Source organism: Leucoraja erinacea, chromosome 11 (assembly GCF_028641065.1).
Source record: "Leucoraja erinacea ecotype New England chromosome 11, Leri_hhj_1, whole genome shotgun sequence".
In the NCBI taxonomy this organism is placed as follows: Eukaryota; Metazoa; Chordata; class Chondrichthyes; order Rajiformes; family Rajidae; genus Leucoraja; species Leucoraja erinaceus.
In genome coordinates this window covers 12,550,904-12,654,320 of record NC_073387.1, presented here as the reverse complement: position 1 = coordinate 12,654,320, position 103,417 = coordinate 12,550,904, and the positions used below count along the sequence as shown (strand labels likewise).

Here is a 103,417-nt window from a genome sequence, read left to right as displayed (position 1 = left end):
GATGGAGAGCAGGATGTGCCTATGCATAGGAAGATGCCCCCTGGTACTCCATGACCGAGAGGACATCTCCTGGACACAGTGCCAGATAGAGTATCATCTGGTACACATATTGTGACAGAGTGAACAGACTAAACATCAGGTGCAAAAGCAAAAAATACTCCAAACACCTAGCTGGTCAGCCAGCATCTGTGAAGAAAGAAACAGTTACCAAGAGCAAAACAAAAATCACTGGGACTTGTCACATATGATAATAAAGTATTCAATTCACTGGTAGTTTCTTTGTCACATGCACTGAGGTACAGTGAAATTATTTTTTTTGCATACAATTTAGTACAAGTATTGCTATACATAACCACATCTTAGATACAGTAAAAATGTATAGAAATAGTACACTCCAGGCTGATGACCCTTTATCCGCTAGGGATTGGATATGTTGGAGAAGAATCGCCCAAAAGCTGTAGTTGCAGCTCAGACTGGACTGAGTCTATGCTGTGCCCTCACACGTAGTTCAAACTATGCTGTAACCTCTTAGATGTCTTTGGAATTTGCCCACTGTAGTTGAAAGGCAAGTCTGATAACCCCGCATAAACATTGATATCAGGTAGCTACAGCATATTTATCTGACTGATTGCCTTTCTAACTTGTAGTCAACAGAAGCAGGACGTTAGAGTAAAAGTAGACACAAAGTGCTGGAGTAACTCATCGAGTCAGGCAGCATCCCTGGAGAAAATGGTTAGGTGGCGTATTAAGGCGATTCAGTCTGAAGAAAGGACCCAACCCGAAACGTCACCAAACCAATCTGAAGAATGGTCCCCACCGAAAATTTCACCAAACCAATCTGAAGGTCCCGTCCCAAAACCTCACCAAATCAATCTGAAGAAAGGACCCGCCCCAAAACATCACCGATCCATGTTCTCCAGAGATGCTGCCTGACCCACTGAGTTACTCCAGTACTGTGTGTCTTTTTTTTTTAAGGGCACCTGCAGTTCCTGGTTTCTCCAAGGTTAAAAATCTCTCAGCCTATGGTACTAACAGGAACTGATGCTGGGCAGAGCACTGGCAGGGGGAGATATTAGTCAGCACACCAGAAATAAGATCTCTTCTAGCTTTCCCCCCCCCCCCCCCACACACACACAATCAATCAGGAAAAAGCTCTTGACCCGAAACGCCACCTACAAGATACAAGATACATTTATTTGTCACATGTACCAATTGCTACAGTGAAATGTGTTGTCACCGTACAGCCATACGAATAATAAAGAGCACAGAACACGATAGTCTTTAACACAGACATCCCCACACAGCGGGATCAAAGTTTCCCACTGTGAGGGAAGGCTCTAAAATTCAGTCATCCTCCTCTGTTGTCCTCCCGTGGTCGGGGGGCTCCCGAACCCTCGCTGTCCCCGCTACGGGTGGCCCGATGTTCAGGCCTGGTCGCCGGGGTGATGGAAGTCCAACATCGGGAGTGGAGGACATCCTCCGTGGCTTGAACATCCGAATCGGCCACCTCCAACCGAAGTCCACAGGCCACGCTGGGTGGAGATTCAACGCTGGCGGCCCTCGGCAAAGGGTCCCAGGAATCCACGATGTTGAAGCCCCCGCTGGAAGCTGTACGACCCACAGCTCCGATGTTAAAGCAGCAGGCCCAACACTCCGGAGCTTCAACGGCGATCCAGGCAAGCAATCGCCCGCTCGGCGATGTATCCAGCGCTGCGCCGCCGCTGCTGAAGCTCTGGTCCGTGTCCCCGACAGGAAAAGCCGCTCCAATCCAGGTGGTAGGCCGCGAGGACGTTTCAGGTCGGGTCCTTTCTTCAGACTGAATCGCCTTAATACATCACCTATCCATGTACTATAGACAATAGACAATAGGTGCAGGAGTTGGCCATTCGGCCCTTCGAGCCACCACCACCATGCAATGTGATCATGACTGATCATCCCCAATCAGTACCCCATTCCTGCCTTCTCCCCATATCCCCTGACTCCGCTATTTTTAAAAGCCCTATCTAGCTCTCTCTTGAAAGCATCCAGAGAACCTGCTTCCACCGCCCTCTGAGGCAGAGAATTCCACAGACTCACAATTCTCTGTGAGAAAAGGTACACAAAAATGATGGAGAAACTCAGCGGGTGCAGCAGCATCTATGGAGCAAAGGAAATAGGCAACGTTTCGGGCAGAAACCCTTCTTCAGAAGTCTCTCTTCCTCGTCTTCCTTCTAAATGGCTTACTACTTATTCTTAAACCATGTACTCCAGGGATGCTGCTTGATCTGCTGAGTTACTCCAGCACTATGTGTCTTTTTTTTGTAAACCAGCATCTGCAGTTCTTTGTTTCTACAATAAGATGCAGTTGTTTCGTTACCTGAATCACATCTCCGCCGCCAATGTACTGTCTTTCTCGTTCGCCTGCTTTCCTGAGCTCTGAGATCATCAGGAATTATTGGATTCTATTACTGGTTCATTAGCTAATCCAAGTGCCACAGGGGTTAATTAAAGGCACTTTCAGACCCAGTAATAGTAATGCACACCTAAATATAAAGCATACTCTTGCTCTACACACACCACACCAGGTACACATGCAGACACACACACTCCATTGCACCAACTCAAAGCTGCATGCACTAATCATGATACAGAGAACTGGGTACAAACTGTCCTGAGCCAGCACACCCATATGGATGCACACACACACATATACAGACACACTCACACACCCACATAGACATACGCACATGCATATAAATACACACACACACACACACACACATATACAGACACACACATCACACACCCACATAGACATACGCACATGCATACAAATACAGACACACACACACATACATACACACACATACATACACACACACACACATACACACATACACACACACACACACACACACATATACATAGAGGCAACACACACATACATACCTACACACACACAGATACAAACACACTCACACACACATACACCCACATAGACATACAAATATGCATGCAGGCAACACACACATACATACACACACACATAGATACAGACACACACTCTCACAAGCACATAGACACTTACACACAGATACAGACATACACACACACACAGACATACACAGATAGACACACACACACAAAACAGATACACACATAGGCACACAGATACACACAAGCAAAGAATGGATATACATGCACACACACAGAATGGATATACATGCACAGTCAAACACATAGACACACACGGGCACACACACACACATACAACATGGATGCACAAAGACAGAGAGAGAAGGAGAGATAGAGCCTGAGACCACAGCTGGTGGTAATGTCTCTGCTTCCAGTACATCACTCTTCGATACATCCGCGAATCGCAGTGTGTTCTCACCCCTTTCTGCTTTCCACTGCGACCACTCTCGCCATGACTCCTAGATTCGCTCATCCCCACCCTGTACCCTCTCTCCTCCCCTGGCACTTTCCCCTGCAACCATTGAAGGTTGTAACACCTGTCCCCGCATCTCCTCCCTCAGCAGTGACCTAACTAGCCCTTCCATGTGAAACAGGTATTCACCTCACCTCCTCCCCCAGCTTCATCTATTGCATTTGGTACTCTCGATGAGGCCTCCTCTACATCAGTGAGACCAAGCAAGCATGTTGCTGAGCACCTATTCTCTGTCTACCATGACCACCAGGGGCTCCCATGTGTAAAACATTTTAATTCCCCTTCCCATTCCCACACTGATCTGACTGCCCTTGGCCTCCATTACTACCAAGGTGAGACCAAATACAAACTGGAAGAACAACACATCATGTTCCACCTGGATGGTCTACAGCCCAACAGCATGGATATTGAGTTATCCAGTTTCACGTAAACTGCACACCCCTCTGTCAGTTTCCTTCCTCCAATCCACCTTGGCCTTACTCCCACTCCTTTCTTTGCACCTTCCAGCCCCCTATCAATCTGCTTCTTCCACACACACACACACACTCCATCCTCCTGAATCCTCTTCCTCCTGCTCTGATCACACCTTCCCTCCCTTGGTGGTTCCCACCTGCCACCACCTCTCACTCTCTTCCATTTGACATTTCCCTTTCCCACCAGATTCCAGAATCCGCAACATTTGTCCTCCACGTATCAGAGCAGCCTTTGTCGTTACTCCACCCTACCCTCCCCCATCTAACTCTGATCCGTTAATCAACCCCTTCTCACCTGTATCTACCTATCACTTGCCAGCTCTTGTCCACGCTCTCCTTCCACTTCCTTATATTGGTTCATTGCCCTCTACGCTCTCAGACTAGATGGGCGGCCACGTTGGCATTGCGGTAGAGTTGCTGCCTTACAGCGCTTGCAGCACCGGAGACCCTGGTGCGATCCCGACTATAAGTGCTGGCTGTCTTGACCAGAAATGTTGACTGTCCACTTTCCTCCATAAATGCTGCCTGACCTGCTGAGTCTGTCCATCTGTTCTCCTGCCTTCTCTTTTATATTCCATTGTGATTTTGCTTCATGTAGAACTAGAACACCCATGAACTGCGCTTAGGAGCTGTAATGTAACACTCTGCATTAAACCGAAACAATCCAGGAGTGAGAGAGTTAAGATGTAAATCTGCTGGGCACACACATTGCAAGAAGAGTTATGGTCTCTCTTTTGTTGATGCCTGAAGTTATAAAAACTCCATTATTGTATGAATCGCCAAAAAACCCACAGGCAAGATCCTTCATCAAGCCTCGCAAACACCAGTGACCATAAGGCAATTTTAGAGATAAATACTGTAAGCCACTACATAATATATTTGTTGTATAACGCAGTGGTGCAGTGGTAGAGTTGCTGCCTTACAATGCTTAAAGCGCTAGAGACCCGGGTTCGATCCCAACTACAGGTGCTGTCTGTACGGAGTTTGTACGTTCTTCCCGTGAGTTTTCTCTGAGATCTTCGGTTTCCTCCCACACGCCAAAGACGTACAGGTTTGTAGGTTAATTGGCTTGGTATAAATGTAAATTGTCCCCGGTGTGTATAGGATAGTGTTAGTGTGCGAGGATCGCTGGTCGGTGCAGACTCGGTGGGCCGAAGGGCCTGTTTTCGCGTTGTATCTCTAAACTAAACTAAAAACTCAATCCAAATAATTCCTTTATATCTGCTCTTCCAACATCAAATTCTTTGGAATAGTTTTTTTTTCTACTTGTACTCAGGATGACTCCTTGTTTTTGAGTAACATCGGCAAGTTTACATGTTAACATGTAATGTATGGAGGTTTCTAGATGAAATTGTGTCAGAGTGCAGTAAAACGCAACAAAAGGTGAGTCTTTAACTTGAAGACCAAACCTAAGAATGGAAGCAGGTTATGAACTCCAAACCATGTTCATCCTGCCTTTCCCCGAAACCTTCCACACCGTTACTAATCAAGAACCTGTCAATCTCTGCTTTAAAAAACCCAATGACTTGGCCACCACAGCCGTCTATGGCAATGAATTCCACAGATTCACCACCCTCTGGCTAAAGAAATTCTTCCTCATCTCCATTCTAAAGGTACATTTGTTTATTCCTTGGGACATATGTCAAAGGGATTTGCAGAAGGACCAGTGGTGACAACAATTATCTTTCCAGCACCCAGAGGGTGGAGATCATTGATGGCTGGACAGGGTGGGGATGCAGGGCTAGGGATGGGGTGTTTCAGTTACAGCAAACCAATGTGAAACAAATCAAGATTAAATAACGTTGCCAAGGCCCGCAGTGAAAGAGTTAGAAGTGGGATCAGCTGTGGAAATGTAGCAGAGAGCCAGCATTGACTGAAAGAACTGAATGACCTCCTTCTGTCCAGTTACCACTCTATGATCAGCTAACCTTGGTGATCTTACATAGGTGTACAAAATCATGAGAGGAATGGATCCGGTAAACACACACCCTTGCCCAGAGTAGGAGAATCGAGAGCCAGAGGACATAGGTTTAAAATGAGGGGGGAAAAGATTTGATAGGAACCCGCGGGGTGGCTTTTTTCCGCAAAGGGTGGTGGGTGTATGGAACGAGCTGCTGGAGGATGTAGTTGAGGAAGGGACTATCCCAACTTTTAAGAAATAGTTATACAGGTACTGGGGTAGGATAGGTTTGGAAGGATACGGGCCAAACGCAGGCAGGTGGGACCAGTGTAGATTGTACATGTTGGCCGGTGTAGGCAAGTTGGACCAAAGGGCCTGTTTCCACACTGTATGGATCTACGACAAACCAGGGACATCGCAGACAACAGAAATGAAAGACTGGAAAGAAGATCACTACTCTGCCAGTGACAGTCGCCACTTCTATGTAATATGTGTGTTTAATCGTGCAGTGCCTTCATGAAATATATACGTGACAAAACAGTTAATTGTGCAATAACTTCATGATATATGAACGCGTAAGAACTTTATAAAATATACTTTCTTAGGAATCCAATAAAAAAAACACATTAAAGAAAGGGAAAAAATGGGGGGGGGGAAAGTTAGATTGACACTAGCTAGAAATAACGTATTTTTCAAACTAAGGAATATTTATAACTAACCTATTGATTAGTTATAAATGACAGGTGGGCTGGAAGCATAAATGGGGTGAGATCCCAGGTAATGGCCTGCAGCCAAGCGAAACACATTGCCAGATTTGTTTGCTGTCGTTTGTTCATAAGGTTACAGGTAGGTAGCAAAATAAGGAACGGGAGTAGTTGTTGGGGAATCGAGTTGCATTGGAGAGAAAATAAAGCTGGAGGGAGAGATGTGGGTGGAAGGGGATAGGGTGAAAGGGAAAGATGGCATTATAGGGAAATAAGGGACGAGAGGATGGGAGAGGAGCATGTGGGGTGGGTAGAGGAAAGAAACATAGAAACATAGAAATTAGGTGCAGGAGTAGGCCATTCGGCCCTTCGAGCCTGCACCGCCATTCAATATGATCATGGCTGATCATCCAACTCAGTATCCCGTACCTGCCTTCTCTCCATACCCTCTGATCCCCTTGGCCACAAGGGCCACATCTAACTCCCTCTTACATATAGCCAATGAACTGGCCTCAACTACCCTCTGTGGCAGAGAGTTCCAGAGATTCACCACTCTCTGTGTGAAAAAAGTTCTCCTCATCTCAGTTTTAAAGGATTTAAAGGAAGCAAATGGGACCATCTTAGATGGGGCATCAGGTTGAGCATGAAAAAAGTTTTTCCTCCTGTGCTGTATGACTCTATGATTCTATTCTACGGTAGTCTTTAGAGCTAACAACTGCCGCCAATAGAGGAGAACATCGCCACAAACCACCTTCAGCAACTGCATGTGAAAGTGATGGATTGGGATTATCTGCGTGAAGAGCCAAGGCCCTAAACTCAAGATACTTCCTGCCTTGATTCACCACCCTGGCCATCCGTACTCCTCACATGATCACTCCACTCACCTCACATAGCCCCAGTGATACGGATTCGATCCTGACCTCCAGTACTGTCAATGTGGAGTTTTCACGTTCTCCAACAACTGGGGAGCAGTCCTGATCTACCTGGTCTGCTCCTACCATCTACCTCATTGGAGACCATTGGACTACTTTGACTGGACTTTGCCTTGCACTAAATGTTATTCACATTTTTTCCCTTTGACCATGAATCTGTACACTCTGAATGGCCTGATTGTAATCATGTATTGTCTTTTTCGCTGACTGTTCAGCATGCAACAAAAAGCTTTCCACAGAACCTCAGTACACGTGACAATAAACTAAACTCAAGCCCTGTGACCATGCGAGTATATTCCAAATAGTCCAGTTTCCAAAGGCGTGCGGGTTAGTAGGATAATTTGCTTTTGTAGGTGAGAGGTTGAATCAGTGAGGGAGAGTTCATGGGAATAAGGGGAGAATAAAATTGGATTAATGCGAGATTATCGTATGTGGGTGCTTGAGAATCAACTTGGATTTGGTCGAATCAAAGGCCACACTGGGAGGCAAGAGGATTTGAAATCCAACCAGCCACAAATTAGCAAAATGTTCTCATTAAGTTAATACTTAATTCTTAATTTCCCTCTGGATCATAACGTCTGTGGCTTGAGTTATTGGTGAAGGACAGAGAATGCTGCTCAATCACTAGCGAGGGAAGGAAATGTAACAGCTTGCTGATATTTACTCAGTGACGATGGGTCTCTGAATTATTGACTGCTCCCAGTCCATCAGCAATTATTAACTGAAAAACTCCACAAGGAGCAGAAGGCGCCAAAAGTTCCCAAGTTAAAAAACAATATTTGTCTTTGGACGGCACGGTAGCGTAGCGGAAGAGTTGCTGCCTTAAAACGCTTGCAGCGCCAGAGTCCCGGCTTCGATCCCGACTACGGGTGCTGTACGAACATAGTTCATACGTTCTCCCCATGACCGCGTGGGTTTTCTGCGAGATTTTTGGTTTCCTCCCACACTCCAAAGACATACAGGATTGTTGGTTAATGGGCTTGGGTTTGCATACTAGGTATAAGTGTAAATAAATTGTCCCTAGTGTGTGTGTGTGTAGGCTTGTGTTAATGTGTGGGGATCACTGGTCAGTGCGGACTCAGTGGGCCGAAGGGCCTGTTTCCGTGCTGTATCTCTAAACTAAACTAATATTTGTATTTATATCTGGCAACTGTGATCCTAATACTCAGAGAATCAGGTCGCATCTGTGAACAGTGCAACTGATTTAACATTTCATGTCTGTGAGAACTTGTCTGAACTGGAGAATGCTACACTGCATCATGTGTTGAGTAGTGACAGAGGCAGGCAAAGATGGGGCATGGTGTGTCTGTAATAGTGATCAGCGTAGAGGAAAATATCTGGTACTTCTCACAAGTAGACAATATACAATAGGTGTAGGAGTAGGCCATTCGGCCCTTCGAGCCAGCACCGCCATTCAATGTGATCATGGCCGATCCTCCCCAATCAGTACCCCGTTCCTGCCTTCTCCCCATATCCCTTGACTCCACTATCTTTAAGAGCTCTGTCTAGCTCTCTCTTGAAAGCATCCAGAGAACCAGCTTCCACCGCCCTCTGAGGCGGAGAATTCCACAACTCTCTGTGTGAAAAAGTTTTTCTTCATCTCCGATCTAAATGGCTTAGAGAGGGGAAAGATGACAAAATGGCTTAGAGGGGAAAGATGATGAAATGGCTTAGAGAGGGGAAAGATGAAGGGATAAGCTAGGGACAAAAATCACAAGCAAGACAAAAGTCAACCTTTCAAGCAGAGGCTTCATAGAAACATAGAAACATAGAAATTAGGTGCAGGAGTAGGCCATTCGGCCCTTCGAGCCTGCACCGCCATTCAATATGACATGTCTGATCATCCAACTCAGTATCCCGTACCTGCCTTCTCTCCATACCCCCTGATCCCCTTAGCCACAAGGGCCACATCTAACTCCTCTTAAATATAGCCAATGAACTGGCCTCAACTACCCTCTGTGGCAGAGAGTTCCAGAGATTCACCACTCTCTGTGTGAAAAAAGTTCTTCTCATCTCGGTTTTAAAGGATTTCCCCCTTATCCTTAAGCTGGACCCCTTGTCCTGGGACTTCCCTAACATCGGGAACAAGCTTCATCAGATCCATGTAGTCTGACGAAAGGTCCCAACCCAAAAGGTCACAGACCAATGTTCTCCAGAGATGCTGCCTGCCCCGCTGAGTTACTCCACCACTTTGTGTCTTTTTTCGGATAGAGTCATAGCATTATACAGAACGGAAACAGGCCATTCGGTCCAACTCAGCCATACGGACAAAGAAGCTACATCTGAGTTGGTCCCATTTGCCTGCTTTTGGCCCACCTCAAGTACCTGTTCAAGTTTCCCTCGATGGGGTTATAGTAGCTGCCTCAACTACCTCCTCTGGTAGCTTTTTCTATGCATCCACACACTTGAGTGAAAAATGCCCCTCAGGTTCCTATTAAATCTTTCCCCACTTACCTTACAACCCATGTCCTGTGTTTCTGGAATCCCCTACTTTGGGTAAAAGACTGTGCATTCACCTTATCCATTCCCCCTCATGATTTTACGTCTCTTCCGAAAAAACTCTACCACTGATTGATACAAGTACATCGATAGATGCTCCTGAACACATCATCAGTGATGTAACCTGGGGTCATTGGGTGTTTCGGGTCTTTCAACATCAGATACCCTCACCCAGGCGACCCAGCCGTGGTTGATCAGACCACGACTTGTGTTCAGGTGGCATTCGCTCCTCCCCATGGACCTCCTCTCCTGATCCAGAGCCATCTCGAGGCCTTCACCGCTGCCTCTGTGGTGTTCTTGATGGCCTTTCTCCTCGCCACTCCGTTGATGCCCAGTGCACTCAAGGCTTTGTAGAGCGATTGCCCTGCAAAACCTCTGCAGCCAACCTCGATGGGCATACACCTTGCCTTCCAGCCCTGCTTACGGCAGTCTATGACCAGCTCTTCGTACTTGGCCATCTTCCTCTCATGGGCCTCCTCCAGACGGTCCTCCCACGGCACTGTCAGTTCCAACAAGACAATGTTTTTGGTCGCCTCCGAGACCAGGAGGATATCTGGCCTCAGGGTGGTCGTGGCAAAGTGCCGTGGGAACTTCAGCTGTGTCACCAGGTCTACGGAAAGCTGCCAGTCCTGCGCAGTCGCCAGGATTCCTGACTGATTCCTGGCTGCTGTGGTACTTGGCAGCTGCACTCTGGCCTTCACGAAGGTGATCATCTGGGTGGTGGGGCGTTCTCGTCTGCAGCTGCTGATTCCCATGCTGATGGCTTCTGCAATGGGTTTCAGAACCTGGTCGTGATGCCATGTGTACCGGCCCTGCCCAAGAGCCTTAGGGCAGCAGCTCAAGATGTGTTCCAACGTCCCCTTGCCTGAGCATTGCAGGCAATCCGGAGATTCCGCTTTGTCCCAGATGAAGAGGTTCGATGGGCTAGGCAGGACATCATACAGGGTTTCGGCCCGAAACGTTGCCTATTTCCTTCGCTCCATAGATGCTGCTGCACCCGCTGAGTTTCTCCAGCCTTTTTGTGTAACCATCATACACTGCCTGGACCAGGAACTTGATGCGCTTTGGTTCAGCCTGCCAGAGCTCAGTCCATGTGACTTTTCGATCCATGGCCTGCTCCCACCTTGTCCAGGCTCCCTGCTGCCTCAATCCAACTGCTCTGGTACACCTCTCCTCCTCCATCGCTGCCCTCACTTCCTCCTGGACCAGCCTGCGCCTCTCCTTCCCCTTGGCCTTGTCAAACTGGGGAGTTGGGAAGATTCCCAGACCTGCTCTTCCCCGAGTCACTGCTCCCACCAGGACTCTGTGGCGTATCCGAGACTCTGCTTGCAGCACGGCTTCGACTGCTCTCCACTTACTCCCAGTTTTCACCTCCACCCCTGCTTGAGTCACCTTGGGGTCGCTGGAGTCCCTGTACAGCATCACCTCTCTGGCCCGAGTCACCTTAAACTCCTCCTCCAGGGACTTCAGGGGCAGCTGGAGCTTGGTGTTATTCCCGTAAAGGCCGATGCTGCTAAGGCTCCTGGGCAGTCCCAGCCACCTTGTGAGAAAGCTGCTGACTTTCCTCTCCAATCTCACTACGATGGATATTGGGACTTCGTAGACAAGCAGTGGCCCGAGTATCCTTGGCAGGATTCCATGCTGGGAAATCCATGCCTTGAACTTGCCGGGAAGCCCCGACCAACTCTCAACCAACTCTCCAGCTCCTGACAGGTTGCCTGGACAGATGCTGTATCCTTCAGGCTGCTGTTAAACACCTTGCCAAGACTCTTCACTGGCCTTTCGGAGACAGTTGAGATTGGTGTACCTTCGATGTTGAAGCGGAACATGGCCGTGACTTTGCCCTCTTCCGAAAAAACTCTACTGCTAAACTCTACCCACGGCAAGTTTGAAGAAGATTCCCTGACCCGAAACACCATGTGCTCCAGAGATGCTGCCTGACCCCCTGAGTTACTCCAACACTTTGTGCCTCATTTTCTGCTGCATGTTTTCAATTATACTTCTCATTTCAACAGATTCAATAATGTCAACTTTGACTTTTACAGAAATAGGAAAATAATTGTATTTGCACACGTACTGTAAGTGTGTATGTCAGCCTATCAGTGATAGTCTAGTGAGGGTGAAATGCTTAATTCCTCAAACTATATTTCAGGGTCTTTTGGACGGCAAGCTATTTATTTAGCCCATTATTTTATGCTGTACATGTACAATTCAATGACACTTGTGTTCAGTTCCCTGGTTGACATTTGCTCCTAACTTTCCCCTTACCTTTTTAATAACAATTTTGCCCATGAGTTGTAAATCTTCTCTTTTCACGTGGGCAGTCAATCTATTAGCTTCACTGTACAGAGAAGATGTCAAAGGCTATCTGAAGGTGATTACTTGTAAAGGGCAAGATATGAAGCGTGACTATATAAATAGGGGTATGCTGCTGCTGCTGCTGCTGTTACATTTGCTACCAATATTTACCCATACACTCCTCAAAGTTTCACAAGCACCACTGATACAGTGGGACAAAAGAACCTATTACCACCTTTGTATTAAACAACCTCAAGCAAAGTCCACACAGATAAAAACAGACACAGAGCTACTCTTTGTTCTCTACTCAGTTACATTATGTTTGAAACTAATTGAGTTAGAAACGGAAAGAATGCCATTCAAGTATATCAGAAAGAGATAGAGGGTTAACCTGGTCCTTCGGCCCATCGAGTCCGTGCTGGGAGGAAACCGCAGCACCTGGGGGAAACCCACCTGGTCACAGAGAGAACGTGCTAACTCTAGGCACAGGCGGAACCCGAAACTAGGATCGAATCCGAGCCTCAGCAGCTCCACCCGCTGCACCACTGAGCCGCCACAGATTGGTGTGTTCCATTTGCCGAAAACGGAATTCCTTTGGAAAGACAGAGCCTCCGTGGGGACCTCAGTTGAGGGGTTATATACAGGAAGTGAGATTGCAACCTCCACATATCTTTGTGCAGCTGGTTTGGGGAATTCTTGCGGATTGAGAACAGACACAAGAAGCTGTACACGTTCTCCCGTTCATTCAACCTTCCCGTTTCGCCCACGGATTCAAGATTCCACACAGAGCAAGTGGTCAAAAGTACATGGCTCCCCTGCAGAGTGGCACGGTGGCGCAGTGGGTAGAGCTAGAGCCCCAGGCTCGATCTCCACCTATGGCGCTGTCCGTGTGGAGTTTGCACGTTCTCCCTTTGTCAGGTCAAGTTAAGTTCTGGATCCAGGGTGTAGGAGAGGCTCCTGTTTCTCACTAATAATATAATAATAATAATAATAATAATAATAATAATAATATCTTATATTGTCATTGCACATAAGTGCAACGAAATTTGTAGGCAGTTTCCATCCGATGTCATAACATAAATCTTATGTTACTAAAAGTCTGTTCTTGACCGGTTTTGGCCATCTGTGCTGCGATTTCCGAGAGAACGCCGCCACCTACGGCCGTCATGTTTGGCCACCCTGCTCAGAGCCCCCCTCCGCCGCATGTGTGCTGAGGATTTTTCCCGTCGATTAAAAATGACAGAGATATTAATGTTTTTACAAAATTCCCCATTCTCTCTGCTGCCTCCGCTGGCGGCAGGGGGGAGGGACTATAAAACCAGGAAGTGGTGTGCCACACAGTCTCTTCAAGATGGAGGAAGGCAGAGGGTCACGTTTCATTGAGCTGTGAATAACACTGAACACATGTCTACTCAAATGTAAGTGCCCTAAGTGGTTCTAAGATGCTTGCAGAATGTGTTTATTGGTTCTAAAGCTTGCAAAAAATTGTTTATTGGTTCATAAGCTTGCAAAAAAATGTCTATTGGTTCTAAAGCTTGCAAAAAAGGTGTCTATTGGTTCTAAAGCTTGCAAAAAATGTCTATTGGTTCTAAAGCTTGCAAAAAGTGTCTCTATTGGTTCTAAAGCTTGCAAAAAAGTGTGTCTATTGGTTCTAAAGCTTGCAAAAAGCGTCTATTGGTTCTAAAGCTTGCAAAAAATGTCTATTGGTTCTAAAGCTTGCAAAAAAAAGTCTATATTGGTTCTAAAGCTTGCAAAAAAAATGTCTATTGGTTCTAAAGCTTGCAAAAATTGTCCATTGGTTCTAAAGCTTGCAAAAAATGTCTCTATTGGTTCTAAAGCTTGCAAAAAATGTCTCTATTGGTTCTAAAGCTTGCAAAAAAATGTATATTGGTTCTAAAGCTTGCAAAAATGTGTCTATTGGTTCTAAAGCTTGCAAAAAATATGTCTATCGAAAGCTTGCAAAATATGTCTATTGGTTCTAAAATGGTTCATACTAGCGCTCCAGAAAGGCACTATTACTGCAAATGGTGGCTTGGTTGCTTTGGCTTGAAATGAAATGAAATGAAATTAAATGAAATGATGATTGAAATGATTCAATTTATTGTCATTGTCAGTGTACAGTACAGAGACAACGAAATGCATTTTTAGCATCTCCCTTGAAAGGGAGACATAGGGCGTCGCGGTGTGCCCGCGCCTGCCGCACTACTTACTGCAAATCGTGGCTTGGGAGCTTTGACTTGAAGTTGAAGTTGAAAGGCAATACTTACTGCAAATGGTGGCTTGGGTGTGGCTTGAAGTTGAAAGACACCACTTACTGCAAATGGTGGCATGAAGTTGAAAGGCACTATTTACTGCAAAGTGTCTCTATTGGTTCTAAAGCTTGCAAAAAAATGTCTATTGGTTCTAAAGCTTGCACAAAAAGTGTCTATTGGTTCTAAAGCTTGCAAAAAATGTCTATTGGTTATTGGTTCTAAAGCTTGCAAAAAATGTCTATTGGTTCTAAAGCTTGCAAAACAATGTATATTGGTTCTAAAGCTTGCAAAAAAATGTCTATTGGTTCTAAAATGTCTATTGGTTCTAAAGCTTGAAAAAAAATGTCTATTGGTTCTAAAGCTTGCAAAAAATGTCTATTGGTTCTAAAGCTTGCAATAAAATGTCTATTGGTTCTAAAGCTTGCAAAAAGTGTCTCTATTGGTTCTAAAGCTTGCAAAAAAAGTGTCTATTCGTTCTAAAATGGTTCATACTAGCGCTCCAGAAAGGCACTATTACTGCAAATGGTGGCTTGGTTGCTTTGGCTTGAAGTTGAAAGGCACTACTTACTGCAAATGGTGGCTTGGGTGTGTCTTGGGTGTGGCTTGAAGTTGAAAGACACCACTTACTGCAAATGGTGGCATGAAGTTGAAAGGCACTACTTACTGCAAATGGTGGATTGGTTGCTTTGGCTTGAAGTTGAAAGGCACTACTTACTGCAAATGGTGGCTTTGGAGTATTGGCTTGAAGTTGAAAGGCACTACTTACTGCAAATGGTGGCTTGGTTGCTTTGGCTTGAAGTTGAAAGGCACTACTTACTGCAAATCGTGGCTTGGGAGCTTTGACTTGAAGTTGAAAGGCTCCTCTTACTGCTAATGGTGGCTTGGGTGTGGCTTGGGTGTGGTTTGAAGTTGAAAGGCACTACTTACTGCAAATGGTGGCTTGGGTGCATTAGCTTGAAGTTGAAATGCACTATCTACTGCTAATGGTAGCATGAAGTTGAAAGGCACTATTACTGCAAATGGTGGTGGTTGCTTTGGCTTGAAGTTGAAAGGCACCGCTTACTTCAAATGGTGGCATGAAGTTGAAATGCACCACTTACTGCAAATGGCAGCTTGGGTGCTTTGGCTTGAAGTTAAAAGGCACTACTGTAAATGCACTTACTTCCTGTTTGCACTGTATATTGATTTTAGATAAAACGCTACCACTTACGGCTGTGATTTTTGGCCATCTTACTCAGTCCCCCTCCGCTGACCAGGTGCAGAGAATTCTTCCCATCAATGAAAAATAAAAGTGTTATTAGTTTTTTTTTTTAAATGTTGAGAATATCTCTCCTGTCAATCACTCCATGAAAGCCACACCTTTTCATGGTGTGAGTCAGAGTTACGTTGGGGGGGGGGGGGGGGGGGGGGGGGCAAGGGGGGGGGGGGAAACTTAGGGCTTAACAAAAAATGCCCGGCAAAATGTGGGTGTGGCTCAGTCTCTGCAAGATGGAGGAGGGAGAGGTCACAACTTTTGCTGTCTTTGCACCCTACTTCAAATGGTATGAAACTGCACTTGAATTTGGTGGCCTTGCACCCTGCTAGAAGTGGTAAGAAACTGCACTTGAATTTGGTGGCCTTATACTCTACTTGAAAGAGTGAGTTGCCAGCACAACAGGCTTGATTGACTGAGATGCCAGCCCAAGAATTCATTTGGCGCACAATTTGCATACTAGCCCTCCACTGGAAACCAGTCCCTTCAGCCCACAACACCCATACTAGCGCTCCAGAAAGCACTCCCCCCCCCCCACATGGGGCCATTAGATATATTAGAATTGCCTTCATTGGAGGGGTGGAATATTACGTTGAATGACCAGCCCTCCTTAGGATTGCAGCTAAGCTGCATTTGGAGTATTGCGTGCAGTTCTGGTCGCCCCATTATAGGAAATGTGTGGAGGCTTTAGGGAGGGTGCAGAAAAGAATGCTGTCTGGATTAGTGGGTTTCAGTTATGGAGAGAGGTTGGAAAGGCTTGGATTGTTTTCTCTGGAATGTCTCTGGAGGGAGGTCTTCATAGAAGTATATAAAATGATGAGAGGCATAGATAGGGTCCAAACCTTTTCCCAAGGTGGAAATGCCCAACACTAGAGGACATAGCTACAAGATGTGAGGGGCAAGGTTTGATGGAGACATGCAGGGCAGGGTTTTTTTACACAGAGGGTGGTGGGAGGCTGGAACGCACTCTCGGTAGTGGTGGTGGAGGCAGATACGAAAGTGGTGTTTAAGAGGCTTTTGGACTGACACATGGAAGTGCAGGGAATAGGGGGATATGGATCATGTATAGGCAGATGAGATCAGTTTAACTTGCCTTTGTGTTTGGCACAAACACTGTCAGCCAAAGGTTCCTGTGCTGTACTGTTCCATGCTTCATGTCCTAACTCACTTTATCTTGCAGTAAACATTATTCACACCAAAAGCTTTTCACTGTACCTCAGTACATGTAACAATAAATTAAACTCAGAGATGTTTGGTTTGAGAACAGCTCTATCCAAGACCACCAGAAGTTGCAGCGAATTGTGGACGCAGCCCAGACCATCACACAAACCAACCTCCCTTCCATTGACTCAATTTATACCTCGCGCTGCCTCGGCATGGCCAGCAAGGATGAGTCGCACCCTGGTCACTCCCTCTTCTCCCACTCGCCCATCAGGCAAAAGGTATAGAATTGTGAAAACATACACCTGCATTTTCAGGTTCAGTTTCTTCACAGGGTTACAGGGTTTCCTTTATTGTCATTCAGACCGAAGTCTGAACGAAATTTCGTGCCTGCAGTCATACATACATACAATGCAATACAATAAAAAACAACAATAAACACATATTAACATCCACCACAGTGAGTCCACCTAGCACCTCCTCACTGTGATGGAGGCAAAAGTCTTAAGGTCTGCAGTCTCTTCCCTCCTCTTCTCCCTCTGCGCTGCGGCGATACCCCACCGGGCGATGTTAAAAACAGTCCCGCGGCTCAATCACCGCGGCCCGGGGTGGTCGAAGCTGCCGTCCACCAGTCCTGCTGCTGCACAGCTGTTATCAGGCAACTGAACCACCCTACTGCAACCAGAGGGCAGACCTGAACTACTACCTACCTCATTGGTGACCCTCAGACTATCTTTGATCATACTTTTCTGGCTTTATCTTACACTAAACATTACTCCCTTATGTATCGGTACACTGTGAATGGCTCAATTGTAATCATGTATTGTGTTTCTGCTGACTGGTTTGCATGCAACAAAAGCTTTTGACTGTACCTCGGCACACATGACAATAACCTCAACTCATAGAGATGTTTATCTATGTACTAGTGAGGTGTGTACTACTGTGCAAATTCATAGTATGCATTGGAAATGACAGCTTTTAAGTAATTGACATTTCAGAGACCAAAGATATATATATTTTGCCCTCCACGTGCACAAGCTGTTTGAGACAATCTATCCAAAGAGATTATTTCATAATTCTTATCCAATACGGCACTCTGTATACAAACACATTGCCTGATCAAGCACAGCTATGGAAAAGCACTAAATCCTTCACTGCCCCTTTGGCCATCACCAGCAATGGCTAAGCATGGAATAAAACTCTGTCCACTTTGTACTTATAGACATTCAAAGTTGGAGCCAGAGGAAGCAACGAAAGAATGGCGGTGCTTGGACATAAAAGTCCAAACCTAACACATCATAGGAAAACCAACCATCTAAAAATCCTGATATCAGTGCAGCACTGACATAACATCCATCCCCATCAGTTCAATAATGCTATTTTACAGCTTTCTCGCCATCTACTAAAATTAATCGTCCCTTCACGAAATGTCGCCTATCAATGTCCTCCACAGATGCCGCCTGACCCATTCAGTTATTCCAACATTTTGTGTTTTACTCAAGATTCCAGCACCTGAAGCACCTCAATATCAGTATTATGCCATGATAACACACGTGTAAAGATCAATATTTCAGTACGGCTCTCAGACATCATTCATCTGAAACTCAGTCTTGCAATGTCTCAAAGTCCAGCTAGAAATCTGCATCTCAGAATGGTACTGGCATAACATGTGACTAAAAGTTGCACTCTCGGAGCGGCCCCTGGCCAACATCCAGCTAACAAATCTCAATCATTGGGCATACCCTTCTCACAATTCTAGCCTCTGCACTGCACTCTGGCAATGCGGTTCTCATTGCCCAACCCTGCAAGCTCATGGAGCTTTCCCTCACTTGTGCCATACATAGAAACATAGAAATTAGGTGCAGGAGTAGGCCATTCGGCCCTTCGAGCCTGCACCGCCATTCAATATGATCATGGCTGATCATCCAACTCAGTATCCCGTACCTGCCTTCTCTCCATACCCTCTGATCCCATTGGCCACAAGGGCCACATCTAACTCCCTCTTAAATATAGCCAATGAACTGGCCTCAACTACCCTCTGTGGCAGAGAGTTCCAGAGATTCACCACTCTCTGTGTGAAAAAAGTTCTCCTCATCTCGGTTTTAAAGGATTTCTCCCTTATCCTTAAGCTGTGACCCCTTGTCCTGGACTTCCCCAACATCGGGAACAATCTTCCTGCATCTAGCCTGTCCAACCCCTTAAGAATTTTGTAAGTTTCTATAAGATCCCCTCTCAATCTCCTAAATTCTAGAGAGTATAAACCAAGTCTATCCAGTCTTTCTTCATAAGACAGTCCTGACATCCCAGGAATCAGTCTGGTGAACCTTCTCTGCACTCCCTCTATGGCAATAATGTCCTTCCTCAGATTTGGAGACCAAAACTGTTCGTAATACTCCAGGTGTGGTCTCACCAAGACCCTGTACAACTGCAGTAGAACCTCCCTGCTCCTATACTCAAATCCTTTTGCTACATCTTAGTAAAACCATACTCTGTGGGAGCTCCACTATTCAGCACTTTGTTTAAGGTCCGGGAACGGCCCAGCAGTAACATGAAACACTTGATAAAGCTAAGCATTAATGAGTGATAGAAAATGGAGCTGGGAGCAGAATACCAATAAGACCTGTTGACTGACGTGTTTCCAGGGAGCTGCTCTCTCTGTTCCAAGTGATGACATCTCCTTCCTTTTCCATTTTCACGCCAGCTACTGAAGTATTGCTTTGAAATTACGTACGTGCTCACTAGCTTGCCTGCCTGCACTCCAGGCAAGGGAGTGCCTTGATCTTTGTTATTTAGTTAGTGGACTGGCAGCTGCATGGTTAATGGTGCATACTCATTATTGCCTCCAGTGTTACATTGCTTCCACTCATTGCTTTGTGCACACACCTCCCACTGAAAGCACATTCAGGTTGCGGGTTGTCAACTCGTGCAACTTGAAGGTTGGCAGGCACAGAGAGAAGTTCTTTGTGCTGCTGAATACATCGATAGTTGGTACAACACAGAACAATAAGATGCAAGCTACCCCATGACGTTTCACCTGCAGTTCCTTTCTCAAAGCTGATCATTGACAGGATGTGCCAAGCGTTTCCACCAGCCCCAGCCTTAAATAAACATGGAATGTTTAACCTTGAGAAGAAGCAGACCCTTCTTTCATCCTGACTCAATCAAGAATGCAGATTAAAGGGTCTGTCCCACGAGCATGCTACTGCATGCGGCAAGCGCGACCTAACGTGGTCGCTTGAGCCATACGGCCTCGGGGGGCCGGTCCCACTCCGATCGCCAGAGCCGTATGGAGTTGTGCAGAGCTGGTCCCGACATCATGCGGGGCTTCGAAAAACTGACACTGTCCAAAGATTCCGCGCGGCAACTGCCTGCCGGCCCGCAGCCGCATTGAGGCCGTGCGCAGCGTCTCGACGCCGTACGCCTAGCATGAACTTCCCACAGACTTCGCTCGAACTTCACGTCAACTCGTACGGGATCACTCGACCTCCGCGCGGCCCCCGCTTCCGGTTTGGTCACGCTTGCCGCATGCAGTTACATGCTCGTGGGACAGGCCTATTCATTTTAGAACAGACCGTTCAGCCCTCAATGTCATGCCGAACATGATGCCAAGTTAAACTGATCTCTCATCTGTCTGTGCATGATCCATATCCCTCTATTCCTTACACTTTCCATGAGCCTATCTAAAGGTCTCTGCAATGCCACTGTCATATCTGCCTCCACCACCCACCCCTGGCAGTGCTTTCCAGGCACCCACCCCAAACTTGCTCCGCACATCTCCAATAAACTTTCCGCCTCTCACCTTATAGCATGTGAAGGCATAGCTATACATTTCCACCCAGGACATAGGGTTCTGACTGTCTACCCTGCTCATAATTTTATATATTTCAATCAGGTCTCTCCTTGACCTCAGGTTCCAGAGATTTTGTTGAACCTTGAAAGATTTCTTGCTAAACTGTCTCTGATCACTTAGAACAGGTGTCAAGACCACTCTTGATGTGAGGTCCACCTTGATATTTTGGACCAACTAGCTCACATAATTCACACCCAAACAAAAGCTAGTTTGTACCTCCACTCACCCTGATAGTTGAGGAGGGGAGGGGGAGGGGAATGAGATGGGGGAAGGGGGAAGGGTGTAATCCCATTCTCCAGGAACAGGATGCCTGGTTCATCTGAAGTGAGATGGAACACTTCCTTAGAAGGCTTAGGAAGTTCAGCATGTCCCATACATCTCTCATCAACTTCTACAGATGTGCCGAAGAAAGCATTTTATCAGGATGCATCACAGCTGGGTTTGGGAACAGCTCCCTCCAAGATCAACAGGAATTGCAGCGAATTGTGGACAAGGCCCAGACCATCACACAAACCAGCCTCCCTTCAATTGACTCAATTTACACCTCACGCGCTGCAGCATGATCAAGGACAATCTCACCCTGGCCACTCCCTCGTCTCCCTTCTCCCATTGAGCTAAAGGTGAAAACACACACAACCAGAAAACACACACCTTCTCAGCTGTTACCAGGCAACTGAACCATCCTACCACAACTAGAGAGCAGTCCTGAACTACTACCTATCGCATTGGTGTGCCCCAGACTATCTTTGATCGGACTTTACTGGCTTTACCTTGCAGTAAACATGGTTCCCTTATTATATGTGAATGGCTCGATTGTAATCATGTATTGTATTTGTGCTGACTGGTTAGCAAGCAACAAAAGCTTTTCATGTACCTCAGCACACATGACAATAAACTAAACTAAAAATATATGATCTTGGCATGAACCAATAGCTCTGTACTAAGCAACAAGATAGAGACCTGAACATGACTCTCTAGTTTAAACCCACAAATAGCAAAAATAAACCGAGGTACCTTTGAATTAATCTGGGGAGTTACTCCAACACTTTGAGTTTTACTCAAGATTGCAGCATCTGCAGTCTCTTTTGTCCCAGTCCCTTCTCCCCTGCTCACACTTAATCTTTGGTGCCATCTGCTGGTTATAATCTACAATTACCCACACATAAGGAAATAATCTAATAGTCAGAGCTAAAAATAAAAGTGCTGGCCAACAGAATATGTGGAGGGAATGGACAGGCAGCATTTTGGTCAAGACCTTTGTTCAGATTGATGTAGGGTCCCGACCTGAAATGTCATCTGTCCATACCCTCCATGGATGCTGCCTGACCCACTTAATTACTACAGCAAAGGTAGACACAAAATGCTGGAGAAACTCAGCGGGACAGGTAGCATCTCTGGAGAGAAGGAATGGGTGACATTTCGGGTCGAGACCCTTCTTCAGACCAGTATGTTATTTGTTCAAGTTTCCAGCATCTGCAGTCGGTTGTGTTTAGATTGTATTCATGAATGGTGATTTGCCTGGTGAGGATATAAAACAACGTTCATTGTATCTTGCTGCAGGTGACAATAATTAACCAACGGCAATTCCAAGGAGAGAGATAGTTACTGTCCTGAGCCGAGACTAATTGCATACGGTTAAATTGTGATGAATTGCCATACTCTGCACTGTATATAAAATTATGCGACATAAAGAGGGTATATGTTGGGAGACGTTTCTCCCATGGGTGAGGTGTGTATAATCAGAGGGCATTTAGGATAAAGGATAAGAGATTCAGAGAGAATTTTGTTTTTCACCCTTAGGGTGATTGGAATCTGGAACACACTGCCTAAGAGGGTGTTGGAGGCACTCGCACAACATTTAAGCATCTGAACAAGCACTTGATTCACCAAGGTACAGAAGGCAATAGACCTTCTGCTGTTAAATTGAATTGTATTGATTGGTATTTGGCGGTCAGCGTAGGCATGTTGGGCCAGAGGGTCTGTTTTGGTGCTAAATGACTCTACAACAACAGATCATGCACTAGCCATTTTATTCCGGGCAAAAGGTAAAAAATAACTCCAAAATGCATGGGATCAACACATTGGCTTCAGAAGGCTGCTTAAAATTTCATTGTAAATGCCAAATCACACAGGCCCAACCAAAAAAACGGATCTTTACTTCAGAATACATCCTTGACTCAAATAAAACCCTTTGGCCATTCACCAGACTTCATTTATAAAGGCCACTATAAGTGAGACCCCTCTATGAGATGTGTAAGAAGGAACTGCAGATGCTGGTTTAAACTGAAGATAGACACAAAAAGCTGGAGTAACTCAGCAGGACAGGGGGCATCTCTGGTGAGAAGGAATGGGTGACGTTTTGTGGGAAGTCAGTTTGCATCTACGAAGCAAATCTTGTGCAATTGGCTCATAAGTGATTGAAAGTAGAAAAAAACAGCACCTGAACAGGCCCTTCAGCCCACAATGCCTGTGCCGAACGTGATGCCAAGTAAAACTAATTTAATCTGCATGCACATGATCCACATCCCACCATTCTCTGCAGCCATAAAACTTTATTCATTTTGCCAATGGTTCAGTGAATTGGGAGCGTTACCTGCAATGGATAAAGAGGGCAGTGAATGATATCATTATTGTTTTGTATTTGTTGGATATAAGAGGGAATGCATCATACTTGATAGTTTAAAAGAAAGTTGTGGAATTGTACAAAGCTATTTGCAGTTTTAGCTTGTAAGTGACGCATGCATAACTACTGTGAAGATAGTCCGCAGTGTACTTTAATAATGCCTTTCTCAATATGTGACCATTGTTTCGAGAAGTCGACTCGAGGGTGGGAGATGAAGGTACAGAGGAGGGGAAAGGAGTAGGGTTGTTAGTGTGGTCTGGCCTGATGGATGAAATGTGTTCATCGAGGTGGAGGGGGGTGAGCAGTAAAGAGGATGGTGGGGGCATAAGAACGTAATTCAATGATCATACTATAACCATATAACAATTACAGCACAGAAACAGACCATCTCGGCCCTTCCAGTCTATGCCAAACACTTACTCTCACCTAGTCCCATCTACCTACACTCAGACCATAACCCTCCATTCCTTTCCCGTCCATATACCTATCCAATTTATTTTTAAATGATAAAATCGAACCTGCCTCCACCACATCCACTGGAAGCTTATTCCACACAGCTACCACTCTCCGAGTAAAGAAGTTCCCCCTCATGTTACCCAGGGCCGGATTTACGTATAAGATAGACAAGCTTAAGCTTAGGGCCTCGAGATCTAGGGGGGGCCTATGCTTGCTGCACCAAGGTGTGTTAAACATTTGAGATAGTGGCGTTGTACAAAACTTACGAGCAGTGGCGCTGTGGGAAAGTGGCGTTGTTACAAAACCTACCATCGGTGGCGCTGTGCTTGCGATTCCAGAGGTTTTGGTTGTGTGTGGTGTGGGGGGGGGGGGGGATCAACCCAATGCACTGTAGCGCTTTATATTCGTTGTGGGGAGGAATTTGCATCCCACAGATTGCTTTAATCATTGGAGTTTGCAGGACAATGCAAAAGGTATGAAGGGGTAAACTTTAATTCTTTCCCCTACCTGGTCGGAGAGGCGGGGAGCGGTCAATGCCTTACCGGGTCGCCGTGCAGTAAGCTCCGCCGCGCTGTGGTCGCCAACTCCCAGCTGGGGCTGCGGGCGGCGCTGGTTGTAGCTCCGACCCCGGCAAATGTTGGGAGTCAGCGGCGTCGCAGCGCTGGGATACCCGGGAAGCGGGCAATGCCTTACCGGGTCACTGTGCGGTAAGCTCCAGGGCGCTGAGGCCGCCGCCTCCCAACGTTCGCGGCCCTGGGGGGGGCAGCAACGCTGGGTTGGCACTGGGGCGGCGCTGGATTTACCGCGCCTCGCAGCCAGGGGTCGAGTTGCCGGGGTTCTCCGAACGGCGCCTGCCCGCAGCCGGACGCCCCCAGCTCCGCCTCGTCGCCGACCAGGTGGGACTAAGAACCGTTTACCCCGCCACCCACCCACCCACTGACCATCCCACCACTAAAATCCCTCCAAACTCTGACTAACATTTCGTAATGATTTACAATGACAACGGACGGGGAGGACTGCCCGCTCCGGACTTTTCGTACCTACCTCCTAATCTACGCTAAAAATCTTCCATTCGGAACTCCGAAAATGCCCGAAATCCGACAAGTGTCTGGTCCCAAGGCTTTCGGATAAAAAGGTTGTGCACCTGTAGTGGCGTTGTTACAAAACTTACGAGCAGTGACGCTGTGGGAAAGTGGCGTTGTTACAAAACCTACCATCGGTGGCGCTGTGTGCTTGCATTCCAGAGGTCCTGTGTGTGGGTGGGTCTCCCCAACCCTGGTAACCTCAGTGTGAGGTTAATATTCGTTGTGGAGGGAATTTCTCCCCATCCTTGGAAATTGGATGTGACCCCAAAGCTCGTTTATTTCCCCTTCCCCCCCGCCCTGCACCTAGGGGCCTATCTACCTGGCCAACCCACCTCGCTCTGGGCCCACCAAACGTTGCCGCCACACCAGGCCCATCCAACATCGCCACTGGATCGGACCTACCGCACATCGCTGCCGGAACGGGGCTCTCCGAACATGGCTGCCGCACCGCGTCCTACTCACCTCGTCGCTTCACCGGCTGGCCGAACCGCGCCGCCCCACTGACCATCCACCCACTGGGACCTCCCACGCATCGCCCGCCGACAACGACTCTACTGCCCGCGGACTCGTACCATCGGGTCCGCCGACCCTCGCCACTCCACGGCCCTCCAGCAGCACGCAGCCATCGCCTCACCTGGAGTCTGGGCCTGAAGCCTCCATGCTGCTAACTCCCACTCCCCTGTGTTTGACTGCACTGGGTCCTAGTGCCAGTCTCCCCAACCCTGGTATCCTCAGTGGCTGGTCCACTGGGTCCCCTATTCAAACTATGTGACCCCTGCTTTCCCGTCTCACACTAACACCCCCCCATCGTGGGACCCCCCCCCCCCCCATGGCCGCCTCGGCTTTAGACCTTTTCCTCCGGCCCCAAAACATCCCTGCCATGGGTTCACCATCCCCCCTGACCCCCCTCTCTCACTCCAAACAGTCAGTCCTCAGCTCCATTAACTTTGTCCCCCCCCGTCCCTCCTCAATGAGTTCCACGCCCACCATGACTTGGAGCTCTTCTGCCGTCGCCCACCAACCCCTCACAGCGAGATGCCATGGTAGTCCTCACCCCTTATTGATGTCCGATCCCGTCTACAACCCCCTCCTCGTGGACCCCCCCTCCACACGCTTTACTCTCAAGACTGCCGGCGGAGCCTCAACCACTTAACTTGGACGGGGGGGGGGGGGGGGGCTCACGTGAAATAGCTTAGGGCCTCTCTTCATCTAAATCCAGCTCTGATGTTACCCCTAAACTTCTGTCCTTTAATTCTCAAATCATGTCCTTGTTTGAATCTTCCCTACTCTCAGTGGAAAAAGCTTATCCACGTCAACTCTGCCTATCCCTCTCAGCACTTTAAAGACCCTGATTAACCTCGATAAAGTCCCCCTTAACCTTCTGCGCTCCAAAGAATACTGTACCATTGGGTTGTAGGCTACCAAAATGGAATATGAAGTGCTATTTATATTGCTTAACTCTGGTAATGGAAGTTGAGTCAAGAGTGTTTAATTGTCATATGTCCCAGATAGGACAATTAAATTCTTGCTTGCTGCAGCACAACAGAATATGTAAACATAGTATATAATGGGAGAGAAAAAAAAAGTTCAGTGTCTACATATACACATAATCAATAAATAAACAAATATAGTGCAATAATAATAATCTGTTGTAGTTCAGAGTTCAAGACAGATTAACTGATCTGTTCTTAAATCATGATGCGCCTCAGAGGGACGTTAGCGTTCACATACTGTAATTCCAAGGGTGGATTGCAAGTCATGCTACCATCCCAAGTCTTGCTGATGGGATTATGGACAAGAAAATGAATTGGAGTATTGTTCTACAGGAACAAAAATGGAATGCAAGGACCTCGTACATCCACATCCTCCAGTAACGCTGCCTGACCTGTAGATTTGCTGCAGCACTTCTGGGTAGTATTTTTTCTGCATATCACCTTCCTTCTTTATGATGCCCCTTAAAACCTCCCTCCAAATAAGTTTGTGATCTCTGACCTGAAATGTGTTTGTGTAGTTTGGTGTCACATTTTTAAACTCCTTGAGAAAGACAAATGGAAACTGCTCTGGCTGGTGATGCTGCGAATGTCTTTAGACTTTAGAGTGCAGAAACTGCCCCTTCGGCACACAGAGTCCATGCCGATCAGCGATCACCCCCATACACCAACACTATCCTACATTCGCTAGGGACAATTTTCCAAAGCCAATTATCCTACGAACCTATACATCTTTGGAATATAGGAAGAAACCAGAGCACCCAAAATAATCCCCCACAGGTAATGGATGCGAACATACAGACTCTGTATAGACAGCACCCCTAGCAGGATCAAACCCAGTTCTCTGGTGCTATCACTATGAGCAAGAGGATACCTCATGGCAGAATGTGCGGAATCACTCTGGTGAAACTGTTTCCTTGGTTTCTAGGATCTTTGTAAACAAATTTAATATTTTGGTGCTCAGGTGGATGTTATTAGCAAAGTGATACACAATACATCAAATAAATGTTGCTGGTTATTTGAAAGCCAAATGCAGGATTCGATGTAGATGCCTGAAGAAAATCAAATTGACATTAATACAGTCATTATTCATTCCTGACAAGTTGCATGCTGCAGAATTGTTCATGGCTCTGAGTGCAGGATTCAATGTTCCATATGGATGAGATTTAGAATTCAAAAATCTCAATCCTCAAGTACACCACAGCCATCAATCATGCACCAGACATCTCCCTCTGCCTTGGTGCAGAACAGAGGTGGTGGCATCAGTCACATGCCCATGGTAGAGTTTCAATCGATTGATTCATTCTCTTTGAGTATCTGCAAGGCAATAATGACCAACGTGATTGATGAATCAACTGTTCTCCAATAGCAATAATGTTACTAGCCTGAATCTCTACACCCCGAGTAGATTGCAGGCCGACAGTTTCCCCATCTGTACAGCCACATTGTTCAAATAATTCCCTCAAGTGGATAGGTTCCCTATGGAGCCAAAACCATAATAATCCACACACTGACAGAGGATGATCAGCCAACACAACATTTGAGAGAGAATTAGTACTGGCCCAATGATGGCAGCTTCCCAATAGCATTCAGGGGGCAAGGTCCAAACAAGTATTTACAAAGTCTTCATTGAGCCAACATTATCATAATAGTTTCTCTATTATTTTTTTCTATTAATGAATGAAAATATCTAAAGAATAAACCATCCATGAATAAACCAGAGCACCCAGTGGAAACCCACGGTGCCACATGGAAAACGTGCAAACTCCACACAGACAGTACCAAAGGTCAGGATAAAATCCAGGTGTCTGGTGATGTGAGGCAGAAGCTCCACCAGATGCACTCCTGTGCTGCACTGACATTCCCACAATGGACACATTGTTGAGGTGTAGAAATGTAGAACAGCAGGTGCCGGTATACAAAATAAAAAGTGACAAAGTACTGGAGTAACTCAGCAGATCTGGCAGCACCCCTGGAGAACATGGATAGGTGACATTTCGGGTGAGGACACTTCTGACACTTTGTTGAGCTGAGTTTATTGTAACATCTCAGATGGCCTTGTAGAAGATTTGGGTGCTGGCTGAAACTGCAGACACAAGAGACCAAGGATAGTGGCATCTTGAGCAAAAAAAACAGCATCTTATGCCTCTGTCCCACTTAGGAAACCTGAACGGAAACCTCTGGAGACATTGCGCCCCACCCAAGGTTTCCGTGCGATTCCCGGAGGTTTTTGTCAGTCTCCCTAATGGTCGAAAGTGGTTTCTGCTTCTTCTATGTTCCGGCGAATATTTCAAAAAATTGAAAACCGGTCCAGACTTAAAATAGGTTGCCGTTTTTAAAATGGGCTATTATTTTAGTCGAAGCCGGTTGGGATGCTCGTTGAAGGTGGTTGCCGGAGGTTGCAGGTAGTGGAAGGTCTTACCATCCACTACCTGCAACCTCCGGCAACCACCTGCAACCACCTTCACATATGCATCCTGACCCACTGATATGGGACAGAGCAGGGAACATTTGGTCCATCCCCATTGGTCTTTTAGATTGCATTTTCCAGCCAAATTCTCAGACGCCAAAGGCCTGTGTCATAATCTGTAGCAAACCCCAACCACCACAGGACTAATTTCTTCTGCATCACCAGATACAGTCATGCGTCAGGCCAGCAGACCCGTCACATCCTCCATGCTTGCAATGTGACGAGACTCTTCCAAACCACCCACTCCCTCACTTACCACTACCCTCACATTCCAATCGCAACTGGACCAGTAAAGGTGAAAAGGCTACGGAAATGTATTTTCCAAATGCCACCCATCCCCCATCAAAACCAATAGCCCCATTCATTCCCACCATTACCAGTCCCATTGTGCTGAACTATCAGCACTCCCTCTGGCCTCCAATTAAGCAAACTCAGCAAAAAGAGTAGGGTTGAGATAATGGCATTCTTAAATAGATTTTCAATTATAATGAGCAATAAACCTTGCAATGAAAACAAAGCCGCCCACTGCTGAACAAAACAGATTTTATTGCATGTGTTAGGTTAGTGTCCCAAGCCAACAGGTTACATTGAGATGATAGTGGTTTAAACATAGATATTGAACTGAATTATCATCAAGTATCTGGTCATTCAATAGGGCTCAATACTGCATCCGAGAGCTACATCAGTAATCACAGCTCAATGGACATTATTAATTCCTTATTTTTGGGGCAGTGAAAGTTAGAAGACAAAAGTATTTTAAAAAGTAAATCCATGGCTTGATAGAAATTTAATAAAAAGTCATGTTTATAACACGTCTTAAACGTTGATGCCATTTATAGGCTGGCCCCAAGTAACAAATAGGTTCTGTTTCTGTTCTGTGTCCATAAGACAAAAAATACCCAAAAGCCACATTACTGTAACTGTCCCATTGGAATGAATGGCATCAAAATACAAAATAGAAAATTTAAAAAAAATTAAAAAATAGACAGATGAAAGAAACTAGTTTTGCTGTCCGTAAGAATGAACAAAAGATGCAATATCAAGAGACAGCAAACATGTGATAAATTAGAAAGGTTTCATATGCCTGCTTCCAATCCCATTACATTCAGTTTTCTTTTTAAAATGCAACATTGATGTTTTTGTTAAAATTACCATTGGCCAAGAGAAAATGTGGTTGCAACTTAGTGAGGGGACTGGGCTTCAGAGACAACTGGTGACGATGGTCCAAAGCGTGGAGGACATCACCTCACGAGGAGAGTGAGCAGCTTCAGTCAATGGTCTTTCACCCGGCAATGGCCATCAGCAACATGGAGAACCACAGCCTCCTCATTCCAGACCTCAGTCACACGATCACAGCCCCAAGGACACAGTCTTCCTTCCTCACACCAACTCCTTACTTTGAGAAGGGAACTCAAAATAAAACATAACCTCTTGAGCTCAGTGCACCCCATGAAACAATTGGGATGCAAAATAACTCAAAATGATTAGAACACATCCAGTTAATGTTCAGATTAATACTCAAAAGATTCAAATAAAGGCGCACTGCAAATAAGAAATTGTACATCTCACGGAGATTTTAGACACGAGTAGAGGTTTCTCACAGTCACCGAACCATAGAGGATAGTCATCATTTCCAACCCCAGCTAACCCGACCACAAGACCAGACTGTATTCCTCAGGGTGCCTGGGAATATATCATTGCGACATCCCATCTCTCAGTAATAAACTCATTAATCATCACTGTGGGGAAATAAACTTAAGTTGGCCAAGTGGCTAAAAATGAGCTGGTGACTAAACTACTGTTAATTCCTAGTGAATTACTAACTATGGGAGTAGCCCTCCATGAGTCACTGCTTTAAAGGCAGGAGGCAAACTGCCAGGTTAATTACTGATGGGCATTAAATCCATAAGCCCACTCCCCAAGTATGAATATTGAAGGCTCAACTCATCTAGTATTCGTCCAGTAAAAATGTGGCATGATAGTCGCTTTGAATATTAACATGGTCCACCCAACTCATGGTTCCTTCATGATGTGCCGTGGCAGCGACAACCAATGTTGGTGGAAGCCCCAACAACAGCTTGTCTTGCTGGGGATGATGAAGTCATATGAAAAGATTAAAATGCCATATTAATCCAAGTGACTTATTCATCGTAGACATTTCCGATTCTACTTGCTAGTCTGTATTTTAATTGAAAATGTCACGTTCCTCTCAGCTTCCACTGTGATGTTACAGGCAGTAGTGGAGGTGGAACATCTTGGAATGAATCAGCTTCCATAAAAAACAAAATAGACTTAATAAAATTCCAGTTGTTTACTATTACCTGGGACAGGAATAAGAAATTTACCACTTTTACTGCACAGAATACACTACCCGACTCCAGGGCTTGGATTACTCCTTACATCCAACACCAGCCAACGCCACTGTTTTGAGGAAATTAGTTGCTCGAACATGGAGTGAATACATTTTATATATTGATGGAACTGGTCTGGAGCAAATGGGGTTAATGTTCTCTCTTCTGGTAAGAGCTCATAGGATAGGTCATATCTGGATACAGCTCAATCTGGGATTTTCAAACAACGAGCTTCTGAGCCAATATGGCTCCACCGCATAAACAATGATCAAGAATGGTTTGCATCAACAGTTGCGAATATCACCTGGGCTAAATCAAAAGGAGGGGGAACCGCGTGGCATTATTCTTCAGAAATGATGCAAAACGCAGAATCTTGCAGCTTGCATTGCAACAATTAAAAAAAAATAGATCAATGTGTCACATCTCCTCAGATGTCCATGCACAGAAAAAGAAATTTGTGTTTATGTAATTATTCCCATATTACTCTCTTCACCTGCCTGGAGGCATGAGAGTTGGATGCCAAGCTTTTGCCAAGTTGACCACGATGGGAGGTTTGCGGCATTTGGACGGCTTGGGTGAAAAGTGTCAGCTGGCATTCAGTTTGTCAGCAGATTAATAAAAACCAACCATCTACTCATCCAGGGCCTTGAGATGGATGGCGATTGCAAGTAGATTTTCCAGATGGCAAAATATTTATAAAACTAATATTTGATAAAAATAATTCTGTAGCTAAAAAAAATCATGGCCATGAACCTTTACATTACAAATCCATTATTGTATCAAGTTGAGGTTGGCCTTTATACTTTGAATTGGTAACATAAGAGCTGGATGGTTGGATATTTATGGACAGTGGTGGATATGGAACATCTTTGAATGGATCAATGCCCTGTAATGAAGGGCCCCCAGATAAGGCTCCTGGTAGGTGGCACGTCTCATTGACTTTTCACATCTTCGTCAGTCTGGAGATGAGCTCCCTCCTGCGACGTTCTCCTGCCCAGGATTTGCTCTTTTTTCGCAGTTTCAGCATCTCTTCCTGGAAGTCCACGTGATCCATGGGACAGTACGTAGGTGGGTCACAGTAGTTCTGCAGAACAGCAACAGAAGCAAAATCAACCAGGCTGGAGCTTTCTAAATCTGGAAACACCCATTACGTAAAGTCCATCGCTTCCGTTTACAGCAAGGCATATCACATGGCTATCTCTAATATTTCAGTTCAAATCCCTGGCCTGTTGCCTGGGAAATGTTCTATCAGATTATAAATACCATGGCATCAACTGACAGAATTCTTTACACGATTATTAAAACCCTTAATTCCAATTAATTAAAAAATCATATCAATCACGTAGCAAAGCTGAACAAAAGGATGTGGACGATGTAAAAGTCGGAATTTAGATTACATTGAATTTTGATTGAGTACATCAGAATCTTCCCTACTCTTTTCGAAATAGCCCACAAGACCTTTGAACTTAAACCAGAAAGGATATTTGAATCACATCCAAAGTTCAGCAACCCGTGAAATGTGGACAAGGTTATCTAACGCCAATGAAGGGCAGCTCCACTGCCCTGTTCATTCAGAGCTGATTGGTTGCCGGCAGAACTGAGTGTGTGATGAAACTGATCATCAAGTTCACCTCAAAACCACTCTCTCCGTTTTCCCAGGGAAACAATGAGCCTTACCGAGAACTGAGAGAAGAAAGCCTTGTACCCTCCTTTCAATATGTAGAGCTCCGGATAGTACAGGTTTGGGTAGTTATTCATACTGCGATCCTCCTCCCGCACTAGTCGACACCTTCAAAGAGAAAGAAGACCCAGCCAATGTAGACAATGTTTGGTTTAGAGATACAGCGTTTGTCTCATTCCCTCAAACCTCATTTCAATGTAGCTCCCCTCCCCGTTCTCTCACCTGTGCCCATCAATGCCCCCCCCCCCCATTCCTTTAGCCACCCACCCACATCGGGGGTCATTTACAGTAATCATTAACCCATCTGCAAGTTTCTGGAGATATGGAAGGAAACCAAAGAACTTGGAGGGCGGGGGGAAGAAACCATGCAGACAGAGATCATGCAAACTCATGTGGTCACGATTGAGCCCAGGTCACCGGAGTGATAAGGCTGCAGAACCCATTGTGTGCTGCTGTTCCTCCTTTGCTATGAAGCCAGTTCTCTCAAATCTGCTAAAATCTTCTTACTGTATATTGCATTACCTAACCACTGCAGGTTCTTCATTGGATATCATTGGGACAATCCCCTATCATATCTGTAGAATGGCCAGCGAGTACCAGAGTAACTCATTTTAAATTTCTGCATTCTACAGTTCTTTAAAGCTCTCTGCAAACAGGCCGGTTCCGTCTGGATTAAATGACCAATGATTTTCACGAGTGCTAAGCAAAGTACGATTACGAGCAAAAAGCTGCCAAACAACCCCTTTCCAACGAGTAGAATGTCTATTTTTAACCTCACTATATCTCATTGTCATAGAACCATTCAGCACAGAAACAGGCCCTTCAGCCCAACTTGCCCATGCCGACCAATCCGCCTCAGTCCCACCTGTCCGAGTCATGTTACCAGTTGCAGTGTCATTTAGTTCCTTGGTTCCAGAAAGCATGAGATGCTCGACTTCCCAGCCTTCCTCCTGCTTTCAATCCTCTCCCAATGTGATTTACTAAACAGTTCATGCAACTCACATCTTTGGTGCTCGCTCCGATGAAAATTCACAGTGGAAGATTATAACTAATCTCTTGTCCTTGGATTTAGAAATAATGGGTTTCTTCAGAAAAAACTCAATTGCGTCATCCGCTCTGTGATGGTTCAGAGCACCCTGGGAGAGAAGGAAGCAAGAATGTCAGCTCAGAGAGAATCGGACACGTTATTTACAATCTGAGACATTAATCCTGGACTGAAACTTCTCTGAACTTTACAAGCAGCACAAACATACATATAAAAACATACCCAGGTCAATCCCTGCACTTCTGTAACTAAGCAGCTCCTTGTACGTTCAAAGTCTGCTCATGTTGGGGTTGCTGGGGAACATGGACACAGCATGCTCAGGAACAGAAACAATCTCAGTCAATAACTAACCATTCACTTCCTGCTGCACAGGGGCGGGGCATCTAAACCAAATATATATACATTTACAAATGACAAAAGATCACCCACAATACCCTTTCTACTCTTAAAGGCAAGAGTGTAGATGGGGGTGAAATTAAAGAAAATACTTGTTCATTTAAGATTCAATTCATTTACCTTAATGTGTCCCCCTTCAAATTCATAAGGATAGCGGCAGTCGATGATATAGACTTCTCCTAAAAGGTGGTTATATTCTCCATGTAGTACCTTGGCCACCTGTGCAGAGGTCAGAAGGTTTGATACAGGCATCTAATTATGGTCATTTTCAAAAAAGGACAGTGTTGGAGTAACTCAGTGGGTCAACCGGCATCTATGGAGAACGTGTTTAGATGATGTTTCTGTTTGGGACCCTTCCTCAGGCAGAAGGATCCCAACACAAAACATGTTGTCCAGAGATGCTGACTAACCTCAGCAGGTTAAACAGCATCTCTAGACAACATGTTTTATGTTACACTTTGTGTCCTTTTGTTTCAATTAGCATCTGCAGTTCCTCCTTTCTGCATGGTCATTTTCAAGTCTTGCAACTGAATGTATACCCAGACACACCACTTGAAAACACCAGGTAGAGGAGTGCTACATGTAGTAACGGCAAAGAGTCTTAATCTGAAGTCAGAGCACTTTTTTCAGCCAGAGGACTGATTTGTATTGAAGGATGGAAAAATGGTACCTTTGGGTGAGGTTTTGTTTAGTTTAGAGATACAGCACGGATACAGGCCCTTCGGCCCACCGAGTCCGCACCGACCAACATTAATACACGCTAGGGACAATTTTACATTTATACCAAGCCAATCAACCACCAAACCTGTACATCTTTGGAGCGTGGGAGGAAACTGAAGATCTCAGAGACAACCCTTACGGTCATGGGAAAAATGTACAGACTCCATACAGACAGCGCCTGTAGTCGGGATCAAACCCGGGTCACTGGTGCTGTAAGCACTGTAAGGCAGCAACTCTACCGCTGCTCCACTGTGCCGCAATGGGATGTGGGAAAATGTAATCTGCCATGTGCCACTGAATCAGTCTAAAATACATACGAACCGAACAAAGAGAAAAATAAGCGAGAATATGTGACATTGATGAATTGGTGGCATTAACACACTCGTCCAAAAATAAGTGATGGCAGATGCTGGAAATCCAAAATAAAAACAGAAATCTGTGGAAACATTGAGTACATTGGGCAACATCCGGGAAAAGAGAAGGATTATTATTGTTTCAGGTAGTCGGAACAAAAATCAGTTCAGAGCCACACACTGACCAAGACGCCGAGTAATGCATTTTGATAGTGAATGAGTTTAATGGCTAACACGGAAAGGAAACTGTTGAGGCAGCACAAAGTTTCAACGTTTCTACAGCATCAGGACATTTGGCCGAGGATTGGACATTCTGAAACCAGAGGATGAACTGCACAAATGTATTGCAGCAATATTATTCAAACTCATAATCAATATCTTCAAAAAGAGATGCCCGCTGTCAAACTTCATTCAATATAGTTCTATAGATGGCCCTATGGGGCTGGTATTAATCAGATTGTCTGCAATCTCATCATAAAGTCCCAAATGGATCAGGCATCACTGACAGCAGGAAATAATTAGTTGAGATTTTAAGTAGTGGGAGGACCACAAAAGATGCAAAACAAGTCATAAAAAGGGTTTGACAGTGCCACAATACTGTGAAACAGAACCCTTGTTCACACTTGTCCTTGCTATTCACACTCGTGCCATTTTGCAGACACTGCTTGCTTCACCATACAAAGCAGGCTCAATTCCAATCTGCAGATTTAATACTCGGATAAGACTTCACAGGTAGAACTCGGACCTGGGGAAGGTAAATTCATAACGGCATCAAATATAGACAAAATGCTGGAGCAACTCAGCGGGACAGGCAGCATCTCCAGAGAGTAGGAATGGGTGACGTTTCAGGTCGAGACCCTTCTTTGGACTCGACCCGAAGCATCGCCGATTCCTTCTCTCCAGAGATGCTGCCTGTCCCACTGAGTTACTCCAGCATTTTGCGTCCATCTTTGGTGTAAACCAGCATCTGCCGGTCCTTCCTACTCATAATGGCATCATTTGGGCTCAGAATTGTACAGCACAGGGACACAACCCACAGTGTCCAAGTTGAACATGATGCCAAGTTAAACCAATCTCCTTTGCCTGCTGGTCTTGCATTGGAATGAAGGCTCAATAGTACTCTCACTTCATTCAGGTACCAATGCTATGACCAGGACGTGTAATTGGAGACAACCAACATACATACAGGGCACTATTTCTACACAAGGCCCTCTTTCATTCTCACGGATTCATTTTTTAAATAAATATAGGCGACAGGTAAATTGTGGAACTCACTGTTTCGGGGATGATGTACTTCATTTCCTCATGCTTACCCAGTACAGTGGGCAATGCATATACCTGCCAATGAAATGGGTGAACAGCATCAGAGCCGGTACCACAAAGAAACAAGTCAAGTGTGCAAGGTCATATTCACTAGAAGAGCAATAACTGTGCCATTTATATATCAGTTTTAAACAGCGATTATCTTCAAGGAATGATTGATGATAGGGGGAAGCTGGACAAGGGGGCCAAAGGAACGGTCAGATGCATTCCATGTGGCACCTCTCCTTTTCCCCCTTCATGCTTGGGGTACAAATCCTGGGTGAACACTCCCATGACAGCAGTATGGACAACAAGGACTTGACTATCTAGCGCTCATCACAAGAGAGGTCTTTGAAATGCTTTAAGGATGGAATTCCGCACCTCAAAAGACGGTGGCAGTGATTTTCGTGACGGTGTGCAAGTATGGCAAAGCACTTCTAAAAAGTAAAAAAATATATTTTAAGTTTTAACATTACATGAAGCCTACTCAAGTTGAAAAAATATAATGTATTAATTAAATTAGGCAGTCGGTCCTTTAAACAGCTTGAGCAGAATATAGTACGCTGATCTGCCATGGACCCCAACAGCAAGGAACAATATGCCTAGCCTTTGTCTACATAAAATACATGGAAGGCACATCATTGCAGCTGGTGGAGATGCTGCCTCAGTGCCAGAAACCATTTCAATCCTGGTTTTGGGTGCTGTCTGTGTGGAGTTCCTCACACCCCAAAGATGTGTGGGTTTGTAGCTTAATTGGCCCACTGTAAATTGCCCTTAGTGTCGGGAGTGGATGAGAAAGCTGGATAACATGGAACTAGCGGGAACAGGTGATCAATGGCCAGTGTGGACTCAGTCATAGGGCCAGTTTTCCATGCTGTATCTTTAAACTAAACTAAAATGCACTGGGCAGCATTGGAGAGAGGCGAGTGTACCTACACAATTATTTTCCCAAATGCTTAACAAGATAGCAAATGATCAAAGGCTTTACCACTATTCTGGACTGAATTACATCAGAAATAATCCACTCACCAGGCGACTCCCCAACAATATACAAACAGTGGGCCTCACCAGCCTAGTGAAGATAACTAATATCTGATGAAGTATTTAAATGACAGACAAGGTTTCGGGTTCAGTTCCATGCCAGGTTTCAAACAGGAGCTTGATAGTCAGCCTCAGACCCATGGGTTACAGGCTCCAGGAAGGAACCAGCTACAATTCCTTTTTGTGTAGATTAATTAGGAGGAGGCTGCATAAATTTGGTTTGTGCTCCCTTGAGTCAAGGTGGTTAAGAGGCAATCTAATTGGCCTTTACAGTGATAATCCACTCACCACCATCTACTCAAAGGCAATTGTATTTGGGAAGTAACTGCTCGCCTTGATCCTGCAAAATTAATTAACGAGAAAACAATAGAGTGTATGTATTTCGTGTGGTCAGTGAATGCAAAGCAAAAAATAGGAACAGCATTTATGCAACCCTGCAGATTTATAATTGGCTAAGCTGATCAGCAGTTATGCTAGATTTTTATCCCTCAAGGGCCTGTCCCACTTAGGCGACTTTAGGCGAGTGTGGTCGCCACATGATCGCTGGCGGTCTCTGGTGAGTCTCCTTCGTGGTCGCGAGGAGTTCCCGAATTCTGGGAACTAGTCGCGGCCTCAGTATGGTCGTCACAAATATTTCAACATGATGAAATTTTTTCTGCGACCACAAATTGGTTCCATGGAGAAAATGGATACTTTTGCAGTCGTAGGTGCAGTTGTAGTGGGGTCGCCATGTAGTTATAGGTGGTCGAAGGTAGTTTTAGTTAATCGCCTTTGCTGACCGGGCATTGTCATTGGCTCATTGGGGGAAAAACCGTAAGCACGAGTTGTTCAGAACCAAGGATAACCGACCGGTGATGTTAAATGCCCGCCAAACTTCACAGCTGTGTATCTCTGGCTTATCAAAAGTTGTCTGGCTTCATAAAAGTCTCCCCTCCTCCCCCTCTTTTAAAGGACTTACCGTACACTGTGCTAGCCGTCTTAACCTTCCTGTTCATCGCAGTGTGTGTCTGTGTCACCTTGGCTTGGCACCGTGTGGATTTTAGACGTGTGCGTGTGCGTGCCCCACTCTGACAGTCGCCGTTCCAGTTCCTGGTTTTTCAGATGAGTGCGGCAAACTTGACAGTCACCGGCAGTCCACTGAAAAATCGCCTAAGTGGGTGGGACTGGCCCTTCAGTGTAGAAATCTGGATACCAGGTCAAAGGAAAGCCCATTGACCTGCCAAGCCGCACGTCTTTGGGATGCGAGCGGAAATGGGAGCACCCCGAGGAAACCCACGCGGTCACAGGGAAAACATGCAAATCCCACGCAGATGGCTGTACAAGTCAGGATTGAACCCGGGTCACAGGGGCAGGGGCAGAGGCAGCCGCACTACCCAGTGGGCAATTGCACCGTCCCACTATGGAACTATAAACAGCTGAAATGGACAGCATTTGAGGTCCTCTGCCAAAATGGGTCAAGATCAGCCAGACTTCATGTGTGCTCCTTTAGTGATACAAGACCCCAAGATAGTCATGATGAATTACATTGCTATGGAGGGCCATCATATCCAGATGGAACAAGGATATGCAAAAAGTGATACATTTCAAAGTGCGTGCAACAGGTGTTAACCTTACATTAGAATGGTTTCCTATCAGGTCCACAGGGTTGCTCTCCTCCTCCAAAACATTTGTCATATTGTCTTTGCAGCTGGTCATGACTCCTCTCTGCAGAGTACAGAAGAAATAGTTAAGATCATGGATCATGGATCGTATTTTCTCTAATTCACACAGGGAAGAACGTAAAAGAAAATAATTTGCAAGTCCCCCCCCCATTGAAGGATACAAATCAACTCCAAAGAGATGCTCAGGATTTCCACCTTAGCAAACCAGACTCTTCACCACAGAGCACAAATACTGAAGTATAGGCTCAGCAAACTTGAGTCTTTAGGGTGCTGCATCTCACTGCCACTATAAAAATTCTGGCAAACCAACAAAATTCATAATTAATCCCTCATCCCTGCTCGCTTTCCTCAGAATCTAGACGTGGAAAACAAGACCATTCACCCACCAGCCCCACTCTATACCCCATCACAATAGAAATTCAGAGATTCGCCAAGTACTGGATGAAAATGAAACCAACTCCCACCATTACAATCTTGCGTAGTTGGCAGCAAATGCCAACCTTCAGTCCTGACCATTGAAGGAGCAACAAGGCATTGTTTTTACCCTTTTATGCTACAAAGAATTAAAGGCTTTATTTTCATCCAGTCTAAAATGTAAAAAAAAAAAAACTCTAATTGGATACTTCTACTCAAGATATAGTCCAATCCATAGTGGAAACAAATGTCTCTTCTTGCAACAACTCAGCACCAAATCTAACACCTCCCTTCAATAGAAAATACATCTTCCCATTATCAAGCAGACAAAAGGATAAGTGGATGGAGTCCTCCAGGTTGATAGGCAGATGGTTGGACAAAGGCCAGGAACATGGATAGGAAAAGCTTAAAGGGATTCGGCCAAATATCTATAGGTGGGACTAGCGTATATTGGGCATCTTGGCCAACGCAGGCAAGGTTGACCAAAGGGCCCGTTTCCATGCTGTATGACTATGACTGAGCACCCAATTAAGAGGCTCTTTACCATGAGCTGGTCGTCCTTCCTCTTCTGTTCATTGTGCTCTGGTGGGAATTCAAAACCCCTCTGCCGCTTCGTCTTCACTGGAGTATCTGTTTCCTGAGATCTCTCCAATCTTTTCAGGAACGGTCTGTGCAGCCTCTCTGGCAGAGAAGGCGACCGGAACAATCCTGGCCTGCCCCTGCGGACCGGAACCTAACACAGCAAGAAGGAAAAAAAACAATAATTAAAGGCGGGTATGATTTGAATTAATACTTGGTCTGCTCCCTTATTCTCCAGACTACTGATGAGAGAGATTTCAGTCAATCAGCCTGGCTTCACATGACTATTTGTAGAACTTAAGGTACCTGAATTTTACTCCCTCAAAATACTGTTTAACTTAACTTCTGGCAGCTCTGAATGATTGCCCTGAAGATTACCTGGGAATTTCTTGAGCATCATCAAGGTACAATGTTAATTTAAAAAACTACACGTTCTTCCTGCTTCTGTTTGACCAAATGCAAAACCTCTCATTTAATTTCTTACCTTGCAATCCTTATTCTTCCTGGGACACTTTAGTCCTGAATGCTGATCGGCTGGCCTTTAAGTGACTCCCACATGCCTGGTGTCGACTCACCAATAACAGCTGCTTGCAATGGACTCTCCCAGGCTCCTGCCTCATGCTGTAGTAATCTCTTACCCCCAATTTAGTATTCCAACCCCCCACTACCAGGCCATTCTTCAAGGTCCAGACTTATCCCTATTCATAACCAAAAAACATATTGTGATCACTGTTCCCAAAATGTTCTTCCTGTGAAACCCCAGTCATTTGACCAGATCCATTTCCCAATAAAAGGTCCAAAATGGACACTCCACCCCCCCTCCACACGTCAGTATTTAATGGCCATCTCCTTACCTTGTCACTATTTCTCTTGTTCATGACTCTCCCACTGGTGAAAGCATCACAACATCGACCCTGCACCGGATCTTGTATGTTTGAATAAAGTCTGAAGAATTCCATTGGCTTGAAATGAGCAAAATAGTGAAAGGCAATGGAATTCTTCAGCCAACCCCAGCTCCAACCCTGCCAGGCCAACCGACAGCTCCGGACCGACGACACCAGCGGCCCCAGGCCGACAGCCTGCATGGAGAAGAAGCGCCAGCTCCAGCCCAACCCCTCTCACCGATGGGCCGGGGACCGCCAGCTGCCCCCCCCCCCCCCCCCCCCCCCCCCCCGCTCTCAGCACCGGCAAAAGTCGAGCACCAGCCATACACACAAAGCACTGCAGCAACTCAGCCTCCACCCTGCGCCGGCTGCAAGCCTGACCCCACACCTCCGGGCACCCCCGGACACGGACGGGACACCCGTGAGGGGTCAGGGACGACCCATCAGCAACTCAGACCCGGGCCCAACACCGACGAGCACGATCTCGCTCACTCACCAAAGCATAAAGCAATAAAAACGACAAAATAATCTAGGCTTTTAATAAAGGAACAAATAATACAATTATTTCATAGTATGAAAGCAGTATTTTCTTACTTAGAAGAATCAAAGCTGGAAAAAACAGAAGAAATGAAGGTCCACTGCTCCACTGCTTTCCAGAGCTGTTTACGCAGTGACCTTTGACCTGGGCATGCGCAGTCGGAATACCAAACTCGCTTATTCCTGACAGGACAACCTTCTCATCCCAGAAATTAGCAGGTGAATCTGCTTCGGACCGACGACAAAATTGGACTGAACGATGCTTCAATATGCTTTTTGATGTATGGGTGTAAAGCCATTTACAATATCTAGGTAATCTGCACAGTATTCCTCACCAACACCATGGATAACTGCAACAGAACGTCCGTTTTAAATCCCAAACCTCTTTGCAATAAAGGCAAAAAAATTGCTTGCCTTCTTAACCGCATGAAGGACCCATCTGCTAACTGTTTGTGATTTATGCACTAGAACTCCACTCATTTGTCACATCTTTCCATTTAAATAATATCCCACCTTGTGATTCCTTTTACTGAAGTGAAAGGCCTCACTTCCCCACATTAATCTCCATTTTGCCCAAACACTCATTTTATCTATAAGCTGCTACAGAATTACAATGTCTTCATCCCCACATGCCCTGCCACTCATTTTTGTATTGTTGGCAAACTTGGAAGCCTTGAATGTTGTTCCATCCTCCAGGTCATTCATGTAAATAATAAACAATTGAGGGCCAGTGACTGACTCTTGAGGTACTTCACTCATTACATAGTCAGAGACAGTCATACAGCACGGAAACCGATCCTTCAGCCCAACCAAGATGACCCATCTAAACTGGTAAAAAAATCTTTCCTATCCATGTACCAGTCAGATCCACATTCTCCAGCGTGAGGACCAATCTATTTTGTTTTCTAGGAATCATAACGTCTTAAAAAGCCCAAATGCAACCACAGAGCTCTATCAATCCTGTATTTGAGCGTAGTGTTTAATTGGCATATGTAATAGCAATAAAATTATTATTTGCAGCAGCTTAACAAGCCCATAAACATTATAGATAATATATAATATATAATAAAGTTTCTTCCCAGAGGCAATTCGGACTGTAAATGCCTATCTCACCAGGGACTAACTCTACTGAACGTTTTTCCTTCCATTATTTATTATGTAAAAGAATATGTGTGTTATGATTGTGTTTATAATTTGTTTGGTTGTTTTGTTGTTTGTCTTTTGCACAAAAGTCCACGAGCATTGCCACTTTCATTTCACTGCACATCTCGTATGTGTATGTGACAAATAAACTTGACTTGACAATAAACACAAATTCAATAAATGAATAACCACAATACTAGTAGAAAAGAAAACCTAAAGTCTTTAGTGCAACCAAAGATAGTCCATGGAAGTTCATAGTTAAAGTTAGTGTTGAGGACAAACCGAGAGAGAAAACACAACGAGTTAGCCAGCATCCCTGGAGCACATGTACACCAGAGCTTTATTACTTTCATCTTCCCCTCACCGACCCCATCCTCACGGAGTTTCATAAACGCTGAAAGTTCTTACTGTGCTCGTGTCCATCCCCTGCGTCATCAGCTCACCAGTGAAAAGTGCAGCCATGCTAGAGGACATGGCCACATTCATGTTTGAATCCCTCTGTGAAAACAAAATCAGTGGTGCATTAATTGCTCACCAACAGACATCGAAAAACACATTACCCTGGCTGCAGCCTATAGCTTCAAATGGAGTTGCTAATATTCAAGGAGAGTCTGGATAAAGAACTGGCCACTACAGTAAGTCTATACAATATAAATATATAGGCAAATATCTTTGCAGTGCGAGTTGACATATGACATCTACATAATTATGTAAAAACAAGCAACTGCAGAAGCTGTTTTACATAGAAAAGCACGAATTGCTGGAGTAATTCAGCGGGTCAGGCAGCATTCCTGGAGACCATGAATAGGTGATGTTTCGGGTCTGGACCCTTCTTCAGACTGGTCGGTATGAATCGGGTATGCTGCCTGAACAGCCGAGTTAAACAAGCACTATGTGTTCTTTATAGATCATTACCATTATTTGCTAACAGTTTGAAACTGAAGTCCTAATTTGCATGGTCATTTTAATTGTAAAACTTATACATTTGAGATCATATTATTTACAATTAAAAAATCATTCAAATTGTGAAAATTAAAATAACTCTTACTCAACACAGTTCCACACTTCCCCAAAAAATAACAATTTCAGTAGCAAGTGATCATAGGCGAGACTTTTTTTCCTCTCCTTTGCCGACATGGTACCATTGTCTTCCACCCAGTTACAGCTCCCCATTTGACATCAACCCTATATTCCTTACCTCAAGGGCAATTTTGACTGGGCTCACGCAAGAATAGTCTTAACAGGTTATACAGTAGTGAGTGCTTCAAAACTGAGCTGTGTCCTCTATTCCACTCCATTCCCCACACCTCAAGCCCCCCCCCCCCCCCCCCCCCCCCCCCCCCCCCCCCCCCCGGGGAATCAGTTTCCACTTTACCTTTGAATCATTATGAGTCTGTTCCACAAGCAAAGAAGTATTGTTGTCGCTCATGGAATGATCCAGGCACTGAGAGTTGGTTGATGTTACTTGACTGATTTCTTCCATCTCAAAGCCAAACTAGAAGTTAAAATAAAAAATTATAGCATTGTTTTCCTTGTGTGGAGAGACTCGTGAGAATAATGAGAGAGGCAGCAAAGTGTTTCAGTGGTAGAAGTTGCTGCCTTACAGCGCCAGAGACCAGGCCTCAATCCTGACTACATTCTCCCTGTGACCATGTGGGTTTTCTCTGGGTGCTCTGGTTTCCTCCCACATTCCAAAGACATGCAAGTTTGTAGGATAATTAACTTCTTTAAAGTGTCCTGAATTAGTGTACGGGTGATCGCTGGTCGGCATGGACCCGCGGGCTGTAGGGCTTGTTTCCACGCTGTATCTCTAAACTAAACTAACAATTCAAGGTTAAAAAAAAAAAGTACACAACCCAACTCTGTAATTCAATAAAACTTACCTCACTTTTAAAACCAAATGTTTAAGTTGACAGACACATCATAACGGAAATAATGCAAAGAGCTTATAAAAAAGTGTCCTTTTACAATTAAACCCGTTTAGTTTAGAGCTACAGCGCTGAAACAGGCCCATCAGCCCACTGGGTCCGCGCCGACCAGCGATCCCCGCACACAACACCATCCCACACACACTAGGGACAATTAACCTACAAACCTGCACGTCTTTGGTGTGGGGGAGGAAACCGAAGATCTCGGAGCAGACCCACGCAGGTCACGGGGAGAACGTACAAAATCCGTACAGGCAGCACCTGTAGTCGGGATGGAACCCGGGTTCGGCAGCAACTCTACCCCTGTGCCATCGTGCCACTGTTCACGCATATCAGGAACACTCAGCTCCAGATCTGATTACAAGCATGAATATTAGCCCACTTTCAAGGGGAGGAGAGGATGACTACACTTGACAACAAAGCACAACTTGACAGAGAGTGGTTAGGCCGTGAGGAAAGAATTTAAGTGGTTGTACCTGCAGCTCTTGCAAAGATAGACAACTCCATTAGCTGGAGACAAACAATCTTAGCCAAGATGTTGATGTAGGAGATAAGAGTAGGATCCTGGGTCCAAGTTATTTTAGTTGCCTCATTAATCACCTTTCTACATTAGTCAGCCAGAAGTGGGAATGGTCCCTGATGATTTAATTTGCAGATATAATGCTGAAGGATGCCCTCAAAACTGAGACACCATCCAGGTGATAACGAGTCAAGTTACAGAGACACTGAGCAACTTGACCAATCTTCAACAAGCATCCATCTACTGGTCCTTTGCAAACCAGTGATCAGTGCATCAGATCCTGCACTCTAGCAACATCCAGGGAACAACCATTGATCATAAACTCAACTTCACCAGCTATAAAAATGGCCTGTCAATTAAAATAAAGGCCTCAGACCAATACTGAATGGGATTAGTACAGCTGAATGGTTGATGATTGGCACAGACAAGGTGGGTCGCGGGGCTTGTGTCCATGCAGCACAACTCTGTGGTCCCATGACAATACGGACTACAAAGCTTATAGCACGCTTTTACTACTGCGGCATTAAACCTTTAAGATCCCCCTAAAGCTTTGCCGCACTGTATTAGTTCAAGAAAGTCCAACCCCTTCAGAAGAGTAACCAAGAATGAATATTAAAATCATAGCTTTGCTAGCAATATGCACAATTTATTTTAAAAAACACCGACTAAAAAACATTGTGCCCGGGTAGGGCGCGGTGGTTTGTAGTTAATAGACTTTAAAACAATTAATAGACTTTAAAACAATTACTAGCCTGATGTTTTACTCATCAAATACACCGCAGAATTCACCTGACCAACACTAACCAGGTAGGTCCTGGATTGTCCATTGGTCCACCAAGACCACAAAGATCCTAGGTAAAAGAGTCAGTGGCACATGATTCAAGTTCCCTCAAACATATCTGTGCAAGTTGTACTCACCAAGGAGGACACAGAGGAAGACATCGTTTCACATAATTTGTGTTCTTGGAAGGGGATCAACATTATCTTAGGAGCTTGGCAAATGGGCTTCTTAAACCCATCTCCTTCCTGATGAAAAGAGACCATGAGAATTAGACACTGTTTTTGACACTGATTCAGTGTCATCAAAGATACACAAAAAGCTGGAGTCATAATTCAGCGAGACAGGCAGCATCCCTGGAGAGAAGGAATAAGTGATGTTTCGGGTCGAGACTCTTCTTTATCAAGATCAATCTGTTATATTAGCATTCCATTCTTTCATTAAATACTAACCCTCTCACCAACGCAGTAAGGACTCATGACTGACTCCAGTCATGGTAGTTTTACCATACAGAGGTTAGAGTGGACTCGGCTGTATTTTCAAGAAGCAAAAAAAAACAAAAAAAAACTGTAGATGCAGGAAATCTAAAAATAAAAGAAAAGAAAATGGTGGAGGTATTCAGCAGGTCAGGTCACATCCGTGGGAAGAGGAACAGCATCAGTGCTGCAGGTTAAAGATCTCCCAGTTCTTCAACCTGAAAGGTTGTTAACTGATTCTCCAAAAGGAAAGAAAAATTAACTGGAAAAAACATTGCAAAAGTCCATTCTAGCTTCTAATGGACATTCCATCTACACTTGGCAGCTCATCCCATAGATGCTTCACCATACATACACATATAATATGCATACACATATACATATAGGAAGAGTAAAAGAGAACATTTTAAACTGATCACATTTCATCAAAGAAGGACACAAAGTGCTGGAGTAACTCGGGTCAGGCAGCATCTCTGGAGAACATGGTGTTTCCAGTAGACACCCCTCTTCAGACCCCGAAGGGTCTCGCCCCAAAACATCACCAATCTATTTTCCTTGAAAATACTGCATGACCTGCTAAGATACTTCGAGTCCTTGTGTGTATGAACCAGCATCAGCGGTTCTTTGCTTCTACATTTTATCAGAGTACTATTATGAACAGACGTTAACCAGAAACATTAACTGACTCTCTCCTTAGATGCCACCAAGTATATCTAGGTTCCTGCCTTATACCGTTGTCAGGTACGATACATCAAAATAACTATGAAGAAACTCAAGAAAGAGTGATACTATTTTAGTTAGATACAAAGGTGGAATTCTAATGAAAGATCATGGAGCTGAAATGTTGAGTCTGCGCCTCTACCCACATACAATGCGTGCAAAGTATTTCTTGCCTTCTGTTTTTATTTCAGATTTTCAGCATCTGCATAGTTTTTGGCTTCACAATATGGGGCAATATGAAGTTTAATTTATTACTGTTACATATAATAAGATAAAGTGAAAAGCTTTTCTGCGTGCTGTTCAGACAAATAATTAAATATACATGATAACAATCAAGCTATGCACAGTATTCAGATAAAGGATAAAGGTCACAACACAAAGATATACTTCAATTAAGATAGTTTAAAGCGCTCCATTGCAGGAGATGAGGGGCCAGGACCACACGCTAGCTGATGAGGGGACCATTCAGTTGCCTGATATCAGCTGGGAAAAAACTGGCCCTGTACCTCTTGCCTGATGGGAGTGACTGGAGTAAGACTGGTCCTTGATTAAGCTGGTGGCCTTGCCTGGGCAGCATAGATGGAGTCAATGGAAAGAAGGTTGGTTTGTGTGATGACCTGGGCTAAGTCCACAACAGACCACAACTTATTTTGCAGTCTTGAATGGGAATGTTTTCAAACAATGCCATGATGGATCCCAATATAATGAATTATCGAGCACATCTGTAGAGGTTGGTGAGGGTTGTGGGGAACATGTCAAACCTAAGCCTAAGGAAGTTTTAAAATATAAAGCAATTTTTACAATGTGATTGTGGGGTTTAAGACATGGACTATCAGTTAGGGATGAAAGCAGATTTAAGAAAAAGTAGCAGAAATTGCTGTTTTATTAGAAAACCTATACTAGGTCCAACTTATTTATTCCCAGTCACAATCCCTAATACTCCAATCCGCATTTCCTGCCAAGCAGACATATTAAAATAAAAACACAACATTTGTTCTTCTCCCTACAAGCTTTTGGAGAGAACACAAGGTTTTTATTGATAGATATTGGTTTATTTTGTGTCATGTATACTCAGATACAATGAAAAACATTGTTTTACATGCTATCCGCAAAATCATATATTGTACATGAGCATAATCATGCCATACAGAAGAACAACAGGTAGTGCAAAGAGAAAAATACCAGAGGTACCGAATAAAATGTTCAAGCATTATAATGTTAGTGAAAGTGTAAGTAAAAAAAAAAAAGTCCAATGGCCACTGTGAGGTAGGTTGGGAGATTGGGAGTACTCCCATTGCTTTCGAGAGGCCCGTTGAGTGGTCAGATAACAGTGGGGAAGAAGTTGTTCCTGATCCTGGTGATGCGTGCGTTCAAGCTTTTGTCTCAGATTTGGATTCTAGGCACGGTTCAATTGGAATTGAAACAATAAAAAAAATGAACAAAATCTCTGAGACTATATGGATGGATGCAAGAGATAGTGGAAACACCTCACTAGTGCAACTACTCATATTGTTAACATGAACTATAAAAAGAAAAAAATAACACATTCCAATAACATCCTCAGCCAAAACACAAAGTATCCCAACTGCAGAGACATTTTAGGAATCAAACAAATTGTGCCACAGCGCTTCAAATTTCAAATCAGGAAAAACAGGAACAGTTCTTACATTTTCCTTGTTGTGGCCCAGGCTTCCAAAATCCATGCGGTTTTGGGCCAAAGATTGAGGCTCTGATGTCACCAACATTGGACTGCTGCAGAGAATCTCTGGCTGCAAAACAATACATTATTTAAATGTTCACGCACGTAAATATTTAAGGTAAACTTTTTTTACACAAAGCATTTTTACCATTACAATGCACAGCCAATTGTTAACGTTTTTGCATTTAGTTCTCTGAACTGACCAACATGCTACTTAGTCTCAGAGATGGCACAAAAGGTTGCCTTTCATTTGTGAGAATGAATTAAAAACAAAATGGGAGTAAGCCCAGCACCTTCCAACTCTGTATTGCTCAGTGATTCATCCATAGAGTCAGCAGGGGAGCAATGAAAGCCCCATCTCCACCTGGACCAACTGTTAGTGGCAGGAATTGTCACCATGTGTTTGAACAGCATTACACCAACCATGTCACCGTCTCTGCAGGACAATCTTGCTTCATAGTCAATATTCCTTTTGTAAAGAGTGCTTAAGATAAGGATAAATACACATCCCTATATTCTAAGCATTCCCAGTGGGATAAGGAGGAATACAATCTTAAAGTCATAAGGGATAGGAGTAGATTTAGGGCATTCGGCCCATCAAGTCTACATCGCCATTCAATCATGGCTGATCTATCTCTTCCTCCTAACCCCATTCTCCTGCCTCTCCCCATAGCCTCGGACACCCGTACTAATCAAGAATCTATCTATCCCTTAAAAATATCCACAATGCAAGAGTTTTTTTGGGACGTTTTCTCTTGGAACCCCATTTTTCCCCATAGCCTCGTGGAGGGAATCAAGAATCTATCTATCTCTGGCTTAAATAGCATCCACAATGCAAGAGTTTTTTTTTGGGACGTTTTCCCTTGGATTGTTTTCTCGAGAACGCTGGAGGATGTGGAGGGACCTGATAATAGTGTAAAAAAATTATGAAAGGCATAGATAGCCAGACAGACAGACAGACTTTTTTTTCCCTCAATGGAAATAACAGACAAGAGAGCAAAGCTTTAAGGCAAGAAGGGCAAAGTTTAAAAGAGATGTGCAGGACAATTTTATTTTAAATACAGAGAGTGGTCGGTGCCTGGAGCGCACCGCCAAGGGTTAACGGTGGAAGCAGATCCAATAGTAGCATTGAAGAGGTTTTAAGAAAGGCACATCGTTCGGCAGGGATTGAAGGGATGTGAATCATTTGCTGGCAGATGAGATGAAAATGTCGGATGAATTTTGTTTGTTTGAATGGTTCAGGAATTGTATATATTTATCAATTGAATAAAGTATATTTTGAAATTAAAAAAAATAAATTTGCTGGCAGATGAGATTAGTTTATCTTGGTTTCATGTTCAGCACAGACATTGTGGGCTGAAGGGCCTGTTCCCATGCTGTACTTTTCAATGTTCTAAGTTTCTATGAACTATGCGGGGGATAGAGGGGACAGAATTTGAATTGGTTTATTGCAGTTAATTCTTCATACAATAATCAATAAATATTCGATTACCAAGAAATTATTTTCATCCATTGAGAATTGTTAAATTGCAACATTATCAATAAAAGATAGGAATTAAGTGGTGGAGTACAGATACAGGTTGTTCAACTCACTGTAACTATACCACCCATTGTACCTTTCCAAGTAAATCCCATTAACCTTCATTTGGTCTGTAGCCTTCAATTATTTGACATTTCACCTGGTTATTTGAATGCTTTGCAATGATGAAAGACTATCAGCCTCTACCACCTTTTCAGATACCAGATTTCCGCTAAATATGTTGGCTTAAACCTGTGCTCTTTTCTTAGACAGCCCCACAGGGGGAAAAACGATTTTTGGCTATGAACTATCTTTTCCGCTCAATTTTATCCACCACTATCGGGTCATCCTTGGGTCTCCTCTGCTCAGGGCAAAGTAAACAGCATCTCCTTTTAACTGAAATACATCATCCCTGACAACACATCCTGGTGAATCGCCACTTCACCCTCTCCAGCACCATTACGTCCTCTCTTTAGCTTAAGAACTCATTGCTACCCTTTCCACTCTCCTGCTGGCATAGTCATGTAATCTTTCCACACTAATGCACAACGCCAGAGACCCTTGTCTGTTTTGGCTATTTGCTTATGTAGGAGGCAAGCCAAGGAACATACATATTTGCTCCTAACTTTTTTGCTTTGAATAATTATTTTTCAGTATATTGCAGATTCTTACCAGAAGTGGCTGGGTTCTTCCCACAGGTTGCCTGCTGTGACAAGACAAAAAAAAGGTGTTAAAAAATCCACAATCCACAAAGACATCAAGAACCTTCAATCTTTTTTTTTTTGTTTTGTTTATTTTATTAGAAGTTAATACAGTACAAAACAGTACAGTGGAACCTAATTTTAGGTGCCAACTATGTCACACCGTAATCCATTCTATGTACAACCTCTAGTTTTATGTTTTGAAAAGGAAGTAAGCAAGACAAGAAAAAGAAAACAATGGAAAGGGGAAAAAGAAGAAAAATAGATGGTAGAGAGTAGAAAAACGTGAAGTGTGTATATAAAAAAAAAAGAAAAAGTGGAAAGTAGAAATAGGAGCGAAGGCCCCTTAAAAGAGAAATTTTCAAATCTTTATTCGGAGATGTAGATCTATCCACGGCATGAACTGAAATCAGCAATCTTTACGGTACCGCTGCATCACATGATTCCAAAAAGTCGATGAAAGGAGACCAACTCCTTAAGAATTGGTCATATTTATCTATTAATCGGAGTCTCATTTCTTGAAGGCGTGCTATGTCCATCATATTCCTAATCCACATTTTAACAGTTGGTATAGCTGTATTTTTCCAAAATTTAAGTATCAATTTCTTTCCAATTATTAATTAAGATTAAAAAAAACATTTTGATCTTTATTTAAATTGATATCTTCTACTATAATTCCAAGTATAATCCATTCCATTTTAGGTTCTATTCTTGACTTGAAAAGCTTTGTAAATATATCAAATATATCTCTCCAAAATTTGTTCAACTTTGTACATCCTACAAATGAATGTATTATATTAGCGTTTTGAAACAAACATTTATCGCATCTGGGAGAGACGTTTGGGTAAAATGTATTCAACCTCGTTTTTGAATAATATAGTCTATGTAATAATTTGAATTAAATTAAATTATGTCTTGCATTAATGGAACAATTATGTGTGTTCATCAGATACGTTTCCCATCTATCCTTTGAGATCTTTATCATTAGCTCATGTTCCCAATCTTCTCTTAGTGCTTCTGTTGAGGGTAATTCTCTATTTAATATATTATTATAAAAATATGATATTAGTTTTTGTGAATCAGCCTTAATATTCATTGCTTCGTCTAAAGGGTCTAAAAAAGTAGTTTGAAATCTATGTGTATATTTCTTCATAAAGTCACATACCTGTATACATTTAAAATATTAATTATCCTTCAGTTTAAATTTTAATTTAAAATGTTGAAATGATAACAGTTTGCCCAATTCATACATATCTCTTACTTTCCTAATCCCCAGTCCATCCCATTGTTGATATGTTTTGTCGATGAGAGATGGTTTGAATGCGGGGTTGTTCAATAGTGGGGTTAGTACTGATAGATTATTTAATTTCAAGGATACCTTTATTTGTTTCCAAATTCTTATTGTATTGCGAATAATTGGATTCTTCTTATATTATACTATTCAATTTTATCGGTGAGAGCAGGATCGTTCCTATATCGTACGGATAGCACTCCTCTTTCTCCATTCTTATCCACTCCAACTGCTGAGTGGAACTATCCAACCAGTACATTATGTTTATTAATATGCACTGCCCAGTAATAATACATGAAGTTGGGTAATGATAAACCCCCAACTTATTTAGGTTTACACAAATGCTTTCGTTGAATTCTGTGTGCTCTATAATCCCATATAAAATTAGTGATAGTAGAATCTAGTTTTTTGAAAAAGTATTTTGGAATATATATTGGGATCGTTTGAAACAAATATATTAATTGTGGCAAGAAAGTCATTTTTATAGCGTTAATTCTACCTATCAATGAGAGCGGGAGCGTTTTCCAAAATTTAATATAATTCAGTTTATTTAATAGTGGCATTAAATTGGCACTAAATAATGATTTGTGTCTTCTCGTAATTTGAATACACAGATACTTGAATTTTTCTGTTACAATTTTGAAGGGGAATTTTAGTGAGTGTCTCGAATCCTGTGGTTTTAAAGACATAATTTCGCTTTTGTTCCAATTTATTCTATAACCTGAAAAAGAGCCAAATTTCTCAATTAGTGTTAATAAGGTGGGTATATTAGTTTGTGTATTAGTAATATATAAAAGAATATCATCAGCGTATAATGAAATTTTATTCTTTGAGTCCTTAATGTTATATCCGTGAATATTCAGGTGATTTCTAATCCTTTCGGCCAGCTGTTCTTTCATAAGGGCAAATGGCAATGGTGATAAGGCATAACCCTGCCTATTACCCCTTGATAAGTAAAATTTTGGCAATAGCATATTGTTAGTTAATATTCTTGCCATAGGTTTATCGTAAAGAACCTGCAATCTAAACGGGGACTGAAGCTACAGAGGAAAATTCAATTTAATTGGATAACAAATCAAAATATTCTGGGAAAGGTGTGCTCCGAGGGAGAAAGGAATCTCCAAAAACGTCATCTTGCATTTATGTGGGTTTTTCTTGTATCAGTTTGGGTGAACTGCAGCGCTGCCCTCTATGCAAGTTCAGGATGTAATTGACAACATAGAACTTCGCAAGCACGGATTCCAGAGGATGCTATCGATTTCACAGCACATTGGCACACATCACAACAGGTTCGCAGCCATCACAGTACAAAATGTCATGAAGATGCTGTGATGTGCTTGAGAAAAAGGAAAAAAATAAAATGAAGTACCACTTCATCTCTGACAATCCCAAGTGACAAGCACAGTGGACGGCACATTGCCTGTACTGACCCAGAGCACCTCAACTACTAAGGAACAGAGGTGGGGGTAAAAGTGGGAGGACATCCTAAAGCTAGTATGAACCATAACTACAGCTGTGCCACCTTGTGGAGACCCACCATTATTATACACAGTTAACTTAGAACACATTAACCTCCTTGCTTTTCAAAGCCACAGGTCTGAATGGAACGTACAGCAAAAATGGGACAATGGATTCAGGAGATCAAACTTCTCCTGAGCACCAGCCATAGATCCAAGTATTGGTTGCCCAAAGTTCAGCAAGTACAGTGCATTCAGAAAGTATTCAAACCTTCTCTTTTTCCACATTTTGTTACGTTACATCCTTATTTTAAAATGGATTACATTTTTTTTTAATCATCAATCTACACACAATGGCAAGAGGCGAAAACAGGTGTTTAGAAATTTTTGCAAAGTGATTAAAAATAAATAACTGAAATATCACATTTACATAAGTATTCAGACCCTTTGCTGTGACACTCAAAATTGAGGTTAGGCGCATCCTGATTCCATTGATTATCCTTGAGATATTTCTACAACTTGATTGGAGTCCACCAGTGGTAAATTAAATTGATTGTACATGATTTGGAAAGGCACACACCTGTCTATATAAGATCCCACAGTCGACAGTGCATGTCAGAGCAAAAACCAAGCCATGAATACAAAGGAATTGTCCGTAGATCTCCGAGACAGGATTGTGTCGAGACACAGATCTGGGGAAGGGTATAAAACAATTTCTGCAGCATTGCAGGTCCCAAAGAGCACAGTGGCCTCCATCATTCTTAAATGGAAAAATGTTGGAACCACCAGGACTCTTCATGGAGTTGGCCGCCCGGCCAAACTGAGCAATCGGGGGAGAAGGGCCTTCGTCAGGAGGTGACCAAGAACCTGATGGTCACTTTGACAGAGCTCCAGAGTTTCTCTATGGAGATGGGAGAACCTTTCGGAAGGACAACTATATCTGCAGCACTCCACCAATCAGGCCTTTATGGTAGAGTGGCCAGACGGAAGCCACACCTCAGTAAAAGGTACATGACAGCCCGCTTGGAGTTTGCCAAAAGGCACCTAAAGGATTCTCAGACCATGAGAAACAAGATTCTCTGGTCTGATGAAACCAAGATTGAATTATTTTGCCTGAATGCCAAGCATCACGTCTGCAGGAAACCAGGCACCACTCATCACCTGACCAATACCATATCTACAGTGAAGCATGGTGGTGGCAGCATCATGCTGTGGGGATGTTTTTCAGCGGCTGAAACTGAGAGACTAGTCAGGATCGAGGGAAAGATGAACGGAGCAAAGTACAGAGAGATACTTGATGAAAACCTGCTCCTGAGCGTTCAGGACCTTAGACTGGGGCAGAGATTCACCTTTGAACAGGACAACAACGCTAAGCACACAGCCACGACAACGCAGGAGTGGCTTTGTGACAAGTCTGTGAATGTCCTTCAGTGGCCCAGCCAGAGCCTAGACTTGAACCTGATCAAACATCCCTGGAAGGACCTGAAAATAGGTGGATGCTCCCCATCCAACTTGACAGAGATTGAGAGGATCTGCAAAGAATGAAAGAAATTACCCAAATACAGGTGTGCCAAGCTTGTAGCGTCACACCCAAGAAGACTTGTGGCTGTAATCGCTGCCAAAGGTGCCTCAACAAAGTACTGAGTAAAGGGTCTGAATACTTATGTAAATGTGGTATTTCAGTTATTTATTTTTAATTATTTTGAAAACATTTCTAAACGGCAGTTTTCGCTTTTTTATTATGTGGTATTGTGTCCAGATTGATGATTAAAAAAATGAATTAAATCCATTTGAGAATAAGGCTGTAACGGAACAAAATTTGGAAAAATAGGGGGTCTGAATACTTTCTGAATGCACTATAAACGCAGATGTAAATTGACTGCCTCGAAACAGAATGGTGATTCCCAGTCCTATCGGTAGAAATGTTATGCTTGTAAATGTAATTGTATATAACCTTATTTTCTTCTGTGCAATTGATAGGGAACCAGTAGGACAGCTGCCTCGCATCTCCAGTGACCTTGGTTTGATTCCGACACCGACTGTGTGGAGTTTGTACATTCATCCAGTGACTGAGTGGGTTGTACCCCTGATGCTCCAGGTTCAGTCCACTACCCAAAGTCATGCAATTGGTAGGTTTATTGTCCCACTGCAAATTGCCCCCTAATCTGTAGGTGATTGATGGGATCTGATGTGTGGGAGAATTTGTGGCAATTGAACCAGATAGACTCAATGGGCCAAAATGTTTTGCATTATATCAGAAATTCTTCTGCAGTTGTATATGGCTCTGGTGAGACCACATCTGGAGTATTGTGTCCAGTTTTGGTCTGCTAATTCGAGGAAGTATATCCTTGTGATTGAGGAAGTGCAGCATAGGTTCACGAGATTGATCCCTGGGATGGCGGGACTGTCATACGAGGAAAGATTGAAAGGATTAGACTTGCATTCACTGGAGTTTAGAAGGATGAGGGGGATCTTATAGAAACATATAAAATTATAAAAGGACTGGACAAGTTAGATGCAGGAAAAATTATCCCAATGTTGGACGAGTCCAGAACCAGGGGCTGCAGTCTTAGAATAAAGGGGAAGCCATTTGAGACTGAGGTAAGAAAAAACATTTTCACCCAAAGAGTTGTGAATTTATGGAATTCCCTGCCACAGAGGGCAGAGGCCAAAGTCACTGGATGGATTTAAGAGAGAGTTGGATAGAGCTCTAGGGGCTAGCGGAATAAAGGGATATGGGGAGAAGGCAGGCACGGGTTATTGATTGGGGACGATCAGCCATGATCACAATGAATGGCGATGCTGGCTCAAAGGGCCGAATGGCCTCCTCCTTCAACTATTTTCCATATTTTCAAATTCAACAAAGTCACCCTTTTCAACTGGGTGCACCTTCTGCATCAAGCGATTCATTAACTACCGTTCAACTTTTAGAAGCTTTTGTTGGTCTTCAATACCCCAACACTGAATATCCACCAACACACACCACCATCGAGAGCTACAATTCACCCCCCAAACGCAGTCCGTAAACTGCTCCCACTTCCAAAATTTCTAACCCTGACTGATTCTGAGACCCAAGCACTAAAGTTCTGATCTCCTGACCTCATGATCCACTGAGGTCTGAAGAAGGGTCTCGACCAAAGAAAGTCGCCTATTCCTTTCCTCCAGAGATGTTGTTTGACTCACTGAGTTGTGTCAATCTTCAGTGTAAGCCAACACCTGCAGTTCCATCCTACACACCATGATCCACTAAGTGCCTTGAAGAAAGTCCCACATTTTTTAAAATCTCCACCCCATTCTTATCATTGGTACTTAGCTCTTGCTTGCTCCGTTTATCATTGTGCTCCTGTTCCATTCTTTATCAAGATCTCTCCCACCTAATTTGAAGCATTCCTTTTACTCACTCATTGATGTAATCCTTCTCCTGTGGCCACCAGTTTCAACCCTCAACCTCCAACAGACCCTAGTCCTTCACCCACACTCCACCCTTATGCAAGCAACAAGGCTTTAGTACAGTCATGCCAATGCCTCTCACCACCTACACCAGGCACAGGCCAGACAGGCCCTAGACCTAGTCCTCACCATCCCAAACCAACCAGCAAAGCACCTCATGCCCATCGAGCACACCCTAGTGGTTCCACCAAACATCATTCCTTTCTCTCACATCACTCGACAGTCTCCACCACATTTTGGGGAAATTATCATATGGAGCATTTAACTTGGAACAACCAGAAACTAAGCAGGCAATGAAAATCCCAGTATTAATAGAATTTGTATTCCTTCACCAAGACAGAACCCAAATAATAAAGCTGCCAACAAACGGCATCAAGGAACGGGAGCGAGTGCGACGCGACCACTTCAGAACTGTGAGAGTACAAGTCTCGCAGTAGATCATCTCTGGAAAGAGGTGGATTGGAAGAGGTCAAGAGAAGGGGATGTAAACCACCCACAATGCCTTTCCCAACAAGTTTGGTCATCCCAAATGGAGATATAACAATGTGTTTAAGACGGAACTGCAGATGCTGGAAAATCGAAGGTACACAAAAATGCTGGAGAAACTCAGCGGGTGCAGCAGCATCCAGCCTGCACCAGCTGAGTTTCTCCAGCATTTTTGTGTACCTTGGAGATATAACAATTATTGATTCATTGATTAAAAGACAGTATTGAAACTGGTCCTTCGACTCACTGAGTCCATGTCAACCATCGGTTATCTGTTCACATTAGTTCTATGTTATCCCACTTTTACATCCACTTTCTAACTAGGGACAATTTAGAGAGGTCATTTAACCCACAAACACGCACTTCATCAGGATATGGGAGGAAATCGGCACACCGACATGGCCACAGGGAGAACGTGCAGACTCCACACAGGCAGCAGAGGTCAGGATTGAACCTGGGTGGCAGGCACTGAGAGGCAGGCAGTTGCACCACTGTGCCACTCTTGCTCCCTCCATTCTAAGGAAAAGGGTTTGCTAATGCAACAGTGCATTTTCAAAAAAAAAAATGCATGCCTCTGGGCAAGCTGGCTAAATCATATTTCCTCAGCCTTAACTTGGGTTTTCCTGTTTCTGACCGTCTTCATTAAAGTCCTTCATTGTGGGAGTGCCACAGTCTGGAAGGCTTCATGCATGTTAACTTGCACAAGACTGTCTTCAGCCAATCTACACAGATTTCTCTGTAAAGGTCAAGTAAAAGCAATAGCAGGAGACGACCATTACTTACCATTCTCCAGGTTGTGCATCTGTTAGACCAGGTGAACCAAGGCACGGACCTGAAACATTGAGAGAGTCTTAGGTACTTTTGTTCCCTCAACCTAACCTAATTATAGGTTAAGCAAACGGCAAATGTGAAAACAGTGGCTCTCTTCAGGCCAGGAACAAAGGATGATCATGCACGTTTGACATGTCTGTTAATGCAGAAGATGTACACTTTAAATCAAAAACATTCCTCACAGTGAAACTATTTCTGTGATTCTGCAATGAAGTGGGTCCCCAACGTATGGGAGCATAAATAACACTTCTCTAAAGCAGCAATTTAGCAGCAAATTTCCCAAACTTCTGCAAACGAAAAAGTGAACTGAAGATATCTTGATTTGCTTCTGAAAATTGAGTAATGTCACGTCAGAGTTTTATGTTAGAATCCTGTTAGTGGACTGTAGCCCTGCCTTCAACACCATAATCCCATCTAAAATCATCTCCAAACTACTGGAACTAAGAATCAGCTCCTGCCTCTGCCAAAGCATTTAGCTGTACCTCAGAATATATAACAACAACAACCTAAACCTAATGAGAATTCTAGTTGGTCCAGCCAAATAGAAAAGGCAGCCCCTCTGCACAAATACATTATGATATAAATGGTCAAAAAAGGACAAAGTGCTGGAGTAACTCAGCGGGTCAAGCAGCATCACTGGAGAACATGGATAGTTGACGTTTCAGGTCAGGACCTTTCTTCACACAGATTATATGGGGAGGGAGGAAAGCTGGAAGAGAGGAGGAGCAGGACAAAGCTTGGAAAGTAATAGGTGGATGCAGGTAAATTGGGGGGTTGATAGGCAGATGGTTGGACAAAGGCCAGAAATGAAAACATGAAAAGCTGTGAGGGACAAGGATTGAAGAGTTGCAAATTGTGAAGCTGTAGGACGGAATATAGGTGGACAGGATGGGGAGAAATAGGTTCAAGACCAAGGGGGGGGGGGGGGGGGGGGGGGGGGGGGGGGGAGAGGGTGGGGAGGTAGGGAAAGGGGTTGAGTTCAGTTACCCAAAACTGGACAATTCAACGTTCATACAATTGGATTGTAAGCTACCCAAGTGGAATACGAGATGATGATCCACCTATCTGTGTGTGGCTTCACTCAGGCAATGGACAAGGTCCAGGTCGGATAGGTCAATATAAGAATGGGAACAGCAAGTTAAAATGGTGAGCAACCAGGAGATCCAGTAGGCGGACCAAGCGCAAGTCTTCAGCAAAACCGTTAGCAAGTCTATGCTCGGTCTCGCTAATGTATAGAAGGCCACATCGGGATCTCACCTGGAAGGAATGCAGGTATCAAATAAATCCAAGTAAATATTTTCATGGAAAAAACACAGCTTAAACCAGTTTTCCTCTCCACAGGTGCTGCCTAACCTGTTGAATGTTTAGATTTTTTGTGTTTTAAATTTTAAATATATAGTTTCAGCCCAAAGCGAGATTGGTTTTAGCATGGAGAATAATAAATGTAACAGGTTAGCATTACTAACCTCTGTGAACAATCTCTGGAGAGGTCCATGACTCACCCCCATTACTCAGATTTGACAAGTCCAGGCAGCGCTTTGGAGTCTCGCTGAAAGAGAAATAGAGCAGCTGACATCAAAACACACAAATCACAGGTTTTGACCATCCCCGCCAGGTTATCATGCCGACTGCCAAAAGGTGGCCACGTATATTCAGATAATTCAACAGAAAATTAAGGTACTAAAGGAAGATGAAATGGTGTCATTTTGCTACGTAATATTGTTTCATAACGAACTGAGTCCAAACTTATTTTTCTTCTTGCACAGAGACACGGAAGACAACAGTTGAACAGACTATGCAATTTCAACCACAACTAATTACAGATTTGATGTTCTTTAACTCTCAAGTATAATTTGTTTTTCCCCCTCAAATTTTACACCTAGACGATTTATTGCAGTTCGAGAAATGCCTTTCAAGCAGTTGCCAGAATTGAGTCAGGTGAAAAAATGTAAGTATTGCTGTCAAGACAGACGGCAGAAGAATTCAACTGGTTCACATCAGGGACATTCACTAACTCCTCATAAATCCTAATTACAGCTATCTCCGGTGCACCCAGAGCCCATCTGCTTGCACCTCTTCTTGTGGAGTATAAAAGCATTCCATTTAAACCTCAGCCAGGGAAAATTAAAGTCCCCTTTCACATTCTCCATCATCAATCTCTCCATCTAATTAACAAGAACTAGTTCATCTTTTTACTGAATAACCTTTACAGAGAACTTTCTAACTGCAGATGTTACAACCCTGTGGAAATCTGCGACATGCCCGTTCCAATAACACCAGCTGTGTCTCCAGTTTCCTTGCGTAGACGCAGACAGAACAATTTTCCCTGCTCATAGTCATAAAGTGATACAGCATGGAAACAGGCCCTTCGACCCAACATGTCCCAGCTACATTAGTCCCACCTGCCCACATTCCTCCAAACCTGTCCCATCACCTACCTGTCCTTTCACACAGAGAGTGGTGAATCTCTGGAATTCTCTGCCACAGAAGGTAGTTGAGGCCAGGTCATTGGCTATATTTAAGAGGGAGTTAGATGTGGCCCTTGTGGCTAAGGGGGTCAGAAGGTATGGAGAGAAGGCAGGTACGGGATACTGAGTTGGATGATCAGCCATGATCATATTGAATGGCGGTGCAGGCTCGAAGGGCCGGATGGCCTACTCCTGCACCTAATTTCTATGTTTCTATCCATGTAACTGTCTAACTGTTTCTTAAATGCTGGGATAGTCCCAGCCTCAACTACCTCCTCTGGCATCACACTTCTTCCCTCTAATACCTATTATCAGGTGTTACCATTTCGTGCCATTCCCTGTCTCAATACTGACAAAGATGGCCAATTACAGAAACAGCTGGAAGGCCTGGAAAGCGTGGAGGTGTGGATGATGTTTCCACTAGTGGGAGAGTCCAGGACCAGAGGGTACAGCATCGGAATAAAAGGACGGAACTTTAGAATGGAGATGAGGAAGAATTCCTTTAGTCAGAAGGTGGTGAATTTGTGAAATTCATTGCCACAGGCAATTGTGGAGACCAAGTCATTGGGTAAGACCAAATGATTCTTGATTAGTAAGCGTAACAGACATTACCGGAAGGCAGCACAAGAATGGGGTTGAGAGGGAAAATAGGTCAGCCATGAATGAATGCCAGAGCAAGGCTCAATAGGCCGAATGGCTGAAATCTACTCCTATGTCTTCTGGCCAATTGCTTGCAACTCCATCAATGTGCAAACTTACTTTAAATGGAAAGAAAGCAAATGTATTGAGACGTTTAACCAATATTGTTTTTGGGATCAGTTGCCAACTGAAGTTGGCTTCAGCTTCAACCACAAGAGCGGACACCTTTACAGTCATGAGATATGCCAAGTGTGGTATAGACAGAAATACAAACTAACCACCCATCCTTCCTGCTTCCATCTGTGGTTCCCACATTCATTTTATGCATCACCACAGAATCCACTAAACTGGAGAGAAAGCAAATCATCCTTGAACACCAAGCATCACCTTTAGACTTTAGAAATAAGGTGGGGAAACAAGCCCTTTGACCCACCGAGTCCACGCTGACCAGCGATCACCCCACACACTAACACTATCCTTCCGACAGCATTAAGGGCTATTTACACTTTTAATCGAAGCCAATTAACCTACAAACCTGCACTCCAGGTGTGGTCTCACCAAGACCCAAAATCATCCTTGAACACCAAGCATCACCTTAGACTTTAGAAATAAGGTGGGGTCTCCGACAGCATTAAAGGGCTATTTACACTTTTAATCAAAGCCAATTAACCTACAAACCTGCATGTCTTTGTAGTCTGGTCAGAAGCCGGAGCACCCGGAGAAAAATTACGTACAGACAGCAACCGTAGTCACGATTGAACCAGATCTCTGGCGCCATAAGGAACCAACTCTACCACTGTGTCACTGTGCCAAAGAAGACAATTTCCAGAGCAGGAGATGCTCCAAACTGTTGCATGGGTCAACGACCAAAGGGTATTTGTAAGCAGCAGCCATTATATTTAATATAATCTGCCAACATAGCAAAAGATAACTTGTATCTTTCCAACACATTGCACCCAAACCTCAAGAAGATGACAATTACCAAGAGGTGGAACAGAAAAGAAGAAAAAGAAGAAAAATAAGCACAAGCCTAGGAGGGCAAAATAACGAGACAAATGAGAGAATGTCACAGCACAGAATCAGATAAAATATGTTGTTACTGATGGAGGCAAGGGTGATTTATTGTCATATGTCCCAAAACAGAACAATGAAATTCTTATTTGCAGCAGCAGCACAAAAAGCAGTAAGCGCAATACTCAATAGATAATATAATAAACAGACAGTACCCACAATGGAAAAGGAGAAAGGGAGAATAAATGATGAATAAAAGACTGCCGAGCAGATAAAGCAACCCAGGATACAGGGTGAGACAAGGTCAAAAACAAAGGTTGTCAGCAGGTCCATAAACTCAAAAATATTCAAAAAGCTTGGATTTGTTTTGTCTTTTTTTCCCCCCATGGTCTTCTTTTAGAAAATGCACGAGTGATTTACTTAATTTGTTTTTGTGCTTGGACTAATGTCTTGATTTTTGCATAGCCCTTTTCTTTTCACAGTCTCATAGAAATTGTGTGGTTTATGTACACTTTAGGTATTCATGTGTTGTCTGAACTGGTGTGACTGCCATGCTGCTGCAAGTACCTCACCACGCATGTGACAATAAACTCAACTTGACACAGCACTAGACCCTTCTTCACCTCAGTCATAGCATTTCGTAGCAACTGTTCCTGGCTGAATACCACTAAGTCAATCTCAATGGAAATGGATTCCAGCCCTTGCAATATGCCACAGTGATTTACTGATGTGGAGAGCTCGGGTGGGTTGAGCTGTGTAACTATGGCCCAATGCTGAGGATGACACAAAGCAAGCATGTTCCTTTACATTTTGCAGCTGCATCTGAGCTTCTGTCTCTGGGTGGTGAAGCAGGCTGAAAAGTGTAAAAGGGATTACTCAGTTTATTTGCCAAGAATATTCATTTGCCCATTGAATCCAGACACTGGAAGATTATTATTATGTTTTTGGCCTTCCTCCACACCCTGACATTGATACAGAAAGGAGACAAGATCTTTCCTCAGCATTCAGTTGATGTGGATTAAGTTTGTCACTTCGCTTGCTTACCCTTCACAGAAGCCAATGCTACTCGTGTTGAGGGAATTATTCTGCAGAGGCGACGTTGTAGGCTCCGGGGAGAAGGACATGGACGAGTTGGAGTCCTGGATAACCGAGAGCAACTTAATGCTGTCCAGCCGATAGTTCGGACAGAAATCAGGACTGAAAGCCATGGAAACATCTTCACACTCATCCATCATCGCAACACAGTCACCAAACATCTGGAAAGAGGACAAGCAAAGTGCATGGAGATTTCATTTGAGATTCCTCAGGTGTGCTATCTTATAGAAAAAGGAATATGGAAGTTATGATTAATTAAATAGATAGACGTAATGCTTCCCCAGTTGTGGGCATGGCCATCAACTTGGCTCATTGCTTGACAAAGCCCCAATAATAATTCAATGATTCTCCACACTACAGAATCGATTCAAAGTGAGCAATTGAAATGAGGTGCAATTGAAGATAAGTTAGTTTTGCACACAGTTTCCTTCCCAAACTGATCTTCAACACAAAAGGCAGCATCCATGTATAACTACACATATCCCATGTTAAGCTGCTCAGAGTTCAAGGCAAGCATTCACCATCATGAGAAACAAAAGAGTTTGCCAGTCACCATGAAAAAAAATATTCACCTTACTGAACCCAGTTACAGGCTTGGACTGGTGACAACCTGGCTCCAAGAAGGCACCAATGTGGGAGAGGACCTTAGGTTCTGGTCACAATCAAGAATCCATCAAATCAATTACATCATCTCAGCTGGCGATCATTATTCTCTACCAACATATGGCTCCTGGCCCTAGTCAGTTTACCTTACTTTGGTATAAAGCAGTCTGGTGCAACTAGCAACCTAACCTAAAAATCAGTAAAACACAAAAGTGCTCTGACTTCCCATTTGTAATAAAAAGTTGTGCATGCCACAATCTAACTCGCTTCAATAAATGAAGCAAGGTCATCATATGCACCCAACAACTGTATAAAGTTTACACTCTTCGGGCAATACACTAACCAGATTATGGAAGCAGGCAGCCAATATTGTCCCACCCAGCTCCTTGAACTAGCACAAAGTGCATATGCACAATAATCACTACGTAAAGTTTCAAAATGTGGAAATATGTGCTGGTGTCATAATGGGGGTTGCATGATTTCAGTCTCAAAGGTTACGAGGTGGAGCAAGGATAGTTGTGTTTTTTTTTTAATCTAAAAAAAAATCAACTTTAAGGCCTTAGCAGAGCATAAAAAACATTAAAAATGAATGTTAATAAGATCATTGCTTTGATGATTCAGTGAGTAAATGAGAATCCACTTTGGAAGAGAATGACAGAAGCCAAGATACTGAACATGATCAGTAATGAGAGTGACAGTGATGATTCACCTGTTCCTCAGGCAAGGCTTATAAGAAATAAGGCAAATAACATGGGAACCTTCACTGGAAAATAAAGTGCACATCTCAGCGAGGACACGACTGAGTTTGTGGGTTGTTGGGTTTTTTTTTAGTCAAACAGCCTACCCATGCTAAGCTCAGATGATGAATGAACAGATACTAGACACCTTACAGCAAAAGGGACACAAAATCTCACATGCACTGTAATCATGAGAACAGGTCATATGAAAAAGAAGCATATTAGCCTGCTGTTTACTGCTATGTAGCACATTTACATTTAACACTGGTAGTACCTGAACAGCAAATATACAAGAGAACATCATTCCCAAGTTCCTTTCAAATTTCATTGTCGTTAATTATAATTTATGCATCTTTTCAAAGACCCTTGCCAAATATAGGGTATTACCACCATTTCAATTGCAGCAGCTCAAGAATGCTGCTCACCATCACTGGGTAATAACAAATATTCTTCCCCAACATCACCTACACATACATCCCACATATGGAGATACAGTCTATTCAAAAAAGAAAGGCAGAAATATTTAGCATTGGGTGACAAGAACACACAGCTGTAAACTCCAATTGGTTGACACCATTAAGCCAATATGCCATGCAAAATTAGTCAGCAAGTGACTTTTACAAAGCAGCTAAAATGGAGCAAAAAGATTTTCATTGTACCATCACTTACCTCTGAAAAACTGCTGAAGTTAATTTACAAGACTTTCAACTGCAAGATACCTGCATAAGTATGGCTCAAAGAGATTGTAAATGGCTTGCATGTAGAACCCAGCAAATGGTCAACAGGGCACAAGAGAGTAGACTCTACCACCACATAGTAAAGATAATCATTTGCTTCCATCATCCAACACCAGAGGCATGGATTCTTCCTCTCACACACGCATTCCTAAAAGTAAAAAAGATCTTAAATGCCTCTTCCCAACTCCTGCTGCGGAAAGTTCACTGCATATACTGATCAATGCAGCTGGCAGCATCCAATATTTTTCACTTTCTTTCTCAACCCAACCTCCCATTAAGATGTTGCTGTTGCTGATACGTCTCAACTCAAGCCCTGAGAGAAAGCAAATTGAGCCCCATTTCCTAGTGGACATTGATCCATTCTCCCTAGAAAAATAAGCAACTACTCTCTTCCCCTCGCCAACACCATAACTCCCAGCAAAAAAAGATCTAGGCTGCTTCATTCTCACACTATAATTCCCAACAAGAACAGATCTAGCCTCACTCCAGCTCAAGCTGTCTAATGTCACATAAAGCGGATGTTCCTCTCAGCCTTACTTCCAGTAATGAGGATTGAGTTCTTCACTCAGTCTGCCTTTTAGTAAACAGGATTAAGTCTCCCTTTCTCACTCTCATGCTAACTCACAACAAACAAAAAGCTTTCATTTATCCTTTTCTTCCCAAAATTCCAGTAAACAGGATCCCACGCTAACCAGAGACAACCCAGGGTGCTGGAGTAACTCAGCATATCAGTCAGCATCTCAGGAGAACATGACACACAATCTCACTCTAGATCCTTTTGCCGAGAGTTACATTGTTTGAAAAGGAAAGACATTAGGTTTCCTTCCCAAATTCCCAGCAAATAGGATCTCATTCTAACTAGATCCTTCGTCTCAGAGAAGGAAGATTAATTTTTCTCTCCAAATGATCTCGCTCCCTCCGACTCCTACTTGACATGATCTCCCTCACATGGTCTTGACCCAAAACATCACCATTCCTTCTCTAGAGATGCTGCCTGTCCCACTGAGTTACTCCAGCATTTTGTGCCTATCTTTCATGTCTTAATAGTCATAGTGATAATGTGGAAACAGGCGCATTGACCCAACTTGCACACAGTAATCAACATGTCCCAGCTACCCTAGTCCCACCTGCCTGCGTTTGGTCCATATTCCTCCAAACCTGTCCCATCCATGTACCAATCTAACTGTTTCCTAAACGTTAGTATAGTCCCTGCCTCACCTACCCCCTCAGGCAGCTTGCTCCATAAACTCATCATCCTTTGTGTGAAAACGTTACGCCCCAGATTTCTATAAATCGTTTCCCCTTCACCTTAAACCTACGTCCTCTGATCCTCGATTCACCAACTCTGGGGCAAGAGACCCTGTGCATCTTAGCGAGGCTATTCTAAGTTGCCAGTTCATGTTATGCCGACTTAGCCTCACCTCCCGCAGGGCAGAGGCTTTCCCCTCTGTACGAGGCAAATCTGCTGCGACTGTGGACGCCGCTGGGCTGGACTAAACACACTCCTCGGCTGCGACCGGGCCCAGAGCCACCCTCTTGCTGCGAGTGAACGAGCACACAAGGACCCGCTGCAGCCCCCGCTGTCGCCGCCGCCACCGCTCACTTCCGGCTTCTGGTGGATTTTAAATCTCCCGCGGTGACGCCGAACCCCCAGCAGCCAATGCCAGCCCTGCTATCCGAGGCGGCCAATCGCGGCCCGATTCCTCCTATGCGTCACGGGGGCGGGACCTGCCTCCCCAGCGGCGGCGCCGATTGGCTGCGGCTCAGTCGCCCACATGATTGGACAGGATGAGTGTCAATCAGGTCTCAGTTCCCCTTCGACAAAGGGTAGATACAAAATATGTCTTCAGTCTAAAGCAAAGATCTTATAGCTAAAGCAGCATATGCTGCTCCTGCAGCTCCTTCCCTTAAACAGTATATTTAAATATTATCTTGTTTATTATATTGTTCACAGAGTACTATCTTTACAGTTCATTTCACTGCACTTTATGTGCAAGTGACAAATCTTTGCAATTCATTTCACTGCACTTTGTGTGGAAGTGATGAATAAAACTTGACTAGACATATTCTGTTGTGCTGCTGCAAGTAAGAATTTCATGGTTCTATCTGGGACATATGGCAATAAAACACTATTGACTCTTGATCATTGGAGTTTGGTGACTTTCTGCTGTCTTACAATCTCACAAACATCATGGCCTGCTGAAATGTGACTGTACGCATGGGGAGGCAGGTCTCCTCCAGCATCACCCTGAACATCGGTGCACCACAGGGCTGTGTGTTGAGCCCCTTCCTCTTCTCCCTCTACACTCTCGACTGCAAACCCACCCACGAGGCCAACACCATATTAAAGTTTGCAGATGACACCATCGTGGTAGGCAGGATCACGAGTAACAACGAGGCCGCCTACAGGACAGAGGTAGAGAACCTGGTGAGCTGGAGCCGTGAGAACAACCTGATCCTCAACGCAGCAAAAACAAAGGAGATGATCCTGGACTTCAGGAGGAGACCGAAGACCTTCGTCCATCAGCCCATCACCATTAACGGCGAGACAGTGGAGGCTGTGCAGAACATCAGGTACCTCGGGGTCAACATCAGCCACGACCTGACCTGGACCGTCAACATCACGGCGACGGCCAAGAAAGGACTTCAAAGGCTTCACTTCCTGAGGTGCTTGAAGAGGGCACGTCTCCCACAACAGCTGCTGGTGAGCTTCTACAGGTCAGCCATCGAGTCAGTTCCCACATACTGCATCACAGTATGGTACTCTGGCTGCACCGCAGAGACCAGGAAAGCTCTCCAACGCGTCATTAAGACTGCTGAGAGGATCACTGGCACCCAGCTCCCCAGACTGGAGGACATCTACCGGACCCGCTGCATCCGGAGGGCCAAGGGCATCATTAGAGACAGCACACACCCTGGACACTGCCTCTTCACCCCCCTGCCCTCAGGAAGACGATACAGGACACTGAACGCCTGCACGACAAGACTAAAAAACAGCTTCTACCATAGAGCTGTGACACTACTGAACTCTATCCCCTCCCACACTGATTCCCCCCCTCTTTCTCATACACCCACCCATACTCTTATATGTTTATAGTCTAAATTTTTTTAATAGTTCTTTTTTAAACGTATTTCTATATTCATATTCCTGTGCAGCTGGAGGACTGCTCCAACAAAATTTTGTTGTCTTGTACAATGACAATAAAGATTATTATTATTTATTATTATTAATAAAGCAGTGTGTGCAATTGATATAATCAAAAATAAGCTGCATTCAAAATAAAAAATATATACAAAATAAAAACTCCAAAAACTCCTCATACATTTTCTATGCATTCAATAGTGCTCATACTTTTGGACTTTGGAGACACAGCGTGGAAACAGGCCATTCAGCCCACTGTATCCGTGCCAACGAGCGATCGCCCATATACTAGTATCTCCGACGCACAAGGGACAATTTACAATTTATAGAAGCCAATTAACATACAAACATCTACTGCTCTGGAGTGTGTGAGGAAACAGGAGCACCTGGAGAAAACCCACGCAGTAACAGGGAGAACATACAAAATCCCTTTCAAAAATACACCACTGCTACTCATGTTGCTCCATGGGGTGAAATCCCATCCCTTGTTCCCAACGGACTCTGCCCCTCAATGTCCAGGACCCTAGACTATGGTCCTACCCCACAGAGCCTTTGCATTGGCTGCACCAAAGCATGTGCTCCTGGAATGGGCCAGTCGACAACATTCCCTGACAGACATCTCGCTCTGCCGTGAGACCAAAAAGTAAAATATATTTTCTTTAATTCATAAGAGATAGGAGCAGAATTAGGCCAGTCTGCCTATCATGTCTACTCCGCCATTCAATCATGGCTGATCTATCTCTCCCTAGAAACCCCATTCTTCTGCCTTCTCCCCATGAACTCTGACACCTGTACTAATCACAAATCTATCTATTTACGCCTTAAATATATCCACTGACTGCCTACATAGCCTTCTGTGGCAAAAAATTCCACAGATTCACCACCCTGACTAAAGAAATTCCTCCTCCTCCTTCCTAGAAGAACGTCCTTTACTTATGAAATTATGACCTTGAGTTCTAGACTCTCCACTAGTGGAAACATCCTCTCCACATCCACTTTATCCAAGCCTTTCACTATTCTGTTTGTTTCAATGAGGTCTCCCCTCATTCTTCTAAACTCCAGCCAGTATAGGCCCAGTGCCATCAAACACTCATCATATGTTAACCTACTCATTCCTGGGATCATTCTTGTAAAATTAAAACTTACCTTGGCTTCTGGAATGGTGGAGTCCCAAAGTAGAATATTTAGAGAGCAGCTTATGCACACACCTCTCATGCAGGTTCACCACAGGGCATCATTATACTCCTTTTGAAAAGTAAACTACTTTCTAAAAATCAGTCCGAAGAAGGGTCTTGACCCGAAATGTCACCCATTCCTTCTCTCCAGAGATGCCGTCTGTCCCGTTGAGTTACTCCAGCAATTTGTGTCTACCAACACTTTCAAACGGTATCTTGGCTTGAAAAATTATTATCATAAATTGGTCCTCATATACATTTGTGGAAAAAGATGTTAAATCAGGGCTGAGGAAATTACAACGGGGTAACTGGAAATTGATACATTTCATGAGCACAGTTTTAAGTCGCGAGATTTAGTTAAATGCTGTCATGAACATTGAGGCAGAGGAAGCAGGGGTGTAGGTGAGATGAGCATCAGCAATCAAGGGGGAACCACAATGATGGGATATTTGATCACCATCAGAATACTAGGGACTGTCATCAAAGTTGATAGTCAATATGAAATTTAAAGGGAAAGATTTCTTATGGGAGAATTTTGAACAACTTTAGCTGAAATAATGTGTGGGAAGGAACTGTGGATGCTGGTTTACACCAAAGTTAGCGACAAAAGAGTAACTCAGCAGGACAAGCAGCATTTCTCGAGAGAAGGAATGCTGAGTCACTCCAGCACTTTCGGTTTTGCCTAAGATTCCAGCATCTGCAATTCCATGTGTTTCAATTATTATAGTAACTCAAGTTTCTGCACAGGTGCATGAAGTAAGAGTATGACTCTATGCCGGTGAAAATGTTGCTAGTTGTTATAACTGGCACAATATTCAATAAGTGCCTTCCTCTGGCATCATATTTTCACTCCTCTTCTTTCCTTATCTTTCCTTATCTTTATCTTTTGTCTTCACTCCATCCCTGCCCTTTGTCTCCCCATCTGCCAATTAAAACCCTTCACTTGTATCCACTTATCACTTCTTCTTGTGCATGGCGTGCACAGCCTAAAGTTGTAGATCAAGGGTAGACAGCCAGGACAGGACAGCATCAGTTACTGGCTTTGATGCCACCAAGGAAATGCCTCAGGGAGCAGTCACTCACGATGTGTGGGATGGTCTGGTCTAGATGTCCGCAGTTGCAAGCAGGGCTGTCTGTCATCCCCCACTTATGCAGGTGGTGGACTGTTCTTGCATGGATGGTGCAGATTCCGCTCAGGGTTAGCCATTGCATGTGATGGAGGTCAAAACCCGGTGGTTTCACTGTGAGGTCTGTGAGAGCCTCTCCGTTGTTGGTGTTGGCATTTTTCCAGGCTCTGCGCCACTCAGTCTTGAAGAAGATCTGAAGAAGTCTGAAGAAGGTTCTTGACCAGAAAAGTCACCCATTCCTTCTAGCCAAAAATGCTGCCTGTCCCGCCGAGTTATTCCACCATTTTGTGTCTACCTTCGGTTTAAACCAGCAACTGCCCCCACCTCCTTTCCAGTCATCTCCCCTACAATTAAACTGATGGGTATTGACCCAAAGCGTTACCTATGCATGTCCTCCAGAAATACTGCCTTACCCGATGAGTTAATACAGCATTTTATTACCCAGCAGCCGCAGTCCCTTGTGTTACATCATTCACCAGGGTTTTCTGCAAATTTGATCAGAACAGGTTGTCCTAATTTGGTTAAGCTTATCTACTGTGATATACAACATCAGACTGTTTATCAAAGAAGAATAAACTAATTGAATGAAGAAACAATGGGGCTACCATGTCTATCCAAAAAAAGATTCAGTGATGTGTAGGAAGGAACTCCAGAAGCTGGTTTAAACCGAAGATAGACACAAAATGCTGGAGTAACTCAGCATCTCTGGAGAGAAGGAATGGCCGATGTTTTGGGTCAAGACCCTTCTTCAGACTGAAAGTCACAGGAGTGATCACGGGAGTATCAGTGATCTTTGAGGAAGAAAAATAAAATAGTTAGTTTGGCACTGAGGATACTTTGTTTGGAATAAGATAGGTTTGACCAAAGTTCATTAACATTGTGATATGGTCAAACAATTAAATCGTCTAAATTCAGAGCTAATAAACAGTTGTCATTTACTAAACTTGCAATAATTACATCAACATGTGTCCAGCAGTAATTGAATCTTCACATGTCAAATTGTTCCTCAGTGTTCGAGATAGGTAGATGGGCAAGATATGTGTCTGTGAAACTGGTACAAATCATTGTCTTTATCACGATGAAGGAGAAAAGTACTGAAACTATTGTTAATCATAACATTAATCACATTAATCACATTTAGTGTCAGCCACCAATTTTCGCCAATGTTATTTGAAGATATTCTTCGAGATCCCAATACAGAACCACCACCGATTTTCCAGCAACAGATGGTCCGGGCACTCCTTTAATCCAGACAAAATTATAACAGCGCACTTGTAATCCCCCTGGAGCTCCCCCGAAAATGTGGTGCCCAGGCCGGCTGAGGAAACCGATCTCAACATCATCGGGACTTCCATGGCAATTGGCAGGTTGAATTTGCCCCTTGTGGCCAGGGCCCTGGAACTCTGGCCCAGCCAGACCCGGCAAATCCATTCCCATAGCCGACTTCCACGGCTGGCTTTGTGGGCCAGTATCTCGGCCCCAAAGCCTGTGACCGTTGTTTGTCCAGCAAAACACAAATTACGGCAAGGCTCTGGAACCAAGGGTGCTGAAAAATAATTGGTGTAGCACCTAATCCTGTGTTTTTAATTGTAAACTATCAATTATTAGACTACATATTCTATTATTCTCAGTCATCCTTGCATTAACAGAAAGATTGATCCAAATTTCAATAACCTATGGCACACCCATTATGATCTTTGAACTTCCTCATGTGTCTTGGCTCCCAGTTCCTTAATGCCTCAAATTTATCAAAATATTCCTCCTCAAAATATTTTACATTCTTTCTTCTCCATTTTGCATAACGTTTGGCTTGTGTAACTTCCTAATTGCTTTGAAAATCAACAAGCTGCAAGTGCTCGAGATCAGATGTGTGAATGTAAAATACTGGAAACGCTCAGATCAGGTAACATCTGTGGGAAGAGAATCGGAGTTAATGTTTCAGGATGAAGATGCTCCATTGAAACTGCCACGAGTTAAAAACAAAACAAGCATTTTTTAAGTTGCAGACGGTGAAATTCTTAAGAATGGTCTTGGACAAAAACATGGATAAGAAAGGTTTAGAGAGATATGGGCCAAATACGGGAAAATGGGACGAGTTTAACGGGGCATCTTGGTCGGCAATGATGAGTTGGGCCAAAGGGCCTGTTCCTGTGCTGTCTGCACGATGACTCCATGACTCAATGACCTGAAATGTTAACACAATTTATTTTTCCAGAAATGATGTCTGACCTGCTGAGTGTGGCTGTGGCAACATCTTCCATGCTAATCCTAATTTTAGAGCAGTTCAGAATGGTTAAAGCCTGTACTTGCCTCAATTGCTTTCTTTAATCTCTAAGCATTTGTAGCCAGCCATCCCCCGATTTACTCTATTTACTTTTTTTATTATTTATAAATAGTATTTACTATTTACTATTTTTAATTCTCGTTTTTCAATTTCAATCGTATTCTGTTCAAATCCTTGGTATCTTTCCTTAGTTTGTCATGATTTACAAAAATTGAGCTGCAAAGTCCCGATTTCAGCTAAAGAGCAATATTCAGGGAAAGGAGTTTTTCCATCAGCCGTTCAACTCTAGAATATACTGTACGCTCAAATCCAACGCAGCCTGATAAAATGAAAAGGATCTGTTCAAGATATTTTTATTACCTTCCCCAAAATGTTCTGAATTTTGCTTTAAGAAAATTGGAGTAAGAACTTGGCCTGTTCCATCATTCAATATAATCGTAGCTGATCCTATACCTCAATGCCATGTCCCTACTCTGCACTGGCACGATTTGATATATTTGTGGCTGTTCACTTTATTCCTTTCTCAAACACATTTAGTGGCTTAGCCCCCACAACCCACTGTTGTGGAGAAATTCCATGGGGATTCCATGTTCTGACTGAAGACATTTCTCTTCATCTCAGACATAAAGGTCTTGTATAAGAATGTAAGATCTCGACTTAAATTGTTGATCCTTCTTTATGATCCATTTCTTTAACTCATTAGATGCTGGGTGACAGGGTGACTTTGTTCTTTACTCCAGGTTCCAGTATAATTTCCCCTCATTCTAAACCCCCCTAGTCAGGGGAAGCATCCTTCCCATATACAGTGTATCAAACTGCTTCAGAACTTTGTGTGTTTTGATAATATTTCCTCTGATTCTTCTAAACTCTCTTTAGTTTATTTAGTTTAGTTTAGTTTAGTTTAGTTTATTTAGTTTAGTTTAGTTTAGTTTAGTTTAGTTTAGTTTAGTTTAGTTTAGTTTAGTTTAGTTTAGTTTAGTTTATTATCGTCTTGTGTACCGAGGTAAACTGAAAGCTTTGTTTGCCTGCCATCCAGTCAGAGAAAATACTATGTGAATACCATCAAACTGTCCACAGTGCACAGATATAGGATAAAGGATACACATTCAGTGGAAGTTATAATATTAAAGACAGATCAAAGGTCTCCAATGGGATAGATGGGAAGTCAGGACCGTACTCTAGCCGATGAGAGGACCGTTCAGTTTCCTGATAACTGTTGGAAAGAAACTGCCCCTGAATCTGGAGGTATGCACTTTCAAACTTCTGTACCTCTTGCCTGAGTGAAGCGGGGAGAAGAGGGAGTAACCAGGGTCCTTGATTATGCTGGTGTCCCTGCCCAGGCAGGTGGAAGTGTAGATGGTCTCGGGGGCCAACTTGGACCCAGTACTAGTTGACCTAGTGCCGTACCGGGGACCTATCTGGCAAACCTCCACAGTGAATCATTAGTGGCTTGGAATTGAAATGTGACCTCAAGGCACAATTTCAAAACCTGCACATGATACACAATTAGGAAAAATAATGAATGAACTGGAAGATGGGTAAAGACTTCAAGAGTAAAAGGACAGTTGGGATGAATGGGCATATGGCAGATTAAAAATGTGGTCATAATCAAGAAATGCTGTCACATTTGTTAATATTATTTGTGCTTCTGGATGAAATTTAATTTGAAAACAAATTCAAGAGTCAAGAGTGTTTAATTGTCATATGCATAGACAATAGAACTTGTAGCTGCTTAATGGGCCTGTGACAAAATACACGTAAATAATTTATGATAAACAAACTTTAATAAATGAATAACCCCATTAATATCTAAAGTTCTTAGTGCAAGTTCTTTGTGCAACCGAAGACAGTCCACAGGTCATAGGTTAGTGTGGTCTAGCGTTCAAGAGCCTGATGGTTGTTGGGAAGAAGCTATTCTTGAACCCAGTGGTCACAGATTTCCGACTCCTTCTCCTTTTTCTAGGTGGTAAGAGTGAAATGAGAGCATGGCCAGTGTGATGTGGGCCTTTCGTGATGCTGGCTGCCTTTTTGAGGCAGCGCTTCCTATAGATCCCTTCCATGGTGGGGATGTCAGTACCCAAGATGGGCGGGGAGGTGTCCACTACATTTGGAATTCCCGTTGATCCAAGGCTTTCGAGTTCCCGAACCAGGTCACAATGGAACAAAGCAAAATACTCCCTACCGTGCACCTGTAGAAGGTGGGGAGTTTTCATTACTATTGCCGCATTGCTAAACATAATCTGGAATTTAGTGCATTGATCCCTGTATGTGATTTTGCTTTAAGTTATTTCTTATATATGACACACTATCAACCAGATCTGCACAATGGCAATCACATTTGGGTACCATGTTTATGAATTTCATTGACATGTTCAGGCTAGTATTGCAGGGCTGGGCCAAATAGCACATATCAACATGGACACAGGGTCTAAGTAATCTCCCCAATGCTAAAAATGTACATCTCATTTTGGTTCTCCGTCAGATCCGCAACTGCTTTCCCACCTGATGGCAACTCCCAATCTCACCACTCTCCACCACCTCCCAACAGCAAATAATGACCAATGGTCGCCCAATGTTCCCATACAACTCTTGAGTTTTGACCCCAATGTGACATGTCCAATTTTAGGGACTCTCTTCCCATACCCTACTCTCATGACTAGGACTTGTTTTCTCCACAATGACAAAGCATGCAGATGGAGGGCCTTGGAATGCATTAGATATGCAAGGCATTTTTATTGCTTACAATGTCTTGGACTTTATGTATAATAGAATCCTGCAGCTAAAGGCTTTCACTGCGGGAGGCGAGGGGATGATGAGTTTGCGGGTTAATGTGTCCATGGAGTGGGCAGCTGGAGGCCCTGCAGGAGTTTGGGGATCATGTGGATTGAGAACCGCAGAGGCCGAGCGTGCAGAGGCAGGAGGCAGGAGGCAGCTGCAACAGCACAGGGTGGTGGAGCCGCAGTGGAGGACTTCAACAGCATCGCCAGGCAAGACCGACCCCTGCAACAACGACTCAGTGCAGCTCAATGGGCCTTTAAGGTCAAGATTAGATTCTACTTTTAAGAACTTGAAACACGAAGGGCACAAGATGGCGACTCTTTGTACACTGCCTCGGTCAAATCTACTAATTTTACACTACAATCATTGCACTTTTAGACTTATTCATGATTGTGAGCTTTTACTTCAGTTTAGTTTATTGTCACTTGTACCGAGGTACAGTGAAAAGCTTTTGTTGCGTGTTATCCAGTCAGCAGAAAGAGAATACATTATTACAATCGAGCAATTTACAGTGTATGATAAGGGAATAACAATAAAGTACCTTTGAACTATTGAGCCATTGAGCATTATCTTTAATGCATCATTCCTGGCAGCCAAAATATTTGAGGCTGGTGTCAGTTGGTTGAAAAAAATGGGAGTTAAACAAAATCAGGCCAAGTGTTATAATTTTAAAAAGGTGACGATGGAAGGGACCTGAGTTTTGAATATCCAAGAACATTCAACAAAGCAGTTAATCAAGCATGTGGATTTCTGGCCTTCATAAATATAGTCCCAAGGTTTTGCCCCGGTTCAAATTGTGCATTCTACTCTAGGCACCACACATTAGAGAGCCAAGAAAGTTTTAGAGACAGTGGAGAAAAGGTTGACCAAGATTTTTTTATGGTTGGCTCAAGTGAAGGGGAGCTAATCATGACCAATGAACTATCCATATTGACAGTCAGAGTCTTGCAGAGAGAAGCGAAGGTTTGAATGAGGGAAAGGAGATGAACTCGGAATAGTTAGACAATTGATTCAGGGTATAATTATCATCTGAAAGTTTTCATTTTTTCCTCAATTTGAATAATTCATATTATTTAAATATGCTCCAGATCATTACACGGTAATTTATAATAACTTCAAAATAAATTACAAAGGGTATCCGTGATTATGCAGAGCAGAACAATTACACAACTCCATGGAAGCTTGAATTACCTGGCTGGAATTTCCACTTCAAGGTCCTAACCTTGGCAACAACTAATCCAAACTTGGGAGCATATTGGGCCAGATGAAGTGAAATTTAGTTGTAGCCAACATTTACACTTCATTGTGTGATATCAATGAATTCAAAGCAACTTCACCCAGGTCTTGTTTGCTGCCAGGAAAGGTCCCTCTTGAAATGGATGTGATTAGTCCATTTTTTCAGTGGTCATGAATAGCAACATAATGCTATTCCTAATTTGATACAAATATGCAGCCTTACACACAACATACAGAAAGACTAGTCTGCTGAAAAGGTATACAATATAGTAATTAACCTGTTATACCTTAGTATTAAAAAAGCCACAAAAAGCTGGAGTAATACATTAGGTCAGGCAGCATCCCTGAAGAAAGCCATAAAAAGCTAGCGTAACTCAACGGGTCAGGCAGCTTCCCTGGAGAACAGGAAAAGGTGACTTTTCAGGTCGAGACCCTTCTTCAGACTGAGAGTCAGGGGAGAGGGAAACTAGAGATGTGAAAAGGTACAAAACAAAGCAGAGAAGGCTCAAATGGCCAAAGAGCCCACAATGAACCACCTGAGGAGGAGGTGAAAATGAAGGGATAAGAACAGTGAAATTTGCAAGACGACTAAGGAGGAACGGAGAGGGGGATTGCAGGGGTTATTTGAAATTAGAGAAATCAAAATACACACCACAGTGAAATATGAGGTGCTGTTCATCCAATTGCATTTGTCTTCACTCTCACAGTCGAGGAGGCCCAGGGCAAAAAGACCAGAATGGGAATGGGAAGGGGAATTAAAAGGTTTGGCAACCAGGAGATCACATAGCTCAAGGCGAACTGAGCATAGATGTTCAGCAAAATGGTTGTCCAGTCAGCTCATGGTCTCGCCGATGGAGTGGAGTCCATGCCGAGAACACCGGATACAGTAGATGAGGTTGGAGGAGATCATGGATAGGTGACGTTTTGGGTCGGCACCCTTCTTCAGACTGAAGGAGTCGGAAAAAGGGCCCTGACCTGGAATGTCATCTATCCATGTTCTCCAGGAATGCTGCCTGACCTGATGAGTTACTCCAGCATTTTGTGTTTTTTTTGTAAACCAGCACCTGTTTGTTTATATACCTTAGTGTCAATTAGTTTCCTGTAATCCACTTTTAACTACAGTGTCTTGGGAAAAAAAAACCTCTGAAAAGATCCAAGTCCGTAACATGCCACAATGCAAATGATAAGTTGTATTATTACATGGCACTACAAGCATAGTAAAACATAAGAGGTTTCATAAGGGCAAAATCTGATTAAAAAATCAGATACAAATCAAAGAAGGAAATAAGGAGGTGGATTTTAAAGACATCTTAAAAGGAGAAGATGTATTTTAGGTAATTCTAGAGGCTTTGTGTTGCGAGTCACAAGATCCCACTAAATATATCATCTATAAATGCCATTGTTCTTTCAACACAGTACTTCTTGTAGGAAAGAAGTATATTAATTAACTCACTCTAATTCTCTCAGTTAGGATGCACTTCGAAAGTTAAGATTGTGGACTTTGGATATCCCAGCATGCACTAATCTAGCTCAGATAGAACCCGCATTCTAATAGAACATTTTACATTCAAAGTTCACTAACTTTCTTTAAACACTGTAAGACAAATTAAAAAATCAGTTTGCAAATCAAAGTTAAAATTTTAAAATGTGAGCAGAGCATCCGAATTTTGTGTGTGTGTGCCAGGGAAGGGTTAAACATCTAACGAGATACAATTGAATCTTAACATTGTGCATTTTATAAATTCACTTTTAAAGATCAGCCATTGAAGAGATATGATTTTAGTGTGCAATATATACATTTTAATATCTCTTCAGGTCTTTATGACAAATTTCATGAAAGAAATTAAAACTCTTGACCCTTGTCATTTATTGTGAAGCAGCACAATAGGTTGAATTGTGAGTCAAAGCCCACCCCTTGATGATGGTATGGTATTTAAAGGCTGCAGCTCTCACTTAATAATAATGGTGAAGAAGATAGAGGGAGGGAGTAATAATCATTATAATGCAGTCCAGCCTTTTTGCTCATGATCCTCATGCTGAGAGGTTGTAGTGACTTTGAACTTAGCAGCTAGTTATCTATTTTTTGTTTTGTTTTTAATTAACTTAACATTAAATGATAAGCCTTTTTAAAATAACTTGTTAAGTTTGTATTTAAGATTGGGGACAAAGGTAGACCAGGATAAAAAATAATGAACAAGATTTAACTTTTTTTTAGATTGGGATTGCTGGCATTGAAAGTGGCTCGCTTGATAATGCATTATTTATGAGATTTATCTGCAGGGGTTATGGGGTATCTAAAGAAACTTTTCTTATTTCTGTTCAAGTGTTTCCTTGAGCAATTTGAGATGGAGTGAATTGTGTGTATTGTTATCGAATGTGGGTGGATTGCTCCATCCACTTGGATGTTATACTGGTCCTAGACCTTGTCCTGCTTGGTATCTTTGTGCTTGGCAGTTGTTGAGTTATGAATTGGTTGAAGTAATTTTTCACATAAAGTACTCATCTGCAGCAACCTTGTAATTTCAAGCAGTGCTACCACCTAGTGGGTAGTTTTAATTTAATTGTTGCTTTGCTAATGAAATCTGTCTTTTAAGACGGGAAATTATTAAAATTACCTTGATTTTTCTTCTGGCTCAGAATTAGTTATTGACTCTCTAAGAGTTTAAGGATTAGTCTAATTTGTGACTATTGATAAAGTGGGGCAGAAGGGCTTGTTTCTGTGCAATGTGACCAACTCCAAGTGATTTGACTCCTCCACTTATGCCACCTACTATCTTGCATGTGGACTAATAAATGTTAGCAAGAAAGAGATTTGTGATAAAAGATGATGACTGAGTAGCTCTTGCGGTTTGTATTATGTGAAATCTACTTCAAAATATGTATTCAGTAAAATAGTGGAGTTCTGATCTTTCATCTCCTTTTGATTATATGTTCGATGACAGTTTAAAACTTGATGACTGCAAAACATTTTCCAGGTGACAGGAGTTTAAAAGAATTGTGAGCAGTTCCTGTTGTATGAGTCAGTCGTACAACTTGACAGACTCCGTGGGTGAAGAGTTGGGAAATGCTGGTGTTCTGTAGTTCCTACCTACATCACCAATTATATAAACGGTTAATTTACACTATCATCTCATTGCCCTTCACTGAGTATCTTCAGCAATTGACTGATATGCAGCTACTTCAGTTCTGATCCCCTAACATTTAAACTTATCCCCTTTAAAAAAAAATTATATATCACCCAAGAAACTAATGTAAAAATGTGTTGGATTTTTGCAGCCTCCCTATTAGAAATGCCCACATTCCATGGCTGGACTTTGGAAGTATTGGTGCGGCAGCAATGCCAGAAGTTAACCCTGCCCACTGGGCAGTGAAAAGGTATTAAAATGATGTATTGTATTAATCAGGAATGTTTCAGTGTGCTTTTGCATTATCAGTATGTAACTAATTCTGAATATACCAGAAAAATCCATGGATGTTTTTTTGTTTGAAAACTAACCAGATATTCACGATGAACTCTTTATTTCACCTGTGTTTAACATCATATTAATCATTGTGCTTGCAACTCGGAGCTCAGCAGTGACATAAGCCAGCAGACAAGTAGAATTCTAGGCAAAACACAAAGTATTGGAGGAACATGCTGGGTCGTGGTAGCATCCATTAAGGGGATGGACAGGTTATGTTTTGGGTCGGGGCCCCCTTCTTCAGACCAAAATTCTATATTTTGTAAAGGACTAATGTCTTTCATTTCCCCAGTTTTTGTTTTTTTTTTACAACTGCAGTATGTCCAGTCTCTTAAGAGACTGTCCCTTCCCCCACCCTAGTTGTCCTGCTAGTTTCACTGTTCGAATATCTTTTTTATCTCCTCCTCCACAGCCAACAAAGGACCATTGTGGGCTCCTTGGCCATTTGTGCCTGTTCTGATTTGTTCTTGTTCATGCCTCTAGTTTCCCTCTCCTTTGACTCTCAGTTTGTAGAAAGGTCTCGACCTGAAATATCACCTCTTCCTTTTCTCCAGAGGTGCTGCCTGACCCACTGGGTCACTCCAGCATTTTGTGTCTATCTTACTGGTTTTGTAAACACTGGTCATTTTGGTTAGTGCACCCCATTGATGGTGGACAGTCTATTTGGAGAATGACTGTTGTCATCTTGGCTATTATTTGACTGGCGCTCCTACAGGCAATAGATTTAGTGTATTTCCTCCTTCATCCAAATATGATATGGTCAATGGATGTAATGACTAGTTAAGACTGATAAAATAATTATAAACTGAAAAGTTAAGATTCAGACTGTTTTTAACTACGGGTGCTGTGTGTATGGTGTTTGTACGTTCTCCCGATGACCTCCATGGGTTTTCTCAGAGATCTTTGGTTTCCTCCGAAACTCCAAATACATACAAGTATGTAGGTTAATTCAAGATTCAGGAGTTTATTGTCATGTGTCCCAGATCGGACAATGACATTTTTGCTTCAACACAACAGAATATTGTAGGCATAAATACATTCAGAACAGATCAGTGGGTCCATATATCATTGAATGTATGTATATATGGTGCAATACGCTATAAAGTTCAGATTGTTGTTTGAGTTGGGAATTGGCTTGGTATAAGTGTAAATTGTCCCTAGTGTGTGCAGTATAGTATTAATGTGCAGGGATTGTTGGTTGGAACGGACGCGGTGGGCTGAAGGGCATGTTTCCATGCTGTTTCACAAAACTAAGCTGGTGACTTTCTCCCCTGCCCCCCCCCCCCCCCCCCCCCCCCCCCCCCCCCAAAAAGGGGAAGATTTTTTTTTTTGGACAGTGATGGTGTAGCTCAACATATTACTTGTTTTACAACAGGGTTCTGTTTGCATCCAAAGTAAGGTGAAGGCAAATCAAATGTATGGTAACTTTGGATATCCTGAGTGTTGATGAGGAATTCCGTCTCGTCTGGTGTATTCCATGAAAAGGATTTATTTTTGAGCTTAATATCACATTTATCATCGTGCTTGTAACTCGGAGTTACTCGGAGTCTGAAGAAGGGTTTCGGCCCGAAACGTTACCTATTTCCTTCGCTCCATAGATGCTGCTGCACCCGCTGAGTTTCTCCAGCATTTTTGTGTACCTTCTTTTTGAGCTTGTTTGCTGTTTGTTTTTAAAAGGCTAAATGTATCCTAATCTACTTGCAAAAGATAATTTGGGTGGGGGTAGAAATTGCGGCTGCATAGATACTGTAATTCCAGCAGCTTGGAGTAATTCAGAACTTGTTCTATTCACTGTATATAATATCGGAAAGGTACTTCATTTTCATTACACCTGGGTATCAAGCCCTACATATTGGGAAAACTTTACTCGAAAAGAAAATTAGAATCTGAAACTTTTCCCCAAAATGCTTCATTATGAATGTTGATAAGTTATTTAAGGTAGAATTTGCTGTTGTCCCCTCGGATATAACCTGTAAATGTTGTTCATTAGGCCAGAAGTTTATACCCCACGAACAGCCAGCATTGGAGTAGGTACAGAAACTGAACCCAACCAAGGATGGAACTGGGAGAAAAAGTTAGTATGTCTCAAACACTTGCTGTATTTAATAAAAACTGTATGTCTTGACTTTAAGTAGAGAGCATTGGTTATGCCCACAGAGTAAGGGTGACTGTTGGAACAGGTTTTGCTGCCATTGACGTGGTTGAAATGGGGAAAATTGCACTTCTCCATTTAGCAAGGAAATGGGGGAAGAGAAGGGGGGGGGGAGGAAGGGGAGGAGGAAAAAGGGGGAGGGAGAAGGGAAGAAAAGGGAGGGAACAGAGAGAGGGGGGAGAAGGGGGGGAGAGGAGGGGAAAGGGGTTTTTTTTTTATACTTGGTTGGAGTAAAAGTTAGTGTTTTTGCTTTCCTTTTGATGTCGGGCGCTTTCCCATAATAGGACATCGTTCTGTCAAAATCACAATGTTCTTGCATCCGAGCCAAAATCTAATCCTGGGGATAGATACAAAATGCTAGAGTATCTCTGTCTTGCTGAGTTATCTTCAGTGTAAACCAGCATCTGCACTTCCCTCCTGCACATCTAATCCTGGGTTAAACTTTCTCTGGTTATTTGGTGGCAAATACCATTCCTAATGTATTTAGCTTGATTAGCCAACTGAGAATGATTTGACTGCGTTCTCTCCAGAATGAAGTGTGAGGCTTCCAATCGTCAAGTCCTCGTGCTAGCATAGCTAACATACCACCTCAAACATGCACAAATGTTCACACCACTTTGAGATGCTCATGCTTTAAAAATCGTCCATGGTGTCCTAGTGAACTTGATGTGATTTGAGCTGTAAATACTGTTATTTTTAATATTGACTCTGGATAAGATCAACACTGGGACTTCATATTGATAGTGACCAGTGGCAAAGGTCAGTGTATCATCACGGTTGCTTGAAATCGGTTGGCACAGAACACTTCATGCACAATATCAATGGCATGACGTATCTATTGTGTGATACCATCACTTGAGGAAAAAATAAGAACATGCATTTGGTTCCCACACAAGCTGATTCAAAGTCAAAGTATCCTTTATTGTCATTCAGACCTTACGGTCTGAACGAAATGTTGTCTTGCAGTCATACATATAATAAAATAACAAAACACACAATAAACACAAATTTAACATCCACCACAGTGAGTTCACCAGGCACCTCCTCGCTGTGATGGAAGGCAAAATTCTTAAAGTCTTATTGTCTCTTCCCTCTCTGCTCTCCCTCTGTGCTGAGGCGATCCAGGCCTCCGTGAGAACTAACGAGATGGTATTTTGCTGCACAAATCTGACATGTGTTGCTTGAAATTGAGGCCTATTTAAGGTGGTTTCTCCCCTGCATTTACAGATGCTGGAGTTTGTCATCACAGACTTGTGACTCTGCAGCTGTAGGATATGAGCCAGCAGACGTTGAAACTGATGACACTGTGCTGAAGAGACGACAGAAGCAGATCGATTACGGGAAGAACACACCTGCCTATCCAAGATATCAGCAAGAAGTTCAGAAGCAAGTCTTTTTTTTAATTTTTTAAATAAAGGGCCTTTTGGTTGGAGATTCTGTTGCATGACAAAATCGTTATTGTGTTTTACTTCTGGGGAATTGTGATACCTGGGACTGACATGGAAAATAGTGGTTGGGATGATGTTGAACATGTGCCGCCCTTGATGCACTGCAGTAGCAATTCAAGTCTCTTGAATGTTTCTTTTGTGGTCATTGATTACATGGATTGTTTATCAACAGATGCGAAAAGCTTGTTTTGTCTTTTTTTTAAAATATCTATCCCTATATCTTGATCACTGTAGGTTAACTTTGTGTTATAAGATATCAAAATTGGGTGGGAGAAAAATGACTATATCTGCAGTTGAACAGGATAACCTTTCACATTCCTGAGGATTCAAAATGTCTTTAATTTTTTAATAAATAAGGAAAATTGAACGAGTACCTAAGCTAGCACTAATGTTAATATCTTCCCTCCAACAAGCCGATTCCTTATCTAATCTGTAATGTGGCATCTACTTTGTTGTCGGAGTTGCACATGAAGATTGAATGGCAAGTTGTGTAGGAGTACCATTTGATCTGCTCAGTTACATGTTGCGATCTGCAGCTGTGATAAAGATGAGATAATCAATTGCTGTTACCTGCAAGTGCTGGCTTTTTAACTTTATAACAACATGGAGTTGAAAATATTTTTCCTTTACTTTTGAAAGGAGACTCCGAGTGCCAGGAATACACCCACAGACTCCTAATAAGTACAAGAAGTACAGCCGCCGCTCCTGGGATAAGCAGATCCGACTATGGAGGAAGGCGCTTCATACTTGGGACCCACCATTTGAGCAAGAGGACAGCCTGAAATCAGTGTATGTAAAATATTGTTAGGAGATGAATGTTAATCTGCAGAGCAATTGGAAAGGAGTGAGCAACTTGGAATGCTAGTCTTGGATAATTAATGGTTATCTTAACCACATTTAACTGGGCTTCATTCCACCATCTCTTATTGGCATACCTTTTGAAAGTGGGTGTGGGGTGGATTAAGACCTAATTTGCCACCATTCTTTACATTACATGCCTCCTCAACATTTTGCTATTGAATGCCTGATCTCATTTCAAGGTTGGATTTCTTGTTCTGCGCCCCATTTATCCAAAACAATTTTCTCTGCATGCTATTCTAAAGGATGGGTAACTCCTCCCATTGCATTGTAATGCCTTCAGGCAGGTGGTAACTGGAAAAGTGCCAAAACTAACAACCCTGGGAGTGTAACTGGAAAATTCCTCTGAAGTGTACTTGTTTGTCTGTGCTGCTTAGATTTCTGCGACCTTTGCTCTTTGCCACTTAGTAATGGTGTTTTGATTTTACTGCGATAGGGTGCTGCTGAAAACGCTAGTTTTTATTGCCTGTCAATCAATGTTCTTGGATAGTGTTGAGATGATGTCTTAAACAGCTGCAGTCATTCTGGTGAAGACATTCCCACTGGGGCATGAGTTTCAGAATTTGGGATCCAGTAATGTTGAACAGCTTGAGATGCATTTTTGAGTCTGAATGGTGCATGACTTGGTGGACAACCTCAAAGTGTTTGTTTATTTCTTCCACCACCCCACTCCCTTGCCCCCCATTCACCTGCTGTAGGCACTGTGGCAGTGGTACAAGTGATTTTTGGTTGTGGATGGGAGACCGATCAAGAAATCTATGTCCATGATGTGGCTGAATAGTCATGCCTACTATGTTCTGTTGTGCTGAAGCAAAGCAAGAATTTCATTGTCCTATCAGGGACACATGACAATAAATTCTCTTGAATTTTGAATCTTGAATTTCATTCGTTCAGCCAAGTGAAAATATTGAATGATCCTGATTTGTTTAGTAGATGGATTGATTTTATTTTTTCATTTGGACATTTGAATGTGAATTACTTGGCACATATTGCCCAGTGTCCAACCCACTCTTATAGCCACCATAGTTGGTCCATGTGAGTTTCTCGTTGTGGCACAATCCTGGATGCTAATAATGGAGATATCTGCAATAGTGATTCTGATAAATATCAAAGGTGGGTGATGAGACTCCCTCTGATTGGAGATTATCATTGTCCCATACTTCAGCAGCATAGATATTGCCTGCCATTTGCAGCTCACTCTGAATGCTGTCTGCAGCTTGCTTGCTGAGAGCCATGAAGGGAATTGATCATTGTGCAAACATCACTCGCCTCTTGCATTGTGATGGAAGATCACTGAAGCCAATTAAAAAAATCTCAAATATTGACCTGAGGCATTAGTGCAGTGTAGGTGGGGAGTGGAATGGTTAACCTTGTATTACAACTATCTGTGGGGCTATAATTCCAATATTAGACCCCCATGATGGCTTGCTGTCAAATGTCTTTCTCTTCTAGAATTTGGCCCATGCTTAGACTAATGTTTCAAGCAGTGCCCTCACAAAACAAACTCTTGCAACAATGAGTAGATTATTGAGTGAAGTTGATGTCTGTCAACGTTTTCACTTAGCTGATCTGAAAATATTGCCCAAGCTGTCTAACTAGTAGTACTAGGGATTGTTTTTGTTTTTTTTAAAGTAACTTGTGTAGTAAAGTAAAGTGGATAGGTGACATTTTGGGTTGGGACCTTTCTTCAGATTGGTTTATGTGGCTTCTTGAAATTGACATCACACTGGATAGATGCCTTCACTATAACTGTTCTGTAACAGGTTGGCTGGAGATGCAGCCAATTCAGGAGGTTGGTTTTCTAATTACCACGTTAGCTCATTTAGTCTTACCTTATCAGGGATTTTTTGTTCTTTATGCATCCCTCCAACTTTCTGATACTGAAAACTGACCTGTTTCTCTTTCCCAGTTCTGAAGGATCTTGGAACTGAAACATCAACTGTTTCTTCCCACAGATGCATCCAGCACTGCTGAGTGTTTTCAGCACATTGTTTATGACTGAAGCTTGTAATTTAATTTATTGCTTGCTTTTTGTTTGTTCCTGTAATTAATCAAGTAGATTAAGCTCTCTGCCACAATTCATTTTCAGACCTGGCATGGGTATATGGACTCCGCTCCATGGCATGAACATGACCAAGAGACCATTTGAACAATGGTTTGGTCCCCTGGGGTATGCGAGCCTAAATGCAAGGCATACTTTGCCATCGGTAAGCTGGTGTTTTGATCTCCTGTAAAGATTGGATCCAACGTCTGGTGTGTCTAATGCACTAATCCCATTTGTGCAGTGTTCTTAAACATGTCAAATGCTTTTGGAGACTTAAACAAAAAGATGCTGAGTGAGAGGAGGAAATATTAGGGTAATTAGTTGCTAGTTTTCTGAAGGGCATCAAAGAACAGCTGCAAAATACAGTGCTGGAAGAACTCGATGGGTGGATATTGGTAGGGTGGGGTTTGATTAGCAGATGGGTGGAGTAAGTGACAGGCTGGAGGTGACAATGATACAGAGGGGGTCGGCTAAAGAAAGGAGTGAAATGTAAAGCCAAAGGGTGGTGTATGTGTATGAGGGGTTGAGGAGGGGTGTAATTTGGGGCATGCCTCAACATAACATCTTCCCACTGAGAGTAGGGAAGATTCAAACAAGGGGACATGACTTGAGAATTAAGAGACTGAAGTTTAGGGGTAACATGAGGGGGAACTTCGTTACTCGGAGAGTGATAGCTGTGTGGAATGAGCTTCCAGTGAAGGTGGTGGAGGCAGGTTCGTTTTTACCATTTAAAAATAAATTGGATAGTTATATGGAAGGGAATGGAGGGTTATTGTCTGAGCGCAGGTATATGGGACTAGAAGAGATTATGTGTTCGGCACGGTCTAGAAGGGTCGAGATGGCCTGTTTCCGTGCTGTAATTGTTATATGGTTATAACATCTCAATAGTGCATCAAAGGAGAGGAGTGTACTCAAATCCAAATATCATTGGATGACAAAACATTTTTGTGGTTTGCATCTTCCCTTTATTTAATTTTGGTCTCTTTTTAATTGTGGTTTATACTACGTTTCAAGGAAAACCTATTGGTTTCCTACTTCTGCCAATATTTTCTCAAGTAATATCTTCTAGGAAAGATGACTAGGGTGAGTGAAGGCTGGCAGCTGAATAATGGAGAAGTTGAGGATTAAGGAATAGGGAGCGGTCCTGTTCTGTCAACTCGGAATGACTTGAGGTCATGTATTAAGTAACTACAAACTCTGAAGGTGTGTAGAGAGCCAAAAACTGTGCAGTAAGAAATATTCAAAGTGCTGGTGTGACTCAGTGGGTTGGACAGCATCTCTGGAGAACCTGGACATGTGACGTTTCAGGTTCGTGTTCTTTCTCAGACTGGTTGTACATGAGGGGAAAAGAATGATGAAAGAGGGTAGGGGAAGGACAAATCCTGGCAGGTTACAGGTGTGGGAGGATTTGTCAGGAGTAAATGGTTGGTCAAAGGTCCCCCCCCCCCCCCCCCTCCTGTGACTTGCCAGGCCTTGTCCAGCCTCTCTTCCAGCTTCCTTTCTCTTTCTTCCCTCCTTCCCCACCCCCCACCATCAGTCTGTAGAAGGCTCCTAAACCATCACTACCCATGTTCTCTGGAGATGCTTCTTGACTCATTGTTACTACAGCACTTTTCTTGGAACCCAGCATCTGAATTTCCTATAGTGAGAGATATTGTTAAATTGGATGTGTGCTGAGATGCCTCTGCTCCTGTAGACTTGTAAACATTGGCTGGAATGCCCAACACTAGTTATAATCATACAGCACAATCATAGAAATAAGACTGTTGGCCCAACTCATCCATGCTGACAAAAATGCTCCATGTAAGCTAGTCTAATTGCCTGCATTTGGCCCATATCCCTCTAAAATGTTCTTATCTATTTATCTGTCCAAGTGTCTTAAATGCTGTTACAGGAGCTGCCTCAACTAGCAACTCATTCCAAATGCCTACTACTCGCTGTGTGTGGGGGGGGGGGTGGAAAAGTTGTTCCTCCAATTCCTATTAAATCTTGCCCATCTCCTCTTAAACCTAGGTCCTCTGGTTTTCGATTCCTCTACTCTGGGGAAAAGACTGCATTTGCCCTATCTATTTCCCCCTCATGATTTTATAATGCCCAGGATCACCCCTCAACCTCCTGGAATAAAGATCTAGCCTGCCCAGCCTCTCCCGGAAGCCCAGCCCCTCTAGTCCTGGCAACATCCTTGTAAATCTTCTCAACTCATTCCAGCTTAATGACGTCCACCCTATCGCAGTGCTGTTACTATAATTGCTAATTATTTTTGTTGATTGTACATTTAAACTTTTAAAGAATGCAAGATATCTGTTGCATACACAGCCAAATGATCAACTTTGTACTTGACAATATTGTATTCTAAAGTTACAAAAGGCTGCTGTAGCATTGAAGGTGTGTTGCATTTTACAGGTGCCAGATGACCAAGGTTCTCGCCAATCATGCCAATTTGGCTCGTCCCAAAATGGAGACGAGGATCCCTTTGAACTGCTCAGGTACTTGAGGGGAGGCCATGGTAAACACTGGACACAATGATAAAGTACATCGAATACTTTCCTGACAGAACGGACTTCAGTCCGGACCATAGAGGAAGGGTTTGCTTTATGCAGAGTAAAAGGATGAGATATGATTTTGGTTTGTGAATTTTGTATCTGGTTAGTCCAGTGATTTTTTTTCTAAAAGATTCAGCAGTTTCTCTTGGCTGTCGAGATCTACAGCTTAGATAATGTGGTGGGGCAGAATGGAGAGAATAACTTCTTGATGTTTACAGCATTCTACAGGGGAATGCCCAAGTGCTTGTTATACCTTTGCAAGTTGATCTAGCTGAAATGTCTCCCCAGCCCTGCCTAAAAACATCCGTGGGTAGTAATCTCTTGGTTACGAGTTTAGCTGAGACTGTTTTCAATAAGGTTTTAAATCAGAAATTGCTGAATTTTTTTTCTATTTAATTCTGCAGAATTCAATTTTTCCAGATATCATTGTCATATCAAAACTTGCTATCTCTGATCCTCGTGCACACTAGATATTAAACACACATCTTGAAGTTCACTTTTTGCTTAAAGTGAAGTAACAGTGGCTAAGGCCGCTACTGGCAATCTGTGTATATTGATGAAAATTAGTCTCTACATGGTGTGTGGAAGAGAAACTGCTCCTTGACAGTTAATAGATATCACTTTCTACTTGCGTTCTTCATGAATGGAAGAATATAAACAGAACAGGCGGTTTGATTCCCCCCCCACCCCGAACCACTCTACTGACCCTGCCCTCCTGTCCCCTTAATTTACTTGAATTTCAAACCTAACCATACCACCTGGTGCCTCCAATCGGACTATTTACATTTGACGTACTCTAATTTAGTGAGGATCAAATCAACTTGGAAAATTTGGGACTGAGCTGCCTCCTAGGGAACATTGCATTGATTTCACTTGGTTAACAAATCTCCAACCCCCTTCTAGATACTGGAAATTCTCAAACATGTTTAAATCTCTTTCTTCCGTAACTAATTGGATGTGGTCACGTGACTCGGGAGGAACCTCTCGTCACATTAGAATTGTTGGCCAGTATTTGCTCCTTGTAGCAATCATCACATGTATGATCACCATATCTGTATATTTTTATCCACTTGTATTAAGTTTAACTAAGCATTAACACTATCTTGCACACTTGTAGATATATTTATTCTTAATAATTTGCTTTTCTTTAATGCCTTCACTATTGACCAATTCCTATGGTGCACCCCCTTTCCCCCCCCCCCCCAACACCTATCAACTTTTCCTACATTGAAATTGTGTTTCTCACCTGCCACTTATTTTTTTTGATGATCGTCACTGATTAAAATGATCAGATCCCACATTCAGCCATTGAGTTGAACTCGTGAACAAAATGAAATGCTGCTAAAGCTGTGCCAATGAGTGTAGATGTGAAATGAGTTTTTTTGCATATGTACTGCCTCATAGTTCCTTGCATTAGCCGACATGAAATTGTGTACGAAGTGTACATTATGTCCTGTGGTCCTCTTTGTCTCCCTGGGATCAGGATCAGTGTGTCACTTCTGGAGTCTGTATAAATGTTCTGTTTTAAATGATGTTTGATTCTCTGCTGTAAGGGCAAGTTTCTGTAAGTTTGATAAACAGTAAAAATGATCAGAAGGTTTGTGTCCTTGGATCTTTTTTTCAAAAACGGTTCTCATGCAAGTATATATTGAGAAATTGAGAGACATCAGATTGGGTTGAGAATTCTCACTGAAGTAGATTTAATGTGGCAATGCCTTCACTATCGACTAATCCCCTTTCCCCAACACCTATCTACTCCTACATTGAAATGGCAAGTTGCCAGGTTCCATATCCACAGTGTCTTGTGCACCAACATTGTAAAGCATCCTGCAGCCAATTCAATATTGCCAACATTCTGCCTGGTACTTTTACCAGGAAAATGTCATCAAGATGCTCCCAGGGAGAGCCCTCGTTGACTGAGATAAAAGGGCAAATTTGGGTTTAAAAGGTTTGGGAAGAAGGATTTCAGAATTTGGAACGGGAGTTAGGGCTTTATTCTTTGGAGCGCAGAAGGTTAAGGGGGCACTTGATAGAGGTTTTTAAAATGATGAGAGGGATAGACAGAGTTGACGTGGAAAAGCTTTTCCCACTGCGAGTAGGGAAGATTCAAACAAGGGGACATGACATGAGAATTAAGGGACTGAAGTTTAGGGGTAACATGAGGGTGAACTTCTTTACTCAGAGTGGTGGCCGTGTGGAATGAGCTTCCAGTGAAGGTGGTGGAGGCAGGTTCATTTTTATCATTTAAAAATAAATTGGATAGTTATATGGATGGGAAGGGAATGGAGGGTTATGGTCTGAGCGCAAGTATATGGGACTAGGGGAGATTATGTGTTCGGCACGGACTAGAAAGGTCGAGATGGCCTGTTTCCGTGCTGTAATTGTTATATGGTAATATTATCATTGAGATATTGATATACGGTGAGGAGTGGGAGGGTGTTGGGAAGAAACTTTGTCTTGGTGCACTCATTCCATATCCCTTGATTCTCTTAATATCCAAAAAATGGTGTCCACACATGTTCAAGTGACCCTTCTACCTCTTGAATGATGAATAAAATATATATATATTTTCCTTTCCTCCCACACCAATCAACATGAGAAAAGTATTTTCACTCTGCTGCACTTGTATGCTTCCCTTGGTTGGGAGACCAGACACTGGTTCCTATTACAGGTATAGTCTTGCTTAAGTGTTCTTGTCCAAGAAAGACTACTCTTGTGCTGTGGATCACTAGGATGCTAAAAAATTGAATTTTGGAAAAATCCAGTTTGTGAAAACTAGTGAGACTGGCCATGAATGTCTAGACTAGATGTAACAAAAGCATGGATAAGGATTGTGAAGTAGAGTGTAGTTGGACATTGTTACAAATGCGGTGCCTGGTGAAGCTGCTATGGTTATTAACTGATCGTACTAGACTGGTGGGGGGAACAAAAGTATTGTTAGTTGGTTGAACTGTAATTGAAGCCATAGAGCTGGAGTAACTTGTCTGGTCGGGCAGCATCTCTGGACAATGTGGATACATGACGTTTCTTGAGTCTAAAATAGGGTTCCAACCTGAAACATTGCCGATCAATGACTTAAAGATGCTATCTAATCCATTAAGTTACTTCAGCACTTTTGTGTAAGCCAGTTCTGCAATTTCATGTCTGAATTGCAATAAATGTTGGTATGAAAAGCTTAAGGTACATGTGTTGATGAATATTGTAAAGGGCAAGAAGTTCAAACCCAGGGAGATAGACTTGCAAATTAAAAACTTGCTTATCAGGACCTCAGCAGTATTTGATATCTGTTTTCCTGCACGTAATTATAAGGAAATGTGGCAGCCAAGTTTGTATCTTGTAACTGCACACACCAGTAATCGGTGGGTGAGGTTAGCTGAAGCTATACACAAATTTAATACAAGTGATATTTGCATCGATCCAGAAATTAACTTGGATAACGGGACCCAAGCAAATTGTTGCGACATGATATTTCTTTAAGTAAAAAACTAGATGTAGCTAACAGTTGAAGCTTCATGCAGTTAAATTGCTAGAACAAATGCAGCTGGCTTAAATACTGGGGACAGTTTAGAATTTTGTAAAGGAAAAACAAAAATTTAGGAGTGGGAAGATGTGCCAATGTAATGTAAGATGCAAATGTAAAGATCAAAAGATTAGTGAAGGCAAATGTAGATCTTTTGCATTCACACATGGACACGAAGAAATGGCAGAAAGATATTAAACTGTGTAGCTGCGCCTGCTAGCGTACGCAGATACCGAACCCAGCGTTTGGAAGCTGTGGTCACGTGACTCGGGAGGGGCTGTTTTCGCGCGTTTTTTCCCTTGCGCGCATTAGTTCAGCGCTGACCACCGTTATGGGCAGACGTGTCTGATATACCTGTATGCTGCAACTTGAACTTTCGAATAAAGATCTGTTGAAAACTCCAGTAGTCATTTCTCAGACCACTAAATTGGTGACCCCGACCTGTCTAGCTGTTAGACAAGAAGAATTATGCAGGGAGAGTGTTCCCGCAGAATCGGCCAGCACTAGGCATGGTGCACCAGCCTTCAAACTGCCAGCCTTTTGGCCTGATCAACCTCCGGTGTGGTTCGCCCATGTGGAGGCACAGTTTCATCTACACAGTAGGTATGTTGCAAAACCTACCTGAATCATCGCTGAGAATCTGCCCCAGCCAGTGTGTGTGATTTTGGCGCTGTTTAGAGGGGGCGGGTTTAAAATGCGATTTTTACTAGGCTGTTCCAATCGAAGATGTTCAGCCTAGTAAATCATTAATGAAAAATCGCTGAAAGACCCGGTCGCAAAAGGTATTATTAGTTTTATAGGCCTCGAATAATAGTTATAATAGTTTTAAAATCACTCTCTCAACCCGTGACCTCTCGCAGCCCCAGGGTTTTATAAAGCAAACAATTAAAGGTATGTACCTTATTTTTACATTAGAAGGGGCTTCTTAAGACCCCTTTATACAAAGTTTACTATAGCGAGTAGTTCATTTTGGGCTCTTTATATCCCGCAGTATTTTTCTGGGCATTTGAGGGCACAAATCCAGCGCAATGTGAACGTTCTAAACCAGCGCGTTCACAGGATCCCACTAGAAAGCTGATTTAAAATGGACTTTAATTTACTGCAATTGAACACTAAATTCCTTCCATTTGGCCTATAAATTGATGTAAATGAGATTTAAAAATCATGTTTTATTGTGAATTATTTGTGAATATTATTTGGACACTTAGGCTATTTAAAAATGTTAATCATTTATTAAGAAATGGATAGATGTTTAGATCTAGTAATTGAAGTTTGAAATTAGCTACAATTGGGTAACTAACTAATTATATGCTTTAATTTCAGGTCATCCAAGTAAGATTATTTTATATTTGTTTCAGAATGGTTCAATCTATGATAACTGAAAATTTCATTCAGTTCTCTTAATTTTTAAGAAGGTTATGGGCTTTTGACTGTCCATGGTCACAGCTTTTTTGTTATGTCCATAGAAAATCAATAAGGAACGAGATGCTAATTTCCGAGTATGAAAATGGCCATAACGTTTTTATTACTTGAGATATGAAAGTGAATTAGGTGTCAAATTAAACTTCTTTTTATGCTTTATCTGATGGGATAAATTGCAGACTTGATTTTTCAAATCTCAAAATTTTGTAACATTGCTATACACAGCATCGACCACGATGACACTATGTATTTTCATGTGGTAGGAGTATCACCACAGGACTGCCTCGAGGCTGTTGCCCTATATCAGAGACCCTCCGTCCAGCGGCAAGTACGAAGGGTTGAAGGCCCTGTTATTTCACGCTTACGGTCTTACAGGACTACATATGGACTGCATCGGCGACCGAAGGCCATCGACGATCATGGCAAGGATGTTAGCCCTGATGGACAGGCACTGCCCCTGTCTGCTTTTTGAACAGGCGTTCTTAGAGCAGATGGCCAACGAAGTACAGCTGATGCTAGTGGGAGCCCATTTCAGCGGCTCACGGAAAGAGCCAACGAACTGTGGGCGCACAGACGGCGGGACGTTTACGCTGTCGCCCGTCCCCTGGTCACACAATGCGTGCAGCCGAGCTGACATCAAGTAGAAAAGACCCAGCCCAGCGTCGAAGAGGAACCGCCGCGACCAGTGGTCTACAGTCAACAGATGGTGCTACTACCACCAATGATACGGATCTGAAGCCCGAAGATGTCGGAACCCTTGTTCGTTTCCGGGAAATGTCCCGGCTGATCGTCCATAAAGGCGAACGCGATCGGCCCCAACGTACGCTTCTTCATCCGCGATTGCCTTTCCGGTCACCGTTTCCTGGTGGATTCCGGTGCACATGCTAGTATTCTGCCTCCAACACCCAGGACGTTCGTGCTGGTAAGGTGGGACCGTCATCTCGGCTGTTAATGGGAGCGATATTCGCACCTATGGTACGCGGACCGCGAATCTAAATTTCGACTCCCACCAGTACATGTGGAAGTTTATCGTTGCTGACGTTGCCCAAACCGATCCTGGAGGCCGATTTCTTGCGCGAGTTCTCCCTGTTAGTTGATGTGCGAGGTGGTCGTATGGTCCCTGTGTCGAACCCACGCCCGGCCAAGCAGCGCAATCAGTCAACGCCCCTACAGCAATTTGTCAAGGTAGCTGAGATCCAGCAACCTTTCGCAGCCCTGCTCACCGACTTTCCAGGGTTGCTCACGCCCCGGTTCGACGGGGCCGTGCCCCATCATGGCGTGGCCCACCACATTCCCACCGCGGGACCACCGGTACACGCCCGCGCGCGCCGTCCCCCGCCTGATAAACTGCACATCGCACAAAGACTAGTTCCAACTTATGGAGGACATGGGGATTGTCCGTCGGTCAGATAGCCCTTGGGCTTCCCCATTACACACGGTGCCCAAAGTGTCTGGGGGCTGGAGACCTTGCGTCGATTACAGGCGTTTGATCGCAGTAACTACAGCCGATTGGTATCCAGTCCAGAACATCCAGGATTTCACGGTTCATCTGGAAGGTGCGACTATCCGCGGGTATAATCCGCCGGTCCACCCCGATGACGTCCCTAAAACGGCCACTTTCGGCCTGTTTGAATGGCTCGGAATGCTTTTTGGCTTGAACAATGCTGTTCAGGCGTCCAAAGACTAATGGATCGGGTCGGCCGGGGTTTGTCGTTTATCTTTATCTACCTGGATGATATCCTGGTAGTCAGGAGCTCGCAGGCGGAGCATGCCAAGCACCTCCGCCTACTTTTCGAACGGCTGCGCAAACACGGGTTGGTGATCAACCCTGAGAAATGCCAGTTCGGAATGCGCTCCATTTCTTTCTTGGGTCATAGCATCACCTCTCACGGAGCGCAGCCACTGCCCGAGAAAGTCAACGCTATCCGTCGCTTCCCCAGGCCTCTATCAGTCAAGGGTCTGCAAGAGTTTATCGGGATGGTTAACCTCTACCACCGATTCGTCCCATCTACAGCCGCCATTATGCGGGCGTTGTTTCAATGCCTGGCCGGTAAGCCTAAGGACCTAGTACACAAAAATGCTGGAGAAACTCAGCGGGTTCAGGCTAAGGACCTGGTCTGGTCCAAGGAGGCACAGAAGGCGTTCGAGGGTGCAAAGACCACATTGGCCAACACAACTATGCTGGAACACCCTATGGTGTCAGCCCAAACGGCACTCACCATGGACGTTTCAGACGTCGTGGTAGGCGGCGTCCTCGAACAGCGCGTAGATGTAATCGCTGGATGCCGCTGGCATTATTCAGCAGGCAACTGCGAGCCCATGAAGTTAAATACAGCGCTTTCAACAGGGAGCCCCTTGCACTTTACCTAGCAATCCGCCATTGTCGTTATTTCCTGGAAGGGCGTACGTTCACTGTGTTTACTGACCACATGCCGCTAACATTCACTTTGACCAAGGTGTCTGACCCTTGGTCTGCCTGACAAAGACGGCACCTCGCCTACATTTCCGAATTCACGTCTGACATTCGGCATGTGGCAGAGAAGCTGAATGTTGTGGCCGACACATTGTCCCGTCCCGCGCTGCCCGAAGTTTCAGCGCTTAGTCTTGGCGTTGATTACCAGGAGCTGGGAGCCGCCCAATGGGCAGATTCCGGTATGGAGATTTATTGCAATGCTGAATCGGGACTGACGCTGGTCGAAGTGCCATGTGGCGCCTCCGGCGTGCAAGTACTTTGTGGTATTTCCACCGGTAGAGCCCGTCCTATTGTCCCGGTCGCTTGGCGGCGTCAGATCTTCGACACCATCCACAGCCTAGTGCACCCGTCCATTTGCGCCACCTCTCCCTTGGTCGCGGCGAAGTTCGTCTGGCACGGGTTAAGGAAGCAAGTCGCAGCATGGGCTCGCTCCTGCATCCCATGCCAGGCCTCTAAAATGCAGAGACACGTGCCATCGACCAGCTTCAGTCCTGATTTTGCCATCCCGGACGGCAGGTTCCTGCACATCCACGTAGACCTGGTAGGTCCTTTGCCTTGTTCACGCGGGGCTACCCACTTACTGACTATCGTAGACAGGTTTACCAGGTGGGCGGAGGCAATCCCATTAGCGGATACCTCTGCTGATGCATGCGCAAGGGCCATGGTATCCCAGTGGATCGCTCGTTTTGTGGTCCCTTCGCATATTACCACCGATAGGGGGGCCCAATTCACGTCTTTGTGGTGTGGTGTGGCGCAGCTGTACGGGGCGAAGCTGCACCAGACTACCGCTTATCACCCGGAGTCCAATGGGTTGGTTGAGCGGTTCCACCGGCACCTTAAGTCGGTGTTAAAAGCCCGACTCGCCTGCCCTGATTGGGTCAACCAGTTACCTTGAGTCCCCCTCGGCATCAGAACAACGCCTAAGGAGGACCTCAAAGCCTCTTCGGCCGAGTTGGTTTATGGCTCGGTTTTGCAGGTTCCAGGTGATGTATTACAATACAATACAATACCATTTATTGTCATTTGAGCCTCAGTGAGGCTCAAACGAAATACTGTTTCCACAGCCATACAAACAAAGACAATTTCCTACAGACATACACACAATTTAATTCACACAAACATCCATCACACTGAACCCACTGTGATGGAAGGCAAAGTATTTTCTCTCCCCTGTTTTTCATTTCTCTCCCGATGTCCAAGCCCCAGGCGGGCAATGCTAAGTCCCACGGCCATTTTAGGCCATGCCGGGCGATTTACGGCCCCGCTCCCGATCTAAAAGTCACAATGTTGGAGCCCCCGGTGGGCGCTGTAATGTCCCATGGCCATGAAGCCGTGCCGGGCGATGTACGGCCCCGCTCCAGGTCGTTCCAACCCCGCGACACAGGCTGGAGAAGTCGCATTGCGGGAGCTTCGGAAAGCGGTCTCTTCCCCCCCGGACCCGCGAGCTCCCGATGTCCCAGTCCACCGGACCTGCGGCTGTGTTGCTGGAGCCTCCGAGCCCCAGGAGTCGAGTTGCAGCAGTGAGTCACCACCGCTCCCCACGCTCAGAGGCCGGCCAGCCCCACGATGGTGAGTAGTCCACAGCTCCGCAGCCCCCCCCCCCCCCCCCCTCCCCACCACATATATACATTTAAAACAAGTGTTAAAAAAAACACCAACACTACATTTATCTAGACAAAAAATGTTAAAAAAGACAGACAGGCTGTAGGGGCCGCTGCAACGGGCGAGTCGCGCCACCGCTAAGATCTTGCCTGTCCTTCCAGACCAGGAGGTTTCCACCTCGCAGTTGTTGGCGGACCTTCGATTGGGTGCACGCTTTGGTCCTGGTTCCCACTTCCCGGCATGGTTTGTCTTCGGTACATGTGCCTACTATGTTACGGGATTGTGCTTGTGTTTTTCTCCATAGAGACGCTCATCGCTCGCCGTTACAGCGGGTATACGAGGGTCCGTACAGGTGTCTCGACGTTCATGTTGGACATGGGTGGTAAGGAAGAGTTTGTCTCCGTGAGCCGCCTTAAGCCTGCACAGGCTGACGAGGATAGCCCAGTGACAGTGGCTACTCCACGGTGTAGAGGACGTCCACCTGCTGTTTTGCCGCCCTCTGCACCTGTTGCCTCCGGTATCTCCGGTCCCCTTTGTTACGCCTGTTCCTGTTACGACTCCCGAATGCAGGTACTTCAGAGCCGCGTAACATAATTCAAAAAAAACCAGGTTCAAAAATAGTTTTAATTATTCAATGGAACACGAAAACCCAAACCTGATTCAAACAACCCAGTCAGGGATATGGATGAACTGACAAACAATTTAACAATGCTCCAGCCAGCCACGTGATGGACCGTCGAACCGGAGACTCTAAAACCTGCCTAAAGAGATATAACCCTGAAACAAAATACACAAAAACACTAAGGTCAGCCCTTATCCGTCCCAATTCAATATTTGTTAACAGGGAATGGTGAAAGTACACAAAGTTCTATGCCATGTGGCCAGGCCTTCTGCAGCTCACACCAGCAGACTGCTCACAGGTCAGGGTCGACGAAGAAGAGAAAGAATCCTGGGAGATTCTGGTATTTAAGCTTCAGATCAGTCGCCCGTCACCTGACGCAGCTTGGCCAATTGGGTACAGGAGCCTTCAACCCCGTGATTCCTGACTCACAGCCACGCCTGCACTCAGGAGAAAACAGAAACAGGTGAGTGCCCTATAACACCAGCAGAGCGAGCGCATAACAGTCCCTCATTCGCGTTTTTCGCGTCCCTCCGGTACTGTTTTACCGGTCCCAAATGTTACCCTCGCCCCGCGACCTCAGACTATGCGTTCCGGATGTACCGTCCGTTTGCCCGTGCATTTCCGTACCGCGGATTCCGGGGAGGCCATGTAGCGGCGCCTGCTAGCGCACGCAGATATCGAACCTGGCGTTCGGAAGCCGTGGTCACGTGACTCGGGAAGGGCTGTTGTTTTCGCCCAGTTTTTCCCTTGTGCGCATTAGTTCAGCGCTGACCACCGTTGTGGGCAGACGTGTCTGATAAGCCTGGATGCTGCAACTTGAACTTTCGAATAAAGATCTGTTAAACTCCAGTAGTCGTTTCTCAGACCGCTAAAACATGTTCTTAAAGAGAATGCAAAAAAACCTCATAAAAATGGGAGGGAATCAGCACTCTATAATCAGCTAATCAGAGGCAATTGGTATTTTTTACTTAAGGTGGTAGGGATGTGGAACTGACCACTAACAATCTCCAGGATCTGATGAATGACAAGCCAAGGAACTGAAGTATTTAGCCGTGGAGATGATGGAAACGATAGTTATCTTCTCAACCTTTGTGACTGGTTGAATCAATTTGAACCAGTGTTGAATCAAATTCTGGTTATTTTGTCTTCTCCAGAAGGGTGCAATGAAATCTGAGTAAATGTTATATATACAAACAGCGATGATAAATGCAATGATGAGTGGAAAATATCAGGATGGTGCAAAACTGTACTGTAATCTGGACTGGTACAATAACAAAATAACTGAGTTTAGAGTATGTGACGCCATCACTGGGAAGGAGGTGGGGAACTAACTAATGGGGTGACACAGTGGTGCAGATGGTAGACCTGCCTCACGGGGCCAGAAACTCAGCTTTGATCCTGACCTCTGCTGCTGACTGTACAGAGTTTGGACGTTCTTACCTGTGAGTCCAGGGCTTCCTCCAGGTTTCTCCCAAACTCAAGGTGTGCTGGTTTGGAGACTATTTGGCCTCTGTAAATTGCACCTAATATGTGGGAAGGTGGGATAACATAGAACTAATGTGGCTGGGTGATCGATGGTTAGTGTGGACCGGATTCTTGTTTCCATGCTGTATCTCCAAACTAAATTATGTTACTTATCCTACAGATGTGGCCTGACCTGCATATTGACAACATTTTATTTTAGATTTCCAGCATCGTCAGTTTTGATTATCAGGAACAAACAAGCCTTTCTCCAGGTTCAGTATTTCAGCACATGAGTCAACAGTACTTGTGGATTAGGACCTGATTTCTGAGCTCCACACCCTTTTCTTGAAGGTCTGGTTAACATAAAACAATTCTTTGTTAAAATTGTATTTGAAGGTTATAGCGATAAGGCAGAAGAAACTTTGCATCAGCTCTCGAGTAATGATCTCTGCTATGTTTTTTAAATTGTAAATGCATTCGTGCCACTGGCTCCAATGAGAAGACCCTGGATTTGACTCCTACTGTAGATTCACCTGGATTATCAGAGGCTATATTCATCATATATTCATTCATTGAGCCTGGACCCAAATAGAACCTGTCAACTGTTAAAACACCAGCTGTATCCCATTATCCTGACTATCTCTGGATTTCCATTATACCTTAAATCTATCAACTGCTTGATGATGAAGCCCGGAAACTAACTCGCCACTTTGATTCTCCCAGTTTCCACCCTAGCGTTAACTTTTCTCTTTAAGTGCATTCCAAATCCATTCTTATTCCTACAACCTTCAATTGTTCAGGACTTCTGGTCAATAGAGATACAGCACAACCCATTAAGGAATAGGAAACGGATTAGGAGGATTTGCAAACCTGTCCAGCATGTGCAATGGCCACAATTGTTAGTTAAACGTTCAATGTCATTAATTTGGGAGGGAAAATCAAAGGGCAGATGGCAATTACCAATTAATTGACCCTCTGGCAACAAGGACTCGATGGATTTATTAGAGATGTATAGGAAGGAACGGCAGATGCTGGTTTAAACCAAAGATAGACACAAAGCTGGAGTAACTCCAGGTCAGACAGCATCTCTGGAGAAAAGGAATAGGTCACGTTTTAGATTGAGACCCTTCTTCAGACTGGTCAATTATTAAGTAAATATGTCAATTATTAGGTTATTGACTTGCTAGCTTATTTCCTACCTTTAATAGATAAGGACTTCAATCAGAATTGCATGTAAACAGGGTATATATTTTTCTCCCATTTGAAGGTTTCCTGGGTAAGTGAATGGCCTTGGAGGATAAATTCAGCATTTTCTGTCACGGTGGATTAGAGTTCCCACCATGTTAATGATTGCATTTTCAAATGCAGGGACTGATTCATAATGTACGCAGAGGAGACTGGATTGTTTCACCGTTCATGAGGTGTCAGATCCTGAACGTGGTTGTAGTGTTGAATATAATGTGAAACTGTGTTAGTGTGCCAAGGGAAATTGCCCAAGCTAACTTGCATTTCTGAAAGTGGAGCAAGTGCCTAAACGTATTGCTCATGGTGTTCCTGCAATTAGATTAATGGTGTTTCTGGAAGCAGTTATGGATAACACCAAAGCACAGGCAGATTTGTAAATGCTGACTTTAACATGAAACTGCACTGGGGTGAGCAGCTCTGTATCCAGTTGAGTTTGTTGTGTTACTGTTTTTATTAGTGTTAATTAATGCCTTGATCAATCTCACAAGTAATTCTATAATGTAAGCATGGACTTAAGCTTCCTGCAGAGAACCTTTCCTGTAAATGCACGCATTTGTTATATTTAACTTTCATCTTGCACAACTTCATCCCTCTACACTGAAGGAAATGACTCATTGCCTTCTGATTTGAACTATACATTAAAGTAACTCTTCATTCCAGAGTCTTGTTATTTGGCATAACTTGTAATGATAAATG

General features: G+C 43.6%; 2 protein-coding genes across 4 annotated transcripts; one reads left to right on the top strand and one right to left on the bottom strand.

Annotated features, from left to right (window-relative positions):
- Positions 1 to 29,398: 29,398 nt before the first annotated feature.
- On the bottom strand, positions 29,399 to 67,736 carry LOC129701462 (M-phase inducer phosphatase 1-B-like). 3 transcript variants are annotated; one of them, XM_055642653.1, is made up of 17 exons: positions 67,547 to 67,736; positions 66,058 to 66,273; positions 63,998 to 64,209; positions 60,302 to 60,384; positions 58,788 to 58,836; positions 51,292 to 51,325; positions 49,069 to 49,170; positions 46,346 to 46,453; positions 44,355 to 44,474; positions 43,388 to 43,477; positions 40,381 to 40,569; positions 39,376 to 39,465; positions 36,694 to 36,756; positions 34,466 to 34,564; positions 33,907 to 34,040; positions 32,901 to 33,012; positions 29,399 to 32,307 (listed from the first exon to the last, which is right to left on the bottom strand). In XM_055642653.1, the coding sequence occupies exons 3-17, from the start codon at positions 64,207 to 64,209 to the stop codon at positions 32,167 to 32,169; spliced, it is 1,626 nt and encodes a 541-aa protein (XP_055498628.1). In that variant the 5' UTR covers positions 66,058 to 66,273; positions 67,547 to 67,736; the 3' UTR covers positions 29,399 to 32,166. The 3 variants fall into 3 exon arrangements, with proteins under 3 accessions (XP_055498628.1, XP_055498630.1, XP_055498629.1); XM_055642655.1 differs by having other exon boundaries at positions 51,292 to 51,322; XM_055642654.1 differs by lacking the exon at positions 66,058 to 66,273.
- Positions 67,737 to 79,877: 12,141 nt separating this feature from the next.
- LOC129701461 (oocyte-specific histone RNA stem-loop-binding protein 2-like) lies at positions 79,878 to 90,615 on the top strand. Its single transcript, XM_055642652.1, has 7 exons — positions 79,878 to 79,910; positions 81,144 to 81,242; positions 83,319 to 83,402; positions 84,708 to 84,866; positions 85,568 to 85,717; positions 87,876 to 87,993; positions 90,234 to 90,615. The coding sequence occupies exons 2-7, from the start codon at positions 81,205 to 81,207 to the stop codon at positions 90,354 to 90,356; spliced, it is 672 nt and encodes a 223-aa protein (XP_055498627.1). The 5' UTR covers positions 79,878 to 79,910; positions 81,144 to 81,204; the 3' UTR covers positions 90,357 to 90,615.
- Positions 90,616 to 103,417: the final 12,802 nt, after the last annotated feature.

Bases quoted from the DNA above. Each gene is read 5' to 3' on its own strand.
- LOC129701462 (XM_055642653.1), bottom strand. From the start codon at position 64,209: ATGTTTGGTGACTGTGTTGCGATGATGGATGAGTGTGAAGATGTTTCC. The intron at 36,757-39,375 runs GTAAGGTTAACA...TTTCATTGGCAG, and splicing joins TGATAGGAAACCATTCTAAT to GTATATGCATTGCCCACTGT. The intron at 34,565-36,693 runs GTGAGTTCCACA...ACCTCTGCACAG, and splicing joins AGTACATCATCCCCGAAACA to GTGGCCAAGGTACTACATGG.
- LOC129701461 (XM_055642652.1), top strand. From the start codon at position 81,205: ATGCCAGAAGTTAACCCTGCCCACTGGGCAGTGAAAAG. The intron at 81,243-83,318 runs GTATTAAAATGA...GTTGTTCATTAG, and splicing joins GCCCACTGGGCAGTGAAAAG to GCCAGAAGTTTATACCCCAC. The intron at 87,994-90,233 runs GTAAGCTGGTGT...TGCATTTTACAG, and splicing joins CAAGGCATACTTTGCCATCG to GTGCCAGATGACCAAGGTTC.